Source organism: Myxocyprinus asiaticus, chromosome 9, assembly GCF_019703515.2.
Source record: "Myxocyprinus asiaticus isolate MX2 ecotype Aquarium Trade chromosome 9, UBuf_Myxa_2, whole genome shotgun sequence".
Lineage (NCBI taxonomy): Eukaryota > Metazoa > Chordata > Actinopteri > Cypriniformes > Catostomidae > Myxocyprinus > Myxocyprinus asiaticus.
In genome coordinates this window covers 39,091,092-39,235,270 of record NC_059352.1, presented here as the reverse complement: position 1 = coordinate 39,235,270, position 144,179 = coordinate 39,091,092, and the positions used below count along the sequence as shown (strand labels likewise).

The window sequence follows — 144,179 nt, the reverse complement described above, 5'->3', positions numbered from 1 at the left end:
CACTCACCAAACTGTTCCAGTGACACTACGGGTTGGATTGTTTCACACAGAGCTCATATCTTTCTATACCATCGACTCACCCAAGTATCTTCTCATCCTGGGTCACCCATGGCTGGCTATCCATGATCCCATCATCTCCTGGAACCAGGGTGAGTTAAAACAATGATCAGATTATTGTCAGTTTAACTGTCTTCATGTCACAGTCACCATGTCATGTTTGACTTCCTGCATCGAAATTCCTAAGAACCAAGCTCAAATCCAGGTCCCCAGGGAGTATTCTGAATTCCCTGAGGTATTCAGCAAAGTCAAGACAACCCAACTACCCCCTCATTGTCCATGGGACTGCGCTGTTGAGTTACTACCCAACATGGCACCCCAAGGAGCAAAGCCTATCCATTGTCAAGACCTGAAACCATGGCCATGGAGACTTACATCGAGGAGGTTTTAGCTTCAGGGTTCATTCGTCCTTTGACTTCACCAGCTGCAGCAAGCTTTTTCTTTGTCGAAGAAAGATGGAGGGCTCCGTCCATGCATAGATTACCGAGGATTGAACACAGTAACAATCAAGTACAGGTACCCACTCCCTCTTGTTCTGTCTGCCCTAGAACAACTACATGAAGCACGCATCTACAAAAAACTGGATTTGAGAAGTGCGTACAACCTGATCCGTATCAGAGAGGGAGACAACTGGAAAACCTCATTTATCACCACTAGGGGGCACTATGAATACCAGGTGATACCTTATGGCCTGGCCAATGCACCAGCTGTTTTCCAGTCATTCATATATGTGATCTTCAGAGACCTCCTCAACAGATGTATCATCACCTACATTGATATACTCATATACTCCCAGGATAAAGCACAAAACATCAAAGACGTTAAAATGGTCCTCTCCCACCTGCTGAAACACCAACTCTACGTGAAAGCAGAGAAATGTGAGTTCCATGTTACCCATACAATGTTCTTAGGGTATATCATCAGCCATAGAGGTGTTGAGATGGATGACTCCAAGATCAAGGCAGTCACGGATTGGTCATTATCCCCTTCACAACATACCTCAAAACAAATCTATACTCCCACCTTCTGTCATCATCGTACCCATAAGCTGGGACATCATGGAAGAGATCCAAAGAGCCCAACAAGCAGACCCAGCACCACCTGAATGACCTCCAACAAAACATTATGTAACACGCACTCTACGCCAAAGAACAATCCAATGGATCCATACCTCCCTCAGCATTGGACACCCTGGCATCCAGAAAACTATAAGCCTGGTACGTAACTCATTTTGGTGGCCTTCAATCATTTAATGATGTCACTGCATACATCAAAGCATGTCAAGTTTGTGCAAAGTCTAAAACCCCCAGGGAACTGCCAGTCGGCTTGCTACAGCCACTGCCTATCCCTCAGAGACCCTGGTCCCACCTCTCCGTTGACTTCATCACTGATCTGCCAAACCCCAATGGGTATACCACCATCTTTGTTATCATTGATCGTTTCTCTAAGTCATGCAGACTAATCCCCTTGAAAGGTCTACCCACTGCCATGGAAACCGCTAACGCTCTGTTCCACCAAGTTTTCAGGATCTATGGTCTGCCAGAAGACAGTGTCAGACCGGGGACCACAGTTCACTTCCAGAGTCTGACAGGCTTTCTGTAAACAGCTGGACATCAACGTCAGCCTCACGTCTGGTTATCATCCTCAGGCAAACGGACAGGTGGAGAGACTAAGCCAGGAAATTGGCAGATACCTCAGGTCTTACTGCAGTTGAGAACAACAGAGGTGGATTGACTTCCTCCCATGGGCTGAATACACCCAGAACTCCCCTCACGCACTCATCTACTGGACTCGCTCCCTCCCAATGTGTGCTGGGCTAACAACCTCCTATGTTCCCTTGGTCAGGTGAACCTTCTACGGTGCCAGCAGTGGATGATTGGATCAGGCGGAGCGAGCAAGTGTGAGACCGTGCGCACGTCAGATTGCAGCGGGCCGTCCGGGCCCAACAGATCCAAGCTGATCGATGGAGGCATCCCCACCCGACTATCAACCTGGCCAGAGAGTCTGGCTATCTACATGAGACCTCAAGTTGTGGCTACCCTGCAGAAAACTCAGCCCCAGGTATGTTGGTCCATTCAGAATTATAAGACAAATCAATCCTGTAACTTACCGACTGGAGCTACCTGCTAACTACCACATCTCCTTCCTTTCATGTGTTGAAACCTGTCCACCCGACATCTAGCCCTGGAACCACGGATCCTGAGCCGCCTCCTCCACTGGAGATAGACGGATCACCTGCATTCATGGTCAGAGAGATCATAAACTCATGTTGTCGAGGGGGCCAGATGCAGTACCTGGTTGACTGGGAAGGTTATGGACCAGAGGAGAGATCTTGGGTAGCTGCCAAGGACATTCTGGACCCATCATTGATCCATGACTTCCAAGCACACCCGAATCGTCCTGCACCACGACCAAGGGGACAGCCCAGGAGAAGAACACCTGGAGTTGTTCATGGGGGGGAGATGAGGCTGGTATCCCTTCAGCCAACCACCAGAGGGAGCCCTCTCCTGAATACTGACACCGTACCGTTTCTCCTATGGTTACTTCCTGTTTGAACCATATAAATAGCCATACTCTTCCATTGTGACTTTGTGAAGTATTGCCAGTTTCACTGCCTTACCAAGCGTTATTTTCATTGCCTGTTTATTTGCCTAATTGTTATGACCATTGTGCCTGTTTCACTGGATAGCCATTATTGGATTACTGTTTTGCTCTGTTTGCCTGGTTGGACTGATTACCTGTGTAACGACTACTTTGCCTGCTTCAGCGATTACGTATCTGCTAAATCCTTAGTAAACATTGCTAGAAGACAACTCAGCACTGAACAAACATATATTGATATCAAAATATACTGGTAACTGTTTTGAAAAGCCTGACATTTATCCAAATCATTTAATTGGATATCAGAAGCAAAGGTCATAGACAATGTCCACTTGATTGAAATACCAATACTGGGATCCAAGAGAGACTATTTTCTTTTAAACAGAAAAAGAAAACTAATTTTTAGGATTTTGAAACTTTTTAAACAATGAAAAATTATGATGTAAAATGAAGATGCATTATTTCAAGTCACTAAGCAAATTTATGACACTGACCATGTAAACTCCTTTGTACAAAATGTCAGATTTCCTTGCTTCCTCTAAAATACACAAGATTCTCAAATCATGCTGGGATAACATGGATCATCAGGTTTTGAGTCCATGCCAACTTGAGAGCCTGCTGTCATTAAAGCAAAAGTGGGACATACCACATACTAACAATTTCTATAATTTATGTAAATTTTTCAAATAAAAATTACTCAAATCATACTGATATAATTTGTAAAATGTTCTATTAAATGGCAAATTATACAAAAGTATTTTCACAAGTGGTCTCAGACTGTTGGACCCTACTGGATATATTTCTTTGATAAATATGTGTTTATCTTTTTTTCCTCCACCCCGAATCTGATCATTTTTTCCCAAAAACAACTTCTTTTCAATTTAAACAACAATCTGTTTTTCAAGTTGTCTCCTAAAACAAAAGTATGATCTTCAGAATAATTCAATTAAAGTGTCTTGGCACGTTGCCTTTGCCTATTGGCAATTTATGAAGGTGATTGCAAGCTATTAAGTGTTTTAACAACCTTTAATTTACTTAGAGCGGCATAAAGCTACATGTTACCATTTCAGGTTAAGATCAGTCATATTCGTGAAAAAAAAATATTTATTGAATCTACAGACTCATTGATATGGATGACCTGGTTGTGCCCAAATTTGCGTAACATTTCATGGCAAATGTCACTATAGATCAGTTTGCATCGCAAGCATAAAATGTCAAATTATCATATGTTTGGTGTTTCAGAGGTTTTCAGTAGACAAAGGAATCTTTCCCTCGATGCAGTTTGCAGTAACGAGAGAAAATGGTAAATCAGAAACCATAATAGTGGGACACCAAATGATTGAGCAGTAATACATGTGCATTTCTGTGTATCCTTGTGTCTGTGTGTGTGTACAGGTGTATGATTCTGCACACCAGCCTTTGGGCACTTGAGAGTGTCCATCAGTCATCAGGGCATTGAGATGATGCTGTTTGTGTGTTTCTGTGACAGAAAATCAATGGTGTTCTCCCCACAGTAACTGTTTAACAGTCAGAACAGCATGCTGTGAAAACAGGGTGTCTGTTTTAGTCAATGACCCAGTGCTAAAGTGCAGCCTTCCAAAAGAAAAAGAAAAAAAGAAAAGAAACAGAGAAAGAGAGAGAAGATGTTAAACATAATAGATCAAGAGTATCTGATTCTTCCCTGTCTCTTTTCTATCTTAGCATGATTTTCTCAGACATGTTATTCTCATTATTGGCTACAGTGAGAACCGATAAAGGTGGTGTATGTAATTTTTTGATATTTAATTTGATTCGCCTGCAAAGTGTAAATACTTGTTCTGTGGTACTATAAAAACTCTGTTTGTTTGAGTATCCTGAACAGCAATACTGGCTCAAACAATGGTTTGAGTTGACCATTGTTTTTGCCATTATGCCATTATATGTCATTATTTTTGCAATAGAGTGTAACAGTGCCCGCCCACTGATTTAGCAATCTTGGTTCCGGAAGTTTTTTTTTTTCCCATTAATTTTTTTCCATAGTGATTCCATAAAGTACTTCACAAAAGAACTCAAAGCCATGAACCAAACCAACCAGCTCCGAGATGAACCACAACAGTATAAACTTTGAATTGAAGCTAATAAATCAGACAAAAAGACAAAGGTACAAGAATGTGTATTTATTGGGCCCTATTTTAAGAGCACAAGCACTGCACTAAACGCAATGCCTTAAGTCATAAGTGCAAAGTCAATGGGCATTGCCAAAGTTTTGGTATTTATGTGCAAGCGTGTGCTAAGTCTAGGCATAAGCAGGTTTGGCGATGTCAAGTGCGCAAGGCGCTAATCAGGTTAGTGGAGGTTCTTCTCCTGCACCATCTCCATTATATTATGCAGTCCATTCCCTGTCAAGCACCAGCGATATAAACAAAGACAGTACATTCATAAGAAGTTGGTAGCAGGGGTGGACTGGCCATAGAGAGAATCGGGACCTTTCCAGGTTGGCCATCCACGAAACGGGGCCAAAATTGGCCGAACGGGCCGCGACTGGCTGAAGAGGGCCGCAAAACGGCACCGCGATATGCTGAAGGGGGCCGGGGATTTTTCATTTACAAATCATGGCTAGTATTAACAGTAATTGCATCTGCACGCACTTCACTTCTACCGGTCGACACTGATTTTGAAAATTTGTATTCTTTTATTGAAACAAGAAAACATTTAACCAAAAATATTTATAAATTCAAATTACACCAAACAAAATGAAAATATAATCAAAATAATGAAGTGGTCAAAAAAATCATACCAAATCCAAACATTTTACTCTCTCATTCTTCCACCGGCCCCTTTTGCAGTGACTTAAACATAACAATAAAAAAATAATAATAATAACTGAAAAAATAAATACAACACAAATCTCAACAAACGGCTTCAACAGCGATCATCAAGGAAATGATTTGATGTTTTGTACTTTCAGAATTTGGACATGAACTTTATTACCACCTGTTGGTGAAATCTCCAAACTGCAAATGCAGGAACTGAATTTGGACTTTGTGCTGAGTTAAGAGGTGGTACTGAAATGTCCACATTTTGTGCACCTACACCCACAGTTGCGCAAACACTCCCACCCATGTCCATTTGCACTTTGTGTTGGCACGAAAATTGCACTTAGAATTAGCACTCTAAAGAAAATTGGGTAAGATGTTGCGCACGGTCGTAGCACATGCACACTCACGAAAATAGAGCCCAATGTATTTAATGATGGAATGAATTACAATCCAATGAAGTATTGGGAATGAAGTTATCAGATTTAAAACCATTCATTTAAAATTGTTGATTATAAAAATAGAAACAATGTATTTTAAGTTTATTGCAAAATATTCAGATATATTCAAATATACAGTATAAGTAGTTTAAAAGTATAGGGAGACCGACTCCATTGCATCATTTGCAGTGTGTCATGGGAGGCCATTTTTGAATCGTTTTTTACTTCTGTAATTTTTACTTCTAAAACCTGACTGTTACGTTCTATTTCATTTGGTGACACAACTAGTGCAGAAATTACACACTTCAGCTTTAATTCCCTGAACTTTGATACTTTAAAATGACTTATGTGGACCTGGTCTAAAAGTCTAAACATGTAATCTATGTAATTTTACCATCCTTTAAATAAAGAGGGAAACATAAGAGAGATTTTAACCATTACCAGTTAGTCAAGGGGCAAATATTTGAATTTTTCAAACACTATTGAAAGCTGACTGTAGAAACTGACAACTCAGCCTGACATCATGACATGATGAAATGTAGCACAAAGTGCATTAAAAAGAAAACCATGCATGAATGACTATAGCTTATTCTGGTCAATATAACACAACAGCTTAATCACATCTTCCATACTTTTCTTACACTGTCCTCTTTTTCTCCTTTCAGTCTGTCTTTCACACATTTTATCTTAATAACAGGTCAAAAGCCGCTTCTTTTGGAAAAATAATGCTAGGGTATAACAGAGACTTGTTTGAGAAGATGATTACAAGTGACACATCAGATATACAGTAAGAGATACGTCTAAAGACGCAATCCTATTAATGCACTTTTTTTTTAAAGTCTTAAAACTATTCTTTCAATATTGTCTTTAAGTTTGATCTCTGCTCTAGCCTGTACTTCTATGAGCAGTTTTGGAATTTTGTTTTACAGCACCTCTCTATGCTAAGTCGCATTGGATAAAAGCATTTGGTAAATGTATAAATGTAAATAAAAGTAAATGGATATATTTTTGTTCTATCAGTGTTCTTGTGCTTCATTAACATTTCTGTGCTTAATTGAACATTGTTTGATTTACTTGCCTCTGTAACCATTGTCGTACTATTGAATTGGACCAACATGTTGTTTATTGTATAGATATCACAACTGCTCTATGTGGTTTGTCTTTATCGGTGTTTGATGGAGATGAAGTGCTTGAGCTTGTGTTATGCAAGGTCCACTTTGTATATCTGAGCCCTGTGTCAAAGTCATTACAAGAGAGAACACTGGGAATATATGGGGGCTTTTAGCCAGAATCACACCCGCAGAGGTTTTACAGGGGTCACAGATCTGGAAACTGTGTCTCTGTCTCTCTGCACATATGCTTGCCTCATCATGAACATTCGTTGACTTGAATTTGTGAGATGGAGCAGACAGTTGACTTAATAACTTACAATTTACTGCACAAGGCACTGCAGTACATTAGTTAGAGCGGTGGGGATGTATTGTCATAAAGATTTGAGAAGTTGTACCTGGGTGCCTGTAAGTGTGCAGGTGTGTGCCTTTATGTCCTCCATTGCCGTCTATTCCCTTGGGTCCTGGCAGTGCTAACAACAGCTTTATTGATGAGGCGGATTTACCAGTAGGCTATTAAGTATTCATGCCAATGTCATACATGCTTATTATCTGGTTATTTACCATTTGCTTTACAACTTTCTTCACAGTTCTTCTTGAGATATTGAACATTTATACTAATATGCAAAAACAAGTGTTTAAAGACAGGTAAACAGGTAAATAAAGTGCAGTGCATAGTGCTGAAGGTGATTCTAATTCATATGAGAGACTGCAAACCTTTAAATGCATGTTTTTTTTTTTTTTTTTTGCCAAATACTATTACATACCTTGGCTCATTAACAACACAGTATGTATATTTATCACAAATGGATATTCAAAATACCCAGATAAAAGTGTAAAATCTTCAAAGCATTTTCAAGACAATTAGAAAATAATATAAATTTATGTTATATTTTGATGTTTTATTTTAGATAATGCAACAACTGATAGAACGGTATTCATTACTTCCACACTGAAATTTTATGAGATGCATCTTGCTTTTGAACACATATTAAGCTTGCTTCACATAAACATAAGCTACACATATGTAATTACTCAGGCATTTATTGAGTCTAAAAAGACATACAATTTCAATAGTACACCAAAATGTCAATAGTCTTATACTGTTCATATGTTGTACATCTTTGTCAAAATAGCAATGTCAATTGTAAATCAAGTCAATCACTAAAACAACAGTGCTAGCTTGAGTAACAAATAGCATGTATATTTACCATGGTTGCACAGAAAATCAATGGGATATAGTAGTCAGACTCATTTGTATAAATATAGTACTCATTTGTCTTGTAATAAACAAAGAAATAGATATCATGTTATAGTAAACTAATAACTATTAAATAATAAAAATATGATTTACGGAAGCTCAAATATACTGTATATTTCAACACTATGATGTCTATGGTCACTAAAAACCCTATACACTTGTGGTAATTAAGCAATTGTAAATATATATATATATATATATATATATATATATATATATATATATATATATATATATATATATATATATATTCATTTTAGCATTTTAATAGTTACACTCTTCATAAGAGAAAGGTAGAGGAATACTAAAAGGTTGGGAGTATAACTCCAAGAAATGGATAAGGTCAAGGGTTTGTAATGGGGTCCTGGGTCACTAAAGACCTGAGTTGTTAAGGGTTAACTTTTCAGCAGTACATATTTGATGTTGTTGATTGTTTTTCTGAGATGCAATTGAATTTGTGAAGAAATATGTGCAGAATATTACATATCTAGACTTATAAGCCATTTAAGAAGACTGCTTTTTAAATCAAGATTATGCAAACTGCTATTTGTATTATTTCAAAATTACTAGACGAACAGATAGGTAGAGATAGTTTGTGAAACAGATTCAATTAAACAAACTTTTAGGATGATAAACCTTGAAAAAAATTAATGTTCAGGATAATGTTTTCTTAGCTCTGTCTCTGAGATGTCATCACTTAGAATACTACAAACAGATTTTCACACAACACAAGGCTTTACAATTCTTGCATTAGGGTATGCCCAAAGCCAGAAAATATTTTAATTTAATTGAACATTGTAAAATACAGTTTTATCATCAACCTTGTCCAAAGTCAATTATCCTCATATGGCTATTGCGTCCACACAAATTAAGTTTGGAGAGACTATGCATAAACTGAAAGGAGACAGATAGATGAGCAAGGGGAATACATTTTATCTGACAAAATCCACAGGGAAAAGCTCCAAGCCTGCCCTGAAAATTCTTGTACAAATCAAAACTGGCTTTGTGTAGCCAAGTCATCTTGCTTTCTCACATAGAAGATGGGGGTTCCACAGATGCATGGGGATCTGAAAACAAAATCAGACTATATTTTGATGAGTGTGAGCAAAGATTGCACAATATTTACAAATGGCATGTTCAGTCAACTGTCCTTCTGGGTTATCTGTAGTAGAAAAGAGAAAGGATGAAGATATATTTTAACAGACCAAAAATCTTTAAAAGATAACAAAAATTGTTGACTTGAATTCGATTTATTTTAGACAAAAACTGTTGAAAAATGCCTAATTTTAGAAAATAAAACATATCATATTTCACTGTGTTCTCGCACACTGACAGCCTAGAAGTGTGTTTAGAGCTAAATTGGTTCACACAATTTTTTCCAATTAATATATTCATGTGTTTTTTCCACACCTCTTTATTTTTTCCTGCACTGTGAGCATCAATAACGGCATTCATCTTCTCATTTAGACATTGTGCCTGAGGCAGTCCGATAAACAGAAAGCATTTGCATAAATATGAAACACCTCAGTTTTGGAGTGGCATGGGGTGATCTAATGAACCCTCTTTCTCCTGTGTGTGGAAAGAACGAAATTGATTCTCAAATTAGACAGACAGGTTGTTTTCCATCACTCTGACTGAGGCAATCATGTAGAATATTGTTTTAAATGTGTATAATATGTCGATTTTTGGCTTTATCATTTATTTTATCTGCATTCAAATGTTTGGCAAGACAAAAAAAAAAAAAAAAAAAGGTTATATCCATCAAAAGCAGTTTAGATGCAACGTTTCAGTTATTAACAAACAACTGTAGGCTGCTAGATACTTAAAAACAAGGGGGAATTCACTATGAATGAATTATGCCGGCTGATAGCATTCCCTTCAGTACTGTTCATTGATGTAAATGGGCCCCCCTAAAAATGTTTGAAACTACCCCTCTCAGAAGACGTCTGTATTCACCACTGCTTTTTGTTCTGTTTTTATCCTAGCAGTGCTTTTAGTAAAATGTAATTGAACTCAAAAGCTCATGTTTAATGTTTACGTTATTAAATGGATGTCGTATAGAATTAACTTTGTCTGTCATAAAGAGAGTAAATGCAGAGCTGCATAGACACAATACTGTATATAATTCATTGTACAGAATGTTTTCTTTCATTGTAAAAACAACCAAAAATCCCAGAAAAATCTATTTTTGTGTGATTTATTTACATAATTTGGAAGTTAGAGTTAAACCTTTTAATGGAGTTGGTCAGCCCATTTTTTGTTTGAAATTTGTATGTCAGCATGTGTATTTGCTTGCTGTTTACATTGGAATAAATATAGCTGACATGTCAATCATTACTTGGTTTCCATGATGACATCAAGAGCAAAGGGTCTATATTTTATTGTCATTTTATTTTGAAGTTTTATTTTACATACTGCGATCACTATTTTTTTCTTAAGTTTCATTAGTAATTTTATACATAAATCCAGTAGTGTACAGTTTGCCAAGTATTTATTCATACCAATATTCAATCAGTCAGGTATTCTTTTTTATATACACTTAATAGCTATTTTGCATATGAAAGATTCCAATGAAATTTTTGGACTTTTAATGTTTTGGATCAAGTTATAGCCTTTGTGTTGTGCTTCTTTTAGAGGTATTAGTATTGATATAGATTGGATAAAAATGTATGTGATCCCATTTCTAGCAGGCACCGTCATTAAGACCAAGAGTGAGTTCGGGTAGTGTAAGTACCAGGTTTCTTTAATTGGAATATTATGCACTCCACGGGGCACAGGTTACATTGGCACATAGCATTAAGTGAAGGGGCTTAGTATTAATATCCACTTTGCTTAGAGATATGGTGTGGATTAGCAATAGTATACCCCACAGGGAAGCACGCTGTGTTCCAGAACACATATGGAATTACAGCCAATGTAACCATTGGAATGTAGAGAGTTCTTTTCTAATCGTACATATTAAAGCTGTCAAAATGAACACGTTACCACAAGCAATTCATTTGAAATGTTTAACGGATTAATTTTTTTTTAACACATTAAACAATTTGGTTTCACAATTAGATTCTGACATTTAATTCAGCTCCTTGTGAGTTCTAAACACTGGCTGAAATAGGGCAGTACTTTTGTGATGTGTCCAGAGTCAATTATATGGACGTACACACCACAAACACACACAACAGCGATTCCATGTCAATGATGGAGAAGTGATGGAGAAAAGACCTCTTACAAAATAAACCCAGATGGGACTTGTGACAAGTACTTTGTGTCTTTTGTAAAATAATTATTACAGAAGCACGTCAAGTCTTAACTATCACCTAAAAGCCAATCACACGATACATGGCACTGATGAGGGACGACTGCAGCAGGCTAGAATGTCTGCCGATGCAACATGATCACACGGGAAGTCGGCGTGTTGTTTCCAAATGTTCCAGGACCCTAGGATCAGCAACAATAGGCCCTTTTCCACTGGCAGTACTAAAGATTGTGCTGATAAATAGGTTTATAGTGCATTTTCAACATGTTGTCTGAGTTCAGCGTGTGCTGCGAGGTTAAAGAGTGCTTTTGCTGCCTCGTCAGGGACACCATACGTGTGCCTCACACACCCAGTTTAAACTGTAACCTGACGACACTAGCTATGTCCGAAAACTGGAAAATGCTGCCTTCGGAGGCTGTATAAGGATTGATGAAGGTAGGATGAAATAAGGTGCTTTTTAAACTGTTCTGAGAGTGCCATTCATCACAAAATGCTGTCGTTTAAACCAGTAACTGAATTGTACCAGAGCTGTAGGTGGGAAAGGGCCTAATATGCTGACTCACAACATGTGTCGACTGACAAGCATCATATTCTGTCAGATGTTTTTGAATCAGCTCCAGTGTGTTTACCTTCCCTTGTTGTGCTATCCAAAGAGCACTGCATCATCAGCGTGGGAGACCGGCATTCGGATCCTGTGTTGAAACCAGGAAGTAATCACTTTCTCATAATCAGTGATGAGTGAGATTCAGAGGTTGCATTTTTCTCTCTAACATTACATTTTTACTCCACTGATTAAGGCAATTGAGGCTCGAATTAAGAAAGTGCTGAGGCCGGTTGCCATCCCAAGGGGGTGTCCAGTGGGCTTGTTGTTTGTTTCTGTGGTCCGGGCTGCTGTTCTCCAGTGGGGTCACACTTCCAGAGTGGCTTGTTATGTGGGTGTAAGAAGAACAAAGGCACTAGTTCACCAGAGATTCTCGTGGCCGGGTGTGGTGGAAGACGTCCGCCGGTTTGTGGGGGCCTTTTCCGTCTGTGCCACTAGTAAGTCCTCTAATCCTCCCTCTGCTGGCCTCCTTCAACCCCTGCCTATCCCCTCCCGCCCCTGGTCCCATATTGCCCTTGATTTTGTCTGTGGTCTTCCTCCTATGTAAAGGGAATACGGTGGTGCTGACGGTTGTGGACCGTTTTTCCAAGGCTGCCTACTATATTACCTTTTCTAAGTTGCTATCAGCCTGGAATACAGCGGTCTCTGTCGTTGATCATGTCTTCCATATTAATGGCCTCCCAGTCAACGTGGTCTCCGACAGGGGTCCACAGTTTGTCTCCCACTTCTGGAAGGAGTTTTGCCAACAGCTGGGGGCGTCCGTTAGTCTTTCGCCTGGGTTTCACCCCCAGACAAATGGTCAGACTGATCAGGTGAACAAGGACCTGGGTAGGATACTCTGATGTCAAGCTTCACAGAATCCTGCCTCTTGGAGCCAGAAGCTTGCCTGCGCTGAGTGTGCTTACAACTCTCTCCCGGTGTCGTCTACTGGGCTGTCCCCCTTTCTCTGTAGTTTGGGTTACCAACCACCTTTTTTCTTCCCAGAAGCTGGATAACTCTGTCCCATCTGTCCAGTAATTCATCAGATGCTGCCGACGGACCTGGAGGCGGGCTAGGGGGGCCCTCATCCAGGCCGGGGAGCGCACTAAGGCCCAGGCCTTAATTCGATTGGAAAATGTTTTGAATTATTGTGATCGGAGCTCACTAAAACTCTTGGTGAAATCACATCATAAAAAATCGGCAGTAGAACTCACGGCTATGTTTAATAGTGAAAGTAAGAGCATTTTCACACTCACAATGTGAAGAGAACTAACAGGATTGGGACTAAACAGCTGTGTGGCCACAAGAAAGACACTTGTTAGTGAAGCCAACTGTCAGGATTGCTGGCTAATCTGTTTAGGAGTCTGTTCTGTATCTGCGTGTTCCCATCGTGCCCTTTATGTTTCTTTATTTTCGTTTGACGTGCTAGTAGCAAGTCTCACCTGTGTCTTGTTAAGTTTATTACTCTCCCTATATAACTGCCTTGTGTGTGTTGTCTTGCCTCAGATTATCTTGTGCCTTCAAGCCAAGCAGTTGCGCTACATTTTGTCAGTCGGTCGTTCGGTCAGTTGGTTCGTTACTTCCAGTCTTGTCTGTGATTTTCTAGCCATCACAGGCTTTCCTCCTCAGCCCAGTCATCAGCTCCTCACCATGCTGGTTCTTCTCTGTATCCCTGGTCTCTCTATCCTGTGGATTACTTCTTATGGCTTAACTCCAGCCTCTCTTCTGGCTATAAATCCACTGTCACACACACCTTCCTCATCTCCCTGGTTGCTCCTCGTGGCTCTGCCATGGTTTTCCTCTTCATTCTAGAGGCTTCCTCAATACCATAAATCTATATTTATTTATCTACACTGATCAGTCATAACACTAAAACCACCTGCCTAATATCATGTAGGTCCCCCTCGTGCTGCCAAAACAGCTCTGACCCATCGAGGCATGGACTCCACAAGACCTCTAAAGGTGTCCTGTGGTATCTGGCACCAAGTCGTAAGCTGCAGATCCTTTAAGTCATGTAAGCTGCAAGGTGTGGCCTCCATGGATCGGACTTGTTGGTCCAGCACATCCCATAGATGCTCAATCGGATTGAGATCTGGGGAATTTGGAGGCCAAGTCAACACCTTGAACACTTTGTTATGTTCCTCAAACCATTCCTGAAAAATTTTGCAGTGTGGCAGGGCGCATCATCCTGCTGAAAGAGGCCACTGCCATCAGGGAATACCGTTGCCATTAAGGGATGTACGTGGTCTGCAACAATCTTTAGTCTGTAGGTGGTGTGTGTCAAAGTAACATCCACATGAATGCCAGGATCCAAGGTTTCCCAGCAGAACATATCCCAGAACATCACACTGCCGGCCTGCCTTCTTCCCATAGTGCATCCTGCTGCCATCTCTTCCACAGGTAAATGACGCACACGCACTCGGCCGTCCACATGATCTAAAAGAAAACATGATTCATCAGACCAGGCCACCTTCTTCTATTGCTCCATGGTCCAGTTCTGATGGTCACGTGCCCATTTTAGGCCCTTTCAGTGTTGGAAAGGGGTCAGCATGGGCACTCTGACCAGTCTGTGGCTATGCAGCCCCATACGCAGCAAGCTGCGATGCACTGTGTGTTCTGACACCTATCTGTCTTGGCCAGCATTAAGTTTTTCAGCAATTTGTGCTACAGTAGCTCTTCAGTGGGATCGGCTAGTATAGTCGAGTATAGTCAAAATGTATAGTCAGGACATTAATAATGTGAAAAATTACTATTACAGTTTGAAAAAAAAAATTCTGAACTTCTTAAACTACTTCAAAGAGTTCTCATCAAAAATATCCTCCACGTGCAGCAATGACAGCTTTGCAGATCCTTGGCATTCTAGCTGACGGCTTGTCCAGATACTCAGGTGACATTTCATCCCACGCCTCCTGTAGCACTTGCCATAGATGTGGCTGTCTTGTCGGGCACTTCTCACGCACCTTACAGTCTAGCTGATCCCACAAATGCTCAATGGGGTTAAGATCCATGTAAAAGATGAGGCGAGGAGCAGTTTTTCCTTCTTCAGGTGAGGCTTTATTTTCCCCTCTTGGCGACACCACCTTACAGTTTACCTTCACACACTAAACTGACACTAACACACACAGCTTTCATAAATAAACTTTCACTACTAGAAAAATCCTTGCTCTGGCTCGGCTCTGTCGTATCCAGTCTCTCTCTCGACTGAGTGTTGTGTTGCTCTATTTATGCCGCTCTCCCCATGCTCACTGAAATTAGAGACAGGTGTTAGACATAATTTAGCTCAGGTGTAAGCGCCCTTACCGCTTTCTCTCTCCGGAGAGATGCTTGACCACGCCCCCACTGCCACAATCCACAACACTCTTTTCCAATTATCTGTTGTCCAATGTCTGTGTTTCTTTAGCCCACTCTAACCTTTTCTTTTTCCTTTTCTGTTTCAAAAATGGCTTTTTCTTTGCAATTCTTCCCATAAGGCCTGCACCCCTGAGTCTTCTCTTTACTGTTGTACATGAAACTGGTGTTGAGCTGGTAGAATTTAATGAAGCTGTCAACTGAGGACATGCGAGGCATCTATTTCTCAAACTAGAGACTCTGATGTACTTATCCTCTTGTTTAGTTGTACATCTGGCCTTCCACATCTCTTTCTGTTCTTGTTAGAACCAGTTGTCCTTTGTCATTGAAGACTTAGTGTACAACTTTGTATGAAATCTTCAATTTCAAGCATTGTATAGCCTTCATTCCTCAAAACAATGATTGAATGATGAGTTTTTAGAGAAAGCTGTGTCTTTTTTGCCATTTTTAACCTAATATTGACTTTAAGACATGCCAGCCTATTGCATACTCAAAAACAAACACAAAGCTTCATTTAAAGAACCAAATAGCTTTCAACTGTGTTTGATATAATGGCAAGTGATTTTCTAGTACCAAATGAGCAATTTAGCATGATTACTCAAGGATAAGGTGTTGGAGTGATGGCTGCTGGAAATGGGGCCTGTCTAGGTTTGATTAGAAATTACTTTTTTCAAATAGCGATGGTGCTGTTTTTTACATCAGTAATGTCCTGACTATACTTTGTGATCAGTTGAATGCCACTTTGGTGAACTAAGGTACCAATTTCCTTCTGAAACAGCAAAATCTGTACATTATTCCAAACTTCTGGATGCCAGTGTATATATATATATATATATATATATATATATATATATATATAAGAACAGTATAATTTATCATCATTTGATGAATTACTGCTGTCATGATCAACAGAAAATGTACATAACATCTCTTTTCTAATAAAAGTTTGTTTACTGCCTGAATTCTGTGGGCAACAGTAAAGGTCATTCTGACTGAGCATGTTCTTGTGCTAAAAAAGCTAGACAAAGAGCAATGATCAAAACAGAACACAGGTGTTCCAATGTGCTTTTTTAAAAGTTTACATTCTTTTTAACCTGACACAGCATTTAAAAACATGCCGTATCTGTGCAAGACTGATAAAACAGCAAGAAATGGCACAATGGTCAACAACATCTGTCTAGCGCATGTTTACATCGAAAAACTGGACTGAAAGATACAAAAATGTGTTTGCTTGAATGATCCCATAGTGCGTCCTTAATTGCATCAGGCAAATAGTGCTACACAGGAATTAGACATGTTTGTGTTGAAAATGAATAACAATAACTTTGTTTCAAGACTCACTTTGCAGTGCTATTTCAGAGGACCTGGTTAAATTGTATTACAGGTGTTAAGTGAATAAGGCACAGGATTGTTTTTTGTTTTTTCTAAAATAACACACACAAAAGTGGGGCAACTGTTCAGTGAATTCGCCCCAAACACTTTCAAACACCTCAAGATTAATTAGCTTCTCTTAGAGTACACATGCAGTACACTCTGCACTAAGGCTGCCTACTCTAGTATTCAGGGAGACCAGCATATGGTAGGCATCCTTCATCTCACTGCATCTGATGTCTTCTATCTCACACCTAGATGCCTGGAATTAGCAGGGAGCAGTTCTAGATAGCAGGTACATGTATAAATCCAGAGTTTCAGAGGAAGCTTTCCCCATAACTACTTTGTTGTACATCTCAGGTGTGATTGATAGTAACTGAAATTCTCTCCCTGGAGACACAAGAATTATCTTACCCAGGAATTGCACATTCACTGATCAAAGAATAGTCAACAGCTTGCTGAATTTACTGTGTGAGCTGTCTCAGTAGATCAAAGTGATTACAACCCTCTCGAAATACTTTAGATGATGCAAAAAGGAAGTCAAGTTCTTTCTGACACCAAAGACATCTGTCTAGCTGCACTATGGTCTATGTATGTGTTTTGTAAATCATACTTTAATAGATCAATCTACTCTAACACTCTGTACACAACAGGAGACATAATTCTGCTTTTCTCAATACTCATTCATTCTCTTCATAATACACTTCTTTAGTTCCCTTTCATGATGCTCTTTTCCTCTGACTCATCTCACTGTTCTTAAGACAAAAAAGCAAAGCAAAAAGAGAGCAAAGAGTGAGAACACATGTCACATTCAGATTAGAGATGAGATGGTAGATGACACAGTGGTTGTGTTGATGGGTAAACTTGTTTCAAATAGGGTGAATTACAGTAGGTAAATGTAGGAAATTGTTGGCACTTTTGACTTCTGCTATTGACTGTGATTTCTCCCCAGCACTTCAGACAAAAAGTTAAATAAATAAATAAATGAAAATATCAATCAAATGACGCTAGAATATTATAATGTTAACATAGCCTTGCTTTTGATGGAGCAAAAAATCTACAGTACACATTACTGATTGTCTGCGATGAACCCAATTCCCCCCTTTGACCTTTTTAGAGGTAAACGCACTTGAAAGACTTGATTTGAGCACACCCTACCTAGCTGTCACTAATGATATTTCAAGGGTTCATTTAGGCCAGTACAGTGCAATTTTTATCCTCCCACAGAAGCCTGTCCTACCAGAACCCAAAGCGATTCTATTGCTGAAAGAACTTATGTACTCTATTCGGTGCCTGATTAGAAACTCTAATATTGTCTTATTTACATCTAAACTATATGTTACAAATTATACAGTATTATACAACCAAAGATATAAATGGTCATATTAACTGGTCTGGTTCCCAGTTAGCCTACTAGCTTAGCTTACCACTATCTACATAGGGTGCTTTTCAGTTCTTAAATTGTGCATTCTTGTTTCCTCTCTCCTCCGTCCTCCAGCCCATAGCCCAAAAACCAATCAAAGTCCACCATCATGAAGGACGAATCAATTCTTTAAATGCACTGCGAGGATAGAGGATGGAGGAAGCTTCCCGGGGATGCTTGAACGAGGAAGCCAAGGAGCATCCTATTCGGAAGACTTTTTGGCCGAAGCACCTGACGCACGTGTTAAGTCTCATCCCCCTTCACAGTTTTAATTTATGTTTCACCTTTGGGTTTTAGATCAATAATAATTGTCACTAACTTCAACAGTGCATCTTGAACTATTAGGTTTTGATATGAAAATATAAATTATTTTCAACATCAAGTATCAACAACATAACGGAAAGCGCTCTGAGGTAATGCAACTGCACAGAGGCCGCACTCTGAAGTGACGCCTGAGTGAGCAGGACATTCCAATTTACTAATCCATCTTGCTTTGTTTTCTCATTTCCTTTTCTTGCATCCTTTTCTCATTTCCTAGGAAGGAGGAGCTAGAACACAAGGAAAGGAAGCAAGGAAAGGAAACAAGAACGCACAATTTCAGAAATGAAAAGCTCCCCATGTCTACTTGCATAGCAGACTCTAGTTTATAAACTTGTTAGCTTAGCATGCCACTAACGGATTAGCCTGCTAGTCTAGCATTTAGGCTACCCTGCGCAAAATTCTACACTTTAAGTTCTGTTTATTATTTGTAGCCACCACTGCTACAAAGGGATGGCTGAAAAGACAACAGTGAGTTTTCACTCAATATGTTCTTTAACAAGCATGACAAATAGCCATCTCTTTAGGTCCAAATGGGATAGGATTCTCCAGGGGTGTAGAGTCTTGCATAACACCACAAACATTTGTGAAGGTACATCTTTGTTTAAAAAAATATATTAAAAAGTATTGGCAGTTCTTTTGTCAACCCATTCCATTGAATGCTTGGTTTTGGTTGTTCCAATACACACATATTGCAGCTGCATTTAGCAAGTGCACTTGTTCAAAAAAAAATTCCGTTACTCTAGTCATTGGTAGACTCTGCATTCCATCTCTCTGTCGCTCATTTGACCACTCTCCATTCCAGTGAAAGTAAAATGCATCCAGATTCACCCCATTTCTGATATACACTCACTGAGCACTTTATTAGGAACACCTCTACACCTACTTATTCATGCGATTATCTGAACAGCCAGTCATGTGGCAGCAGTCCAATGCATAAAATCATGCAAATATGGGTCAGGAGCTTCAGTTAATGTTCACATCAACCATCAGAATGGGGGAAAATTTTATCTCAGTGATTTCGACCATGGCATGATTGTTGGTGCAACGGGCTGTAACTGCTGATCTCCTGAGATTTTCACGCACAACAGTCTCTAGCGTTGAATGGTGCCAAAAACAAAAAACATTGAGTGGCAGTTCTGCGGACGGAAATGCCTTGTTGATGAGAGAGGTCAACGGAGAATGGTCAGATTGACAGAAAGGCTACGGTAACTCAGATAACCTCTCTGTACAATTGTAGTGAGCAGAATAGCATCTAAGAATGCACAACACGTCGAACCTTGAGGTGGACGGGCTACAACAGCAGAAGACCATGTCGGGCATATTATTAGGACCATAGTTTTCCTAATAAAGTGCTCAGTGTGTGTATATTCACTGACAAACAGTTGCAGTTTTTCTTGGGTTATTAAAATACAGTAGGTTCCCTGATAGCACACGTACATCACCCAGACATCTATTTGATGTGAGTGTTTACATCTGAAAGACATATTTTTTAGGTTATTTGTTTATCTGCAATACATCTATAAGATGATTCCTCTCGGATGCTAAGACATTCAGCAGATGTCTTTGAGATGTTTAAGATTTAGAATGTTTGTAAATCTGAACGTTTTAAGATGTTTAGCAGATGTTAAATAGAATGTGATGCATTCCAGATGAAACACTCTTAAACAGGCATTTTGGAGATGTACATGTGCTATCTGGGTTGTAACCATGGGCACGTTTTGGACAAAAATCCAAAATTATAATTTAACCCCTGGCAACTTCATTCACCTCAAAGAATTACAAATCCAATGTCAAAAAATAATAATCCCCATAATAATGCTGGTCATTAAAATTTACTTTTTGTTTTCTTGTTGTGACAAGATGTACAGGTACAAGGAGGACAAAGAGGAGATCACAGACAAAAGCTAAGGCAACCACTCACCATGAATGTACCAAATATTTTTGAGAACTGGCATTCAGGGACAGTCATCGCAGAGTAAATCATGTGTGAGAGGCATTTAAAACTTCTCTGTCACTCGGAGTGCCTTAGAGTGGCTGATGCGTGGAAGAAAGTGAGAAGTGGGGTGCTATCAGGGAAGCTCGTCGGAGAACTCAAGCAGCACTTACTTTCACCTTAAATATTTCTCAAGCTGTACGTGAGTGTGTATGGAATTATTTTTGTTTGGAGTGGGGTGATTGGATCTCTTTTGGTGTTGTCACCTGGGGTGAGATTAATAATTCATGAGATGTTTGGTGAGAGTCAAAGATATTCTCCTGGCATGTCAAGACTTTGCTATATGCCATAGAGTTTTTCAGTGCCATGGTGCACCGTGTAACATTACCCATAAAGTGAGGACAAATGACAGACCACTTCTCTTCTCTTTTCACTGCTCTTAGATGTTTTAATAAATATAAGATGAATATTCTGTCTTCAGATCTGTCATGACTGAGGCTTTGGAACTTCTCGGGTGATTAAGTGTCCAGAGTAGATAAATTAAAAAACTTTTTTTTTTTTAATGTCAACAAGTTTTAATTCAGTTGACTGAGTTGTTTTTATGTTCAAAGTCAGAGAACAATTCATCTCTGAGACCCACATCATTGTTTTTCTTTAATGAAACACTGCCAGGCCAAATTATTTTATGATTACAGAACCAATTCTGTTCAAAACTCAGACTTGCTTTTGAAAGACTTATGATTACCAAGCAGTGGCCCAGTGACCTCCGATTTTCTTCTGTTTTCTCTGTTGAATTGGATGAATCTGCTCAATGGAAAAGCCAGACAGATTTTTGCATTACAAAACTGTACATAATACATGTTAGGCACTTTCCAAAGGATTTTCTTTCAGAGGATAGATGTAACCAAACGTCATGGAGTCGACCCTGTTTGAAAGAACTTTTTTGATCAGAGTAGTACACACTTCAAACACAAAAAGCATCCATGCAGGGCACACTCTGTTTCTGTTAGGAAGCCTTGAGTTTATAGGACTTTTAATTTATTGTATTGATAAAAACAGCATTTATCCTTGTGTTATGTATGTTATCTAATGTGCTTCAGTTCAAACACTGATAAAGAACATGTATATTGTGCTTAAGACTATTTCCAAAGGAACTGAGGATATACAGATAAGCATAGGTGTGTGTGGTCCCACTACTCCTTAATCACTTGTTCACACATCTGTCTAATCAATGGTCTATCAGTCTCTCTCTTTTCTGGCAGGGAGGGAGATTGATCTTCAGGAGTTGCCCCACACTCGTTACAATGCTTTCAGTCTTCATTAACACTGCCATTAGTCACACATTGTTACTCTCTTACACAAAAAACAACACAAAAGAAATGTTTGGAGATTGGAATAAACTACAGTATGCAACTTGGCAAGACATCACTCACACATGTAAATACACACACAAAAATTGCAGATGTAGTGACAGCAGTGGTTATGTATGTTGTTTAGAATATTTCTTGAGACTTCTATGCTAATTCTACATGTCAAAAATTTAAACAATTTATCAGCTACAAATAATGGTTTGATATTACTGAATGTTTCTTTTCCATTTTTGTTTTTCATAAATCATTTGTTTTAATGCATGCATATATAACTGGTCCTTCTCAATCCGCTCCAAGCAGGATTCAAACCGGGGTATCTGGCATGGGAGGCAGGCGTGCTAATGAGGAGGCTAAATACTACAGCCCCTAGCGTCAGCCGCTAATGCGCCTCATGAGGCCAGGGGAGTGAGATTTACACACTGCACAGCTACCCACCATCTGGCTACCATTACACATAGATTTAAATAAACAATTCATGATAAAAGAAGTGATAGGTACACTAGTTAAATGGCAAGATCCATAGTGACAACTTACCCCATTTACAGTTTGGTGACAACATGCCCTGCTAATGTCAACATGTGTTCAATGAACATTTCATTTTTCTGGAAGAACATTGGACACGGTAACGGTAGTTTCCAGTAGCCAAGACTGTAATGTGTTTGGCTGTTTTGATATTGACTTTCAAAAATAAACCTAACCTGAGAAATATTCACTGGAGTAAAAATGTGTGACAACTAGCCCCAGTCCCCCAATTTGGAATGTTCCCCATTTTCTTTAATGACATCATACACTTGAGCTGGCATAGACTTCACAAGTTTGTGCAACACCTTGATTCATGATTCATGTTTTCCCAGAATGCTTTCAAGAATGTTCCAAAGAGCATCTTATGTGCTTAAATGGATGCTAGGAAATCTGACCTTTTGTACAAATAAAAAAGAATTACTGTAATATTGTCACAAATGTGCTTATTTTATTATTGACCCAGAAATAATGTAGAATTTAAAATAATTATTATTCATTTTATGTTTTTAAATTTGTTTTAGTTTTTTAAAACTCCTAGAATGTTCTGTTAATTTCCAGGTTAAAATGATAATAAAAATCCCAGATTTTAATTTTGGTCTTAGACTTTTGGACCCCACTGTTGTTCCATATAGACCATACATAGTCACATGCATTTTATCACACCTGCAGGGCAAAAGAGAGATGAAGAGGAAAAAGAAAGAGAGAGAAAGGGAAAGAGAAAGAAAAAGAGTGAGTGAGGTAGAGAGAGAAAGAGTGTATGTGGCAATGGTGGAGACGGTGAGCGACCGCTGTAAGTGCATGTAACAACCTGCTGCTGTGAGAGAAATAAAAGCTCTAGTGTGGGATGGGGTTGGGGGCGGTGTGTCTTCTCCACTCAGGGGGAAATAACCCCTGCCTTCTCCTTTCATGTAATATTAAATATCTCTCCTTCTACTTCTCTCTCCTCCCCTCCTCTCTCTTGTAGGGCATGTAAGGAGGGCAGCATCCTTACTCCCTGTCTTTCCTATCAACTCTCTCTCTCTCTATATCTCTCTCTCTCTCTCGTGTGAGAGGAATTCAGGCTGCAGCTACGTCAGCCGACAGCAAGCAGCTGAGGAGAGCTGTGGAACTCACATGAGTATTTGTCTCTCTCAGCTCCAGCTCAAGCCTCAACTCTCTCTGGACTCTCTGGCACATCCTGGGGCATTGACACACTGAACGAAGCATTTCCTCCCTCTCCTCTCACCATCTGCACTCTACTCCTCCAACAGAAGCATTAGACCACAGCTCAGACCAAGGGGAAAAGAAGGAGAGAGTGGAAGCAAAGAATGGATGAGAAGAAGAGACAGACGAGAAAGAGCATCTGAGGAAAAAAGTACAGTGTGGAGGTAGGAGAGACAGAGTTCTGGGAAAGAGTAGATAGTCAGAGAGAGAATAAGAACAGAGTACAAACTGAGCAGAAAGGAATAGTACTGAAAGAATGAAACAGAGATGAAGTGAGGAACTGGGGCTGATAAAGAAAAAGATCAGAGTTGAAACTGATAAGAGCAATATTTCTTATAAATAGGAAAGGACACAGCTAGGTCTGCGAGAGAACATAAAAGAGAAAAAACAGGTTTAGGAAAAAAGTGCTATTATCGAAATGTTCTAACACCTCCAGTGAGATATAAAAGCTGGTGGAAAGGAAAACAGCAAAGCCTCTGGGAGAGATCAGCAGGAGAGATCAGAGCAATTTATAAAGGGCTCTCCACGGACAGCCCTGGTAACCCACATGCCCATCGAATTTGTCTGCAAAATCAAGTTTGCTGAGGGGGACGAAGCCAAGGGGCCCCCAAAAGAAGCAGGCGGGACTGGCATGCTAGATGACGGCCTTCAGCGGCAAAGAGGGGGCATGGCTGATCTGGCATCCTTCGCAAGCTCTTCTTCATTACATGGTCTGGCTCGGGTGTTGGGGACATCGGGTTCTGGGCGCATGGGTTTGAGACAGACCCTCTGGGCACTGGCCCTGTTGATGTCCCTCAGTTTCTTCTTGTACCAAGCGACATGGAGCGCGGCAAGCTATCTAGAGCGCCCCCATCTGACGGCACTGAGGGAAGAGACCCGCCGTGAGCTCACCTTCCCAGCAGTCACGCTCTGTAATGTCAACCGATTCCGCTTCTCTGCCCTCACAGACGCGGATATCTACCACTTGGCTAACCTCACCGGCCTGCCACCCAAGAGTCGTAAAGGACACCGGCCAAGTGAGCTCCAGTATCCCCCCCCTGACATGCTAGACATTTTCCAACGGACTGGCCATCAGATGGAAGACATGCTGAAGAGCTGCAACTTCAGCGGGCAGAACTGCTCAGCCGAAGACTTCAGCGTGGTGAGTAGCGCAGGTTGAAGTTGACTGTAAAGGGTTTTGGTTAGCTTTGACTGACTACAAGACACAAAGCAGCTATTCCCCAAGAAAGATATGATTGTGAATTTGTTGTTTGGAAAAACTTTCTCTTTGCATTGCCTTCTTTTTTTGATTATTTTAAGCACAATACCTCCAGTATTAAACTTTATGAGAGATGGATAAAAGCTAAAAGGTTTGTGTGGAAAGAGAAAATTGAGCTCTATCTCTCTCATATCTATCTCTGTCATAGACACCATAAAAGGGGCAACAGACAACAGAACAAAGGAGTTTTTTTCTCAATCTCAATTTGAGCATTCTCTCAGACCTGCCACATTTCTCTCCACATTCTCTCCATTCATTTCTCTTCCTGTTACATCATAGTCTGTCCCATCTGATGCAGAGTCTTATTTTGGCCAGGGAATGGATGAAAAATTCAGGAGATGGACAAGCGACATGATTCCTGCATTAGCCCTTGAGGAGACACATGCTCAACTCTCCAAAGAAAGTTTCCCCTCCTACCTTAGACATTTTTGTCTTGTCAGGATAGTGTAATGCTCTTCAGTTTGTTTATGGGATTTCAGTCAGTAGTTTACTCTTAGGGCTCCTCCTAGCAGTCTTAAGAGGGTTAGATAAGAGAGATGTTCTGTGATATGGACCTTATAAGACTTTAATTAAGGATATCAGTTCTCTGAGCCCACCCCATATAGCTAATATACTAATTTTCTATTCTCTGTTCCCTCCTTGACTCTTTTAGTCTTTAGTCTTATCCTATTTACAAAAATATTTGCTAGTGTGCATTATACAGTATATTAATTACTCATTATGTCCCATGTTTTATGAATTATGAGTTTCAACTGCTTTCATATGGTGGTCTGTGCTCTCTTTTGGCATATGGTTTTGGGCAAATTGCTGCAGTTTTGTGCATATTGCTGACAGTGATTGACATTGTAACTTACCCTTAAGAAGTATTTTCAAAAGCATTCAGCAGAGCTATAGTACATTTCCTGCTGGAGAAAAACAACCTACACTCCAGATCTGTTTCAAATTTGTCTGCTTTTAGTGAACAATGTACAAATAGTAATCTACAACAACTGTTTTTTTTTTATTCTTACCAGCCATGATACTGTTTTTTTACATTTTGTCACAATGAAAACAATTGAAAAAAAAAAAAAAGAAAAAAAAATGTTGTGTGCTTTATTTAGCAGACAGTTTGAATCTCTTTAATTTTATTCATGTTTGTTACGGTCAAAAGTTTCTTACATTGGATTTAAACACTGTATTATACTATTCACTAGCAGATCTTTCTGATCTTACATATTTAATTAAGTGTGCATTTAATATTAAATATCATTATAAAATGGTTATTTCCATTCCTTGAATCAATTGGCCAAGTGGCATTCCAAAAGTGCTGATATTCAGTATAACAGTACAAGCACGCTTCACTGTTTCAGCTCCACTTGAACAGTGTTCGTGGCGTGAGAGCAGTCAGAAACATTATAAGGATGAGAGGGGTCTTATATGAATGGGAGAAATCGAAATGCTATATATGGCAGCAATAGGAATTAAAATCCAAATCTACATTTTAAAGAGCCAATAATCTTTTTAACAGAGGCATCACGTGTCAGTTTACTCGAACGCATGCACATGATATGATTTGAGTTAAAGAAGCACAGTTTCTGATACCATTGTTTTTTTTGTTTTTTTTTAAATATGTAATTTGAAAGTAATCTTGTCCAACAGTTTTTGAAATTTAGGTATTTCTACCATTCCCCAAGTAGATAAGAGCTGTGACTGCCTGGAGGTGTTATAACATGGCTGGAGAGTGACCTGACTTGCCTTTAAGGGACTTTGGAGCGGTGCAGAGTTGATTCAATGCATTCAGAGCAAGGTTTTTTTTCCTGCAGGTGGAAGTGGAGTAGGGAGTGGAGTTATGAGATTTTGCCTGCAGCAAGGACCTGCTGAAATTTTACGTATTTCTTTGGTAAGAATAAAATGTACACCTACTCCTGACCATGTGTAAATTCATTTCCGTTTCTGATTTTGGGTACCCAAACAATACCCACACGCAACAAATGCACATTAACTATAAACATTTTTTAATTAAATAATAGGAATTGTAATTTAGTTTTTAATGCAACCTGTCCATTTTAAACAAAATGCAAATACAAATTCTAAAAAAACGTGATCCCGAAGTGAGATCCACCAATCAGAGAAGATCCCAATTACCAATAGCTTTTTCAGATAAAAAACAAAAAAGTATTTGCTTCAAATCAAATGTTTTAATGTCATTAATTAATATTCAATAGTCAAGGCTGAGAAATATTTATTAAATATTTTTTGAAATGCCTTAGGAGAAAATTAATGGGGAATATCTTATGCTTTTCCGTGGGTGCTCGGCCATTCCTGTGGGTGCTCATTCCCCCGAGCCCCCATTAAATGAGTAATAGATACTCAGTTAACCATGCAAAGCCTTTTCAGATAAATATTCAGTAGAGATGCTTGATATGGATGTCTATCTACATGCAAAAACACTCAGTTGGTAGTGGATCTATCTCCTGTCTTCAGTGACCATAATAGATTTTTTTATGGTTCTCCCACAAAAATTGCCCTATCTAGTTGTACATCCCTTAGGATAAAGCAGTTGGACAGCGGTCAAAAAGCTGGCATGGAATCCAAGTTTTGTGCAAAGCCGTGTTGCAGACTGATCACACTGACTACGTTTACATGGGCACCAGAAAGCAGCTTATTGTGAGAAAGCAGGTTATAGCGAGAAAGCAGCATTCCGTTTTACATGCATTGTATAAGTGGTGTATTCTTTACACCTGTGTGCATGTGGCTCGGCCAATAAGCAGAAATTTTTTATTCTTTCTGCTGTGTTGACTTGTTGTTGGGCTCCATGATGACATTTGTTATCTGGTCTGTTCATGCACATGTGCACTCTTCAAACACCCATCAAAATGCCGTTTATGTGTTTACATGGCCACATTAAGCCGTGTTGTTGAGAAGAAACCTGGGTGTGTTAAATCGCTTTCCCTTAATGCCATAAGTGGCATAAGGAAACAGGTGTTCTTGTTTTCATTAATGCCGCTTTCTGCAAAAATCCTAGAATAAAATGTTTTCATAAGTGCATGTAAACATGGTCACACACAGTGCATTCAGTGACTGTAGGTTGAAAGTTCTTCTGCTGAAATCTGTCTGTGCTTTGTTACCGATATTTGAAGCACTGCCCCCATTAGCTGAAGCTGAGAATAAATGTAACTTCGGTAGAATGGATCCGACAGCCTTTGGAAGCAACATGTAGATTTCCCGTGTTATCATGTTGGATTTGTAAATGTTCCATAGAGCATCTTGTGTGCTTCAATGGTAGCAAGAATATTTTTAGAAACTTTAGTCCTTTTTAATACATGTAAGGGGGTTCAGTGGAAAGGAGGAGGCGAGAACCGGCTTAATAATATAAATAATAATTTAATGAACAACTTAAACACAACACAAAAACACACAACCAAAAACACAGCACAGCTGTCTGTAATTCTCTCTCTCTCGAACTGTCGTCCCCGGCCGCCTTTATCCCTCGCGCGCCCCATCAGGCTGATTGGGGACCGGGTGTGTCTCATTCCAACCCGGCCCCGCCCTCCTCAGCTCTACAATACATTTCTGTATATTTCCAGGTTTAAATGGACAAATAACAGATTTTCAAAGTAGCCTCAGTCTTTTGGTTTAGGTTGATAGTCTCAGTCTTTTGGCTTTGGTTTCTCTGGTTTCTTTCATTTTTCCTTGACCATGAGATTTTGATATCCACAGTACATTAATAATTATCACACAGAAGTTGTTTCAGCCTTCTGAAATAGCTACTCATGAGTACTGAAATACTCCTGTATTCATGTCTATCAGTAATAAAATCTCTGTAATAGCCCCTTTTACTAGGAGAGAGGTGGAAACTTCTGACAATTTTCCCCACTAGAGATACACGTCTTTTCATGCACTCAACAATAATTACATGCTTTATAATGATATATTATTCATTCAATAGTCAAAATGAATTATATGTAAACCAGTTTGCTTATAGGGTGTAACTCAGGAAACAGTTCCAATTTGCATTTCCATTCCATTTCCATTCAACTAAGACTTGTTTGAATGTTTTAAGCGGTCAGTGGTTCAGGTGCAGAGGTTGCAACATCTCGGTTGTCAGCGATAAATGTAATTACTATTTTTGGCATACAAGGAAATCAGCAGTAATCATTTCTGTAAATAATGACTACACAATGACCTTGGGTGAACAAGAATAAACAAGCCCAGTGGAGGTCAGTGGATCAGTTCTCCCTTTTTCCTCCATCTTTCAGCTCAGTAATAATTTTGCATGCTTGATTTTCCACAATAGAGTGGCAAAGATTAGTAAAACTCATGAAAAACATTCATCAGAGCTCTCTGACACTGAGATGGCAATGGATGGGTCTGTCTCGTCACTCACTGGATTTAACTAATCACTCACTCATTCTCATACTGCAAATACATCAGCTCACCATAAACTGACAACACATCTTAAAGGGCCATGAAACACTTTTTTTATTTTTTTTTTTATGTTAGCAGATTATGAAGATGTTGCACATCAAAAACAATATTGGCATTCGTTATTTTAATGGGGGGTGGGTGGGGGGGGGGGGTGGCAATATGTGAGACAACTTGAAGGTAGTAAATAATTTTGTGTATTTTCTTTTTGCTAATCAGCTGACACAGTCATGTCAATTTACAGATACATCAGTGATGAAAAGAAATTCAAATTATATTTCAGTAGTTCATATGTTAATGTAATCTTGAGTTGAAGCAGTAAACGTACTTGGCTTGCTGTCCGTATACAGGAGGGCTTGGAGCTCGAGACTCGACTCGAGTCCTGATTACCCCCCCCCCAGACTTTACTTATTTAGATAATGAATCTAGAGAATAGGTGGAGATGGGATGGAGGTGGGATGTCAGGAGAGTTGTCACAGGAAGCAGGTAAGCAGCAGCTTATATACTCCTGCTCGTGGGCTGTGATTTGTCAGATTAAAATTAACATGCTCCTCCCGAACCTCTGTTAATTAATTTCATTTCAGTACTTCGTATGTTAATGTAATCTTGTGTTGAAGCAGTAAACGTATTTGGCTTGCTGTCCGTATACTCGAGGGCTCGGAGCTCGAGACTCGACTTGAGTCCTGATTACCCCCAAAAAAGGCGTTAAGGTGAAAGAACAGTACCATGACTATGGCAGGAAGTATTTAGGACAGAAAGCCAGCAACAATTCTATTTGGTAATTTGGCTTGGCGGATGCTTCTGAATTGTTTTCCCCCAAACAAATTGTTCAGAGGGAGTGCTTTAAGCATTTGTTTGAAACTGCGTTCTTGTGCAATTGCTGGTCAAGAAGGCTACGCTGTGATTCGAACGAGAGACCAAAACTCGTCGTAGAAGCGGGTGGGCTCACAGTATGCGAACAGGGAAGGTGAAAATGAGAGTTGGCTCATGCTGCGTTCAAAAGGGAGGGCTCACACTGCGATTCGAACGGGAGACTGCTCTATAGAGAGAGAGCACTCACGGCATTCGAACGGGTAAGCCCAGCAAGCAGTCGAACAGGGAAAGTGAGCACTAGTTGGTCATGCTGTGTTCGAAAGGGAGGGCTCACACTGCGTTTCAAACGGGAGAATGCTCTATAGAGAGAGAGTGCTCACAGCATACAAACAGGTAAGCCCAGCAAGCAGTCGAACGGGGAGAATGAGAACGAGAGTTGGTTTGCACTGCGTTCGAAAGGGAGGGCTCACACTGCGATTCAAATGGGAGACTGCTCCATAGAGAGAGATTGATTGCGGCATTCGAACTGGTAAGCCCAGCAAGCAATCGAATGGGGAGAAGGCTCGCACTGTGTTCGAAAGGGAGGGCTCACACTGCGATTCGAACAGGAGACTGCTCTATAGAGAGAGAGCACTCACAGCATTCGAACGGGTGAGCCCAGCAAGCAGTCGAACAGGGAAAGTGAGCACTAGTTGGTCATGCTGTGTTCGAAAGGGAGGGCTCACACTGCGATTCGAACAGGAGACTGCTCTATAGAGAGAGAGTGCTCACAGCATTCAAACAGGTAAGCCCAGCAAGCAGTCGAACGGGGAGAATGAGAACGAGAGTTGGTTTGTGCTGCGTTCGAAAGGGAGGGCTCACACTGCGATTCAAACGGGAGACTGCTACATAGAGAGAGAGCGCTTGCGGCATTTGAACGGGTAAGCCCAGCAAGCAATCGAACAGGGAGAAGGCTCACGCTGTGTTCGAAAGTGAGGGCTCACACTGCGATTCGAACAGGAGACTGCTCTATAGAGAGAGAGCGCTCACGGCATTCGAACGGGTAAGCCCAGCAAGCAGTCGAATGGGAAGAATGAGAATGAGAGTTGGCTCATGTTGTGTTTGAAAGGGAGGGCTCACACTGCGATTCGAACGGGAGACTACGCCATAGAGAGAGAGAGCACTCATGGCATTCGAATGGGTAAGCCCATCAAGCAATCAAACGGGGAAAGTGAGCACTAGTTGACTCGCACTGTGTTCAAAAGGGAGGGCTCACATTGCGATTCGAATGGGAGACTGCTCCATAGAGAGAGAGAGCAATTACGGCATTCGAACGGGTAAGCCCAGCAAGCAATCGAACAGGGAAAATAAGAACGAGAGGAACGGGGCTTGTTTGCGGGGGTAGCCTCACTCAATAGACTACCCATAGATAGGGAAATATGGTGCTCTGAGAAGAGGAGGTGGTGACCGCTATCTCCTGTAATGCTAGCTGCAGCTGCTGAGAAGCAAAGAAAAAAAGGCTTCAGCAGAATCATGGTAAAAAAGCTGCTGTGGCAGTAGAGTAAAGTGGGCCTTCTATGGGAGCGGAGTTTAAAGCACTGCACACAGTGGATTGAGTATTTGGGGGCATAGTGAAGGAGCTTCTGTGGGAGCGCTGCTGTGTTTCCATTGCTGTAGATGCACTTCTATGAAAGCATGGAACTTAGGCATTGAAAGCGCCTGTGGAGAAAATATTAACAACTGTGTACACACAATTGGTATGAGTGAGCACTGTTGCTGTGGTATCGAGTAGGGCACAAAATACTTCATTAGATTTATTAACACCTGTAATGGAAGCAAAGTTTAGTTTGTACTTACCTGTAGTGGTGCAAATGGTTAGTTAGGAATACATAAATGTATTACCTTTATATACATCTGTAAGGGAAGCAAAAGGTTAGTTAAAAATACAACTTTATTACATTTGTCATGGCGGGGCACTGCTGCTGCAGTATTAAGTAGGGCACAAAAGACTTCATTAGAATCATCAACACCTGTAAGGGAAGCAAAGGTTAGTTTGTTCTTTCCTGTAGGGGGAGCAAATATTAGTTAGGAATATGTACCTTTATATACGTCTGTAAGGGAAGCAGAAGGTTAGTTATGGAAAACATGTCAATTACGTTCATATGCAGCTTTGAGGAAAGCAAATATTTAGTTAAAAATACAACTTTATTACATTTGTCATGGCGGGGCACTGCTGCTGCAGTATTAAGTAGGGCACAAAAGACTTCATTAGAATCAACACCTGTAAAGGAAGCAAAGGTTAGTTTGTTCTTACCTCTAGGGGGAGCAAATATTAGTTAGGAATATGTACATTTATATACGTCTGTAAGGGAAGCAGAAGGTTAGTTATGGAAAACGTGTCAATTACGTTTATATGCAGCTTTGAGGGAAGCGAAAGGTTAGTTAAGAATACAACTTTATTATGTTTGTCATGGCAGGGCACTGCTGCAGCAGTATCAAAATGCGAAAGGGGTGATGCTGGGGCATAATTGAGAGTATGCGGGCAATGCTGCGGCAGTATCGAGCGTGGGCGGGCGCTGCAGCACATTATCTGGTGGGGCACTGTGGCTGCAGTATCAAATAGGGCACACATAGTTTATCACATTTAGGCACACCTTATTGTGTGTCGGGCTCATTTAGACCATGAGCAAAGGAAATGCCAATGCCACAGTTAACAGGAAAAGCTAAAAGGCTCTTAAGATTACTGCACCACCACCACACTCGAACAGGAGAGCTCATACTACGTTTCAGACGGGAGAGCCTGCGACCAATGCGCTGAGGTTCACACTGCATACAGCTAACGACCCTGCATCAGTGTGGAGTGGCATGAAACAACTCACAAATTACAGGACTCCTACCCCCAACCCTGTAGGGAACCAACAACTGGCTGGCGACATGAATGTGTTCTACTGCAGATTTTAAAGGCCCAATCTCACACCCCACACCCGCTCTGACCTTCACTTCACACAAACACCAACACCTTCTGCAACCCCCCTCCTCCACCCTCCTGCTACTCAACCTGCAAATAAGATCTGTGAAGATGATGTGAGCCGCGTCTTTCGAAAACAAAAGACGAGGAAGGCTTCAGGCCCAGATTGCATTTCACCAGTATGTCTTCGATGTTGTGCTAATCAGCTGGCCCCCATCTTCACACAGATCTTCAATAGATCACTGGAGCAGTGTGAAGTCCCATGCTGCTTCAAATGCTCAATCATTATTCCTGTCCCAAAGAAACCAAAAATCACAGGACTTAATGACTACAGACCTGTCGCCCTGACGTCTGTGGTCATGAAGTCATTTGAGAGACTGGTGTTGGACCACCTGAAGGACATCACTGGACCCTTTCTAGATCCCCTTCAATTTGCTTATCGAACAAACAAGTCTGTGGATGATGCAGTCAACATAGGATTGCATCATATCCTGCAACATCTGGACAGACCAGGGACATATGCAAGGATCCTTTTTGTGGACTTCAGTTCAGCTTTCAACACCCCAGCTATACTCCAGAATAAATTACACCAACTCTCTGTTCCCATGTCTATCTGTCAGTGGATTACCAGCTTTCTGACGGACAGGCAGCAGCTTGTGAGACAGGGGAAACTCACTTCTAGCACCCGTACAATCGGCACTGGTGCCCCCAGGGATGTGTGCTCTCCCCACTACTTTTCTCCCTCTACACCAATGACTGCATCGCCAAGGACCCCTCTGTCAAGCTCCTGAAGTTTGCAGATGACAACTTCACTATCCACTGTCATCGGCCTCATCCGAGATGACGATGAGTCTGCATACAGAAGGGAGGTTGAACAGCTGTCTGTCTGGTGCAGTCAAAACAAACTTGAGCTTGCAGTTGCGGCACCTGTACAGCACATTTGCGCTGCTTTGTGGTGTGGTGGTGGTTTGTTGCATGACCCAAAAGACGCAGCAGTTGTGGCACGTGGACCGCACATTTGTGCTGCTTAGGGATGTTTTGAGCCGAAGGCAGAAGCACCGCAGTTGTGCTTTCTTAACTAAAATGGTTGCCATCTTTGGCTCCTCGGTAGGAGGAGAAATCTGAGAAATAAGAGCTTTGGCTCTGTACTGCATACAGATATGCATGGACTTGCAATCATCATTGAAGGATTCACTTTAGGCCATTCGCTCTTTAGGAGTATAACTGTCACCTGTAGTACAATATACTTCTTGCATAGGAAATGCATCGCATAGCAATAGGTGTGAATTATCTAGGAATGCACTGAGTTGCAGCTCTGCACTGCATACAGAAATGCAGAAGATATGTGCTGGGAAATACAGTACATCTTAATAAACAATGTGAAAAACAGCATAAAATGATCTGAGAAATAAGAGCTTTGGCTCTGTACTGCATGCAGATATGCAGGACAAATGGACTTGCAATCATTACTGAAGGATACGGTTGTGGTCATTCGCTCCTTAGGAGTATGACTGCCCCCTGCTGTACAATATACGTCAATATATGTCAATAATGCTGAGAGGAAGCGAGACACGTTGTAGAATTATTATGAATGAGTTGGAAAGCGGCACATGATATGCCTCTTGCGGAGCCGAATTCGGCTCATGTCTGTTCAGACAGTGTATAACTGCAGTGTGCTGTGGAATGGCCAGTGCTGCGCGGCAACGAGCTTGTGTTAAAATGTCTGCATTGGTTTGAAAATAATTTGTCATTAGATTATCGGTCAATTGAAGGGAGTTCTGTGTTGCATGATGCCCCTGTGTTCAGAATGAAATAAATCACGCTCCGAAGGGCACTTTGGAGGAGAAACAATTGTGATATTCATGTTAGAAGATGAGGAACAATCGCTGAATAAAGCATGCCCCCTAAACAAGTTGTGGCGTGGTAATGAGGCTGACAGACATCACCTGTGCGGCAGAACCTGATTAAAAATACTGAGGGTTGAAATGGAGGTTGGATTGAATAGTTAATCTTTGTTTCTTTCTCTTTCAAATAAAACTGAATTCTAATGGCATGAAGCCGGAACAGCGCCCGTTCGCAGAGGCAGCTGACACTGCTTTCCGGGTGGAAAGTTTAGATAAGAGAACATATGAGCAGTCGTAGAGAGCTGTTTCACATTTTTTAAAGTGCAGGAGCAGCCAGTTTGCGGCAGCAACTTTGCGCTATAAACTGCTTCATCAAATGGAGCATAGAAAGACAGACAGGATAAAAAAATAATATATCACTTAACGTGGTAGCCGTCTATACTGTTAAAAAACAAAGAGCTGCTGTGGCAGCTTCTGTTGAAAAACGAGACTGTTTGGATTGAAGAGCTGTTCTGGTGGAGCCGAATGCTTTGCAGGGAAGTTGCATCCGATGATCTGTCTGCCTGGGTCTGTTTGTGGGGAAATGGGCGGGGCTGAATGCCGGAAAGACTCTCATGTCAGGAGAGTTGTAACAGGAAGCAGGTAAGCAGCGGCTTATATACTCCTGCTCGTGGGCTGTGATTTGTCAGATTAAAATTAACATGCTACTCCCGAACCTCTGTTAATTAACTTCATTTGTCTTTTCTTTGAGACGGCACAAAATGAAAAGATGACTGAAACAGGCAAATTGCTAGCAATTCAGACACAGTGTTAGTCTTGTACTGTGTGAACTAAAAAAAAAAAAAAAAGTGTATCTTTTAAAACCAAAAATGATAACATTTTGAGCCTTTATCGCATTTAAAGCCTTTATACAGAAAATTATTGCATTTAGTGTCTTTACTATTTTAAAGGACCAAAGAGGACCGTTACATTTGTGACCTCAACACCCGCGACCCCCACCCCCAAAATGGTTTGGTGATTTCTCCTGCATATCTGCATGCAGTACAGAGCCAAATGGTTACAGCCTTGCTGATTCGTTCAATGACTAATCCTGAGATTGCATATGTACTCCAATAGGTGGCAACAAATTAGCATCTTTTATGTTAAGAGGGAGTCATTCAGTGATTGACTCGACAGATTAATCTTGAAAGTACACGAGAATGATTGTTCACTTAAGTGATTTGTTCAAAAACACTGATTCATTTATGAAACAGCAATTCAAAACTATTATGTAAAGCGCTTGGGGTGCCTAGAAAAGTGCTATATAAATGTAAGGAATTATTATTATTATTATTAAAACAGAGTATGATTACAGTGCAGAGGTCAAAGTCGTGCTTGATGCTTTGGTTTCTTTTGGAATTATTTTCACTGGCAAAAAGAAGAATTGCACAAACTAGTAACTGGATACTTTTTGTCTGAAATGTAAATTATTTAATATTATTTAATTGTTTTATGAACTGATGTATAAACACAATATCATAGTTAGGGCCCTATGAAATCTGTTTTGTTTATTTTTCCAAATTCTGTTCTATTTTTTCCCTAATTCCGTGTTTTCCATTTTATTTCCTCTGAATTACGTGTTTTAAAGTTCAGTTACATTTTATCACTTAAAATAAAATGAAATGAATTCATATAATTTTAATCAAATGAAAACAGAACAATCACCTTTCAAAATACCATTGCATTATGTTTTTTTATTAAATGAAGAGCATCTATACTGATCCTCACAGCACAATCCAAAACCAAAATTTGAGTTTTTTATTATTATTATTATTATTTTGTTCAAATACAGTGCTGCATATTAGAGCATCACAGTATTATTGAAAGCAGTGATGAAACTCTTGCTTGAGATACTGCTTTAATATAATGTTATATATTATTATTATTATTATTACTACTATTACTTCTACATTAAATATTACATTTTACTATACATAAGTAATATATGTCTGTCTCACTTTTTCAATTTCACAGCTCTAATTAAATGGAGCTTTTATTTTGGTGTTTTGGCGGAAAAATTGATGTTTTTGATGGCTTCTCACCTCCGGAAAAGCAGTTTGCTATATGGGCTAATGTGCTTGTTAAACCACAAAAGGCTATGGTTTAATGTAAAGGAGTTATAAGGGAAAGGAGGAGGCGAGAACCGGCTTGACAATATAAATAAAGTTTAATGATAAACTTAAACAAAAACACACAAACATAAACACAAACAGGGCAACTGCCCATAGTTTTCTCTCTCTCTCTCCCGAACTGCCATCTCCGGTCGCCTTTATCCCTCGCTCGCCTCATCAGGCTGATTGGGGTCCGGGCGTGCGTGATTCCGGCCCGGCCCCGCCCTCCTCTGCGCTACATTTAATTATATACATATATAGTCTGCATGTACTACGTGCTTCACAGTGAATAAAGTGATCTGCTCTTTGTCATTAATACAGAGTGCATGCGATGTTAATTATGTGGTTGGTATGTATGCACTGTCTTTTCAATTCACTTACTGTCTAAGCACGCAGCTCATGCAGATAAATGTCAGCCTTTTGTGGTTTAATCATCACACTAGCACATATCATGATTTTAATTTGATTGATTGTGCATTTATACATTAAAGAGCCCATATTATGCCAATTTACAGGTTCATCATTTTATTTTGGGGGTCTACTAGTATAGGTTTACATGCTTTAATGTTAAAAAAACAAACATTACTTTTCTCATACTGTACATTTTTTTTCCCCGCCCTTCGTACTCTGGCCGAAATGCTCTGATTTACCTCCTGTCTCTTTAAAGCCCCCTTTCCAAAAAGCCCAGTCTGCTCTGATTGGTCAATTGGCCTAGTCTGTTGTGATTGGTCAACCACGTAGAGCGTGTGTCGGAAATGTAACACCTCTTACCATAACCGAGTTTCATCTCCCGAGTCTTCCTGAGCAGCTGTAAACACTACTGTAACTATGGTAACAGTGGCATTGGTTTTTGCAATACCAGCTCTAGCCCGAGTCCGATAATGAATGAAATAATGAAAGTTTTGAAGAACAAGCTGATCGACCTGAACCACCTTTGCAAGCATGACTTGAGCAGGACATTTCACAGTGGTAAGTTTTAATTTAGTAGCTTTCTTACAAGTACACTGTTGATTTTTGTGAACCTAACAAAGCTTCAAGTAAAAGACACATTGTGCATCTTAGTTAGTCATCTTTTGCTTGAATGGGTGTAGCCAAACTTTTTTCACCCAAGATATGGACGGAGAACAGAGGCTTACTCCCAGTTGGACATCACTGGGGGTATTAGAGAGTTAGTGAGCAAGTTAGCTGTGGACTACCGTGGATAGCGGCCGTAACATTACAGCTTGTAATTATATAATTATATAAGACTCTTGAAATTGACCATTTTGTTACACAGTTTTAGGTAAAAGCCGGCCCACAGCTGCATAGTAAACCATTACCAAAACAATAACATTACATAGCAAGTTAGCCGAGCACTACCGTGGATTGCAGATGTAAAATGACCATTTGTAAAGATAAATCAATCTCCACACTTGATCACTATTCATGATAGTAAGAATGACAAACAGTCTGCATAATTCTAGGTAAAAGTGGGCCCGCAGCTTATTAGCAAAACTATTTCAACACAATAATATTAGCTAGCAGGTTAGCAGAGGCCTACAGCTGTGCACTGGGTGTACACCATAGCTACAACACAAAACTCCGCATTTGAACTCTCGGTAGCAGATAAATCCACAAATAATCAAGCATACTTACAGGTTGTGATCCTAAAGCACCAGATTGTCCCAACAAAGTGGAAACTGCACCATTTTTCAGAGGTAACTGACTTGAAAATCTGGCACTGGTTGTGGTTGTACTGCTGAGGAATAGTGGTAAAAATAAATCTTAACCACTGATACTTCAATTCGTCTGCCTTTGGAAGTCCAAAGAGGTTTTGCTTTCGCAGTGAAGAAAAGAGCTTCTTCTCGACATGGCGACAACACTAACCCAACTCATCCTGGCCTCGGCTATAACTACCTTTGTTTGAGGGCAGGCCAAAGTATCCTTTAGGTTGACATTATGCAAATGTGTTACATAGTGACGTAAATACTTTACGGAAGAAATGGCTGGACTATAATCCAGTCGTTTCATGTAGTTCTTGAGCAGTGTTGTCTGTGGAAGAGAATAACTCCCTTTTTGCATTGACTTCGTGCTTTGTAACTTTGCAGACCTTTTGCATGCACAAAGAGCTATGTTACACACTAAAGGATAGGTAAAATCCAAAAAAAGCATAATAGGGCCTCTTTAATTTAATTCACAATATGTCAAATTCCATGACATGCAATTCCGTCCATGTTTTCATAGGGCCCTACATCATAGGGCTGTTGTTCCATATATCAGCATGCCTGTGGGTCGCTTTAAATTACAAGCACAAAATGACCTGTGTGTGCATTTTTGGAATGTATTATGATCTTACAAAATACTGAATAATATATTTGGGCATGATGTGCTGGCTAGAGCAAAGACAGATGTTATCATTTCTTCTGATTTGTCACAAAAGAGAAATCTTGGAGTGATTTTTTATCAGGCTTCAATGCTCTTTTCTGTTGGTTTTTGATTTAGCTGAGGAGGTTTATCAGTTCTGTGATGTTTTGCTTTTGAATGACTCATGACTTTCACATAGCATTTATTAGGTTAAACTTGGTTAAAAAATCTGATATTAAGAATAAAAAACATTAATTAATTTATTTCTTTTAGCGTCTCTTACCCTCCTTTCAGGGAACCAAGGTAACAGTCGTAACCAGACCATATCCATCAAGTTGGTCACTTAGACGCTGCATCAGTAGGTGACTCTATGGGAATTGTATATCATCATGCCATGCTACTACCTGCTAGCCAGTAGGGTAGTTTAAAGGCATCAACAAAGTCTCCCCTTCATATTGACAAACTGGAAGGAAAAGAGAGATAAAACTCAAACCATTCAAGGTAGATAATGTAACAGTGACACTAGCAATGACGGGTCGTGAAGCACTTTGCAACCATAGCCATCCAGACCATTTTGGGGGAAAAGCTCAGAACGGTCAATGACAGAGCATTGTGAAGGCTGCTGCACCGGAAACGTGCGGTTAGAGTAGGGCGAACACCAAGTTTTGACCAGCTTTTCGTGCAGCTCGGGGAAAAATTATTATTAAAATACTGGATGGTGGAAGGCGGAGTCATTCCGACTCAGTAAGAACTGTTTGTCAAGCCGATAGCGCTCGGGCTTACTCTGAGTTGGCTTACTCAAGCTGGAGCTTCTTGACCGCCCGCAAGAGAACCTGCATCAGCTCAGTCTCAGAGACTTTCATATGGTTTTCCTCCCTACAGGTGGAAATATAAACAAACTCATTGACTGGGTTAGACCAGGCCTCACCTTCAGATGCTGTGAACTATCTTGATCGCATGATCACATGATCGTGGGGTGCAAATCATCATGGGCAAATTCAACGGGAGAAGATGCTTGAAATGGAGACGTAGTGGTACACTTGCACCGGCAACAAATCTTCCTTAAATTCTTTGCACTCTACATCCCGGCTCACACGCCTTCCTCATGCGGTCTCCCCAGGCATATAAAGCAGCGCTCTTGCACATCAGACAGAGGGATATAACACTCACAAGGTGGAAAACATTTGCAAAACGGCATCTTAAAAAATATGTTGTGAAGCAAAAGGCTGTTTTATGTGCTTTATAGTCAATAAAACAACACAATCACAATGCAATATCATTTCAAACGTGGAAGTGATAAAGTCTATTCTGTTCGTTGGAGCACAAGGAGGGAGGTAAAAAATAATCCACTCGCTGTTAAGGTGTGCAGTTTCAACAATGTAGCAAAGATTCTGAGAGATAAAATTGCAACCCTGAAGAGATAAATTCTTATGAAGTGGCACTGTGAGTTTGTATGCTCGTGATGTTGCACGTATCAGGAGTGGGGCGTCAAGTGCCATCTGCCAATAAATTGCCATGATTTTAAAGGGCATCAGAGATCGTCCCTCCTGGGAGGAGCTTCCCAATAGTGTCATCTACACACAGGGCCATGCACAGGCATTTTGGTGGGCAGGTGCTCAAGTGAGAAAAAAAAGGGCACCCCTCTCATAATTATTTATTAAAAAAAAGTTACATACATTAGCACATCTTTTACTTACATATTTATTTATTTCAATACCCATATACTCATGCAGATGTTTAATACTCAACAGATTTCTACAAAACTTTCAATTCACACAGAGACGATGGTCTTTAGCATTCACTATTTTGCATAGTAGCTATGTTTGCAATTACCTCCTTTCCTTCGTTAACAGCTGGTTATTGCTCATACCCTTCCTGTGCTACAGAGGATCCTGCCTCCAACTCACTATTGTCTTGATCTAACATGTCAGAGAGCATTGTTTCTGTAGCTGTCCCTGAACATGACTCTGCTCTGGACTCTGACATTTCTTCTTCATCTGTGATGGGTTCTGTATTAGGTGGCAATACATTTCCCTCATCCTCCTTACCGCTAGATGGCCTGATCCAGGATAGAAGAGAGCTGCTACCCTGGGCTGCCTGCTGTAGCTCCCTTTCTTTCTGTTTTCTTATCTTGTCTTTTGTTGGCATTATGCTGCAATTGGTGAATGAGCAAAATCAATGTTGTGCATGATAATTAAGGGGTAATCTCCAAAAATAGAACAACGGTATGATATGATGTTTATTTGGCTAGGACTGCTTGGTCAATGCATTACAACAGTAAGCCTCAACAGACTGTAATTGTCAGTGGCCCAACTTCAAGTACCCTACCACATAGCTACTTTTTCTGCAGACAAATTTGAATGGTCTATTTGTCATTTGGCAATGTTTTAATAATATTTAAGTTAAATACATGATATAGATTACTGCAAGTGATGTAGACCTAACTTATTTATGGTTAGTCCAACTATAATGCTGACAAAATACTAATATTCAGCTAAAGTAGCTTCATGTCTGATTTAGAATCGATACCACTTTGTGTGGTTAAAATAAATTGTGGGCCTATAATAAGATTTCAATAAAATAAAATTAGATGAACAGTTAAACTTTCAAATCTGAGCTTGTAAAGGCCCTGGACTATTGTATTGAAATGACAATCAGCTGGCTTGCCTACAATTACCAGTACATTTTGTCAAAGGAGTAAGAATCGATAATTTACTAGGCTATATCTTAAAGCTTTTGCTAATTAGTATGAGCATGTAAACACTGGACGAATTATATATTTGCACATTTTCTTGTGATGGGTGACAGGTCGGCTAACGTTTCTGATATCCAAATATGATTGACTATTTTCACACTCTGGGGTTTGGAACGCGGAAGTAAATGATTCCAGGGTACACTTCAACAGCGATTAATAGGAGTGAATGGGAGACCACAGCAAATATTATTTTCACTTACACATTTGTTCCAAGAGCAAAAGAAAAAATCAACTATTACATTTGAATGACTTTCCGGAAGAAAAAAATAGAGAGCGGTGGATTAAGACAGTCAGATGGGAGAAGATGCCAAATATACTGTCACTCTTTCAGCAGCTGTAATCGAAACCCCCTCACAGCTGTGGTAATAAATTTTTTAAAACTCAACACAACAGTGACACAACACAAAGCATAACATTATAAACTTACACTAAGTATTTTGAAAAATTATCATTTAAATTGTTTTGCTAGATTTACACTGCTGAATAAGTTGAAAATGTGTCATCACAGACTATTTCTTTGTTTTTGTTTTTCACACCACCTCCTTCCATGTGGAATTGCAATTAACCAAAGTAATAGTTGTATCTCAGTATATCTCAAGATTTTATATTAATATTAATCACATTATTTTTTCAAGCTGAAATTTTGAAGATTTTGGAAGGGCTTAAATTTGACTCTATACTTACTTATTTTCCTGTAACAATGCATTTAGTTCCTTTCCTAGAAAAGATTTGTAACAATAAAGTTTATTAACATCTTCCAAACAACAGTATTAAGATGCACTTAAATAGCACCAATTCAAGTAACATTAAACAATTCCCAAAATGTATCGTAAGTGCAAATTTGATTTATTGAAAGAACTAATCCCAACAAATTGTGTTTTCACGGCAATGCACATTAAATCTCTTAAACCATCATCCTCCACAATATTAATCGGCTGGGGGATATATGAATTTGTTGAGAGTACAGTGCATGTGTGAGAAATTAAAGACAGGTTCTTGTTTCCCTGTTATTACCAGAAGATGATGATTCACTCCCTGGCATATAATCCATACAGTACATTTGTTATGCACACTGAGCACTCCACATTCTTCTATTGATTCTCATTGGCAGTATCAAGCAAAGTAGAATCAAAACACTTATGTGGAGGTTGATTGGTGTTCTGACTCCTTGTGTCGCTGATTGGCTCAGCAGGAACTGTGAAAGCATTAGTGACTGGGTAAGTCCCTGAAACATGCTTCTTACTTTACAAAAAGCAATGAGTTATTTTTGCATTACACTTGTGTTTGGGACACAGATCTTACCTGGTGCCCAGACCAAGTGCCTGCTCACATACAACATCATACATACAGGTCCTACTTACATACCAAAAGTGAATGTCACAGCAATGCCACAAGCATCACCAAATGTTATTGCATAATGATTGTTTTCAAACAGGTTTCCTGAAAACTTCCCCCTTCTGCCACTGGTCAACCAGATAGTCATGCCCAAACTCCATTGGTTTAACCAATGTTGCAACTGTATGTTTTGGCTGTTAGGGGTGCTCAAACAAACAGAGTTCCGATAGCACCACAGAGTCACAGTGTTACACTTTTCAGGAAAATCCTGTTAAATTTATGGTAAAGTAAGCTGCAGTTGTTGCAGGCATGTCTTTTTGGTGCCTGAATATTTTACACATAATAAAATGTAAAATAAATACCCCAGTGTTCATAACTGATACCAAAAAATAATAAGAAAAAATAATCAAAAGTGTTTGGTCACAAAGGTACTTTTGGGAATTCCCAATTTTTATTTTTAACAAAACATTTTAAACAGTTTATTATGTTGTGTTCTTGTGTTAAACAGTAGAGGGAGCTCCTGTGTACTAAGACAAAGAGAAAGAAAGATATAGAAGAACAGAGGAGTAGTGAGTGAGTGCTATGAGTTTGTGTTGTTACAGAAAATAAAGAAGAAAAAGGTACTTCTGCCTTGTCATGCTTATTTAAGAATTATAGTTTTCTCCACCCAACTCCTGCCTACTTTCTACACAACATAATAGTTTACTGTAAAAGTACATATATTTTCTTGTTAAACATAATGTACATTTTCACTGTTAACTATAAGGTAAATTATACTTTTGACTTATAAAAACACGTTTTTTATTTTTTTATTTTACAATATTTTGCCATAAAACTACATGCACTGTTTGTTAAAACCCCTTAAACTCTATGGACCCGCTTAAAAGTTTATTTTTATGCTTAAAACGTTAAAGTGTCCATATACATAAGTCAGGCATATGAGGTATCATTTGAAAGCAATCTGAACTTTTCATATATAACCATCACTTCTGCATTTATGTTACTTAAAATAACAAAATAAGGCCTCAAAACATTCGCTTCGCAAATTAGCGCCCCCTAGAGGTAATGGGGTAGAAATATTTATATAAAAATAAAAGTCCTGCACATACAGTAGCACATAAATGGACAAGTCATATATCAAATGAAAGCTCTCACTTTCAAGAATGTGACTGTGCAGTTAATTTTGTTGCCTTAATACCACAGTTCGAAAGATTTTCAAAAGAATCACAAAGTGAAATATGATTTCTGTAATTCATCAAATACAAACATCTCTTTTATGCTCCAATAGCTGCTGCTGTGAGCCCCAAATAGGTAAAAAGTTGCTTTTACCTTAGGATGTTCTATAAAAAATGAGCCATTGTTTACTTGTCTGTGAGCTTTCTTGGCTGAATAATCCAATGATAAATCTTAGATGTCCAGAACAAAATATGCCATCCATAAGGAAAAGCATGCAAAACAAATCTTCATAAAATATGTTTTTGACTATTGATGATAAGATATTATCGCAAGGGGGAGGATCTCAGCTTTCTAATGACACACAGATTGAGCTTCTAGTCCACTCAGATGCTAAGATATTCAATGAAACAACAAGGGCGGTGCTGGAACTGAAAATTAGACTGAATGTCTATGGACGAGCACATCTGTGAGGGCTAAAATGCATTTGAGCGCCACCTACATTTCAGATCTGTATATTGTGATGGAATGTGATAGAGAAAAAAAATATTTTTTCTAGTGCTTTCTGCCACCTAGTCGAATAAAATAAGACTTTTCAAAGTGAGGTTGAGTGAACAGAACCAGAGTTACATGTTTACAAAGTTAGGACAACATTTAAAAAAAAAATTTTTTTTATTTTTTATTCTGTTTATCACAGTTTATTTATTTATTTATTTATTTATTTTTTTACTTTTTTTTTATTATTATTATTTGGGCAGTTCTCTGGAAAACTGAGACAAATTTTTTGCAATTTGTCAAAAGCATGTGTTAATGGTGAGCTTTTAAAAATGAGTGTGAAAAATTGCTGGCGGCAGCCCAGAAATGCACCAGAGTTTAAGTTAAATAACACGGTAAGTAACTATAACTAACCAATTAACAGTTTTTAAATGTTGCATTTTTAAATGTTTTATCTGTTAAAATTATGAACATTGTTTTTCTGTGAACCTATGAATGGCTAACTTATAGTTGTCTCTGCATGTTAAGCTAGGTTTTGATTAAGATTAGTTTAAGGGTTTTATGTTGAAGTTTTCTGATTGTATTTTAATGTGTTTATATTTTGTACGCTGCATGTTTTCCTTTAATGCTTTCTTTTTATATGTTCAACGTTTTATTGTACAGCACTTTGGCGCAACTCTGTTGCTTTTAAATGTGCTATAGAAATACATTTTGACTTGACTTGACTTGACTAGGGTAGGAGAAAGTGTTATATAACTACACACATCACGTTCAATTTTAAAAATAATATTGAATAATTGATTATGTTTTTAATTCATTCTTTTCAGTGTAGCTCTGCACAATATGTTTTCATTATATCATTAGAACTGTTGTACATTAAACAACATCAGCAAACAAACAAAAACACACACATAAAAATGACACTAAAGACATCTCTCAGGGAGATTTTATTTAGTTTCTCATACATGAGCAAACACCCACAGGCAATCTTCCAATAGCCATTACAAGCCATTTTGGTTGCAATGGGCTAAATCTCTTCAGAAGGAGAGATTTACACTTGAGAGAGACATGATAAATAGAAACTGATCCAGAGAGATGGAGCAATAAAGACCAATAAAGTATAAATGCATGGGAGGTTAGACACAGGTCAGTTTTGAAAAATGCCTGCAGTATGGCTTTAATAGAAACATAATTGAGATCACAAAGTGGTCATTGTCATTTTATCCCATTGTGAGTGTGGTTGTGGAAATATGTCATGACAAAAATACACAGAACTTTATAATACTTTATCCTCTAGAGCTGAATTCTCAAAATCTGTTTTATGAGTGTCTCTGGTTTAGGGCAGTATAAGGCTCAGTATTTCTTCAGTATAAGAAGAAATCTTTCTTCGCTGTTTTGGACTTGCATTATGATGTCTGCTGCATGATTTTCTTCATTCTTTGCAACTTCAAAGCCAAACTTAGTAAAGTTACAGGATTTAGTGATTACATTCTGGGCTTGCACTAAAATCAATTACGTATTTGAAGTTGGTTTAGTATGAATACAACATTTCTGATGACTCAGCAACATACAAATTGAGGGCATCAAGACAATGTTAGAGGAAGAGATGGATAGATAGATACTAAGGCAGAGTGCAAGAGATGAAGCTGATGAACTCAACTACTGCCTTTAGATGGTTTATAATACTAATCACATCCCTATCTAATGCTGCTTGTGATTAAAGAAAATCACTAGGCTTCTAATTCACTTTCAAATGGCATCTCATTAGCGTCTAATCATGTTCAATTATCTCAAGTGTACAGAGGTTTTATTCTGTAAAACTATGTTCAAGACGTTCTTTGGCACATTGACATTTGCATTGAATATTGACAGAAACTAACAAGTGCGAACATGTGAGCAATAAATGTATTTAAAGCTATTTTTTTTGTGTGTGTCATCCTCTGTGATGTATTGATATTCTTTGTGTAAACAGTCTGAATGCACTCACTAACTGCCTGAAAGAACAAATTTTATGCTTCTTAATTCTGATTGCTTGTTTGATGAAGCATGTGCAAGCATTTAAACCACACACTAGAAAATACTCTGTAATGACAGATATATCAAAACTTGTTTAATAAATATCAAACAAACACGCTAATCTGTTGTTCTCCAAAGCTATCAACAACAAAAATATCTGAAAAGATATGTTACTATCATGATCAAGGCTGTACATAGAATTGGCTTAGTATTAATATTGCTTTATTGTGGAACATGATTTATTAATGTGTAATAAAAACATAATAATAATATAAATAAAAATAATTAAAAAAAATAATAATAATAACTTTTTTCTAGAGCGCATGTGTGAACAGTGGGACTAAGTTGCAAAGTTTTAAATAATACCAAGCTATAGAAAGTTCAAATTGTTTATTATGTTTTCAGGAGTGTTGGTTATTCATGTTTTTGAGATGTTACAGACATTACATCAGAAATTAGCATAATTAATTCTGATTCAAAGTAATGGCCAGCATCATCCAATCACTGCCATCCAAGTTAAAATAAAATTATACATTATACATTCTGAATCTATGTACTGATTACTATTGTCCAATGTCTGACAAACATGTTGAGTGGTCCACACATCATCTGCTGCCTGAAACCGAACTTTTGGTCAGATTTTAGGAGTGAATGCACTTAGATGCGTAGACAGATATAAGAGGCTCCCTTGCTCCCGTTTTAGTGAATGACTTAACCTCCAGTGTGCTGTCTGTCTGCACTGGTCTCAGAACAGTTCGAAATGTGCCTTATTTTCATCCTAGCTCCATATAAGGCCTATGAAAGCAAAATTGTTCAGCTTTTGGATGAACCCATTGATTCTCAATGTGAAAATGCACAGTAAATATAGGAATGCATTTACTAATGTTAATTAATAGAACCGTACTGCACAGTGATAACAAAATAAAATATTTTATTAAAATTAAGCGAAATGACCCACAGAAGTGTTAATGTTATTATAGTTTTAAATTTTATAGTTTTTAAAAATTATTCAAAATGACTGACATGTTTTTTTTTTACTTTTGAGGGAATAATGCCCCAAAATCCACGTATGTGGACATCATGTTTATCAGTGCACTGCTGTGTGAAAAATTAATACATTTTTTAAAGTGGCATCTCAGATAAAAATAAAAAGTTTGTGTGTATTTACCTATTTAACGAGAGATCCTGCTCATTCAGATGATTCCCCATTAACATGAAAAAAAAAAATATATAATCCTGGGTATCTCAGCGAGTATTGACGCTGACTGCCACCCCTGGAGTCACGAGTTCGAATCCAGGGCATGCTGAGTGACTCCAGCCAGGTCTCCTAAGCAACCAAATTGGCCCGGTTGCTAGGGAGGGTAGAGCCACATGGGGTAACCTCCTTGTGGTTGCGATTAGGGGTTCTTGCTCTCAGTGGGGTGCGTGGTAATTTGTGCGTGGATCGCGGAGAGTAATGTGAGCCTCCCGTGCTGTGAGTCTCTGCGGTGTCATGCACAGTGAGCCACGTGATAAGATGCACGGATTGACTGTCTCAGAAGTGGAGGCAACTGAGACTTGTCCTCCGCCACACGGATTGAGGTTAGTAACCGCGCCACCACGAGGACCTACTAAGTAGTGGGAATTGGGCATTCCAAATTGGGGATAAAAAAATAAAATAAAAGAGAGAAGACATCCCTGTATATATATATATATATATATATATATATATATATATATATATATATATATATATATATATATATATATATATATACACAGTACTGTGCAAAAGTTTTAGGCACTTAAGATGTTTCACAAAAACATTTGTCTTAAGATGGTTATTTATCTTCAGCTTTAGTGTGTCAATAGGAAAAATATATTTTAGACTCCTGAACATTAATTTTGCAAATAGAAAAGATTAGAATAGATAAACAGGACGCTCTGCAAGAGATGGCATTGCCCCACAGAGCCCCCTACTGAACATCGTGTCAGTCTGAGATTACATGAAGAGACAGAAGCAATTGAGACAGCCTAAATAGATAGAAGAACTGTGGTGAATCCTCCAAGAAGTTTGGTACATCCTATCTGCCAACAATCAAGAAAAACTGTGTCTAGGTGTACCTAGGAGAATTGTCAATGTCAATGTCAATGTCAAATTTATTTATAAAGCACAATTAAAAACAACCATTGTTGACCAATGTGCTTGTAACAAGGTTTAAATGGGAAAGGAGGAGGCGGGAACCGGCTGAACAATCGAAGTAATATTTAATAAAACAAAAAATCACACAACACAGCTGCGTGTGGCTCTCTCTCTCCCGAACTGCTGCATCCCGCTGCACTTATTCCTCTCCTCGGCTGATTAGCCCGCCCTCCTCCTCGTCACACTCCTCCCTCCTTTGCCTCAGGCATGAGGTACATCCCCCTCCTGTATATATATATATATATATATATATATATATATATATATATATATATATATATATATATATGTGTGTGTGTGTGTGTGTTATAATATATATATTATAAAAAAAGGTTTCTTTCCAGAGGCAATTTTGTTGGCACTGCGCCCATAGCAGCGCTTCAAGGAAATCGACGCCATGCTGTTGTGTCACGTGACTCAGTGTGCCAGAAGTTTAACCCTTAAATGATGGTCTTGTGAACAAGGGCATAGCCAGGAAATTACTTTTGAGTGGGCCTCAGTAAAAATGGATGGGCCAAATTTTCACCCCAATTTTTTTTTACCACATTTTTCTTAACAACAGAAAGGCATGCATTCAAACAGTTCTTTCACACTTTCAGAAATCAGAATTTATGCATTTTTTAAACTATTTTATAAATATATATTTGAAGTCAAAGAATAATCTTTAATATTCTGGCTACCCTTGGCTACACCACTGCTTGTGAACAGTATTCAGTTGGTTTCAATTCATTTAAATTATGCGTTGTGTATAGTGAAGCCAAAATACAACGTCCACGCATGTGGACGTGGGGTCGCACATGGTTAAATTCTATATAATACTTAAAAGTAATTAAATTAAGTCAGTAACTGTTATCGGGTTTAAAATGTAATGTTATACACTACTTTTTGACTTTAATAATATAATAATAATAATTTAATAATATTACAGTAATTAATTATTTTGTAATCAGATTACACCCAACACTAGTCCAATCACACAAGACTTAACCCTGTAATGAAATGAAAGAATTGTCAGAAAATGCTAAATTGTGACACTAAACTGTTTGTAGTATCATTAGACAAACTATAAAAAATGTTTGCACATGTTTTTATTTTTATTTTTAATGTATCAAAGTTGATACATTAGGCATTAAAGGTCATTATCCTCATGAGGACCAGCAATTCATTTTTGTGTAGCAAATTTGTTATTTAAGTTTTACTTAGCCCGTACATGCTACAGTGGTAAATCTTGGGGTATTATCAGAGGACTCACTGGGCATTTCAGAGATGCCAAAGAGTTTGGCTATGACAACTTCCTCTCCTTGGTCTATATACAGTTGTGCTCAAATGTTTGCATACCCTGACAGAAATTGTGAAATTTTGGCATTGATTTTTAAAATATGACTGATCATGCAAAATAGTCTTTTATTTAAGGATAGTGATCATATGAAACCATTTATTATCACATAGTTGTTTGGTTTCTTTTTAAATCATAATGGTAACAGAAATCACCCAAATGGCCTTGATCAAAAGTTTACATAACCTTGAATGTTTGGCCTTGTTACAGACACACAAGGTGACACACACAGGTTTAAATGGCAATTAAAGGTTAATTTCCCACACCTGTGGCTTTTTAAATTGCAATTAGTGTCTGTGTATAAATAGTCAATGAGTTTGTTAGCTTTCATGTGGATGCACTGAGCAGGCTAGATACTGAGCCATGGGAAGCAGAAAAGAACTGTCAAAAGACCTGTGTATCAAGGTAATGGAACTTTATAAAGATGGAAAAGGATATAAAAATATATCCATAGCCTTGAAAATGCCAGTCAGTACTGTTCAATCACTTAAGAAAATTCGGGGATCTCTTGATACCAAGCCAAGGTCTGGTAGACCAAGAAAGATTTCAGCCACAACTGCCAGAAGAATTGTTCGGGATACAAAGAAAAACCCACAGGTAACCTCAGGAGAAATACAGGCTGCTCTGGAAAAAGACTGTTATATTTTCAAAATCAATGCCAAAAGTTCACAATTTCTGCCAGGGTATGCAAACTTTTGAGCACAACTGTATATATGGATTGAAATGTATCACAGTTCAGTTCAGCACAACAAATACAATATGAATAAAATATGTATTGTATACACCAAACACTTTATTAAAAAAGGGAAATTGTAAACCTTTTTTTTGCCGAGTCTCAGGAATTTATGGTAAGATGACATCATAATAGCTTGTAATGTAAAATAATGAGATATTTATAATGACAGAGCAGGCTGCATACATGAAAATACACAGAAATATTAGTTTACACTATAAATATATCTTATAAAATGTATATGTTAGAATTTTCAAAGCTCTGTGATTTTTTTTTTTTTTCTTTTTTCTTTTTTTTTTTTTTTGGTGGGCATGAATGTAATGTAATGGTGATTGAGAGATATGCCTCAGAAGCCTGATATATTATATTTAATACATGGATTTCAAAGTAAAATAATATTTAAAATTTTAACCAAGCAGAAGTTGCTTATATTCAGCAATACTCATTTTGAAATATCAGTAACAATATAATCATTACTGTCACTTTTACTTTATTAAAATAAGCTGTCAATTATCCCAACATGAGAGTCCGCTGCCATCTTAAATAGATTGATATAAACATTGAAACAACTTTTTTCACAAATACCCACTAGATGGTGCCATAAACATGTGAAAATTACATACCATAGATTGTTTGGCTCATCAACTTGAACAGAGAGTGAAACAGGAGCCGTCAAACATTGTGTATCATATTTGATACACACGGCTTTATAGGGTTAAACTACAAACTGATTAGGATTCTGTTTTTGTGACTCAACAGACACCTTTTACTAATGATCTTTGCTCTATCCATATTTCTTTAGTGTGATAAGCCTAACTGCACTGGTATGTTTGTGACTGAGTGTAAGGAATCAACTAAGCATTATAGCAGGTTTGCCTTAATATCATAATTCCTTGCAAAATGTTTACTCCTATCTTACTTTCTCACTGTGTTTCTGAGCCATTACTTTCTCTTTTTATGCTTCTGTCTGTTTATTTATTTATTTCTTGCCTATTTTGCAATCTTTTTCTCCTCGAAGATAGCAGTGTAAATACCCTTTATATCACAGATATGGCAGTTCGGGTGCTGTGGCATGCTGACATCCTCTGTCACCCAAATGGCTGTAACCAACCACAGCTGTCATAATTACACAGAAATGACCTGTCACCAAGCAGACGCATTATGCATGACACAAACAAAAGATTCTGCACTGTCACTGGATGCTTTGATCTGTTTCCTGATATGTGGGGGAAAATGTTCTTGTTCAGACAGGCTTTAAATTGCTGAAGGAAATAATTTTTAGATCAAAACAAATTCAGACAGTTTTTATGTTTGGAGTTTTGAAAAAGACATTGGATGTTAGAGCACTCTTTTAAATTATTTTCTATGCATAGGAGAGTCTGGGGATTGTTGTAACACTTTTTTTCGATGTCTGTAACTTTTTGTGCTACGTGCTAATGCTCACACTTTGTTATAATATTCTCATTTTTGCTGCAACAAATTAAAGTAGATAAGAAATCTACTACTCATCCCTAAACTTGTAAATTAGTGTCAAGTACAAAGAGTTCTTTTGTTACAACCAACCCCACTACTGTAATTACTGGATTGTAACACTAATCAAAAACATGGTCGGCAGTTTAAATTTTGTACATTAATTTATTGTGGTAATCTTCTTCCTGTAGGACAGGAACCCATTGAAAATGGTAAAACATTGTTTTTGCCTTTAAAACTCAGTTTTTTTTTTTTTTTTCTGTATAAATAAACGCAAACTCAAATGTACTTTTATGCACTGTCTTATTTTGGGAGTTGTTGTAAGCCCAGTATAAGTTGTTTGATGAAAATGCAGATAAAAAGTTTGTGTGTATTTACCTATTTAATGAGAGATTCCCCATTAACATGAAAGAAAATCTAATTATAAACCAGATGTGAAATTTTACTTTTTGTTCTGTAAATCTCTTATATTTGTACTCAGAGACTTCTACTGTCACCTCAGCCAGACTGATCAAACTGTGAATTTGGTGAAAGGAGTCCAAAAGTAATGCTGCTAAAATCAATCTGTGCTTACCAAAAGTTGAACCACTGCCCCCAGTGGCCAAAGCTGGAAGTATTGTTGAGGTGAAATGTCCACATGGTGGTATTGTATTTTTAGTTGTAAATTATATAATAGGAATGCACATTTATTTAACTTGATACTTTTACCCAAACCCTAAACCTAACCATCAGTGGAGTAAAATATTATTTTAGAGTAAAATTGCAACATCCGCATCACCCGCACCATTGTTTATGTGAATGCGATTACTTCCTGGTTTCCATAGAACAAGAACCCGTGTTCCAGAGATTGCTCATGCAATGCGCTATCAGAAGCCCCACAGGGAAAGATGAAGGGGTTTGAATTGATGCAAAAAAGTCTGATGGGCAATGGTGCTTGTCAGTAATTCGGCAGAATATGATAGATTTCAGGGTACATAACATTTCGGAGAAGCATATAATATGATTTCGCCCCTGTAGCTGTATACTGATTGGTTAAACTGATGGTTTTATAACTCGCTCTGTGTTGCCAAACTCTCTGGTGTCCCCTACAACTGTAAATGTGGAACTTTTATGCTTTTACAGTCTATTTAAAATCACTTTAATGTCCCTTGTGATTCATGTGCTCAGACTATATTTCATTCCCCCTCCTCTCAACGGCTGTGACAGAATTGCTGACATTTCTTTTGACCCTAGGCTCATTCTCTATGATGTCAGTGCAGTGTCCTGAATGGCTGGTCCCAATAGAGGGACAATATATGGGCAGAATTTTATTTGTACTGTTCTTGGTCTGCCACCGTATCTGTGTTCTGTGTGTGTGTGTTTGGTAAACATTGAGATGTAACAGACACAATGTTAGGTCTAACATTTGAATCAATCGATGAGACATTATCTCTTTAATAAAAGGTTTGCTGGAATGAGAACTGAGATTGACAGAAAAGATGATTGCTGATCTTTGTGCCCAGGAAAACATGACTTTAAAACAAAATCAAAAATACAAGTAAACAACAAACAGAGATGGATAAATGTGTAATGGCAGGCTGTCCCAGTGAGAGGTCATTATATGGACAGGCAGAGAGAGAGAGGGAGAGATAGATAGATAGATAGATAGATAGATAGTTCCCTATCAATGTTGTGTCGATGTTGTGACACTAGGGGTCGCCCTTGGGAGCCCCAAACACCTCTGATCTTTGAGAAAAGGCCAATGAGAATTGGCGAGTGGAATTTGCATGCCACTCCCCCCGGACATATGGGTATAAAAGGAGCTGGCTTGCAACCACTCATTCAGATTTTTTCTTCAGAGCCGAGTGGTTGTGTTTCAGCGAGCTGAATTTCTCCGCCGATCCATTCACCTCGAAAGCTGTTGGATTTATGGCGCATTACAGTGGTTTCTCCCCCTCTTGCACCGGTGGTGTGCAGAGAACACCCCTGGGTGCTTCAGCAGCTAAAAGAATATATTCTTCCTAATAAAAGAGTATATTTTCCGTCTGTGCTGAACTGTCTGAACACATTCAGGCAGAGAACGGCGGTCCCACTGAAACAATTTCAGAGGCTCCTGGGGCATATGGCATCCTCGGCGGTGGTCACGGCACTCGGGTTGATGCATTTGAGACCGCTTCAACACTGGCTTCAGACTTGAGTCCTGAGATGGGCATGGTGCCGCGGGGAACATCGGGTGGCCATCACGCCAATCTGCCACCACCTGTGCAGCCCTTGGACAGACCATGCATTTCTGCGGGCAGGGGTCCCCTTAGTGCAGGTGTCCAGGCGCGTCGTGGTTACGACAGATGCCTCCAAGCATGGCTGGGGCACCGTGTGCAACGGGTGTGCAGTCGATGGTTCCTGGACAGGGCCACGACTGTGTTGGCATATTAACTGCCTCGAGATGCTGGCAGTATTGCTCGCCCTGCGGAGGCTTCGGCCGTTGATCCAGGACAAGCACGTGTTGGTCCGGACGGACAACTCGGCAACAGTAGTGTATATTAACCGCCAAGATGGCGTGCGCACTCGATGCATGTTGCAACTCGCCCGCCGTCCCCTCCTCTGGAGTCAGCAGCGACTCAAGTCGTTGCGAGCCACTCACATCCCGGGCGACCTCAACAGCGTGGCGGACGCACTGTCGTGGCAGGTCACACTCAGGGGAGAGTGAATCCACCCCCAGGTGGTCCAGCTGATTTGGAGTCAATTCGGTCAAGTGCAGGTAGACCTGTTCGCTTCCCGGGAATCCTCCCACTGCCCGTTCTGGTATGCCCTGACTGAGGCTTCCCTCGGCACAGATGCGCTGGCACACAGCTGGCCCCGAGAGCTAAGCAAGTATGCGTTCCCCCCAGTAAGCCTACTTGCACAGACGCTGTCAGGGAGGACGAGGAGCAGGTCATCCTAGTAGCACCTTACTGGCCCACCCAGACTTGGTTCTCAGACCTCACGCTCCTCACGACAGCCCCCCCCCCCCCACTCGCCATTTCCCATTGGCCTTTTCTCAAAGATCAGAGGTGTTTGGGGCTCCCAAGGGCGACCCCTAGTGTCACTACATCGACACAACGTCTCGTTCCCTCCATCAGGGAACAGAGGTTATGAAAGTAACCAAGACAATAGATAGATAGATAGATAGATAGATAGATAGATAGATAGAAAGAAAAGCAAAACAGGTCAAATAGTGTTTTCAAAACTCTGATTTTACCTTTCAAACTTTGTTATAACAAAGGTTCAGGAGGAGTTTGTCAAGCTAGTCCTGTCAATCATAATGCAAGCACATATAAGCAGCTGCTTACCTTACTTCCGTGACGATTCTTTCGGCATCCCTCCATCACTCCTACTCCTCCTTGATTATTAACCTTAACTATCTTTAGTAAGTAGTCCGGAAGGGGGGAACAAGCCTCTCATGCTCGAGCCCCTCCTTTACGGACAGCAAGTCAAATTTGTTTACCCTTAGCGATCTGTTTACCATTTCCACTTCAGGGACTAGGTGAACATGCAAACTCTTGAAACTCGGTCTGTGTAGCCAAAGCGGAAAATATTTTTTAACATAAGAGCGCGTGTGATCTCCAGTTACCAGGTGAATTGTCCACAGAGGGGCACCAAATGCGAGTTGTACAGCATGTTGTTTTTAGCTGTAAATGACTTAATACAATGAAGAGGAATGCATATTTTATTAATGCTACCCCCAAACCCAAACCCTAAATCTAAAACTAACCATCAGTAGAGTAAAATGTACTGTAATAGGAAAATTTGGAACCTCCGAATCACGATTGTGACTGTTTATGCGAACGTAATCACTTCCTGGTTTTAACAAGTGTTGAAAACCCGGCTCTCCAATGTTGCTGAAGCAATGTGCTATCATTCAGGTAACAAGAGAAGGTAAATACACTTGAACTGATGCAAAAATGTCTCATGGAAGATGCCGCTTTCAGTGCCGGTCCTAGCCTTTTGGGGGCCCTAAGCAAAACTTGTTGAGTGTTTTGCTTAGAGGCAACGTATGTGACAAATGAACAATGAAATAAAATTTGATTGACCATCTAGCTTTCTGAAAAATTATAACACACATATGAGTGTTTTTCCGGTCACATAATATACCGATAAACATGAAAGAATTTTTTTTTCCTCAAGAAATCTTAAGTAAACATACAAGAATTCATCAATATTTCTCTAAAGGTGCAAACTTTGGACTAAAAGGTTTAATGGATAATGTTTATCGAAGCATTACCCTGACATTCAGCAGAGCTTGCATGACTGAACAAGTATCTGCTTCTTTATTACTTTCTAAAACCCATAAGTTACAATTTGATTTTGCATACTTTGATGTGTACTCCTGATACAAAGAAATTACTTCCAATGTGGCATTTATCAATGTCTTATATCAAAGCTGGAGACATGGAGTATGAGCTTTCTAATGATAATGTAAAGATTAAATAAGAATTTTAAATATGATAAATGTATATACTTTATTCTTGCTCTCTCATGTCACATTCTTGGAGCTTTGTTCTGCTCCTGATGAGTGTCTGAAACAGAAATGAAAGAATTAATTATAACAATTATAATTAGTAGTCCCAACTACTTATTTTAAATTACATTTATATTTGCATGTTATATAAAAATTCTTACCGTTATGGTTATATTTGCATGAAAAAACAAATACCAGGACTATAACATATTCGACCGCATAGTGGTCCCCTGAAGGATCGGTGGCCCTAAGCAACATGCGTAGTTTGCATATAGGGAGGACCTGGACTAACCTTGTCAGTAACTCTGCATAATGTGGCCGATGTCAGGGTACTGGAACATTTGGAAGCAACATGCTGACTTTCCGTGTGATCATGTTGCCCCTTGTACATAAAATGAAAACCGTACCACAAGGCTAACACATCATATATTATAGACATAACTACTAAGCTGTTAAAAGTGCTTTTTTTTCTCTTGTCATGTCGTATCTCACGTAGGGAACCAACTGACACAGGACTGCCACTGGTGCCCCCTCAAAAAAAAAAAAAATTCCACTCATCCCTCGTTTTCTTTAAAAAAAGCAAAAATCAATGTAATAATGAGGCACTTACTATGGAAGTCAGTGGGGCTAATTTTTGAAGGAGTTTTAAGGAAGAAATGTGAAGCTTATAATTTTATAAAAGTACTTACATTAATTATTATGTTAAAACTTTAGGGTTTATGGCTTTCAGTCGTCATCATGTCAATGAAATTTTTACACAGTTTTTACACAGAAAAGTTTAGTAAGTGATTTTATCGCACAAAAAAACATAACACACATATTGTATATGCCTTGTGGCTATACTTGTAAAACAGCAAGTATTTTACATTTACAGATTGGACTTGTTCACTTCCATTGTAAGTGCCTCACTGGAACCCGGATTTTTGCTTATTATAAAGAAAAGGAGGCAAAAATCAAAATGAATTTTTGTGGAAATCAACATTATGCCACAAATTCTGTCAACTGAGCTTAAAGGAATAATCCACCCAAAAATGAAAATTCTCTCATCATTTACTCACCCTCCTGCCATGCAAGATGTGTATGATTTTCTTTCTTCTGCTGAACACACACAGATATTTTTAGAACAACATCTTAGCTCTGTAGGTCCTCACAGTGCAAGTAAATGGGTACCAAAATTTTGAAGCTCCAAAAAGCACATAAAGGCAACATAAGTAATCCATAAGCGGAGACTGATAGTAAAAAGTACTTAATTATTGATCTGTTTCTTACTCACACCTATCATATCACTTCGTTAGATATGCATTTAACTACTGGAGTCTTATGGATTACTGTTATGCTTCCGTTATGAAATTTAAAGATTCAAAATTTTGGTTCCCATTCACTTGCATTGTGAGGACCTACAGAGCTGAAATATTCTTCTAGAAATCTCCATTTGTGTTCAACAGAAAAAAGAGAGTCATATACATCTGGAATGGCATGAGGGTGAGTAAATTATCAGAGAATTTTCATTTTGGGTGAACTATCCATTTAACTTGTATTGAACCGGGAATATTCCTTTAAATTCCTTTTTAATTCCTGAACTTTAATTGAGGTAGCAAACAGGGCGCAGAATTGTAATTTTTGTTTTTGTTTTAAATAGAATTAAAATGGTCTGACTTTCATTTAATGAAACTCATATAATTATGTGATTTTTATAAAACTTTTAATTTCCTTTCATTATATTTTATTATGACCTTTCATTTTATCGACCATGGCAGAAGATTACTTTCTTATGCACGCTCTAATTTATCCCAGAGTTTTCAAAATAGAGCCAAACACCAAGAAGCAGGCTTAGAAGATGTAAACCTTAAGCATAATATCTAAGCTTTATCTGTTCATGCCAACTTTGTTGAAATGCGATTCCATATATTCCTCCTCCAGTGATTCAAGTTCAATATCCTGTTGGTTATGGCCACACTTTTGAAATGAATGCCAATTCAACAAATTTTGAAATGAATGAATCAATTTTTAATTTCTCAATTTCATCATTGTTGATAAACTCAAAAGCATATGCTGTTTGTGTGTATAGGCCTACTGCACGTTTTACTCCACGATTTCCCACATGACAAGTTCACAGCACAGTTAAGTCCTTATCCACTCCAAGTGATGAGGGAGATGACAGACTGACTGCTCTGAGATGCAACAAACTGTATGTAATTTAATTCATTTTTAATCTTGTCCAAATGAAAATTATTTATAAGTTTAGTTAGCATCTTAGTTATACAGATATATATGAGTTAAAATGGTCTGTACTTACCATTGCTGACTGGCATACTGAGAATGAGAACTTCTTTTATAATTAATAGAAAGTAAACTTTTACATTTACATTTGCATTCAGTCATTTAGCAGACGCTGTTATCCAAAGCGACTTACAAATGAGGAACATAGCAAGCAATTTGTCATACAAAGTTCAGCAACATCTACAGTGTTATACTGCCAAGCTCTCAAGGTGGCTGGATTAGTATAGGTGCTAGCACAGAAGCACTTATAAACTTTTAAAAGCTGCATAGGTTCTCTGGTGGGTTTTGGACACTAACTGTTATTATGAATATGTTAATCACACTAATTTGACTAGAGCTTCAATAAGTAGGAGGATTTCTAAAGCTGTGTTATAATTTATAAAGCACATACGCATGTAAGGCAAGCATACGCCATGCTAAAAGCAGCCAGGATGCCAGAGAGACAGAGAGATTCTAACCTCAGTGGGGGATCAATCAAGCGATCATTAAGTATGATATTGTGCATTGATTATCCCCTGCGTGATGTAGAGAGAGTGATGGTTAGATTCCATATAACCTTCAGCTTCAAACATACACACTGGAGGAAAATGAAACATGTCAATGTCTGTTTACCTAGTGTGTGCAAACACACATACACACACTTGTATACACTGACACATACAAACTTTACAGATTATGTGTGTGATGGACAGGACATGATTGACTGACTCAGTCAGGCAGAATGGGGCCAGAAGGCTTGTGCTGCAGTGTACTGCAATTGATTAATGGTGTTTTAGAGTTTACTTTGAAGAAACAACTTCAAACAGAAAATAATACTAACTTTTTGATGCACTGTGCAAAGTATATTTAGGGGTCCAAGCACCGAAGGTGCAGGAACCCTATTGTATTTGTTCCGATTTTTTTCTTCCTAAAAGTGTCTGGGCATCAGAGACCGTAAGGTGTAGAGATTCCAAACTTGGTAGGATGGTTCCAAATCCACCATCCCCCCCCCCCGCCCACTCAGGTATACAGACACACATCCTTCAGAGACTAAGTGGCGCTATTGCGAACAAAACAAACAAAAATCAAATTTTGGGCCATAAATCTTGAACCGTAAAGGCTAGAAACAAAATTCTGTTTTCCTCTGATTCCTTGCGTCATGCCGAAGAGTTTTACCCCCTGCCAGAATTTTGCTCCACCCCTTCGTTTTCCCGCTATTTTGGATTGTTTGTAAAAATTCAAAACGAACTCGTCCTAGGCCGTTTGCCCGATCGGAACCAAACCAGTGCAGAATGATTCATGAGTCCCAATATGAAAAGTTATCAAAGGAATTTTGAAATTCTGATTTATCGTCAAGCGGTATGCCAAAATGTTCGTAGTGGGCGTGTCCATTTTACTAAAATGGTTATAACTTTTTAACGGATTGAGCTATTATCACCAAATTTGGTAAACTTATGTATGGGCTCATGCTGAGGTCATACAAAAATATTGCACACCTTTGCCTCTTGTTGGCGCTATAATAATGAAAAAACTAAAAATGGCTCTAACTAAGGAACCGTTGGCATTTTGCATGCACCGTTTTTGTCCAAGGTGCCATCAAGGTCTATGAGCACAGTCGCATATCTTTAAAAACATGGCATCGACCAATCACCTTTCAGCAGCTTTTATATAGGATTAAATAAGACAGAGCGGAACTAAACTTGGTATGCCTATTTGTCTCTTGGCCCAAGAGGTCTGTGCTAAATTTGACAAAAATTGGCCATCTGGAGGCGCTATTGCGTTTTACATGCATGTAATTTGTTGTATATACCGCTGTGTTTAAAAAAGAAACATTATTCAGACCATGCTGTAAACCTCCTCATTCTAAACAACTTTGCCTTAAGCACCATTGGTTTGAAACAAAACATTCAATAAATACTTGAGATTATTTTAAAAGATTACTTTTTCGAACTAGTCGTAGGCCGTTCGCCTGATTGGAACCAAACCAGTGCAGAAACATTCTCTGGAGTCCTAAAATGAAAAGTTAGCAAAGGAATTGTAAAATTATAATTTATCATCAAACGGTATGCCAAAACGTTCATAATGGGTGTGGCCACTTTTACTAAAATTGTTATAACTCTTGAACAGATATTATCAAGATATTATCACCAAATTTGGTACACTTATGTATGAGGTCATTCTGAGGACACACACAAATATTGCGCTCCTCTGCCTCTTGGTGACACTATAATGGTTAAAAATAAAAATGGCTCTAACTATGGAACCGTTGGTCCGATCAACTTTTTGTTTATTTGTCCAAGGTGTCATCTAGGTTTATGAGAACAGTCACATATTTTGAAAAACATCAACCAATCAGCTTTCAGCAGCTTTTATATAGTCAGTTTGTATAATTTGGCATCCACTGGATCATTTCTGTCAATTCTGATTATTTTGGTTATTTCTTCACATGCACTTGGACCCCGATGATTGCCGCTTGCGGCTATATTTCTGTTTGTCTTTACTTATAACCTCAAATGTGAACCCAAGTTCAGGGGGGAAGCTTGAGGGGCAAAACACTCATCGAACTGCCATCCCTCCCACAATTTTACAATTAATTACTTAGTTACTAATAGGGGTGTAAATCGGACGTTTCATCACGGTACAATCTTATAGCGATTCTCTTCTATTTGATTCAATTCAGCACACTGCGATCAATATTCCGATATTATGTGCCGATTTTACACAATAAATTACTATTTTTTTTTGCCCTCAAATGCAACTAAAATATCATTTGAATATTTTGTTGATCTCCCTGAAAAATGCACATTTAGTATCCACATTGGGACATCCACAACAAAATAAGGTACTTCAGATGTTGAAAAAAATTATACAGATAATAATATAAAAAATAAAGTCACACACAAGTGATCATCAATCGTTTGATTACAGTTTATTTTTCAGTTTAATCCAATTCAAATTATTTACATACCCATGACTTGTTTCCAACTATCTGTGCTATCCGTGGTTTTCTTGGCTACAACTTCCACAGTTGGAATGAAAAATTCTGATACAGTTAACTGGGATAAATGTTAGTAAGGGTGTTAATGTGTAGATGTGTAATGTTTTATAACTGATGCTAGTGCTGGGCAGCAGGTGATTTCTCTTTCCCTCATTAGTGTTGTTCAGAATGTCGGCATTGTCAAGATGTTTCACATGATGGTTGAACTGGTCCGTGGTACTTTAAAATAGCAAATTCTCATGTAAATTTCAAATGGGTTGCATGCGCAACACTACCTATGGAATCATGAATTCATCACGCATGTGAGCCGCTCTGCGTTTGTCAGGAAAGCTTACATTTTAAGGAGTGCCCATTTGACACTCACGCACTGATGGCAGAGTGCAATTTGGCTTCACAGTCCCTGCGCACATCCTTGTCCCACGTGAAAAGTGTATTTAGCGATCATAAAGTGAAATGAATGTAATAAGTTTGCTTCATCGCCTGACGGAAATGCGTATGAATGTGGCTGACATGAGAGTATTAAAATAAATGATCTATATCAATATTTACGTGTTGTATCGATAACATTGGATTGTTGGTTATTGGATCGATGTATCGATCCAGACCGATGGATTGTTACGCCCCTAGTTACTAAGTAATTACTTAGTTATTAACATGTTATTAATGTTTTCCTAGCTATCCTATTCTTCTCTGTTGTTAAAACACAGGATATTTAGTCTATCTATTTAGGAAAAGTGGTCCTGTTATGGGATCATGGTAGAACAGGACAGGATCGGATAGGTGCTAATAGACATACATTTTTAATTGACTACATTTAGTCATTTAGCAGACACTTTTATCCAAAGCGATTTACAAATGAGAAAATTTGTCATATAAAAGTCAACAATATCTGCAGTATGGTACTGCCAAGTTCCAAGAGTAGCTAGAGTAGTATAGAAGCTTGTGCAGTAGAAAGAGATAGACAAAAAAAAGTTACAGGATATAAATGAATATATGAGTCTGCTTCTTCAACTACAGGCACTTCTGATGTCCCAGGGATTCATTTTTATTAAAGCATTTTTAAACATATTTCAACTTTTTTCTGTTTGTTATATTAAGTTCACATTAAACCTGTTGGAAACTTTTTATTATGCCTTCAGCATTTGTTTTTGCTACTTTTCAAATGCCTTTTATACATAGAAATTGTTGTTTTATCGTTGCCTCAAACCAATCCTTTCCATCTTAAAAAAATAAATAAAAAATCATAACATCAGAACTATGTTATTCTCTAAAATAAAAAATGTCAATTTTTTTTTACAGAAATAACACTGACCTCATTTGTGGCATAATATTAACCACGAAAAATATTTGTTCCCCTAGTTTTGCAAAGTTTCTTTCTTTTTTTTTTTCCTTTTTTTTAAGTTAGTGTACTTGTTTACCAAGGAGACAACAGTGTTGGTGAAGAGCGTTCTTAAGTATGAGACATACAAATAAATCAAGGAAAATATCTCTTACGGATAGAATTTTCAATCAATCAATCAATGTGATTTTGTCAAATTATGCCAAATTTGTGAGAATATTAATTAATCGTATTTAGGATACATAAAATGCTAGCCATGAGCTGAGCCTTAGCAAGACAAAATAGTTTTTATTCCAAATGTTTTTTCAATGTAATTTCCATCACCATTTTCACCCAGATGACAAAATAAGAGGTGATTTGAGATGTGATGGAAATTACATTTGTTCATGGAACAAAAATTACCTACATGAGTTTGCCTGCCTTTGAGACAGAATCTCAAGGTTATTTACCCCCAGTCCAGGTCGCATTGCCTCCCTCTGCAGCTTTTCCATCAGAGATGTTCAAGCTTTTAGCCTAATGGTGTTGATTAATTAAAAAAATCTTTAATCACATAGTCCTAGTTAGATCTACAGAAACATTTTCATTGAACATCACTCAGTGGGGACCCAAACCATGCAAACATAACACACCGGCAACACATACAGTCTCCACACTCTCATAAAATAACACCACAAACCTACAACATGGCCATGAGCACTCAATAATCTACACTTTAATTGCACAAGGAAAATTAGGTCTGTTTTATGTGTTTTATTGGCTGCCTCTGGAATCTTGATACAGATACAGTATGTTGTGTGAAGGATAAAAAAGGAAAGAAAGATGCTTTTATTTTGCGAATAATTATATGGCTCAAAACTTGTGGGCACTCATGCAGTTGGTGAACATATCAGTGTCTGTGGAGGGTTTTAGAGAACGTGGAACGGAACTACCTTTTCATTACAGTTGTTCAGATCACCGGAGCAGAAAACCCGAAATAAGGCTGCAAGACTGCACGCTTGTGAATATGTGTATATCCCTGATGTGTGCTTATTTATCTGTTTCAGGAGTATGTGTTCACTGTGCTATATTAAATTGTCATTTCAATTGCCATTTCCTTTCATAAATGTCATGACAGGACTTTTCAAGGCAATATAGTATATATACAATACAGTATATGAAGTATATATATATATATATACAGGTGCATCTCAATAAATTAGAATGTCGTGGAAAAGTTCATTTATTTCAGTAATTCAACTCAAATTGTGAAACTTGTGTATTAAATAAATTCAATGCACACAGACTGAAGTAGTTTAAGTCTTTGGTTCTTTTAATTGTGATGATTTTGGCTCACATTTAACAAAAACCCACCAATTCACTATCTCAAAAAATTAGAATATGGTGACATGCCAATCAGCTAATCAACTCAAAACACCTGCAAAGGTTTCCTGAGCCTTCAAAATGGTCTCTCAGTTTGGTTCACTAGGCTACACAATCATGGGGAAGACTGCTGATCTGACAGTTGTCCAGAAGACAATCATTGACACCCTTCACAAGGAGGGTAAGCCACAAACATTCATTGCCAAAGAAGCTGGCTGTTCATAGAGTGCTGTATCCAAGCATGTTAACAGAAAGTTGAGTGGAAAGAAAAAGTGTGGAAGAAAAAGATGCACAACCAACCGAGAGAACCGCAGCCTTATGATTGTCAAGCAAAATCGATTCAAGAATTTGGGTGAACTTCACAAGGAATGGACTGAGGCTGGGGTCAAGGCATCAAGAGCCACCACACACAGACGTGTCAAGGAATTTGGCTACAGTTGTCGTATTCCTCTTGTTAAGCCACTCCTGAACCACAGACAACATCAGAGGCGTCTTACCTGGGCTAAGGAGAAGAAGAACTGGACTGTTGCCCAGTGGTCCAAAGTCCTCTTTTCAGATGAGAGCAAGTTTTGTATTTCATTTGGAAACCAAGGTCCTAGAGTCTGGAGGAAGGGTGGAGAAGCTCATAGCCCAAGTTGCTTGAAGTCCAGTGTTAAGTTTCCACAGTCTGTGATGATTTGGGGTGCAATGTCATCTGCAGGTGTTGGTCCATTGTGTTTTTTGAAAACCAAAGTCACTGCACCCGTTTACCAAGAAATTTTGGAGCACTTCATGCTTCCTTCTGCTGACCAGCTTTTTAAAGATGCTGATTTCATTTTCCAGCAGGATTTGGCACCTGCCCACACTGCCAAAAGCACCAAAAGTTGGTTAAATGACCATGGTGTTGGTGTGCTTGACTGGCCAGCAAACTCACCAGATCTGAACCCCATAGAGAATCTATGGGGTATTGTCAAGAGGAAAATGAGAAACAAGAGACCAAAAAATGCAGATGAGCTGAAGGCCACTGTCAAAGAAACCTGGGCTTCCATACCACCTCAGCAGTGCCACAAACTGATCACCTCCATGCCACGCCGAATTGAGGCAGTAATTAAAGCAAAAGGAGCCCCTACCAAGTATTGAGTACATATACAGTAAATGAACATAATTTCCGGAAGGCCAACAATTCACTAAAAATGTTTTTTTTATTGGTCTTATGATGTATTCTAATTTGTTGAGATAGTGAATTGGTGGGTTTTTGTTAAATGTGAGCCAAAATCATCACAATTAAAAGAACCAAAGACTTAAACTACTTCAGTCTGTGTGCATTGAATTTATTTAATACACGAGTTTCACAATTTGAGTTGAATTACTGAAATAAATGAACTTTTCCACGACATTCTAATTTATTGAGATGCACCTGTATATATATATATATATATATATATATATATATATATATATATATATATATATATAAATTAAAGTCGATTAAAGTTTTTAATTGTGATTAATTGCATAATTTTCGTAGTTAATTGCGATTAATCGCCGATTTAGAAAGTGCTGAAATTTGACTAAATATAGGCGTACTTCTTTTCCTGTCAAAATGCATTTATTTCCTTCTTAGCAAAAAACAAAACAAAACAATATGTAACAATATAATGCTTTGTTAACATTTTCCAAACAAAGCCTTCCACAGTATAAAGATAGAAATGCACTAAAAGAGCACCAATTCAAGTAACATTAAATGTCTAAGTGGGAGCTTGACATATTAAAAGTCCCCACATAGGTTGCATATTCATTGCAATGGGCATTCAATCTCTTAAACTCTCATCCTCCACTATATTAATCAGTCAGAAGAATGTGGCTATCCTCTTTGTTACAGCAATCGTAAAGCCACATTCATGATTTGCATCAGGGTGTCAGCCTTTAAAAAACCTTACTTAGGATGAAAAATACTTGATTTCTGTCACAAGTTACATCTATGCTTGTTTTGTATAACAAATAGCATTAAGAGCTCCTTTCCCCATCACTGTCACTGCTGTGTGTTTGTGGTGTGCATGTCAGTGTAATGACTCCAGGCGGACACATCGCAAAGGTTCCATCCTTCCAACGAGTGTTTATGCTGGTTTATGCTGTATTAATGGTAAATCGCAATAAAGAAAAAAATGTACGTGTTAAAACATTTTTTTATTAATTGCATGCATTAACACGTGTGTGTATATATATATATATATATATATATATATATAATGTCATGGGAGGATTCATTCTGTCAATTTGTTTCTGTGTCTCCCCCTCGTGTTGTTGCAGGTGCGGGGTTAATCACTCGGCAGCGTTGCCCAGCAACGCTCATTACCAGCTGCTGCTTGATTAGCTCAGCACCTGCACACTATCTTCTCTTTCCCTTATAAGCAGCCCTTTTGTGTGAGTTCAGTATTGGATCGTTCTCGTGTTATGTGCCATGTTTACTCATGTTTCTCACGCTTTTCTCTTGTTTCTCTAGTTTGGATATTTTTGCCTTTTTTCCTGTGCTCCAGCCATTTTCATCTCCTCCATTAACCAGATGTTTCTCTCTGCTCCAGTCACTGCAATTACACACATTGGAATATTATCTCTACTCTCTCCCCGCTGCAGCTGTCGCCGTCAGAGTCCTTCACTATCATCTTCTCCCACCTCATCTCTGGACTGATCCGTTGTTTGTGCTACTTCTCATTTATTAAACATTGTTATATTTTTACTCCTGCATCTGGGTCCTATTTATCATGAAATAATGATCCGATCAAGATGGACCCAGCAGGACTCACTCAGATTCAACAGTTTCTTTCCAACCAGGAATCACGTATCACCCAACAGGAGTTTCCCGTGTTCCTGTGGAGCACAATGACCTGAAAGAGGTGTTCAGTAAGTCCCGTGCTGCATCTCTTCCTCTGCATCATCCCTATGATTGCATTATTGAGCTTAAGTCAGGTACGTGTCCCCCTAAGGGTGGTTTATACTCGCTCTTGGCTCCTGAGAGGGAGGCCATGGAGAAATACATTTCTGATTCTCTGGCAGCTAAGATCATTAGGCCCTCTTCTTCCCCTGCTGGCGTGGGGTTCTTTTTCGTGGAAAAGAAGGATGGTTCCCTTCATCCCTGTATTGACTTTCGAAAGCTGAATGACATCACGGTGAAGAATACTTACCCTTTGCCATTGAGGCCTCGGTGTTCGAGTCTGCAGGGAGCTCACTCTTTCATGAAATAGGATCTCTGCAACGCCTATCATTTTGTCCGCATAAGGGAAGGCGATGAGTGGAAGACTGCTTTTAACACCCCTAGGGGGCACTTTGAATACATGGTGATGCCTTTTGATCTAGTCAAATCCCCCGCAGTCTTCCAGGCTCTCGTTAATGACGTGCTGATTGATATGGTTGATCAGTTTATTTTTGTTTACCTGGATGACATTTAGATTTTTTCCCATTCTCTCCAGGAACATGTTCAGCATGTCAGGCAAGTGCTCCAATGGCTGCTAGAGAATGGGCTGCATGTAAAGGCTGAGAAGTGCGAGTTCCACTCCCGCTCAGTAAATTTTCTGGGATTTATTGTGTCACCAGAGGGAATTCAGGTAGTTCCAGCCAAAGTTAAGGCTGTGGTGGATTGGCCAACCCCGGATTCTCGCAAGGCCCTGCAGAGATTCCTGGGTTTCGCCAATTTCTACTGGCATTTTATTCGCAATTACAGCCATCTAGCCGTGCCTCTGACTTGTCTTACCTCTGCCAAGACTGAGTTTCGGTGGTCTCAGGAGGCCGAATTAGCCTTCACCAAACTCAAAGGCCGCTTTGTTTCGGCCCCTATTCTCAACAACCCCGATCCTTCTCTTCAGTTTATGGTAGAGGTGGACGTGTCAGATGTGGGGGTAGGTGTGGTACTCTCCCAATGAAGTCCCTCTGATGACAAGATGCATCCATGCACTTTTTACTCCCATCGTCTTTCTCCCACTGAACGAAATTATGATACTGGCAATAGTGAGCTGCTGGCTATTCAAGGAATGGCGCCATTGGTTAGAAGGGTCTGGGGTACCTTTCGTCATCTGAACTGATCATAAAAACCTTGAATACATCCGTTCTGCTAAACGTCTGAACTTCAGGCAGGCTCATTGGGCTCTTTTTTCCGGTCGTTTTGACTTTACTATCTCTTACCATCTGGGTTCCAAGAACATCAAACCAGATGCCCTGTCTCGTATTTTCGATCGTTCCGAGCGACCGACCTCCCCAGATTCCATTGTTCCTTCCAAAATGGTGCTAGCGGTGGTTTCTTGGGAGATCGAGTCAAAGGTCCGCACGGCCTTACAAGGGGTAACGCCCCCGTCTAAAACCCAACTGAGTCGGTTGTTTGTGACGGAATCAGTTCGCTCAGATGTTATCCACTGGGGCCATTCATCCAAGTTAGCCTGCTATCCTGGAGTCGGGCGTACCCTAGCTCTAGGCAAGCAGAGGTTTTGGTGGCCATCCATGGCCCGTGATGTTCGTTTTTTTGATGGTTCCTGCTCTGTCTGTGCTGTTTCAAAGTCTTCCTGTACCCCTCCAGCTGGACTCCTGCAACCACTGTCAGTGCCTTTAAGACCCTGGTCCCACATAGCCCTTGATTTTGTTACCGCCCTCCCCCTCTCACAGGGGTTCATGGTCATCTTGACTGTGGTGGACAGATTCTCGAAGGCAGCGCATTTCATCCCTCTACCCAAATTACCCTCAGCTAGAGACAGTGGTTGCTGTCGTTGATCATGTCTTTCAAATCCATGGCCTCCCGACTGACGTGGTCTCCGACAGGGGGCCCCAATTTTTTCCCAAATTTTGGAAAGAGATTTGTAAATTGCTGGGGGCTACAGTTAGTCTTACTTCTGGTTTTCATCCCCAGAGCAACGGACAGGCCGAGCGGGCTAACCAGGATCTAGAGAGAGCTTTATGGTGTGTGGCCTCTCACAACCCCATGTCTTGGAGCCAGCAGCTCACGTGGGTGGAGTACGCACACAACTCTTTGCCAAGATCATCCACGGGCCTTTCTCCATTTCAGGTTAGTTTAGGGTACCAACCACCTTTGTTTTCAACACTGGAACCCGAAGTCACAGCCCCCTCAGCACATGCACATGGGGGAGGTACTGTCATAGGATGATTCATTCTGTTGGTTTGTTTCTGTGTGTCTCCCTCGTGTTGTTGCAGGTGCGGGGTTAATCACGTGGCAGCATTGCCCTTCAACGCTCATTACCACCCACTGCTTGATTAGTTCAGCACCTGCACACTATCTTCTCTTTCCCTTATAAGCTGCCCTTTTGTGTGAGTTCAGTATTGGATATAAGATATACCAATAAGATGGCACATGGTTATGTGCCATGTTTACTCGTGTTTCTCACGCCTTTCTCTTGTTTCTCTAGTTTAGATATTTTTGCCTTTTTTCCTGTGCTCCAGCCATTTCCATCTCCCCACTCACCTATGTTTCTCTCTGCTCCAGTTGCTGCCATTACACACATTGGAATATTACCCTATATAATATTACTCTCTCCCCGCTGCAGCTGTCGCCGTCAGAGTCCTTCACTGTCATCTTCTCCCACCTCATCTCTGGCCTGATCCGTAGTTTTTGCTACTTCTCATTTATTAAACATTGTTATATTTTTACTCCTGCATCTGGGTCCTATTTATCACGACAATATATATATATATATATATATATATATATATGAATATATTATTTACTAAAAGGATAAAGGATTATATGTTAACATCTAGAGATTTCAAACAATCAAAGTGTAGGGCTTTACTGGTTGTTTAGATCAGTGTTACTATCAGAAATAATTGGTAATTATTTCTGTAGTTATTAATCAATATTTAAATTAATTAATTGGATCTAACTCATTAAAACCTCATATGGGACTCCTCATATGGGAGTAAATGTAGTGTGCTACGTTTAGGAGCAAGTTTGGTTATTAGCAATAATTAATAATTATCAAAGATAATTATTAATTATTAAAATCAATAGAACATTGATGAGAATCAATGTTAGCTTTTTTTAATCCTTTAAATCAACAGTTATCAAAGATAATCGTTAATTGTTAACATCGATGAAACATTAATTAAAATTAACACTAGCTTATTGATCATTCAAATTCAATCAAAGATAATTATCAATTATCAAAAATCAATAGAATATTAATAAGGATTAACATTGACGGGGCACCACCCTGAAATCAGGGACTAATAACCGAATATTAAAACAGTCTCAATATTAGACATCCGAAGAATATCGATTTTCGGGAAAAAAAACAATGAATGAAGGTTTGAATCCGAGCACTGACATCCCGTCAGCATGACACAGCTGTATGCAAAACAAACCAAAACACGTCTCTTTGTAATATAAACGAAGTTTATTTATGCAGTAATATCAATTAATAATTAATACAATGCAGTCAATGAACTTCCGACTTACAACTACAAACTAAACAGTGATATGATTAGATATGGAAATAAAAATAATTCTATAACACATAAGGTGTGTGTGTGACAGTGTGTGTGTGTGTGTGTGTGTGTCAGTGTGGTTAGTGAGAGAGAGATGATTAAGTGACAGCTTGAAAGCTGATTTCGCGATAGCTGGAGATAAAGCAGCCGTGTTCATCACTCAGAGACACGGTTTTACGAGGGGGGCTCGTAAAAGTCCCTTGTTATTTGACTCTTTAATGGATGAACTCAGTTGCTGTCTCACCCGCGATGGCGAAAATGCACAACAGTCCAATTTGGTTGGACCACAATACAGCAAAACAAATTCGTGATAATTAATACCCTGAGTATTAATAATTAGCGGACATGGCGGTCCGTAAACTGTACAAGCAAAAACCTTGAAACACAAGAATAGCACGCTATAATATTCTATATCTGCCCAGACGTAACCTCTTACTTGAATCGCATGAGGACACAGGTAGAATGTGTTTTCCTCCGTCCTTTAACTTTGACCCGGTTCCTTGAGGCTCGGGTGATGACGGGAGGCCGTTTTCTCGCGCTGTCGGCTGTTGATTCTCGGTGGGCTGGCGGAGAACTCAGAAATGTCGACTTGATTGAAGATGGAAGAGAAATCTTTAATCTCTTCACTTCTGTAGGCCAACGGATGAAGATGCGAATTGCTCGGCGGTCTCCTTCGGATCCGTTAGAGTGTTCGGTTGAACACAGAGTAATCTCAACTCGTCCAGCGAGATGGAGATTGTATGGCTACAGTTTCAATTCGGACATTACTTCCTTAAGCCACGAGGTTGCACCGGAGAGCAGCAAAAAGCTACGTCCGTATTCGGTGAACTAAGTCGCTGGAAGCCACTTTGGAAGCATTTCAGAATTATTTGAAGTCCTGATGATGTCATGTTTGAGGGACGTTCTGTGGTGTGCCTCATCCGATAGGAGTTGAGTGCTCGATCCTTTAGTGGGCAAGGCTTCATGGATTTGTAGTCTGTTTTGGACTCCCTTTGTTTGATTTTGGCGCGATTTTTATCAGTAAAACATCTGACTTAGAAGGAGGGGGCTTGAGGAATGTTTTTTATGACTGTTAGGCCTGCCTTTGTCTTCTATCTGAATACATGAGTCCCAACAAAAGATAATCTGGCTAAACCAAATTATCTTATAGTCTCTTTTTCTGCAGTAATGCAAATTAAATGGCAGAATAATAATTAAAAAAAAAAATTTAATGAAAGTGAGGGCATTCATTAAAAACATGGAAAATCACAAAAAAACACAAAAGAACGCATGAGGTAAGCTTACTGGCAGCAGTGTTGCCCCATGGGTAATGCACAAATCCAGGCACACAGAATCCATATGTCTCCTGCGTACACTTCTGCCATCCTGTTTCATAAATCACAACCCCCCTCAACACTGCCTAGGTCCCTTGCTTTTTTTTTTATAAATTAGCTGAGAAGCAAGATTTATACTGTCACAATACTTTCATTAAATATGTGTTATTTACATATATATGGATGAGGGGTCTCTCAACATTGGTATCACTGTAATAAACAATACATCATGATTATATTTTCAAATTAAATGCATAAATAGTACTAACCATGAGAAGACCAGCTTAGACCAGCATGCTGGTCTTTTCAGCAGAGGAAGGTAAGGTTATATTTGTGTTGAAGTAGTTAGTTGCTTTGGTTGTGTTAAGATTGTGCTGTATTAAAGTTGCAAAGTTGTATTAACTGATGTTTCTGAAGAGACGTCTTAGATAAAAGTGAGGAATGAATTTGTTGTGGTGTGTAGTGAGATGTCTGTTTTTTTATTTTATTTTATTTTTTTTTTATATGTATTTATCATCTACAGCACCCTCACACACAACCAAAAGGAAAATGCTCAGTAACAGTAACAAGTATTGCAACAGGCACAAATAAAGATTACACTGTCTACACTCAACTCTACTGTCAGAAATAATTAATGTAACAACACACACACGGTCTCTGTCGCGCTCTTTCTTTCTCAATCTTACATATATGTATACTACCTCTGTCTCAGTTTCTCCCCGTCTTCTTCTAGCCTTGGAATTCTTCTCACTGGAATACATTTTCACATAACCTCTATCCAGTTAGCAGATTACATTAATGAAATATGCATCTCAGATTCATCTCTGTGTTACTAACATCAGACATGAGGCATGTTGTTTTTTATAACCACACTTCTGCAGATTTGCAGGCTTAACTTTGGAATACAACAATATATCACATTGCCTAAAGAGAGTGTGAAAGTTCTCATTATTTAAGTTATAACACATGTACAAGAGTCATGTTTTATGTTCAAGTGTCAAGTCAAGTGTGATATTGATTTAATATGACAGTAAACAGGATGTTAATATCAAGTAACTTAAATTTGGACTGGAACTAACTTTTATATACAGTAGTCTACAGTATAATTTATTTTTATTTTTATTTTTATTTTTTTTTACAGCTAAGAATAAGAGTCAGGTTATCATTTGTATTAGGCTTTTTTTTTTTCTTTTTCTTTTTTTTTTTTCCAATACAGATGACTTTTCCTGACCTTTACATTAAACCTTGGGGTGAGCTTTTCTTTTCTGTCCTTTAAATAACCCCTAGAGAGGAGTTGTGTTCAATGAAACCAGTGGGAGTAAATCAGCTGTAAGGAGCTTGTCAAAGAAAATGAGATGTCAAGAACTGGCAAATACTCATCTCTAGATCTGACCACTGAATAAGCATAATATCTCTCTTTGTCCCTCAAAGAACAGGGTGAGGCAAGGATAGAAGATTAATGTAGGTCAATATTCTGTCTTTCTGCAGTCTTTACTAGGCCCTGAGCTTTAATCCACTCTGTCTCACAGTGGATTACTACAGATGCACATAATTATCTGGCCAGACACAGGTCACACACAAACATATGTTACACTCAAACATAGGTCACTGATATTCATGCATGGGTAATTGCACAAACATGGGTCACATGCAAACACGTGTCTCACCCAAGAGAGTATCGCTATATAGAGGACAGATGTTTAAATTATGACATTTTTCAATGACCACACATTTTATCTATCTATCTATCTATCTATCTATCTGTCTGTCTGTCTGTCTGTCTGTCTGTCTGTCTAAGTATTCAAAGTAAACAAGGCTTGTATAACCTTCAAGGTTCATATATCTCTATTCAAACTGCCCAAATAGGCCTACATAACCTTCAAACTTAAACTTTTTAAACTTCCAGGTAAGGCTTCAACAAGCCAATATTCAACATTTGTCTTGATGAACCTTTCTTTGTCTAGTGTGACTTAATATAATAATAACTGAAATGAAGTCTCCTATTGTACATAGTAAAGCAGAGCAATATTTTACTTTTGAGTTCTTTAAGGGGGTATATATTTCCAATGGGCTGTTAAACAGTCAAAAAGAGAGTATGACCTTTCCAGATCCAGAGGTATTGTTTCATGCATTGCTAGTCAGCATGTCATTGCCAAAACTGCTGCTATACTGGATAGATATTACATTATTTACAGTATGTCTTGTGTGTTTGTGTTTATCTGAAACTCAGTGTTTAAGTGAGGAACATCTAGAGTACACAGCATTTTGGGAAACATGAAAGCTATTTCAAGAGACTCAAATGATCCTGAAGAAGAAAAAGCATTATCTTCTAATACATGGTTGTGTCTGTGGTCTACAGGTTTATACACGGTATGGAAAATGTTACACATTTAATGGCAATAAGACTTCACCCAAGCGAGTGAGGCAGGGCGGCTCAGGAAACGGTCTGGAATTGATGCTCGATATTGAGCAAGATGAGTATCTGCCCATTTGGAGAGAAACCAGTGAGTGAAATTTCATGTATGGCTGCTTGTAAACACATCAACAGCTAATTAAATGAGTCATTTTTTCCTCATTTAAAAAGTTTTACTCCTAAAGAAATTTATTGTAATTTTAAAACATACTGTATATATAACATCATGAGCACTCACATGAGATGAAGACTCCGTTCATATCAGTAACCTAATAAAAGCTATTTTATTCTATGTGGAGAGGGTCCCATCATGGGGGCTGCCATGTTAGGATCACATGACCAGCCACATACTACTCGCTTAATTACAGTAACTGCAATGGACCCTTTACTCATTAATTAAGTTAATTATGGCTGACTGTGAATAGTGAATTTCTATAATGGCACTGGTAACTGAAAACTATTGTGTTTGAATTATGCTGCATCCACACCACTAGGTGTCAGTGTCCAAGACAACAAATTCAAAAAATAACACTCAATTTTTTGTGTATGCTGTGCTGGTCAATATGGCAGTCTTCTTGGACTTACACTGACACCTAGGGGCATGGATACAGCATCATTCAAATGCAATAGTTTTCTGTTACCAATTTCATTGCAGATATTCACTATTCAAAGTCAGCCTTGATTAATGTAATCTATGAGTCAAAGTGTCCAATAACAAAGCAGTTACAGAGATTGAGCAAGTAGTATTCGGCTGGTCATGTGGTCCCAACATGGCTGCACCCAGTCTTCGTCTCATGTATGTGGTTATAATTTTATACATATGTTTCAAAATTACAATTCTTTAGGAGTAAAGAGGAAAAAAATTAATGAGGGAAAAAAATTACTCAGTGCAACTTTAAGATTCACGTGAAACTATTACCTTCAACAGTACAAGCAGATATTACAATTGCCGAAAATGTTGCTACATTCACCGAATTTTAAAGCATTGATGGATAATTCAAAATGCTGCCCATCATATTGACAGATAAAAGACAAGAAATAATAATTAAAAAAAAAAGCGATCAGCCACAACATTAAAACCACCTGCCTAATATTGTGTAGGTCCCTCTTGTGCCACCAAAACGGTGCCATCCCGCATCTCAGAATAACATTCTGAGATGCTATTCTTCTCACCACAATTATACAGAGTGGTTATCTGAGTTACCGTAGACTTTGTCAGTTCGAAACAATCTGGCCATTCTCTGTTGACCTCTCTCATCAACAAGGTGTTTCCATCTGCAGAACTGCCGCTCACTGGATGTTTTTTGTTTTTGGCACCATTCGGAGTCAATTCTAGAGACTGTTGTGCATGAAAATCCCAGGAGATCAGCAGTTACAGAAATACTCAAACCAGCCCATCTGGCACCAACAATCATGCCACGGTCCAAATCACTGAGATCAAATTGTTTTTCTCCATTATGATGGTTGATGTGAACATTAACTGATGCTCCTGACCCGTATCTGAATTATTTTATGCACTGCACTGCTGCCACATGATTAGCTGATTAGATAATCGCATGGATGATTGTTGGTGCCAGACGGGCTGGTTTGAGTATTTCTGTAACTGCTGATATCCTGGGATTTTCACACACAACAGTCTGTAGAATTTACTTCGAATGGTGCCAAAAAAAACAAAAAGATCCAGTGAGGGGCAGTTCTGCGGATGGAAATACCTTGTTGATGAGAGAGGTCAATAGAGAATGGCCAGACTGGTTCGAACTGACAAAGTCTATGGTAACTCAGATAACTGCTCTGGACAATTGTGGTGAGAAGAACAGCATCTCAGAATGCTATTCTGAGATGCGTGTTGGCGCTGTTTTGGCGGCACGAGGGGGACCTACACAATATTAGGCAGGTGGTTTTAATGTTGTGGCTGATAATATAGGCCTAAATTATCATTGTTAAAGCATGAATGACAAACTACTGTATATGTGTTAGCTGTGTTATTTTTTGATGTAAGCTGCTCATACTGTAGGTAAAACGGTCTTTGCATAATTGCCATTTTAAATGACCGAAAATTAATGTTGATATTGGCTATATCAAGACAATATCAAATGTATAAGTAATTACATACGTCTATATGCATATCTGGGAAATCAGGATGTCAGAGTCCATCCGAATAAAGAAGAATGTTTATTTTTAGCACAACCTCTGATTACAAGCAAATGCAGTCTCTGTCAGCTATAATGTTTATCCCACTATGCAAGATAACTGTGATCTGTCCATTCTTACCTCTCAGATGAGACGACACTGGAGGCAGGTATTCGTGTTCAGATCCATAGTCAGGATGAACCCCCGTACATCCACCAGCTGGGCTTTGGGGTCTCTCCGGGATTCCAGACATTTGTTTCCTGTCAGGAACAGAGGGTAGGTTTAAAGGAACAGTTCACACAAAAATGAAATCCTGTCATTATTTACCCTCATGTTGTTTCAAACCCCTTTGCTGTTATTATTATTATTATTATTATTATTATTATTTGGTAATACAGGTTCAATTTGTTAACATTACTTAACAACATTACATAACATGAATTAACAATGAACAATACTTTTACATAATTGATTAGTCTTGATTAAAGTTAATTTAATGTTAATATCAACATATAGTAATACATTTTGACATGTAGTCATGATGACTTCTGCACTATATTCCAAGTCTTCTGAAGACATAGGATAGCTATGTTTAATGAACAGATCAAAATTTAAGTCTTTGTTCACTGATAATCTTCACCTCTGCAAAAAAATATGGTGTCAACGGAGTAGATTTTATTTATTTTTTTTACATTTGGTCACGAGACATGTGAGAACCAATGACATTTGTGAATGTTTTTTATGTCCAACCTGTGTCCACCATGTTTGTTATATTTAGCAAAAGCTGTTGTAGTTCTGAATACCAGCAAGCTGTTCTATATATATGCTGACATTTCAGAAGATATGAATTACAACCTAATTTACAAAATGTAGGAATTTCCAGTGCTGACAGGTATAAAATTAAAAGCACTGTATGTGTTTAGGCCTGGATTTTGTTCCATCGCCAATCATTCTTTTTCTTGTTGAGACTGCATGTGCTAAGCATTTCATTTTTGAAAATCAAGTCAAGTGCTCATTGTTTCAGAGCCGTAAGGTGCACACAGGCACACAAAGAAGCTGACACACTCAGACTTTTTCAAAATCTCTGTCTTTCTAGCTAACATACTTGCCACAGCCATGGGGAAACTGTCGGGCTTCGTCTGAGCCTGTGATCCCAGGATACGACACCTACAGCGTCAGCGCTTGCAGACTGCACTGTGAGAGCACACAGGTGCAGAGAGAGTGCAACTGTAGGATGGTGCATTTACCAGGTATGTGTTGTAGTTTGTGTGTGTGAGTGTTGTCCTAAAAACCATCTGTACCAGTATGAACAAATGTGCCATGTTGGTACTTGTCATACCATGACCACAGAGATCATCTGTAAAACACTTATGCAGTCACATTGTCAGGTGTTCAGAGAAGACTTTCAAGTGTCTCCCATCATTCCCTCTTTCACAGTTCACACAGTGGGTTTCTTGAAAAATAGCATTCTTACCTTTATTGGAGCAGATTTCTGTAAATAATCTACAAGTCATCATACTGATTTGTTGGTTCAATTTTCACAAGTCAAGTATCTCTACAGGCGATGCTGATATCTGCACTCCCAGTAAAATCAAGTGTGTTGACAAGGCGTTAGGTAAGATCACCTAAGAACTGTCCTAAACACATTACTTCAGTCCATTCACCCTAAATTTTAAGATGCTAGGTTAAGGGATAGTTCACCCAAAAATGAACATTCTCTTATCATTTACTCACCATCATGCCATCCCAGATGTGCATGACTTTCTTTCTTCTGCTGAACACAAAACATTTTTTTTAGAAGAATATCTCAGCCCTGTTGGTCCATCCAATGCAAATGAGTGGGTACCAACATTTTGAAGCTCCAATAGGACATTAAGGCACCATAAAAGTAATCCATAAGACTGCCTTTATGTGCATTTTAGAGCTTTACAATTTTGGTACCCATTCACTTGCATTTTATGGACATACAGAGCTGAGATATTCTACGTAATTTCTGTACTTTCCTCACCAAGTATGAAACACCCATATTTTCTGTACACCTCTCTAGCTTTACTCCAGAAGAGCACAGGTGATTCATGTCCCTGTGAGACACCATGCAATATGACTCGGTATGGAAAAGAGCTCTCCATGGTCAAAATCCCCAGCAGGGGCTCTGCTCGCTACCTTTCTCGCAAATACCAGAAGTCTGAGGAATACATAAGGTAAATCTCATGCATAAATGCATACACACAGAATCAGAGTCAGCTTTGAATCACTTTTGTTGCTGTTGAACATATTTGAACATATTTGAGCATTATTATTTTACACCTACAAACCAAAGAGAAAATAAACTCTGCACTTGTATATCCAAAGAAACAAAAGGATGCTTCTCTAAAGATACCTGCACAACACATTTACAAAATATGCTTCTCTCCTAAATTCTATCAGTCTTTTCTAATAATTATAACAAAATTCCTATTGTCCTAACACCAGGCTCTATTCTTGCAGTTATATAATGGGATGAAAAATTTAATTGTGGTCCTCCATTCACTGTCTCAATAAAGGGGGGTCAGTTTTAACAGACTGTATTAAAATTACATTCTGAGGTTTCCACTAATTATTTTCCTTACCTTATTTGGTGCTAATCCTTTTCTTTATTATACAAATAATAATGGGCTCATTCCATACTATTGGCCTACAGGTAATTGAACATGTTTATTAAACATTTTTCATTGTTACATGTTCTGAACTTGCAGAGACAACTTTCTCATCTTGGATATTTTCTTTGAGGCCCTTAGCTATGAGACAATAGAACAGAAGAAAGCGTATGACATCGCTGGACTGTTAGGTACCTTTGTAATCACCACACACTGCAAAAATTCATACTACAACTATTCATATAGCGTGACATATCCACCTTTTCAAAAATGTACCATGGTTTACTAATGATAGGAATGATAGAAAATGATTGGAAATATTAGGCAAACAACTTAGACTTCACTCTCTCTTTTATGCCACCTCTTTTTAATTTACATTTCCAGGAGACATCGGTGGACAAATGGGGCTCTTTATTGGAGCTAGTATTCTTACTATACTGGAAATACTTGACTATATCTACGAGGTATTTCCCTTCTTTGTTGTAATATATGTACATTTAAGGCACTACTTTATTACACTACATGAATGAGTCATGTAGCGGATTAATATCCAATGTGATGTGTGCATTCTAATGGGAGTTCCGACTGTTCAACTAAAAACTTGTGAAAAGCAACAAATCCGTCTCTGCTTGTTTATTATTATGTAGTTGTGTTAGTTAAGGCCACCGACACAACAAATTGGCGATGAGGAAAGTTAATGTGAACCTGCGGTTCACACGTCGTGAAAAACTGCACAAACACGGAGGATTGGAGAAGAAAACGGAGCTAGACACTCGCATTGATGAGCAGCGCCAATCAAGCTAATGGAGGCGTGAGCTACAGTGTAGAGCACAAATAGAAACTTCGTATACAGATAAGTAAAGGGGAACGGTAGAAAAATGCCGATGATAGGAACAATTGCTGCATTTGATGGTAGCATTGAAGATTGGGCTACTTATATTGAAAAAACCCAAGACCATTGGTTATAGCTGAAAGATTTAAATTTCACAAACGAAATCAGAGCAAAAGTGAAACCGTTTCTGAGTATGTGGCCGAATTGAGAAAATTATCAGAACACTGTCAATTTGGAGTCGGATTGTCTGATGCCTTAAGAGACAGGCTAGTTTGTGGCTTGCATAATGAGGGAACTCATCAAGAAGTTACAATCTGAAAAACACCTCATTTTGGAAAAAGCTATGAATGTTGCCATATCAATGGAAACAGCAGCGAAGGGGGCATCAGAAATTCACCAAAAAGCAATGGAAAGTGCTATGAATAAAATGTCACTGAAAACAAATAGAAAATGTTACCGTTGTGGAAAAACTTCCCATGGTCCAAATGACTGTTGGTATAAAGATAAAGAGTGCAAAAAATGTCACAAACAAGGTCACATTGAAAGAGTGTGCAAAGGAATTAAAAAGCAAACAGACAAAGTGTACTCTGACAGAAAACCACAAAGCGGAAAATACAAAAATGTACGCAAAATGACAGAGCACATTTCTGATGAACAAAAAAGTGACACAGATTCAGAGAGAGATTTGACATGCCTTGATCTGCATAATGTGGAAGAAACAGAAGACCATGAAATAATATGGATTTCACTACAAGTGGCAGGAGTGAAACTCAAAATGGAGTTAGACACAGGCTCAGCTTTATCAGTGATTTCCACAGAGAATTACAAAAAGCTATACTCACACATAGTACCACTAAAGAAGACAAAGAAACGTTTAAAGACTTACACTGGACAACTAGTGTACCCAGAAGGAAAGATAAAATCACAGTCACATACAAGAATAAAACTGAACGTCTCAAACTCTGTGTAGTGAGCAATGGTGGACTGCCATTGTTTGGACGTGAGTGGCTAAGGAAAATCTGTCTGGACTGGTACACCATTAATGCATTGGTTGCATCAGCAGAGATTGTGAACAGTGCCACCTGTAGGAGACTATCAAAAATATTGGAGGACTCAGGACAAGTGTTTGAAAAAGGACTTGGAAAACTGAAAGGCATCAAGGCAAACATTAAAGTAGAGGACAATGCAAACCAAAAATTTCACAAGTCCCAACCTGTACCTTATTCCATACGACCAGCTGTAGAGGCGGAACTAGACAGCTTGGAACAAAGTGGTGTCTTGTCCAAGGTGGAATGGAGTGAATGGGCAACACCCATAGTCCCAGTTATGAAGAAAACATCTAACTTAAAGCAAGACAAACCTAAAAAAGGTGCGTACTTGTGGCAACATCAAAGTGAGTGTAAATCCAGTGCTCCACACAGTACAGTATCCTTTGCCCCACATTGAGGACATTTTTGCTTCCCTGGCGGGAGGCGAACGCTTTACAAAAACTGACTTGGCTCAAGCCTATTTACAGACGGAGATTGACGATTCATCAAAGAAATATCTGACGATCAACACACACAAAGGACTATACCAATACAACCGTCTTGTGTTTGGTATCGCCTCAGCCCTGGCAATTTGGCAGAGGGCTATGGACCAAGTGCTTCAGGGCATTCCTGGAACTTATTGTTACTTAGATGACATACTTGTCACCGGAAAAGATGATGAAGAGCATCTTTCCAATCTTAAGCAAGTGCTTAAGTGAGTACGGACTCTGAGCTAATAAAGAAAAGTGTGAGTTCTTCAAGAAAGAAATTTCATACTGTTGACAGTAAGGGCTTACGCAAGACAAAAGAGAAGATGGAAGCGGTGCTGAGCGCACCTCCTCCTAAGAATGTATCACAATTACGTTCTTACCTTGGGTTAGTGAACTATTACCACAAGTACTTGCCAAACTTATCCAGAGCACTCCATCCCCTGAATGCTTTGTTGCAAACAGGGACAACTTGGGAATGGACTGAAAAGTGTGAACAAGCATTTTGTGAGACTAAAAGACTAATCACTTCAAAAGAAGTGCTGGCTCATTTTAACCCTTCCTTGCCCATTAAGTTGGCATGCGATGCCTCACCTTATGGTATTGGAGCAGTGTTGTCACACAAGTTCCCAGATGGCACAGAGAGATCGCTGGTCTTGCACAATCTATGCACAGATTGATCGAGAGGCGCTTAGCTTTGTGTGGGGAGTTAAAAAGTTTAACCATTACCTATTTGGACAAAGATTCACACTGCTGACTGATCATCAACCTCTCGTGGCAATATTCAGTCCACGGAAAGGTGTTCTGGTAATGACTGCACAGAGATTGCAGAGGTGGTCATTATTCTTGGGAGCACATCTGTACGACATTGAATACAAAGGCACAAAACAGCATGCCAACGCAGACTGTTTGTCACGTTTACCTGGAGAATTCAGAAAAGGTATCAACAGTTGATCCAGCTGAGGTGTTTCACGCTACAATTGTTGAACCACTACCAGTAACCAAAGCACTCATTGTGAAGGAAACAAGCAATGATCCTGTACTGGCAAAAGTCTATGACATTACGATTAATGGATGGCCAGCACATGGAGATTCCATGTATCCAGAATTCTCAGCAAGGAGAGAGCAACTGTCAGTGTGTCAAGGAACACTGATGTGCGGTTCAAGAGTGGTGATTCCTCCAAAACTGCGCACCCGAGTGTTGGATGCATTACATGAAGGACATTTGGGCACTTTAAAAATGAAGAGCCTAGCCCACTATTATGTGTGGTGGCCAGGAATTTATAAACAGATTGAAGACATCACAAAAAGTTGTACTGGATGCCAGAATGCAGAACGTACCACAACAAGCGCCCCTGCATCCACGAGAATGGCCCTCATCTCCATGGCAACATGTACACATCGACTTTGCAGGACCATTCATGGATTCCATGTTTTTGATTGCAGTTGATGCACATTCAAAATGGCCTGAAGTAATAAAAATGAAGTCAACAACATCTGAACAAACTATTTCTGTGCTGAGGACCATATTCTCCAGAAATGGCATACCACAACAAATCTGTTCCGACAATGGAAGGCAGTTTGTGTCTGAAGAATTTCAAAACTTCATAAAGAAAAACTGAATTAAACATTACACATCTGCTCCATACCATCCAGCCACAAATGGCTTAGCGGAAAGATTTGTACAGACTTTCAAAAAGGCAGTGAAAGCGATGGAGAAAGAAGATTTGCCTTTGCAACACAAGATCGACAACTTTCTTTTTGCATATCGAAATGCAGTCCACGCCACTACAAAACAGACTCCGGTGATGTTATTTCTCAAGAGGAATCTGAGATCTCACTTGGATCTTCTCAAACTTCTTATTCAAACATATAAATAAGAAGACAACTAGGAGTTTCCATGTTGGACAACCTGTTCTCGCTCGTGATTATCGAAGTGACAAGTGGCAATCCGGGAAGACAGTCACAAGACATGGACCGCTGATGTACTCTGTGGATGTTGGAGACAATGTCTGGAGATGTCATGCAGACCAGATACTGAATTCTCAGGTGAGGGGAGACCCAAAGTCAGAGCACCTACCTGAAAAAGTAGCAAATGTGAGTGAAAATCAACTCCAGAACAAACCATTTTTGAATCTGAAAGTAATGCAAGTGAGGATCGACCAAATGTGGTTAAAGAGACTCAGTTGCCAATGCTAAGTTCTGAAGTATCAGAAAGACGCTATCCAGAGAGGCAGCAGAAAGCTCCTCAAAGGCTTGACTTGTGAAACAAAGTTACAATGACTGTTGAGAAATAAAAAAAGAAAAAAAAGTTTACTGTTTGTTGTCATGTATAACAGTGAAGAATATGTAATGTTATTGTGAAAATGTTGAAAATTTTTATTTTTGCAGACAGATATTTAGTTACTAATTGATTAAAGGGGGAGGAAGTGTAATATATGTACATTTAAGGCACTACTTTAATACACTACACGAATGAGTCATGTAGCGGATTAATATCCAATGTGATGTGTGCATTCTAATGGGTGTTCAGACTGTTCAACTAAAAACTCATGAAAAGCAACAAGTCCGTCTCTGCTTGTTTATTATTATGTAGTTGTGTTAGTTAAGGCCACCGACACAACATTTGTGAAGGAACACCGGACAAGCACATACACATGATCATGTGGGTAACTGACATGAAATACTTTTGGGATGGTGACATGTCCTGCTGTGTGACATTCGATGCTCCATCTAAAAATATTTTAAACAGCAATTTGATCATTCTTTTATAATTATAAGGGCCAGATTAAGACTCTTTGGTGACCCAGGCACTGACACCTAGAGTGCCCCCCTCGCCACTAATTCAACCACTCTTCTGTCCTAAATAATTAGTCTAAGAATGATAGTACCAAATACACTGTATAAAAATGTGATCCATGTGGTAACATTTAAATTAACTGGTTTTATCAATATATTTTTTTTAAAAACTCAAAATATTAATTAACTTTAAATAACAAATTCAGGTTACCACTTTTTACAGTGTACTCTGATAATAACTTGTGAACCCAACTGTTAAAGATATAACTATCTGTTCTAAAATGAGATATAAATCTGAACACGTATGTAGCAAAATATAGTAAATTTTAGAACTAGTGAACCCAACTGTTACAGCTATAACATAATAAACATCTGTTTTAAGATAAGATATAAATCTGAACAAATATGAACAAGCTTGCATTTTGCAGTTCTTTTTATTTTCCTTTTTGCACATCCAGAGTTGAAGTCTCTCCATCTTTTTGGAGTTAGACTCAGTCTCGATGATTAATTTACAGTGTTGGGTTGATTACTTCTGAAATGTAATCTAGTACAGATTACAAATTACACAATTGAAATTGTAATCAGAAATGTAATCAATTAGATTACACTTTTTATGTAATCTATTTAATCTGATTACTTTTGTATTACTTATTTTATGTTTTGATAAATCTAAATTTACAAGTATTTAAATATTACTATAATTGTTATGTAATCATGTAATCCATAAAAACGAACTGGAGTCTGATTATGCATATTTAAAAAGTAATATAATACCAAGTACTTGATTTTTGTAATCTGATTATGTCATCCATATTACATCTAGTCCATTCTACCCAGCACTGTAATGAAAGACTACATGGAATATTTGTACTTTTGTCAGGACCAATTAAAAATGTACTAGTTAAGGTAAAAAGGTGTGAAAAAATTAACCAGTGACCAATTACTGGATTTAAAATGTACAATTTCTCTAATAATACATTCATATACATTTAAACCAAAAATACTGATGTTGATATAAAAAGTCTATGGGCACGTTATGGATCAACAGACCATTTACTCTCTCTTGTTCTTTCATTCTCATTTTAATCTTTAATATTTTTCTAGGTGGTTAAATACAAAATCAAGCGACTCCTGAAACCAAAGACAAGCCAGAAACATCAGAAACAACGGAATTTGATTCAAGAGCAGATCCAGAGAACAAAGAACCTTCGAGAACAGAACCTGAGAGCACAGCTGGCTCCTGGAACTATAGCTACAGTCAGATTTGAAGAAGTCAAAGTTAAGGTGAGTCACAGAAACTGAAGCAATGACTTGCTGAACATTAATTTTTTATGGTTTATGAACCCTGCACCTTATAACTGATGTATCCAAAAATCCATATCATGTGATTTTTTTTTGTCAACAGGCAGCTAATGATGTAAAAGTGGCTCAACCACACAGTGCACATCCAACCTCAATACTACCAAACCATCACAATGCACAACCAGTCGTACAGCAGGACTTTACTTGCTAAGGGATGCATCTTCCTCTGTGCTTTTATTTTTTTCATATCACTGAACTTGTAATTGGGATCCTGAATGGAGCCCATACACCTGAAATATATATATATATATATATATATATATATATATATATATATATATATATATATATATATATATATATTTTTTTTTTTTTTTTTCCACTAATAAAAGCTAAAGCCAAAATCTAATCCAGGACCTCATGTGAAGCCAGTTCAAACCAGTCACACTGTAACAACGCAAACTGTTCTCATTGTTCCAAGTCAGCACCAGAGGAAAAACACAATGTGTTTCACATGTGCTTTTGTTGCATTGGATTTTTATTTTTATTTTATTTTATTGATTTATTTATTTTAATTTATTTTTTGTCTGGATGGACCTAGTAAGGATTTTGAGAGGATTTTGAGAGAGAAAGGACTTCAACTCACAAATCTAATTCCAACTTTCCCTTTTCAATGTCTTTTAAAATGGGAACTGAATTAAAGTTATAAGGACATACAGAGAGTTTATACAAATGCAATTAAGTGCAGTAAAAGTACACTGCAACAGGTTTCTTCCAGTGGTAATGTACAGTGCTTTCACCATTTTACCTTTTTACAGTTCTTAAGAATGTAATGAGTCTTTGCGGCAGGAGAACAGCTAAAATATGCCACTCGTCTCTCTGTGAGTAGGTGTTATGTTCTGTTCAGTCTTATGTAACTTTTCCATTGTGCTGTAGTCCTTATAATGGAACAGTCTGTCTCTAGGTTTGAAACATGGAAAACACACTGGAGCGCGCTGTTCACTGAAAAACAGCTAAAAATGACAAAGAAAATAAAAAACACTGTTAAATAATCTCTTTTGTATTATCATTTATAAGTAAAATATATTTTATATTGTATTAAATTATAAACATTCTAATACCAGTAGAAAAACTGAAAATTGTAGAAACACATTGTAGCTAAATATCCTTTACCATCATTTCCACCTTGTCACAAATGTGACTGAGAAAATTCAGTCTGGAATGGACTAGAAAACAGCAAAAATATTCACTGCAACTGAAAGAGAATATCCTAAAAACTGCCATGAGTTTATTATTATTATTATTATTTAATATATATAATTGCACGTCTTGAGTAATTTACTGGTGGCTGTTCATAAACTGGAGCCTTCTGATTGAGTATGGTTAATTTCCACAGATTAACTTGTTCATGAGGACTATGTTGCAAGTAGAAAAAAAATATCAGCTTTTACTGCCACCTAGTGGGCATAATACAATACTTGAACAACAACAACTACTGTATCATGTTTCTTCATCAATACCAACTCAAGCACAGTCTGGTGGATCAATAATGGTGGATATTTAAGGGAAGAGTTGTCATATTAAATCATGCAAAACAAGACTGTGAAAGTTGTTTTTATCTGAATATCACATGATACACTAATGCATTGCATGCATAACAGAAGTTGTGGTTTGGTTGTGATCATACATAATAGCTATAATAATAATAGATGAAAATTTACCCTCACATAAATTGACAGACTTTCAACAAAAACAGAATTTGAGCCTCTAAAGCTCTTTATCTGTAACAATTTCTGTTAGCAGCAGCACGGTGCACAAAGTAAACATCTGCAGTGCAATGCCCTAACTCTAGAATCTCATTACAGCATGTCAGTTCAGCAGAGCTCAACACATGGTACTCTGCTCATAAACATGTTTTTGATAAAGAATAGAAAAACAAACAAACAAACAAACAAACAAACCACCAGTGAAATCATATTACATAATAAATATTCATACTTTTGTTTATGTGCAAAACAGAGAAAAAAAGAAGTGTTTTTTGGTTCATTTTATAGGTTGGTTGCATAGATGAGATGAATTTCAAGGTTGCCATAGTCATCCACATCTAACCGGAAAAGGAAGTGTGATTGGAAGACTGGAATGCATTTCTAACATGGGTGGATTCAGAAAACTGGAATAATGCAAAATAAATTTTGGAAATACTTCTATACATTCGCCCTTTCTGAACTGTCCAGTTTTGTTATAAACATTAATTATCCTTTGTTTTCTTAGCTGCAGCCACAATAAAAGATGCAAAACAAATCCTTTCACTATAATTCAATTCACATTCACTGTTCCAGCTCCGCCACAAACTCTAACAGTCTTTCAGATGCATTACATTTACAATTGAGGAATACAACCCCAAAAAGCAATTCATCCTTGGGGTGCAGCAACATGACAGGAGTTGCAATGTACAGGAGCTGCTGTGTTGACTCATTCTTGTAGTTCAAAAATTGCTCCGAAAAGTATAGTACAGATGAGAAAAGAGATGAAAGTAAGATTTCTTTAGTGCATTACCAGTTAACTAAGTCAGTTGCTCATGGAAGATATGTGACTTTAGAAAATTTTTCAAGGTCTCAGAATACTTTGGAGACCATTTCTCTTTGGATTCAGCAAGATACAGATCTCCAACAAAAAAACCTTCATAGTCAAACACAGCTCTTGGCTAATCAGATGTCTTTTACTAGAAAACTGCTTGCTAGATGTTGAGAAGTTGTACTGGTAACGTTTAGCCATGCTACAGTTAAGAGTTACCCCACTGTTGCTACTTACAAAGCTCCTCAGGTGCTATTGCCTTGCTCTTGTTCAAATAATAGCATGGCCAGCTGGGAACGCGACCCCTGGCCCTCTAAAGTGCTCTGGAGACATCGGTGGAACGCAACCTCATTTAGCCGTTGATCACAAGTCCGGTTGCGATATGCCTGATGCAAAGCAGGCTCAACAGCACGGAAGACATGCAGTCCCGAGTACTGCACAAACACATCATAAAGGTCCAAGCTCTCCAGCAACTCCTCATTCTCAGGTAGATCCCCAGGCATCCGTGTGCGCGACGTCATGTAGTCAGAGTTGTAGAAGCATGCCTCCTCAAAAGTGTAGTGGTCAAAATGACCCACCTCCCTGACCAGGTCTGGTGAGCCAGGGGGTGTCTGTTCAGGATAAGCTACACGGGGATCAAAATCTTGGAAGTGGATGGGAAAGAAAGCCTGTCTGCCACTAATGGCATTCATGCGGCAGCGATTCAAGAACTCTGAGTTGAGTACGGTGTCAGGTGTGACCAGGAGGAAGAGTGTGTCCACCGGATGCTTCCTAGAAACAATGTCCAGGATCTGCAGGACACCAGGACTCTCTGTCTTTATGCTTATCCATGACACCTTTACGCTTGGATATCTGCGCTCAAGTGCAGTGACCTTCGCTTTGACCTCTGCAAAGACATCATTTTTACTCACTTTCTGGGCCTCAGCAGGTTCGTAGGTGAACAGAAAGTTAAGAACTGCATTCTCACCCGTCTCTAACAGGTTGGAGGAGCAGTGATCTAAGAAGTGCAGCGCTACATGGGACTCATAACTGGCAAGGGGTAGGAGGATGTGTACCCGTGTAGCCTCAGTGACGTAAGGCATAGGTATAATCTCTACCTGGCTGAGGGGTCGCACAAGGTGTACACGCCGGGCAATGGATTTTTGGTGACCAGACTCAGTCGTGGCCTGGAACTGCAGGTCCAGGGTGTACTCCATCCCACGTGTATGGTCAAAGCGTCGGTAACCATTCACCAGCTGTGGAACGCTCAGCTGTACAACAGGGGTGTATTTTTTGTTGAGCTCTGCAACAGCAACCTTGATGACATCAGCTACATCGTCACGATCAGCGCCATTGAGCTGACACTTGGGGGCGCCATCCACGCAGGAGAACAGATGCTTTTCAGTGAAGTAGTCCCAACACAATACCTCAAAGCGGCTCTTGGGTTCAAAAGGAGGAGTGATGCCAATGGGCCACAGAGCACTCTTGTTTCCATCCACTGCTACTTCACTGACATTCTTTATCTCTGACTATGGGAGAAAAGAAAGATGCATGAAATGTAAAAAAAAAGTTATAGTTACCACTATAAAAATCCAATTACATATAATAAAACACATTCAAAATGAAAAAAGTACTAATGAAGATGGTTATTTTGATGTCTGAAAGTAAGTGCAATGTTGAATAATACAAAAATAGTTGTATACAATTGTGATCATAAGTTTCCATACATCTTTTTCGCATTAGTTTAGATATCCATTGCAGAATCTGTAGATGGTTAGCATTTTTTATTTAGTACTGCCTTAAAAAAGCTGCATAAGAGTAGTATATTCCACACAACAAAATAATAACTTAATTTACACAAATTATCCTGTTCCAAAATGTACATCTCCTTGGTTCTTAATATCGTGGGTTGCCTTCTTGAGCTTTAAAGACCATATGCCATATTTCCAGTAATTGATGCAACACACTATATTGATATATGGAGTTTCATTTAACAAGGTTTGGGAGGAGCAAGTCATTTAATCCGACCAGCTGCTTACCTCTACGTGGCATCAAGCCTTCTGGCATTCCTCCACCTCCCCTTCTTCTCCTATCTATCCATCAATAACTAATCTAAGTCGGGTCGTGTCTCGAGCCCCTTTCACCCAGGACAGCGAGCCACACATGTTTACCCTATCCTCAATGCAGGATTACATTTACTTGCAAACTACTGAACCAAGGATTTGTAAACTTTTGAACAGTATACTGTGTAAATTCAGTCATTATTTTGTCTTGTGTAATATATGTACATTTCTGTCATGTCAAATAGCATCACCAGGGCAGCAATGTAAACCCAAACATTTTCATTACTGGAAATTTCAAGTTTTCTTAATTAAGTATTACTTGAAATGTCAGGTTTTGGGCTCATGACTCAAATATTTAAGTTTATTTAACTTATTTATATTAAAAATCCATAGTCTTAAGATTTTAAGTGTTAATAACTCAAACTTGTGAGTACAAAATTGAGGCTATGGGAAATACCCATAATTCTTTGTGCTTTAATGATTTAATTATGTTTCCTTGGTCAAAGGGAAGATATGGGGGCATTTAAATAGTTGTAATAAATAATTTATAGAGGTTTTAGCTATTTTGTAGTATTTATGTTGTTTTGTTGCAAATACACACTGAAAACCCTAATAAGTTCATTGCACTCATTTGATTGAGTAAACTCGTTACCTCAATTCCATTGAGTAATGGGGTCTCTCTTTTCAAGTAGAGTGAACTTAACTATTTAAGTTGAGTTAACTACATGCAAGTAGACTTAACTCAGATTTGAATTTAAATATGGTTATTTCTACTGTTGTACATTTTAACTGAATTGATTCCATTTTAGATCAAACAACTGCACAGCTCAAATAAAGATGATAACTGATTCTAGGTCACTTATTAAATTATTCTTTACAGAAATGCATATATGCACTTCAGCTGCACAAGCACAAAGAGATCTGCGATAGTGTGACCAGGGTCCAACTTGACCAAAGAGACACAGATCACCCTAATTGTGACATTACACCAAACAACTATTTGCAACAAAGCATAAATAATACAACTATAGCGGCCCTTTGGCATCGAAAGGAGGAGGTAGAGAGTTTCCTGCGGGTGCCTTTGTTTATTTTACTTCGGTTGCAATAAAATTTAACGTTCAAGAATGCTTTTGTTTGAATTCAATCATTTTCATGCATCACATTCCTCTGCAGCACTGTATTGAACACAGTGATTCATCGTATATCATATCACAGCACTTCAAATCTCCTCAAAACTTCGTAAAGCACTTCAAAGCATCTCAAAGCACCGTAAAACTACACAGAAAGACAAATAAAGAATAAACAAATGTAAATACATATTCACAATATGAAATTAAGTGTTCACAGCATAAGAAACATATGTTATTAGCCAGAGTTTAATTACAAATATTATGCTCAAAATAAGAAATCAAATAACTACGAAATTATCATGAAATGAACACAAAACATAACATACCTCGCTCCGCTTTCCAAAGAGTAACTAAACAAAAAAAAAGAAAAAAATATTCACATTTTTTATTATATTTAGAGCTTCTTTGTGTCAGCTTGTTTAACACACATGAACTCTCTTCTGTGTTACAAAAAATCCCCTTACGCCCTCTAGTGGAGATGTAAAGCAAAAACGAATTAAAGGGGGCGGTCATTACACTCCCACCAATCATGTTATGATGAACAAACACATGAAAATAGAATAAATCATACATGATTTCAAACTTTGATGAGCTCTTAAATTCTGATTTAAGTATATGCATTGACAAATCACTTGTTAGAAAACTAATTGTCTGATACAAGTGTGTCACCTATGCCAGTCAATCACTCACTCTCAAGTAGGACCACTAACTTCTGAATTGGTCGCTCATTGATTGTAGGCTTGGAGTACTCTTGCTAACTCTTTGATTTTCGCTCACTTGTTTGAACTTTTACTCTTTGAACTAAGCCATCACTCCCCTGAATGATTTCAACAACTCGACCTAACTGCCACTGGTTCCTTGGCAGCATGTCTTCTTTGATGATGACTATGTCATTTACTTTGAGATTGCGTTGGGGTACATGCCACTTCTGCCGTATAGCAATGTTCATGAGATATTCTCTTTTCCAACGACTCCAGAACTGTTCAATCAGGTACTGGACTCTGCGCCACCTTTTCGTTGCATACATGTCTTCTTTCAAAAATTTGCCCGACGGAGGAAGAACAATCTTTGAATTCATCAGAATGAGATTGTTAAGTGTCAAGGGTTCCAGTGACTTGGGGTCATTGATACCATCTACAGTTAATGGACGACTGTTGACGATAGCCATCGCTTCATAGAACAAGGTTCTAAGAGAGGAATCATCAAGTCTGCCTGGACACTGAGAAAGCGTAGCATTCAGCACATGTCGCACAGTCCTGATCTGGTGTTCCCAGACACCGCCAGTGTGACTTGCTAAGGGGGCATTAAAGATGAATACACATTGTTTTTCAATGAGGAAAGCTTCCAGTGCCTTGACATCACATTCCTTGAAAGCTTCTTTGAGCTCATTTCTAGCTCCCACAAAATTGGTGCCACGGTCACAGTGGAGTTGACGAATGGCTCCGCGAAGACTAATGAAACATCTCAGTGCATTGATAAATGCGTCTGTTGACAGGTCTTCAAGCATTTTGATGTGAACAGCTTGAGAAGAGAGGCAAGTGAAGATGTGTCCACACCTCTTGTACTCTTTCCGACCTCTCTTTATGACAAGTGGGCCAAAGCAGTCCATACCAGAGTAGGAAAAAGGGTCAGAGACTTCAACACCCTCTTTAGGAAGCTCAGCCATATGCTGTTCCTCTGTTGGCCGTCTGAGCTTTCTGCATTGTACACATCTGTGTATCAATTTAGCAACTGATTTACTGCCACCGAGGATCCAAAATCCATTTGCTCTGAGCTCCATTAGTGTTTGATACCTCCCTTGATGGCAAGATTTGGCATGGTAGTGGGCCAAAATAAGTCTGGTGATGTGGCTGTCTCTTTAGGCAAAATTACTAGGTGCTTCAACTCTTCACTGAGAGATGATTGCTTCAACCTTCCTCCAACACAAAGGAAACCACCTTTCAAGATGGGATCAAGGTGAAAGAGTGTACTCGAGTTCTGAAGAACATTTCCTCCTTGAATCACCTTTATCTCTTGGGAGAAAACTTGCTGTTGGAGGAGCTTAATCACACTCTCAGAAGCCCTTTCGTATTCTTCCACAGTCACAATGTCATTGGGACATTCTTGTTTTGAAGTCAGCCGTTTTATTCAAGCAATCACCTTAAGGAGTGCTCTCTAAGAAGAAAAGCAACTGAATCAGCTAAGAAAGTCCAGATTATCATTACCTTTGGTTACAAGTGCTTGAGCTGATCTGACTTCAGGGTCACCCACAAGTAGGCTATTTGAAGGGTTAAGTGTTGGACACACTTGTTGTTCCCACAGGAATTTGGGTCCAGATATCCAGGTTGTTGAGGTTATGTCTGAGGCATAAAGACCTCTTGAGGCATAATCAGCAGGATTTTCACATGTGCTTACATAATACCACTGGCTTGTATCTGTGAGTTATCTTATCAGCTGAACATGATTTGCGACAAACACATGAAACCTTCTTGCTTCGTTATTGACATATGCCAACACAACCTGAGAATCAGTCCAGAAGAACTCCTGATCGATCTTCATCTCCAGCTCAGCCTTTAACATAGCACTCATTTTTGCAGAAACTACAGCTGCAGTCAGTACCAATCGTGGAATACTTTTGATTTTTGTGGGTGCAACTCTAGCCTTGGCCATCACAAGACTGCAGTGTATTTCATCTTTGTCATTTTTGAATCTAAGATAAGAACATGCACCATAACCTATATTGCTTGCATCCGAGAAGTGGTGCAGTTCCGTCCTGACTATGTCACCGAAAGACTGAGGGTGGTAGCATCTTGGAATGCTGAAGTCTTTCAGCTCCTAGAGACTACTCTTCCACTCCTCCCACCATGGAAATAGATCATCAGGAAGGGAATCATCCCATCCAATATTTCTGCGGCACAGCTCCTGTAGAATACATTTTTCTTTCAGAAGGAAAGGGGCGATGAACCCAAGAGGGTCATACAATGAAGCAACGATCGACAGGATACCACGACGTGCTGTTGGCTGGTTTTTTTAGTTTGACATCAAAGATCAATGTATCATCTTTCGTGGACCACTGAATGCCAAGAGCTCTTTAGCTTCCTGGATCGATAGAACAGAGATAAAGCCGTCATCTATGTAGAAATTCTTCTCCACAAATGATGAAGCTGATGGGTTCTCAGACTTGTACTGTTCTGCCAAGTACTTAAGGCCAAAATTGGCACATCCAGGAGATGAGGCAGCACCAAAAAGGTGGATGGCCATGCTATACTCTTGAGGTTCTCTCTCCAAATCTCCATTCTCCCACCATAAGAACCTCTGCCACATAATTTTGCAGAGCAATCGAACACCACCCTCAACTTGTCTGGCTTTAGAGGGTGGTAGACACCATGATGTGGTATGTACCATGCTGTTTTTCCATCAGCTGTTGTAGGGGTTGGCTCTGCATCTCCCTTTCTAAACATTTCTTCCATGAAAGCCTTATAATTGTCATAATACTGTTGGTTGGTCTTCAGCCTCTTCTTTAGGTGATGCAACCATGCAGTGGCTAGCTTCTTGTTATTAGGTAGTGAAGGAGGACTACTGCTCTTGAAGGGAAGAGGTAGTTGATAATGTCCGTCATCTTTATGCTCGATCTTGTTGCTAAGAAGACTTATGAAGCAAACATCCTCTTGGGACACATGCTTGTCCTTGTAATTCTTCTCATTGAAGTCCGACTCCAGTACCTTTAAGACATCATTTGCCGATGGGACTGATATTTCCTTCACTGAGACTCGATGAATGAAGCTTTGGCCTCCTTGTCTGTCCAGATGGGGATTACAAAGGCCTGTGATGCTCCAGCCAAGCTCTGTTTTCTGTGCAAAAGGCTCATTTTCACTGCCAATAATGACCTTTAAGGGAGCCAATGCTGAAGGACAATTATATCCGATCAACAACCCTATTTCACAGCTCTGGAGTGGCGACAGCTCGTTGGCTATGTGCTTGAGGTGAGGCCATTGCAATGCAGTCCTTTTTTTTGGTATATAAGACTTGTCAACAGGAATAAAGTCACAAGAATAGGCTTGCTGCACTTGAATGTAGTTTCCACCTTGGAGTCTTCGAACTCACAGGCCACTGACCTTATAACTTGTGGTGACGGTATCATTAGCTGTCATAGTGCTGAGTCTCAGCTTCACTGGTTGACTGGTTACACTTAGTTCATCAAGAAAGTCTTTCAAGATGAAAGTAGAGTCACTCTGGGTGTCAAGTAAAGCATAAGTGAGAATTTCATTTTTTGGCTCCTCCACTGTCGAGATAAGTACAGGAACTATGCTGGAGGTGGCAGAAGCACGTTGTGTCAGTGCATAAGACATAACCTTTTGGACTTCTTGACTTGTGTGTACTTCTGAGTCTGATCTTGATGCTTTCACAGACCCTTTGCCCCTCTCTTCGTGCAAGCAAGCAGGGTGTCGTAGGCCACATGTACTACAGGTCTTTAGTAATGTGTCCCTTCCTTAGACAACCAAAACAAAGGTAGTTCTCACAAATGAAAGACCTTTTGTCGTCTGTAGACTTTGCTGCAAAGATAGGACATTTGGCAATGTTATGCGTTTCACTCTTACAAACAGAACATGGTGACATTGGTTTGAACTCTAGTCTCTTTTGTGTAGAATCCTTAACTTGAGCCTTTGTGTTGAGAGCCTTGACTCTTTTGGGGAATCTCTCTTCTGAAACTTTAGAGCTCATCAAATGTGAAGAGGTTACAGGATTGCAAGCAATCTTAGATTCCTTTTGCAAGAACTCTGCAAACTGTTTAAAGCTTGGATAGTCACCGGACGCATCCAACTCTTCCACCACAATTTTGTTCCATTTTCGTATAATCCACTCAGGTAATTTCTTCAGTAGTTTGTAATTTTCCTCACAGTCATTCAGAATAGATAAACCTTTTACATGAGGGATCGCTTCAACACAGCCTTGTAGAAAATCTTTAAAACCTTGCAAGGACAGAGGATCATTTGCTCCGTCTTTAGGCCACTTCATACGTTTTTCACGAAAGGCTCTCTGAACAATAAACAAATTTCCATATCTTTCTTCAAGGACCTTCCAGGCGCCCTGATATGCATCTTCAGAGTCTCTATAAAAGAATCCTTCCACAGCCTTTCGAGCTTCCCCAGCAAGATAATTTTTCAAGTAGAACATCTTCTTGCTTGCTGGAAATAATTTGCGATCAATAAGTGCTGTGAAGGACATTTTCCAGTGAATGAACTTTAGAGGATCACCAGTAAAAGTCGTTGGTTCTGGGCCATGCAGTCGACTTATACTTAAAGAATTTACTAATGCTTGAGCTAAGCTCTCAGTCTCTTGAGTCGTCTGCACCTCTGGAGATGCTTGCCGAGTATGGAATGACTCTGCCTCAGGATTTAGCTGGAATCTCTTGTCAACCTCCTTTGCACCGATCTCAATTGCATTTTCACCTCCCTCCTCATGATCTTCAAGATTGCCCTCAAAATCGTTGTATGCCTTCACACAACCTGCGGCTACTTTGACTTCCTTATCTGCTTGTAGCATCTGCAACTTTGTTCTCTCCTCCTCAAGTCTTATGCACATCTCTGTTTCTCTCTGTTTCATTTCTGCTAGCATTCTTGCTTCATTCAGCTTCCAGTCAGTCTCCATCTTGCGTAGTCTCGCTTAGTGATCATAGATTTTTTGCATGGCCTTTGCTTGCTCTACTTTGGCTGAAAGTTCTGCTTCTGCATCAGCTCGCTTACTGGAAGCCTTGGAGGAGGTCTTTGACTTGTTCTCTGTACTTTGGGATGACTCTGACATGACTGTGTCCGTGTTTGTACCACCAAAGATAGATTCGTACTTTAGTACTTGTCTCATTCTCTCTTTCATGATTTCTTCATTATGGATATCATCAAAGGTTTCCATTCTTTTGCTCACCAAATCACAGATCTCTGTAGTCAGTGTGGTACAGGTATCCATTCTGTTAACAATCTCTAGTGTTGTAGTATGATTGCGCAGCAAAGGGGCGTAACGCTGACTAGCTATATCTTGTCTGCTTTGAATGTCTCTTTGGATTGGGTCAAGATCTTCACAAGAGCAGAAAGTTTTCAATTTGGACCTAGTTTCCTTAGCTATCTGCTTCCCAGAGTCGTAAGCTTTGTTAAAGGCTTTCTCATGCTTCTTTGCTTCCTGGTTATGCATCTCTAGGCCTTTCTCTGTAAGACTTCCTTTTCGTGAACTTGATCTGATTTGTTGCGTTCCTGAGGGAATGCTCGATTTCTCTGCAGGGGCTGACATTTGACTAGCTTGTACTGCCGTTTGCATAATTGTGTCTTCCATTTGTCTGTCTTCAGGCTTAAAGAGCAGTGACCTACTCGTATCAGACATCTATAATTTTGACACTCAAATATTTAGCAAACAGGATTTAGGCAAATCTTATATGCAATAACACCATAAAATTGACATTCAAACAGTTTCCCTTTGTAAGATTTATACTAAATAAATACAGTGAATACAACCCAGCATTGACATCTAATATAGTCTGTACCTTGCAAATCAAATGCACCAAGTCAACACTTTCAATCTTTGGTGATCAAATCTTGCATAACTTTTAAATCTCTTAATGCAAGATTCAAAAAAATGTAATAAAATGTCCAAAGTCTCTTTAATTATGAAAATTTCAACTCACACAGTCCAGGGAAATGAAGCTCTATTTATGATATTGATTCACTTATCTTTCCTTGTAGCTGAAGTTCAACTCTGCATAACAACAGTAGGATAATTTGCTGTCACCTTCTGATCTTTCATGAGAGCTCGCGTTCCACGTTGACTGTCTGATGTCACAGTCCTGGCGGGGAATCAGTCTCTTGCTCGCATGACGAAAACAACAGTGTGGCGGTGAAAGCTTCAGATGCAGCGTCGAGTCCCACTCAAGCGATGTAACAGCAGCGATGCGTTTACTCAAGTGTCGAGTCTTGCTCAAGCAACGAGTTTTACTCAAGCATCGAGTTTTACTATAGCGGCCCTTTGGCATCGAAAGAAGGAAGCAGAGAGTTTCCTATGGGTGCCTTTGTTTATTTTGCTTTGGTTGTAATAAACTTTAATGTTCAAGAATGCTTTTGTTTGAATTCAATCATTTTCATGCATCACATTCCTCTGCAGCACTGTATTGAACACAGTGATTCGCCTGCCTGCCTGCCTGCCTGTCTGTCTTTGATTACTGCCTGTCCCTTGGATTACCCTCTTGTTTATCATCTTTGTTTTGTTATTTTGCCTGGATTGCTTACCTGGTTTTGACCTCTGCCTGTTTGATTACGATTGTTATTAAACTCTGCACATGGATCTTCACTCTGTGTCTGACTCTGACTCGTTACAAAGGGAATGTGGGTATTCCCTGTGGCCTCAATTTTGTACTCAGTAGTTTGAGTTATTAACACTTCAAATCTTGAGTCTATGGATTTTTAAGAAAAATAAGTTCAATGAACTTAAATATTTGAGTTATGAGTCCAAAACTTGACATTTCAAGTAATAATTAAGACAACTTGATTTTTGCAGTAATGACAGCTTTAGGGTTTACAGTGCACTGGTGGCCAAAAGTTTGAAATAATGTACAGATTTCATTCTTATGGAAAGAAATTGGTCCTTTTATTCACCAAAGTGACTTTCAGCTGATCACAATGTATAGTCAGGACATTAATAATGTGAAAAATTACTATTACAATTTGAAAAAATGTTCAGCAGTAATGACAGCTTTGCAGATCCTTGGCAATCTAGCTGTCAGTTTGTCTAGATACTTAGGTGACATTTCACCCCACACTTCCTGTAGCACTTGCCATAGATGTGGCTGTCTTGTCGGGCACTTCTCACGCACCTTACAGTCTAGCTGATACCACAAAAGCTCAGTGGGGTTAAGAACACTCTTTTCCAATTACCTGTTGTCCAATGTCTGTGTTTCTTTGCTCACTCTAACCTTTTCTTTTTGATTTTCTGCTTCAGAAGTGGCTTTTTCTTTGCAATTCTTGCCATAAGGCCTGCACCCCTGAGTCTTCTCTTTACTGTTGTACATGAAACTGATGTTGAGCGGGTAGAATTCAATGAAGTTGTCAGCTGAGGACATGTGAGGTGTCTATTTCTCAAACTAGAGACTCTGATGTATTTATCCTCTTGTTTAGTTGTACATCTGGCCTTCCAAATCTCTTTCTGTCCTTGTTAGAGCCAGTTGTCCTTTGTCTTTGAAAACAGTAGTGTACAACTTTGTATGAAATCTTCAGTTTTTTGGCAGTTTCAAGCATTGTATAGCCTTCATTCCTTAAAACAATGATTTACTGATGAATTTCTAGAGAAAGCTGTTTCTTTTTTGCCATTTTTGATCTAATATTGATCTTAAGACATGCCAGTCTATTGCATACTGTGGGAACTCAAAAACAAACACAAAGGCAATGTTAAGCTTCATTTAATGAACCAAATAGCTTTCAACTGTGTTTGATATAATGGCAAGTGATTTTCTAGTACTAATTTAGCATGATTACTCAAGGATAAGGTGTTGAAGTGATGGCTGCTGGAAATGGAGCCTGTCTAGATTTGATCAAAAATGACTTTTTTCAAATAGTGATGGTGCTGTTTTTTTACATCAGTAATGTCCTGACCATACTTTGTAATCAGTTGAATGCCACTTTGGTGAATTAAAGTACCAATTTCCTTCCGAAATAGCAAAATTTGTACATTATTCCAGACTTCTGGCCACCAGCGTAGATGTTTTTTGTTATGTCACCATTAGTGTGATCAATGTCCCGTTTGGTCAAGTTGGACCCTGTTGTCTCCAATTCACTTTGTGCATGTGCAGTTAAAGTTATATATTTCTTTGAAGAATTAAGTTTATTTATTGACTGAGCTAGAATCAGTTATGATCTTTATTTGAGCTGTGCTATTGTTTGATCTTAAATTGAATCAATTCAATTAAAATTATTAACAACAGTAGAAACAACAATATTTAAATAGAAAATCTGAGTTAAGTCTACTTGCATCTAGTTACCTCAACTTATATAGTTTAGTTCATTCTATATGTAATATAAGTTAATTAATATAAGTTAATTTAACTTAATTGCATACGTTTTGGAGACGCCATTACTCATTTCAAATGAGGGAACAAGTTTACTCAATCAATTATAAAAAAATAAAATAAAAAAAATGCAGCTTTTATGATCTCTCTTATTAAAAAAGGATAAATATCTTTCATGTTCAGCAAGAGGTATGTAAACTTATGTGTAGAATTATAAATGTGAATGCTTTGCATGTATTCGTAAGAAATGCAGTACACTCTAACCTGCAGTTTCTCAATTTCTTCATAGGTCCTCTGCAGCTCTATTTCCATAAAATGTTTGTGCAGACGGTACATAAGTTCTGCTCTGGTCACAGGATGAATGGTGAGAGCATTCTGGAATCCATAATCCCCCATTCTGTTATGGTCCATATTATTTTCCATAGCAAAATAATTATAATTCAGCCCCTAAGTTAAACCAAAATTTAAATTAGTTCAAAACTTTTTTTAATCTATCTATCTATCTATCTATCTGTCTATCTATCTATCTATCTATCTATCTATCTATCTATCTATCTATCTATCTATCTATCTTCACATATCTTGTGTTTTCATTAAACATTAATAACATTTGGCACTATAAAAATAATGTTCCTTATTCCTTATCCAATCCTTATTGTTTCACAGACAGCAACACTTGGTTAATTCTGGTCAGCTGTGGTCAGTAGACCCCTGCAATGTGCAGTAATGCTGTTTAATGTCTTGTCGTAATCATGCTAATTAACTTAACAAATCTCAGTGGGTCTGCAGCTAGCCTGCTGAGAAAAGGAAGTCATTTATTCTGTGGCTCAGCACAGTACAAGTACATCATTCCAGTAAAGTAATCCTTGTGTCTGGAAGCTCACTTCCTTCATGGATCCCAACAACATCTGTTTGAAATACTGATGTTTTATGTTCAGGTCAATGCTTTTACGTCAATGTCCAAAAGGTCAGCAAACTTTATTAAAGGGGCTGTCCTAAACCTAATTTAATGAGATCTTGTTCCTGCATGAGACTGACAGCTCACCTAATGAAGCCAGGGATTCTGGTTTCTCTAGCCCTTATGCCTTGTTCATTACTGAATCACATTACAGTTGTTCCCGGTCAAAAGAATGTAACAACTCTAACTTCAATCACGTAAAAGGACTAGAGTTGTGCATTTTGAGTGGGTTTTTGGATATTTAGACCTTTTAATTTTTTTTTTTAATTACTAATTTATTTACCTATGTGACCTTGAACTTGACACTGCAAATTTACTTTTTTATGAATATTTTCTCAAATACTGATCCTCATAAATCACATACTGTTTGAAAGCTTAAAGTCTCAAGAATCAAATTGTGGTGTCCATTTAAAAAAATATATGAAAACCAGATGAAATTCCAAGTATAAACACTAGGTGGCTGCAGAGAGCTACTTATTCATCCCTGGTTGAAGAGAAGATGGTTTATAGATTACGAGGGAATTTTTTTAGGTTACAAACTGGTAATTACAAGGGTATTATGCTATAAATGTGGTTTATGAGGAAATTTCTAGTGTCCCCATAACTCAAATCGCTTAAAAAACATACTAAACTATGTTTTGTTGAAAATGTAAAAATGCAAAAAGTTTTTATGAGGGTAAGGTTTAGGGGTAGGGTTAGGGGATATAATCTATAGTTCATACAGTATAAAAATCATTATGTCTGTGGAGAGTCCTCATAAGGATTGCTGCACCAACGTATGTGTGCATGCGTGTGTGTGTGCGTGTTCAGCATTGTAGATGTGTTGTGGTCCCACCAATTCATTTTGGTGTGTGTGCGTTCTGCATTGTGGCTGATTGTTTTATTGTTTTGACAAATTTAAAAAGAATTGTTTCGTTTTATAGTCTGACCAGTCAGTCAGATATGTGTGAGTGTGTGTGTGTGTGTGTGTGTGTGTGTGTTTTGCACTCTTGATGTTTGGTAGTCTCACCACTTCATGTCTGTGTGTATTTTTTCTGCACTGTGCAGTGTTTTTTAGATTTTATATAATTAAATAAATAAATAAAATAAAAATAAAAAGATTTTTAGTGTTTCCCATTCATTTCCTATGGCAGTCACTTTTGACCAGGAACAGTATAAGTGTGACATTTGTTTTTTCTACAACTTAGAATGATCAAATCAACAAATCAAATTGTTTTTTTTGTGTGTGTGTGTGTGTGTGTGTGTGTTCAGATATGAAATGAACGAAAAGTCACCAAGTCTCGTACCAGTCAGATAAAGCAAACCAGTTTTATTGAAGAAACAAAATCGATTTCGGTCAGAAATGACCGAACAGTGCATAAGGGTTAGGGGACCTTTGGAGTAATCATGATTTTGCATTTCTCTGCTGCCCTTCCAATAAAGATATTATATTTATTGATTAATGAGTAAATTGCTAATTATTACTGAATTCTGTTAAAGATGTTTTTTGTGTGAAACATGTGATCAGGCTATTTAGAATGCAATGGTCCTAACTCTAACCCTAACCTCTATGGCAAAGCAATGAGATTGGGTATAATCATCAAAGGAGTCAGCAGCCACCACCCATGTCCAATCCCATTTAACGCACCAGCTCAAACACTCCACTTACATGCCATTACTTAACAAACTTATTACATCTTAACAAGCACATATACTGTTCTCTACTGTCTCCAATGCTGATTTTGTGAGAAACATGTTTTGAAAATGTGCAGAATATTTTCACATGACAGTGAGCTTGTTTGAGTGCATAAGTGTACCTGCCTTCAAATTGAAAAATACTGTGAACTATTGATCATTTAGCCTCCCTGTTGCATTGAGCCCTTCAATATGAAATAGGGAACCCTCTCAATAAAGCATGGACTCCTGGGCAATGTGGTATCTCATCAAAACTGGAGACCCTAAGCGAAAAATTTTGTCATATGTGACCAGCATAAACATTGCCAACTAAGGGAAACCAGCTACATGATAAGTTTACTTTATCAACACAGGCCTGTTTTTAGAGTTTGTCAGGATGATCTGTACATAGTTCAGGCACTAAGCCCTCAATCCCCCCACTTCCTTTAGCTTAATTCAGCACACGACTCTCTCAGCCACATTTGCCCTGGTATAGATACTATTTTAGCTTGTGGCTAATTGGAATCTCATGATCTGAGAAATATAACTGCATTAGTGATACAGGAAGGACCAACTCAGATGCAGAAATTACCCTGTAAAAAATTCAGTGAACAGTACAGCTGTTCAGCCAACACTGTTATCTCCACTTTCCGCTAGAGAGAGATTTACAGTAGTTAAATTAAGTTAGTTTAGTTAAAAACTAACTTAATTTGGGGGGTGACACCATTTTTAAAGAACACAATTTTATTTTATTTTTGTGGGGGGGCTGGATTTAAAATAACACATCTTTTGCAAATAAAGCTGAAGTACATAACTTTTTCAGTGTTAAAATACTTTTTCCTATCCCAGCTTAAAATGCAGAGACAAATATACGAGAGCAATTTATAGGTAAATTATTTTCAAAAACTGTAAACACTGTCTCTGTGGCACTATAAATATTCCTGTTTGTTTTGAGCAACCTGCTTAGACCCGCCCCAACAATGCTGCTCAACCATTGGAGTTAGTTGGGGGTGGGGCTATTTGTTTGTTTGATCAACAGCAGATGAGGGGCATATTCAGAAAGCTGTTTTTGAAATCATAGTTTATTTTTTGCAGTTCCATTCGGTGGTGCTAGTGTCGCAGAAATTACATACTTCAGCTTTAATGCTCACTCGAATACTGAATATACTGTATGTCATAAATTTCCTACTAATTAATACCCCTTACCTCATATTCCTTCACACAGCTGATGCCAGCATAATCAATGATACAGCGACCGAGCCACTCATCAGGTCTGACACTTATGATGTCAGTCCTACATTGCTCCAAGAAAGGCTGGAGCTTCATAAGTAGTGCACGGGACAGTAGAAATCCTGGTCCACTGTGGCAATACCTCGCCTGTGTTTTACCTCCAATGAACTCTCCTGGGTGGCCCATGTAAAGTTTAAGGTCCATGCTCAGATGGCTCACTAAGATCTTAAGTCTATCGGGCTGGGTGTAGGTGTCATCCTGAACAAAGTAAAACCAATCATACTCAGCAATGTGGTGTTCTAGAAGATACTGGACAGAGTGGAACATGTTTGGGACTGGACGCTCGTCACCATGGGAAACCACAATCATTCCATGAGGGAGTTTACGATTGCGAGTGCCTGTAAAGAAGTTGAGTCGGCCATGCAGATGGTGGTTGAGGGTCCGGTTGATGGCCACAGCTAAAGTGTTCAGAGTGGTTTTGGAGGTAAATACTGAAACAAAGAGACGCTCACGAATTCCAAGCTCTGTGCTGGCATACTTGGCTCTAAGAGAAAATGAGTAAAGAAATATGAATCACAGCAAATAGTTGGACTTGCAAGTCAAAGGCTAGGATTGCATAAATCAAATTAAACACTCCAACAATTCATAACATACCGCACACATCTGCAAGCATGTGCAGTTCATAATGAGCAGCTAACCTATTATCTGTTACATGTTAATATGAGTACATAGTTATTTTTGTATTCATATTACACCTACAGTAAAAATAACAATAATCTTCACTGGTAACATACTTAAAGGAATACTCCGGGTTCAATACAAGTTAAACTCAATCGACAGCATTTGTGGCATAATATTTATTATCACAAAAAATTATTTTGACTTGCCCCTCCTTTTCTTTAAAGGTGCTGTATGTAAGATTCAGAAACCCTTGTTATTAATGACACCTGTGTCCGTTAAGTGAACTGCAGCCTGTTGCTCGTGAACGCACACACACTCTATAGGGATGCGAACGAGCATAATCTAAAACAAAGAGACTGAACGTGATTCACCGGCATCATGATGACAGATGAGGTAGCATAATTAAAATTACACAGTTATGATTGTTTTACAACAAACTTTGAGACTGTATATTATATTTGACTCTCCAGTGCTGGAACAGGGCTAAAACAAAGTGTGGCTATAGGTCTGGCTATGCGAGACTGTAGTTTGAAGTAATCACTTTTCTTTGCATGATACATTGACTGCATTTATACGATAGCCTATGTTGGCGTTAGCTAGCTAGCCAGCTTTATCAATAGCTGTTAGCTAAATCTGGTGGATGATGACAGTAGCTGTTTATAAAATAAACTGTACATTATAAATATGTTGACACAATTCAGTATTGATGTGATTCCATCATAACTGTCATTTTGACATATCGATGTCCTATTGTTTTATAATAATAGAATATATATATTTTCTGTATAACCAAGTTACGTTACACTAATGAATGGAGCTTTTTGCATTATCTTGAACATTGTCTAGCATTAATTTCATGTGTTATTGTAGTTTACCTTGCTGAATAATTACAGATTAACATTATGTCAGTTACTGTGAATCAGCATACCTGAATTTTATTATAAAGAGAAGATCGGTGAAATTATCTGAAAGTTACGAAGCAAGGTAGCTTGCAATTCGTCAGCTTTAGCAAGCAAGATCAAGTTAGCTAAAATTACACAGATCAATCCTTATGGCACTACATTTCACATGCTTTGCAGTTATGTAAGCTTACCTGTCCAAGAAGAAGAACGCCAATTCAGGGTCGGTTCTGATCCCCGAAACCAAACGAAGGTCCCTCCAGGAATCAAATGTCCTGCCAATGTTCACTCTAGTTTTCGCTCGACCACGATCACGTTCCCGCTTAGCCAGACGGGATTCAGTAAATCTTTTATTTTTTTTTTTTTTTTTTTTTTTGCTTACTCTGAGTTTGTGTAGGAGTTGGTGTTGTCTTTGGAGCCGGCCGTTTGCTGGATTCCATCTCTAAGATAACATTACCTAGTGTTGCAGTTTGTTGTCGCTGTTGAATTGCGGAAGAGAAGCACTGAGGCAAGGCTCTCTGGAGCGCGCAAAATGTCATATCCTTTGGATTTTCCCAGCAAAAGCGACCCACTCCCTTCGCATGAAAATCAGTCTACAGGCTTTAATAGGCAACCAAGAAAGTCCGGGAAGGGCTCGTTTTTTAAGTTGCTTTACAAGCCATTCACACATTGGCAAAAAAAGGCAAATATTACATGAAAAATGTTACATATTGCACCTTTAAAAAAAGCAAAAACATGAATGGGGCCAATCCATAAACATTAAAATACCTTTTCAAAAGTATAGCCACAAGACATAAACAATATGCGTGTTTACATAATTTTAGTGTGATAAAATCACTTACTAACCTTTTCTGTGTTAAGCAGCAGCCAATTTTGATGATGCAATGTCAACAAACCCTAAAACCTTAAAACGACTGTAACAATGATGATTTACAGCTCAAATAATACCTGAGTTTTAACAGAAGAATTAATGTACTTTTATAAAATTATAAGCTGCACATTTCTGCCTTTAATCCCTCCAAAAATTGGCATTGTAGTGCCTCACTGTAACCTCAATTTTTGTTTTTGTTTTGAGGGATGAGTCTAAATTATGTTTTGTGGTAATCAACAGTATGCCACAAATGCTGTTGATTGAGCTTCACTTGTATTGAACCCAGAATATTCCTTTAAAACTTTTACATTTAAATTGGATTATGCTTGTGATGTGTTTATAGGGTATTGTAGAAAATATGTTTTGATCATTATTTTAAACATCCTCATGATTGTATAAATAAATCAATAAAATAATATCAACATAATACTATTCTATGGTATTTTAAAACATAAGCTCATATCTTCTAATAGCTAACAGAAATAAAACATCCAGAATGTCAGAAATTAATCAGAAAGTCACAATGTAAAAATTTTATCAAGTAACCTAAAATATGTGCTTCATGTGGTAACATCTTAATTAACTAGTTTTATGCAAGTTTAAAATGTTATTTAATCTGACTATATCAAGCTGACAAATTAGGTTACACCAACCAAAGTTATCTTTTTTTTTATCAGTCAATTAGAAATAGATCCTTGAGATAACAATTGCAAGTTACCACTTTTGTCAGTATACTTACAATGTTACAAAACAGAACATTTTAAATAATAATAATAATTGTTTTAATTATGCATTTTTACATACACCAATGAGCCAAAACATTATGACCACTTGCCTAATATGCTGTTGGTTCTATGTGTGCTGCCAAAACAGCACCGACCTGCCAAGGCATGGCCACTATAAGACCTCTGAAGGTGTCCTGTGGTATCTGGCATCAAGATATTAGCAGCGAATCCTTCAATTCCTGTATATTGCGAGGTGGAGCCGCCATGGATCAGACTTGTTGGTCCAGCACATCCCACAAATGCTTAATCAGATTGAAATCTGGGGAATTTGGAAGACAGGGAAGCACCTTGAACTCTTCATAATGTTCTTCAAACCATTCCCGAACAATGTGTGCAGTGTGGCAGGGCGCATTATCTTGCTGAAAGAGACCAATGCCATCAGGGAATACCATTGCCATGAAGGGGTGTGCCTGGGCTGAAATGATGTTTAGGTAGGTGGCACATGTCGAAACTGACATCCACATGAATGGCTGGACCCAGGGTTTCCCAGCAGAACATTGCCCAGAGCATCACCAATCCTCCACCGGCTTGACGTCTTCCCACAGTGCATCCTGGTGCCATCTCTTCTCCAGGTAAATGGCACACACATACACAGACGTCCATGTGATGTAAAAGAAAACGGGACTCATTGGACCAGGCAACCTTCCTCCACTGTTCCAAGGTTCAGTTCTGACGCTTGCGTGCCCATTGAAGGTGCTTTCGATGGTGGACAGGGGTCATCATGGGCACACCGATCTACGCAGCCCCATACACAGTAGGGTGAGATGCACTGTGTGTTGTGACACATTCCTCCCATAACATAATTAACATTTTCTCTGACTTGTACCACAGTACACAGATCTGTCCGTTCGCACCAGACGGGATAGCCTTGGTTGCCCTCATGAATCGATGAACCTTAGGCGCCCAACACCCTGTTGTTGGTTTGTGGTTTGTCCCTCCTCAGACCACTGTCGGTAGGTAATCACCACTGCTGAGCGGGAGCACCCCAGAAGCCTTGTTGTTTCAGAGATGCTCTGACCCACTCGTCTGGCCATAACAATTGCCCTTGTCAAAGTCGCTCAGGTCTTCTGCCCATTTCTCCTACATTCTACATGTTACGATAACTGATTGTTCGCTAACCATCTAATCTACCCAGTACCCAGTTGTTAGGAGATGATCAGTTATTCACTTCACCTGTGAATGGTCATATTGTTTTGGCTCATCAGTGTATAATAATTAAAGTATGTTTAAAATATGCATATTTCACATTTAAAATGTTAAAAAAAAAATTTTCTAATGTCACCCTTTATTTCTTCTCAAAATGCAGTTGTTATACAGTTTTGTACTTATATCAGTGGTCTACACTGTCCTCTGCACTAGTTTATGTTCAAGCAGTGAATACCGTACTAAACACTGAAATCACTTGAACATTTTTCTATTTGTTTATTGTTTAATGTTGTTTGGTTGTTGCTACAATAACTTGGCATTAACAACAGCCACTGTAAATAAAGATAAATAAATAACAGAAAGATTTAAAAAGCTTCTTACAGAGTTTGAATGATTTAATATGGTTTAATTACAGCCTATTACAGTTTTTCTCAATCGCTTTGGCTCAATTCTTGAATGAGAATTATTTTTTTCAAAACATTGTTCAAATCTCTGAACAATTAGTTTCTTGTTCACCCCAGATTTGAATTTCTTATTCATTTAAGCAAATTGCACACGTTGTGGCAAAAAAGTACAATTGTCTACAATTGGCACAATAACTAAATGCACATGGCTTGCTGATGAGTTGATTCTCAATGAAATTGTCATACTCTTCACAACATCTAAACATTCTTTCATCATGTGAGCAATCACATGCATTCAATTATCAAAATCTGTCAGACATACATGTATATTCCATAAATATCTACGACATGGAATGTTTTTCATTGTTGCGTTTTTTTTTTTTTTTTTTTTTTTTTTTTGCATGGATGTCATTTTGTGACAATTTTCTGTTCACTATATAAGACTTTACATGTAAGAAATGTGTAAAATAGACATGCAAATGTGAAGATGTTTAGATGTAACACATTGCTACAAAAATTAATTTACTGTATACATACAAATGTACATATCCTTTTTCTGTGTACTGCAGTATTGTACAGTATTGGCTTTTACCAGTAAACTTTTACCTACTGTTGAAATCGGTGTCAACAAAAAAAGTAGAACAAAAATGAAATTTGTATATAACAAACATTTCCAGGGTTGACTGCCATGGTGAAAAAAACATCTAAACATTTTGACCAGTATGGCTCACAGGATGACAATTTTTTTTACTGACACAATAACTAGATTTTGAAGCATAAATTTAATGTTTTGGGTGAGTTACTACATTTTGCAGACATACAATAGAGTTGTGATGTCCCATAAAACAGTTGTGACAATTTAATTTACTGTTTAGAGAATGTTAAGACTGTTTCAAAAAAAATGAGCCAAAGCGATTGAGGAAAAACTATAATTTTATTAGGTATGACATTTTGTCAGAAACTATGATTATCAATGGTAAAAGAGTACAATAAATAAGTAGCAACACTTGGTAAATAAGTAACAATAATTGTTTATGCGTGTCTTGTGTTCATTAAGGACGCTGTTTGTCTTGTTATGGTCACTTACAACTCAGTACGCACTGTATTTCAGATTACTGAACCGCTGATCCGTGATTGAAGTCAGGCTTAATGTGCCCTAATGACATCATACGGCTAGAGAGGACAAGGAGCATGATCCTGACTCACGAGCCACAAAGAGAATAGCTAAATCCTTTCTGCTTGGATGCTTGTGTTTTATATATATATATATATTTCTGTTTGAATCCTTAAGTCATCAGTTTTGCAAAGCACTGACAATCTCTCGAGCATCCTTGATGTGCAGACTCCTCTTTGTTTGGGCTAGGTATAGATTCAGTCATTAACTATCCTACACCTACCTGAACACATTTTTTGGAGGACCTTGTTGGGCAGGCTTGTTGAAAGGCACTATTTTGGCCTCAAAATCCTTTTCGATGTTTCCGTTGTTACTAGTGGTGCCAGAGGATATCGAACTAGGTTTACGGGCCCCCTTCAAACTCTCAGGCTGCGCTATGAGCATCTCGTCGGAGTCAGAGTCGCAGGACTCATCCACCCAGGTGCCGCTCAAGAGACTCAGAGTGAATCCCAGAGAGATGCCCAGAATAATCGGCGCAGTTGGCCTGATGAGAGACATCAACATTGAAATCCTCATGCTTTCAGTGGTATATTGTTCACTCCTTAGCTGGGGCAGCACATTAAGGAGATGCTGAGTAACTCCGTCAATAACGTCGCTTTCTCTCTCCTCACACCTACGAAGACACCAGTTTCTGTTGTCTTCTGACGTGTCATCGTTTAGGACTCCACCCTCTAACCAGACGTCAATCAATGCAAATTCTCAAGAGCTGATTACTGCCATTCGACAGAGGCATGCACAGAGGAGGCACCATCTGCGAGATCGCAACTTGGGACATTGAAACCTATCATTAACGCCAGCTATAATTTAAGGGTAAAACGAATTTGGTCGTTTGCCCTAGGATATTGCGAGGAAACTACTTTTGACTTGGGGAGTTTATGGTCTTTCTTTGTCAGACATCATTCTGTTTGAGACTGTAACTGTACCTGGGTCAATTGAAATGGTTGTACAAAATGACAAAAATAAATAAATAAATAATAGATATATTTCACAAAGGTGGTTTATAACACGAGTTACTTTCATAGAAATGTAATCTTTGAGTCTATGATGTTTCATACATTTTTGAAAAACATCTTCTACAAAAGTTCTTAAAAAATTCCTTTCAAATTACTTTGAAAATGTCAAGTAGTGTAACAATCAAAGAAAAGGTATTAAAATGCTTTCCTTGCACCTTGAATAGCCAACACATGAATCTACACAACTTAATCATTAATTTAAAAAAGTCTGAGTCAAAAAATATCAAGAAGTTTTCTTAGGGTTCCTCCAACTGACCTAAACAAAATTTCTTAATGTCATGCCATTTCATAGAAACATCAAAATATCAGATTTAAAAAGGGCCATGAGGGTCTTAATGTGTTCTTTTATGCTAAAAGAATGTTCCAAACTACTTAAGCCCAACTACTTATATTTTTACATTGTTATTATTTTATTTTATTTTATTTTTCAAAAATTTCAGCTCTTAATGAGACTTTTTTTTAATGAGACGGTTACACCACTTCGACATTTTAGGGATAGTTCACTCAAAATTGAAAATTCTAGCATCATTTACTCACCCTCATGACATACCAGATGTGTATGAATTTCCTTCTTCTGCTGAACACAGATGAAGATATTTTAGAAGAATATATCAGCTCTGTAGGTCCACACAATGCAAGTGAATGGTGATCAGGCCTTTTAAACTCCAAAAAGAGATAAAGTCAGCATAAAAGTAATCCAGTTAATCCATGTCTTCTGAAGCGATCCAATCGATTTTAGGTGAGAACAACTCATTTTCTCTGTACATCTGGCCATTGCAGTCTCTAGGCACGATCATGATTTCAAGCTTGATTACACTTCCTAGTGCTTGACGCATGACCAGAGCACTAGATGGCACAGTAGGAAGTGTAATCGAGCTTGAAATCATAATCGCCAAGGAGACCGTTGTCAAGATGTACAGTGAAAAAGGAGGTCTGTTCTCAACGCAAACCAACTGGGTTGCTCCGAAGACATTGGAGTATGATGGATTGTTTATGCTGACTTTATCTGCTTTTTGGAGCTTCAAAGGCCTGATCACCATTCCCTTGCATTGTATGGACGTAGAGAGCTGAATTATTCTTCTAAAAATCATTGTTTGTGTTCTGCAGAAGAAAGAAAATCATACACATCAAGATGGCATGAGGGTGAGTAAATGATGAGAGAGACTGTTCATTTTTGGGTGAACGAACCAGTGGCAGACTCAGGCTGTCTGTGGGGCAGAGGCGAAAAAAATTAAAAAGGGCACCAGCTGCATGTGGTGGTGCACCAGCGCACAGAAATTCATGATGCATTTATGGTGAAACATTTCCAAACACTGGTTAAGATTATTTGTTTTAATATGTGACTCAGATTTTAAGTATAACTACTACATCTCTGTGATAAAACACACAGGGAACTATTAACCATTTATTTCACATGCACACACACATACACACACACACACACACGATGTCACTGAGAATGAGCTGTATATTGAGGAGCTTAGTCAGGGTAGGGAGATAGTCAGGGTGGTGGAATCAGAGTAGAATTCTTCTTTTGGCCATGTGTTTGTAAGTATCAATGACCTTTTCGGGTCAACAGGGATGTCCCTCTCAATGGATAACAGCAGAAGATCTGAGAGCCTGCCTTCCCCACATCTGTTTCTGAGCTGGGTCTTGATCAGCTTCAGTTTAGAGAATGACTACTCAACTGAAGCGTTTGTCACTGGCAATGTGGCATATATTTTGGGGAGCTTAGTCAGGGTAGGGAAACCAGTGTCCACATTGTTGACTTTAAGGCACCTTAGCATAGCTTGCACATTGCTGGTTGGAAGAGCATATGATGAGTAGAACACCTTGAGTTCAGTGACAAGATTTTCTTCCTCCACGTCATAAAACTGGCAAACATCTCTAACAGAAAGTTTCTGCCTTTCCAGTGACTTGAGATGGTAAGGCAGTGAAGACCCGATAGGATTGCCCCAGTTGGGGTATCATCCTTCCCCTTGAATCTCCGGTCTAGCTGCTTGGAGAGGATGTCAATAAAAGTAAAGAACACCTTTCCCCGGTAGTGCTCCTCCAAGCTCTGGGCTTGATGGTCCTCTGTAGAAGATTGGGAGTTGTACTTGTACCTCTGAGGTACCTTTCTGTGTCTGGCTTGTCCAGGTATTTCATCAGGGACCTCAGTGCCAGCTGCCCCTGTTTGTTCTTTGGCTTTTGAAAAGAGGATCTTGAATACCTCATCTTTCCTCATTGCTTCCACCCTTCCCATGACCCCTTCCACAATGGTGTATGATACTGACAGATCAAAGTCCTTTCTCTGGAGTGCAGAAGAAGCAATGGCAGTCTCCGTGAAGACAGGTGTGGCGATCTCCATGCATAGAATACATTCAAAATCTATGCTATGCAAGAGCATCTGGACATCACATGGTATACAGCTTAAAAAACAAACCAAACCAGAAAATGCAGTCTACACACATTAGTAATGCATCTTTAGTAAGCTGCAATATTTCAGTTGGTTTAAATGTAACACATATTGCTATGTAACCTACCTCAAACACTGTAGTGGGATGTGAAGGTTACAGCTCAGACTGCACTAAACCCACTGACAACTGAACATTCTAAAGGGGGTGTGGCTGAGTGTGTGTGAGGATTGTACCAAAAATAAAGGGGTACTCCACCCAAGAGATGATTCTACCTCATTTGCACTCTCTTTTGGAACCAATAAACTCATCCACACAGTTTTTACATCTTTTTTTTGTTTTTTTTCTAAAGGTATGTTTAACTTCTCCATGCTAACTTTTTAACTTCTACATGCTAACAATTCTAAAAACTGGATGAGTTTATTTGCTCCAAACAGCAATGAAAGTGAGGTAGAATCATGCTTCCACTTAACTGTTTTTTAAAAGGATATATACAAAAATAAAAAAAAACAGGGGCACCAGGAGGGCATTTCCACTATAGAGGCATCCCATGAGGGCACATTGTCTCGCAAATAGGGGCACGTAGAGGCAACACATTTTTTAGCATGTAGGACAGCCTATATGGCACTGCATCGCATTATCTCCATTGGAAGGGCACCCACTAGGACACTTAATCACATTTCCTCACACATAGGGGCACCCATGAGGGCACTGCATCCCAATTTTTCCACTGGAAGGGCACCCATTAGTGCACTACATCACATTATCTCCACTGGAAGGGTACCCAGAGGGCACTTCATCACGTTTTTTTTTTTTTTTGCACATAGGGGCACCTTGGAGGGCACTTTACCACATTTCCTCACACATAGGGGCACCCTAGAGGGCACTGCTTCACAATTTTTCCATTGGAAGGGCACCCATTAGCACACAGCATCACGTTTTCTTGCACACTGGGCCACCGTAGATGGCACTTTATCATGTTTTATCTACCACAAGGGCATCCAAGAAGGCACTTTTGTGGCGTTTTTTTTTTTCTAACATAGGGGCACCAGGGGGGTGATCGCTGATCAAATGAAGGCAGGCATATTTAAATTTTTCATGATGTGGCAGAGACATTTAGTGGATTAAGAGATTGGATAACTAAGTGACTATTTGTGCTCCAATAGTCTGGTGGAAACACAGGATTTTAAGACAAACTACTCCCCCATGTGCAGCTGTATTAACTCTGGGTGTAACACGTAATGTGTTGTCACGCTGGAGATCTGGGTTGGAATCCCACCTCTTGACATACTTTTTCCCATGTCGCTACTCTTAATATTTCCTATAATACTACTTATAGTAATAAATAAAAGAGATTCCTCGCAGTGATTTGGTCACAGTGAAGGTCGTGGAGTTGAGAGAAGGATTTGATCCGGATAAAATTAACCATGGTTTTACTGTAGTAATATTGTAATAACCATGTGTTTTGGTGGAAACATTATACTGTAGTTCTGATGTACTAACCATGGTGTTACTACAGTAACTTGTTGTTAATAGTAGTTAATAGGAACCATGTTTAATTTTGTGGTTACTATGATTTTACTAGAAAAATACCATGGTGATACTATGGTTACTGTAGTAAAACCATGGTTAATTTTGTAAGGTAGGGTTAGGGGTTGGTGTAGGGTGTCTGTGACTCCAAATAAACACACTAAAAATGCTGCAGTGATGCCACTAATGATGTATGTTAGTATTTAAACAGGGGTGTAAGAGTATCTGCCACTATTTGCGCTAGAGTGCAAATAGCATCTGTCGCTATTTGCACTTAGTGCAAATACCCTCTGCAAAAAACAAAAAACAAAATTTGTCAAAATAACTTTGAACTCAAAAATTAACATGTCCATCATTTACTCACCAGCTGCACGTGGGTGCATGAAGGGGGCACAAACTGGTAAAACACTAAGAAACTAACTTTTCCTGGTCATGATGTTAAATCATTAAGGTGAGATACCATTATATCAGGTCAATGAATTTTCATATTATCTTCCAAAGCATTTGACAGCAAGCTTCCTATTCACACTGATGTTCTCTGTGGTGTGAGCCAAACGCCTAGTATCTTCTTTAGCTCAAGCATACACAAACATAGTCATGCCATGCTTTGTACACACACAAATCGTTCCCATAAATCAGCTAAACACAAGCAAATTACCATACTACACTCAGCTTTAAAAGTTCACACGCATATGGTGCTATATACAGAAAATCACAGCTCAGTTCTTTCTCTATCATTCTGTTCTCCCCTGGAGCATTACATCTGTTTTCTCTTTTTACTCTTCACCTGCAGCTGCTTTTGAAGAGGAAAGTGGACTTCTAAGAGCTTTGTTATGGTGTCCTGCAGGTCCACAGTTGTTACAGAGAATACATTTAGTCTCTTTTAATGTAGTGGTTATAACACAATGAAAATTCTGATGATGGCTTTGTGGTTTACTTGTTGCAGAGGAAGCAAAGTGTGAAGTTAGGGGTAATCATTAGCAATTTTTTTAAAAGTGCCTTTAGCATGGAAAACCTATACACTAAGGGATTTTGGAAATGATAGATTTGATAATGATACATATACCTGTGACTGTGTACGTGCTTACCTGTGTTGTCAGTTTAATTAGTACCCTTAAAGGTAATAGTGTAAGATCATCAGAAATCCTGCAAACTGAGGATAGAACACTTGGATGCATGTGTATCTGCTAGGGCTGCTCTCGCAGTGGTGGTTCCATTGTAGCTGTGTAGGTACTGCCCATCTGCGGAGATTGTCTTCTCTAATTGAACATAATCTGATCCCTTGCTTGCCTTTGACCTCTGACTTTAATCTGCTATTATGTGTCAAATGGCAATATAAGGACCCAGCATGATATGAGATAAACTTCATTAGACAATATAACATTTATTTTAAATTAAAAAAAAATAATAATAATAATAAATTATATTATTTTTAAATTTTAAAAACAGTTCACCTGTGAAAATGTTGTTGCAGTCAATGTAGTTGTTGTATTTTTCCACTAGATGGCAGTACTTTCTTGAATGGTAGACCAAAATGGACCCAGATTGCTTTCAAGTGATTTTAAAACTTACATTCAACAAGATTACATTTGAGTGCCATTTTTAAATATGCATAAATATGCATCTCAAACTGTAATTTCAACACATTAACATTTTAAAGGATTTGTTCACCCAAAAATTAAAATTTAGTCATTGTTTACTCACCTCTATGTTGTTATAACTTTCTTTCTTTTTCTTAACACAAAGGGAGCAATTGTGAAAACATTTTGTGCTCAGTGATGTCATAAAATGGTAGTTTATGGTGATTACCTCTTCAAGCTTCAAAAGAATGCAAAAGTATAATCAGAAGCCTAAAAAAAAAAAAATTATTTCCGTGATAAGATCTGGTGAGAAACAAACCTAAATCTAATGTATTATTTAGTGAAAATGTTCACTGTCAGATTTTTATGATAGGGCACGAGAGCAATAGTTCATGCAGCCCCCTCGCGACATTGGGGCATTCAAGCGAAAACACGTTTTGTTTATCTAAAAACAGGCCCTCCACAGCGATATCGACAAGCTGCGCACAAAACAGAGAACAGAACTTACAAACATGTATGAAGACTTTGTATTTGAAGAATCGATGCATTTCTATGGCCAGCCCTGGAATTGAAAATGGAATTGTTAGAGTTCTGACAATGTTGAACTTGACAGAACTTTGCATGTGATACTTTTACATATAGTTTTAAATGTCACTTTGACAAGATATAGATCATTTAAAGGAAGTATCTAAATGAATAGACAAAGAATAACACCTATGATATGAAACTTAATTTTCCCAAAGTCTACTAGTTCAATAAAAAAAACCTGACTTGTAATCAGTGAAACAATAGGGGTAGATTTGAAGGTCGGAGACCTTTCAGAGTGGACAGAGATGATTGTCCAGACCCACAGTTGTGGTATTCACTGTAAGCCATCATAGTGTGGGGGGCCCTGAGCCAGGCTTTGTCTATTCACAGCTCACAGTTTTCATCTGAACACTGAGGCTGTTTACTGTTTCTGGGATAAACGCAAGGAATGTATGGCAGAGTTTACCAAATAATTTCACTATGCCACCGCCTCCCTTGGAAAGCCCATATCACATGACTGTAGAGGCTTCTGTCTCTTCAACACACCCACTGTTATTTGCAGGACTCTGACAAGCCATAGCAACATAGAAGCTTTTATTGTGGGTTTCCTTCCTGAGACTGAGCAAGGGCAAATGTCTGATAACCCTAATATTTTGTGTAGAAGACTTACAGGTTATAATTAAATAAAATGCATTTTGAGTAAATCCATTAAAATATCAAAAAGTAGAACTGTACATAATAATGTGTTGCCCTGTTACTGAATGATTAATGTAAACCAAAAAATAAATAAATAAATAAATAAAATAGCTATTTGGCTGAGTTTTCTTAACTTAAAATTGCTATGTAATCTCAACACAAACACTTTGTGTAGAAAAAAAAAACTAGTTGAACTGGGTAAACCCGACAAAATTAGATGTCAAATTAGTGTTTTATGTCCTCTGTATCATTTCAAATAAATAATCCGTAGCTAAACTACGTTCCCAGACATGTGAAGTTTGTCCTCGCCAAATCACTCTTATTGAGCATATGAATAAATCTTATTATGATACTGAATTCAGTTTTGCAGATCTAATCTATTTTCAGTGAAAGTCTTATTTTTAGTTTATTATTTATTTTTTTATTATTTATTTAACAATTTGTTATGTCCGCACAGAGTTTTGGCAATCCTTTTTCAGTGGAAAAAACGTCTCTGCTATGAATTTCTGAACTGAGGTTTCTCTCTGGTGTACCTTCAAACACATAGCTAACAATCTGACAATTTCAATTAGTAGAGCTGCCAGTTTTAAGCTCCAAAACACTAGCAAAAGTTCTAAAAGGACTTCCCAATCTATCCCATAATTTTACTAAGATAGACAAAGTTGTATTATTATTATTATTATTATTATTATTATTATTATTATTATTATTATTATTATTAATTTATTATTTTTTTATAGTATTATCAGAGTTTGATATTAAAAACAAGATTATAAAGAAGAAGACGACGCATTAGAGTAAATTTGAATTCTTTGCTCCTGATTTTTGACGAGAATGACTGAGATTTGGCAATGGTTTATGAAATTCATTCTGTTTGGCTTCTAACGCGCAAAGATACTGATGTAGCCGTAGGGCCAAGAGGTTTGCCAAGATCAATAAAGGCAGGGGAACACTTTATGAAAAACATATCAAAAACGACAGCTGGACATCATAACACTAATTTAAGTTTAAGGCCTTATGAAACCGCCAAACACAACGAAAACAAAACGAGACGAGTTTTCTGGTTGACATAAATCCATGGGATTAATTTCAGTTCCCAAATCAAATAAGGGATTTAGCGTCTGAAATAAACTAAATGACTGAGGTAGGGTTTCTGCACCGTTTGTTCACAAACTCCTGAACTTTTTGACTTGACAGGGATTTTTATGACATTACGTCAACAGAGGTGGAATGCGCCCAAACCAAGATTTTAATAAGACACGAAAGACGCGCTGTTTCGAAGTGACTTGCGCGTGAGGGTTCTTCGCAGACGAGGCTGAACATGTTTATGTGATGCCAATTGTTTGAATCCACCAAAGAAATGGAATAAACCAGAATAAAATTCCTGGATAAAAGCAGAGATGATTCATTTGTCTACGCTTACGTGCACTTTTCGCGCATTTTAATCCTCATTACAGTTTCAGTAAGGTTTATTCGGCGGTGCATTTAAAACACTTTCATGCTGTTCTCAATAATTGCTGGATTATATGACACCAATTCCAAGGTTCGCCGACAATGCGGTGGGTCACTTTCAAGATTTGACCCGTTTCGACCGCAGCCCATCATTTTGGATCTAAATGCCTGAATGATGCTCTCTATGCAAAAACACCTTTTCTTGGTCCTTATTATCCTTAATACGACCTCCATACCTCTGCTACCAAAGTAAGTTGCTTTATACTTATTTTTTACATGTATTAATCCTGTCAGTCTGATTTTCCTGGGTAAATTCTCTAATACAGCATTGCTGAAAGGCATAAACGAGAGAAGCTAGTTTCCATTGGAACTCAAAATATTGTTCTGAGGTAATTAGAGAACAACTCTAAGGCCAATAAAAGTGATTGCATCTTGCTGCAACAAATGTAAGAATTTATGACTTTGCATTCGGGTTCAACAGGCATTTTTAAATAACAACAGACAAACAATGCAAGATGCAACATAACTGGTTCTCAACTTTAAGAGGGTGGATTATTTGTGAAAGGTTTACATTGGGATGAAGGAATGAGGGATATATATATAGAGAGAGAGAGAGAGAGAGAGAGAGAGAGAGAATCCACAGATTGGTTTTAAAGGGATAGTTCACCCCAAAATGAAAATTCTCTAATCACTTACTGACCCTCAAGCCATCCCAGATGTGTATGACTTTCTTTCTTCTGCAGAACACAGATTTTTAGAAGAAATCTAAAAATGATTTTAAATATATAAAAGAATAAACCTTTGAAGCTCCAAAAATCACATAAAGGTAGCATAAAAGTAATCCATACTCCAGTGGTTAAATCTATGTCTCCAGGAGCAATATAATAGGTGTGGATGAGAAACATATCAATATTCTTTTTTTACTATAAATCTCCACTTTTACATTCACTTTCACATTCTGAAAGTGAAAATGGAGATTTATAGTAAAAAAGGATTGAAATATCAATCTGCGTCTCACCCAAAATGATTGCATTTAATGCTGCCTTTATGTGAGTTTTGGATCTTCAAAGGTCTGGTCACCATTCACTTGTATTGTATGGACCTACAGAGATGAATTACTCTTCTAAAAATCGTTGTTTGTGTTTAGCAGAAGAAAGAAAGTCATCCACATCTAGGGTGGCATGAAAGCAAGTAAATGATGAGAATTTTAATTTTTGGGTGATTTATCTCTTTGAGGCTATGAATTGTTATCATAAAGTAAATCTCACCATAGCACATTTAAAGGATTTGGAACTGGAGATTGTTTCATTCAGCCTTGAAAAATAAAACTCACATTACAGATGTTTGTAGATTGCAGAATGGATTAATTAAGGGGTTGTCTTGACCTGCCCGCTTTTCTGAACCTAACACTTCCAAAAATAAAACGTTCAATAATATCTCAAAGTTACTTAGTCTGAAAAGGGGTTCAGCTGTTAAATATTGGATCTAAGTCTTTTGTGTGGATGTAAGTGTCTTCACTCAGTCTGTATTTACTGTTCTCGTGTATGTGCACCTGTTTCTCTGGCACCACAGGGTGGATGGCAACCCTTTAGTGATGGACCCCAACAGCATCTGTCGTAGGGCTAGACCTCTAGTAGGCAGACATGCTGACCTATGCCAATCTCAGCCTGAGTTAATTCAGGAAGTGGCAAAAGGTGCCATGCTGGGTATACGGGAATGCCAACATCAGTTTCTGAATCGTCGTTGGAACTGCACTAGCCAGAGCAGAAGCTTTGCCAAAATCTTGCAGCAAGGTGAGTTTCAAAACAAAAAGTCCTCATCATATATCCATTTTCATTGAAGGTTAAATGGATGCATTCATTCATACAGCTGATTAACTTTGATCTGTTCAGCAACACAGTGAGAGATTAAATTACCTTCTATTTTCTGATATTTGCATAATAACAATTCCTATTTTTTTCTCAATGAGTCATCATTACCCAGAACATCATTACATAACCCCCAATAGGTAGAAGATGATTTTAGAGCAAATGGCAGACTCATTTTCCTAGTAATCAGTAATCAGATCTGCCTTTATTCCTAGAAAGACAGTATATTTTTGATTCTTTGGCTGGGTCTTTCAGACATGGCTTGATGGGAGTTCTGTTGAATTTTAAAGGCATGCTTAGTTCTTTCAGACAATAATACTCTGGTTGGGATTCGCTGGAATATGGGCTGTTGGATGTTTTCATAGGTAAGTAAGAATCTCATAGGTAAGAATAGGTAGGAAATAATTTCATAGGTAAGTACTACCTCATCAAAAGCATGTAGTTGTTTGCATGGCCATTAGAGGGCATGATTGTTGTATGTCACTGCTTGTGCTTTTGCTATTGGCTTTGGACCTCGGAGTGAATGAGTTCGTGTCTGAATGAGACTTAAGATGAGGCTTCTTACTGATAACAGATTTCCTCTGTCATTATTACATATTTTTATATCCAAATGACATGCCAAAGCTCAGCTTTTGTCCGTTGGACTTGTTTTCATGTTAATTTGACACCAAGAGTGAGTGCATTTTGGAGGACTACTTTAACAGAGAAAAGAAATGCTCTTTTGGCAGTTCAAGGTGTATTTAGGCAGGTCTGGACAGCGGAGATGTGTGAGGAATGTGAATCTGCTAAATGAGTTATTGTTTATGTTGCAATTGCTTAGATATTTAGGTGATCTTAGAAGTGGGATGAGGGAGTCACACTGAAACAAAGAGATCGGATAGAAATTGTAATCACACATAACATGAGTTTATCTCCACACATTGTTCGTTCGTGTATGTAAGGTTTTAGATGCAGACTGTATAAAATATGGTTCTATGAATTGTTCCCTAGATATCCGGGAAACTGCATTTGTGTATGCCATCACTGCTGCTGGGGTGCTGCATGCTGTAACACAAGCCTGCAGCCAGGGAAAGCTGCCACAGTGCGGCTGTGTGACCCTTCAGAGTTCCTCTGAAACTTACCATGATTCCCAAACTGAGGAGGTGCCCAAACAGGTTTATCCTGGCCAAGACAGGAACTGGGATTGGGGGGGCTGTGGAGATGATGTAGACTTTGGCTATGAGAAGTCTCGTCAGTTCATGGACATCAGGCAGCGAAAAGGCAAGAGTGACATTAAGACTCTCATTGATCTGCACAACAACGAGGCAGGACGGCTGGTACGTAAAAAAAAAAAAAAAAAAATATATATATATATATATATATATATATATATATATATATATATATATATATATATATATATATTATTCATACTGACTCCTCAATGTTGCCAACTGCAGAAATTACAAACACTTCATACAAAATCCTTTTGTCTTTAGACATGCATGGTCAACTAAAATTGCTCATAAAATAGCATAAATATACACCAGAATGATTTTCCAAATCTGACCACAGCAACAGTAAAAACCAAGTATCCTCACTCAGGCAAGCTTGAAATCCGTACTATAGAAATTGTACTATAGATATAGTCCCTGAATCAGTCCTGGCACACACTACATTTTGTATATGGGTCAATGATGTGATGCTCATTTTTGTCTGTATCCATTAAGTTATTCAAAAATACATAACAATTGTAATTCACAAAAACAATTACTTGAATACTTTGATTAATATGTTTTCAGTGTTTTCAATTTCTGAGTTAAAAGACATTTTGATATTTTTTTTCTGGTGCTTAAAGTAAAAAATGCCGAAGTAGTGTAACTGTCCAGGGATAATAAAAGAAAATTCATTTAAAGCTTATCATTCTTGAAAATGAAATCTTGGCATAAATTTGGAATAATATTTTATTATTATTTCTTTAAAAAAATACATTTAAACAATTTTGTTTTAAAATATTAATATTTAAAAAACTTTTGTCCACCTCATTAACATCAGGTGGTGTCACCAACATTAAGGTAGCAATTCTGTTGTCATGTGACAAAAAACATTCACATTTTGTGTGTGTGTTTGTGTGGGCGGGTTTGGGTGGTATACAAGGATATTTTTTAGGTTACAAACTGGTAATTATAAGGGTATTATGCTATAAATGTGGTTTATGAGGACATTTCTAGTGTCCCCATAACTCAAATCACTTAAAAAAACATACTAAACGATGTTTCTTTGAAAATGTAAAAAAAAAAGGTTTTTTTGAGGGTTAGGTTTAGGGGTAGGGTTAGGGGATAGAATCTATAGTTCGTACAGTCTATGTACTGATTACCATTGTCCCATGTCTACCAAACATATTGTGTGGTCCAAACATCATCTGAAGTCTGAAACTAAACTTTTGACCAGATGTTAGGAGTGAATGCACTTGGCTGCATAGGAAAGCTATAGGATGCTCCCTTGCTCCCTTGCTCCCAATTAGGAAATGACTTAACCTCCAGTGTGCTGTCTGTCTGCACTGGTCTCAGAACAGTTTGAAATGCACCTTATTTTAATCCTAACTCTGTATACAGCCTCTGAAAGCAACATTTTCCAGCTTTTGGATGCATCCATAGATTCTTAAAGTGATAATGCACAGTGAATATAGGTCCAAATATGTGGTCATTGTGTTTAACAGCATACAATAAATCGATGACTTTTTTAACATGACATATCGAATGAAACTAGAGACCCTACTCTTTTGACTCAAACAGGTTTTAATGTAAAATCTTAATGAGGTTTCTTACCAGATGTAGTTTGTTACCGTTTCTCCAAAAGACAAACTCAGCTGAGATCGGCGGCATGTTTTTTTTGTCACAAGACTCGGTACATCGAAAGTTTAACCCTTTAATGACAGCCTAGAGTCTCAAGAACTAGATTTGTCGGTTTAAATGATATTAAATTATGTATAGCCTATAGCAAAGCCAAAACGTAATGTCCATACATGTGGACGCGGGCTCTCAGGAGGATAAAATATAAAATTTTCCATTTTTCTCTTTTAGTGCTGTCTAGATATTGTTGCACTTTTGAGGCAATCAGAGACTATTTTCATAGAAATGTCATATACATTTGGATTTTGGAGTGTTTGGACTTTCATTGGTCTCCAAAGAGCAGAACAGAAACAGATATTTTTAGCAGTCAATATCCCTGCAATTGTGGAGTGTGTGCATGAGTGAGTGTACTATATGTATGTACAGTTGTGCTCAAAAGTTTGCATACCCTGGCAGAAATTGTGAAATTTTGGCATTGATTTTGAAAATATGACTGATCATGCAAAAAAATTTAGTCTTTTATTTAAGGATAGTGATCATATGAAGCCATTTATTATCACATAGTTGTCTGGCTCCTTTTTAAATCATAATGATAACAGAAATCACCCAAATGGCCCTGATCAAAAGTTTACATACCCTTGAATGTTTGGCCTTGTTACAGACACACAAGGTGACACACACAGGTTTAAATGGCAATTAAAGGTTAATTTCTCACACCTGTGGCTTTTAAAATTGCAATTAGTGTCTGTGTATAAATAGTCAATGAGTTTGTTAGCTCTCACGTGGATGCACTGAGCAGGCTAGATACTGAGCCATGGGGAGCAGAAAAGAACTGTCAAAAGACATGTGTAACAAGGTAATGGAACTTTATTAAGATGGAAAAGGATATAAAAAGATATCCAAAGCCTTGAAAATGCCAGTCAGTTCTGTTCAATCACTTATTAAGAAGTGGAAAATTCGGGGATCTCTTGATACCAAGCCAAGGTCAGGTAGACCAAGAAAGATTTCAGCCACAGCTGCCAGAAGAATTGTTCGGGATGCAAAAAAAAACCCACAGGTAACCTCAGGAGAAATACAGGCTGCTCTGGAAAAAGACGGTTTGGTTGTTTCAAGGAGCACAATACGACGATACTTAAACAAAAATGAGCTGCATGGTTGAGTTGCCAGAATAAAGCCTTTACTGCGCCAATGCCACAAAAATGCCCGGTTACAATATGCCCGACAACACCTTGACATGCCTCACAGCTTCTGGCACACTGTAATTTGGAGTGACGAGACCAAACAAAATAGAGCTTTATGGTCACAACCATTAGTGCTATGTTTGGAGAGGGGTCAACAAGGCCTATAGTGAAAAGAATACCATCCCCACTGTGAAGCATGGTAGGTGGCTCACTGATGTTTTGGGGGTGTGTGAGCTCTAAAGGCACTGGGAATCTTGAGAAAATTGATGGCAAGATGAATGCAGCATGTTATCAGAAAATACTGGCAGACAATTTGCATTCTTCTACACGAAAGCTGCGCATGGGACGCTTTTGAACTTTCCAGCACGACAATGACCCTAAGCACAAGGCCAAGTTGACCCTCCAGTGGTTACAGCAGAAAAAGGTGAAGGTTCTGGAGTGGTCATCACAGTCTCCTGACCTTAATATCATCGAGCCACTCTGGGGAGATCTCAAACGTGCAGTTCATGCAAGACGACCAAAGATTTTGCATGACCTGGAGGCATTTTTCCAAGACGAATGGGCAGCTATACCTCCTGCAAAAATTTGGGGCCTCATAGACAACTATTACAAATACAAATACAAACTGCACGCTGTCTTTGATGCTAAAGTGGGCAATACAATGTATTAAGAACTAAGGGTATGCAGACTTTTGAACAGGGGTCATTTCATTTTTTTTCTTTGTTGCCATGTTTTGTTTTATGATTGTGCCATTCTGTTATAACCTACAGATGAATATGAATCCCATAAGAAATAAAAGAAATTCACTCATGTTTTCTTTAAAAATGGTACATGTATTACCAATTCTCCAAGGGTATGCAAACTTTTGCGCACAGCTGTATACCACAATTTAGCATTTTTCCTTAGATAGCAGACAGGCTGTGTATTTTATCTGTGTAATCTTGTATACTGATAACAGGAGCATGGATTATAAGATTTTTTTTTTATTTTTTCTGTTGCTTATGTGACTTTAAAATCATTTTAATTAAAAGAAGATAGGGGAAATGTTCACTCATCTATCACAGGTTAATTATCATTTAATTGATATCTGAGCATGACTGGATGTCTGAGCAAACCTTAACTCCTCTGCTCTTAAATAAAAAGTCTTAATGGATTGAGGGAGGGATGAACAAATAAATAAATAAGAAATGAGAAAGGACAGATTCTTGTGAAGCACATCCCTTTCTTGATTTTCTCTCTTGTCTTCATCTATGTGTGTGTGTGTGTGTGTGTGTGTGTGTGCATGTGTGTGTGTGTGTGTGTGTGTGTGTGTGTGTTCACATATACAGGCCATACGGATACAGATGCGGACGGAGTGTAAATGTCATGGCCTTTCTGGTTCCTGCACACTCCGCAGCTGTTGGAGGAAGATGCCTCTCTTCCGTCAGGTTGGTGACCACCTCATGCAGAGCTTCCATGCGGCCGTCCGTGTGATGGGTGGAAATGATGGCAAATCACTTGTTCCCATCAATCCGGATATCCCACCTCTGGATGCTAACGTTCTCATCTATTCAGCTGAGTCGCCTGACTTCTGCCAGGCCAATCAGAGGACTGGTACAGAAGGCACACAGGGCCGTGTGTGTAATAGCACAGAGACAGGGCCGGGAGGCTGTGACAGCCTGTGCTGTGGTAAAGGATTTGCTGACTACACTGTAGAATATGAGGAGAACTGTCTGTGTCAGTTTCACTGGTGCTGTGTGGTTCAGTGCCAGAAATGTTCTGTGAGAAAAGATGTCAGCCTCTGTCTATGAAGTCCACTCAAAGGGTTAAAGGACTAAAAAAAAAACTCTTGGAGAGCACATTTGTTTTCTTTCCTGTGCGTAGGAGCATCCTCTGCACAGAATAAAGCAGTGATTTGTGAAAACAGGTGCTTACCATCCTCTTGCTCCACTAGTTAGTACTGAGAAATATCTGTAAATCAGGTGGGAGTCAGGGCTTGTCTGGCTACTTTTAGAAAATAAATATATGGCATACTGCCACCTGCTGGTTCATTACCATAGTGAAATGCCTTGAGGGAGATTTAATTTTCTCCAGATTCTCTTTAGAAGTCTAAAATTTCTGTCATCTGAAAATAGACTGATAAGCATGAAACCTGAAACAAAAACATCCTCTAAATAACATGCTTGACATATTCAAGTTCTGTGGCCATTTTCTTCTCTTGAAAATAACTTTAGTCAGTACTGTCCAAGGTGCTGAATCACTGACTGATAGTTGCGTTCAATACACACTTATTTGGAACATTTATGACCTGCTCGTCATATTGAGTCACTTTGACCCAGAGACACATTTTAGTTTATATACTGAAGTAAAAAAAAAAAAAGGAAACTCTCAGCTTTCCAATGATATAATTATTCTACTCCAAATTGTTGTCCAGATATAATCATTTTAATGGCTGATATAATCATTTAACTGCTTTCCTTTTAACTTTAATGATAAAGCTCAAAATGATTACTCAAAATGATGGAGCAGGTCACATTTGTTGTAACACATGACCTCTTTACACTACACTGTAAAACATGTTTCTTTATAACCTAAAAATGTGCTTCATGTTGTAATATCTAAACTAAAGGGATAGTTCACCCAAAACTGAAAATTCTCTCATCATTTACCCTCCCTCATGCCATCCCAGATATGTATGAATTTCATTCTTCTACAGAACACAAACAAAGATTTTTAGAAGAATATCTTAGCTCTGTTGGTCCATACATGCAAGTGAATGATGACCAGACATTTGAAGCTCCAAAAACCACGTAAAGGCAGCATAAATGTTATCCATATGACTCCAGTGGTTAAATCCATGTCTCCAGAAGCAATATGATAGGTGTTGGTGAGAAACTGATCAATATTTCTTTTTTTACTATAAATCTCCACTTTAACTTTCACATTCTTTTACATTTTGAAAGTGAAAGTTAAATTTGATATTTATAGTAAAAATGGACTTAAATGTTGATCAGTTTCTCACCCACTCGCTTCTGAAGACATGCATTTAACCACTGGAGTCTTATGGATTACTTTTATATGGCATTTATGTGATTTTTAGAGCTTCAAAGGTCTGGTCACCATACACTTTCATCGAAAGGACCTATAGAGCTGAGATATTCTTATAAAAATCTTTGTGTTCAGCAGAAGAAAGACATTCATACACATCTGGAGTGGCATTGGGGTGAGTAAATAATGAGATAATTTTCATTTTTGGGTGAACTATCCCTTTAACTTTTATTATATTTAACAATGTTATGTAATCTAACTAAATTTTCCTGACAAATTAGGTAACACCAATGAAAGTAATTTTTATGGGTTAAATCAAGTCGAAACAGATCTTTGAGGCACAATTGCAGGTTCACACTTTGTTTAGTGTATTTTACATTTTCCTGCACAAAGTGCACATACAATTAATTAATTAGATATTTGTTGTAAATAGTACATAACAACAAAAGAAACATGCTTTTGTCTGTATAATAGTGGGTTTAATCACAGTGTTGATATTATAAGAATTTATGATTTATCTTATGCTTGTCTACAAAAGAATGTCCACAAGATGGAGTATAAGCATGGCCCTTCAATTCTGCAAAAGTGTCTGAGGCTACTGAGAGCAAGTAAATTACCCTTTAGTTGTGGTTTATTATCTATGAAAGAAAGGTTGGGTGATGTAAATCATTGACTTTTTTTATTTGAAATATAAGTATGAAGTACAATTCATTGTTTTTGTTCCTTGTCTATATATATTTCTGTGTATGTAAACCTCCCGCTCTGTGGGTATCTGACAAAACCTAGAAAGTGGTGTTATGGGTCTTTACTGTCCTCTCTGTTTCCTTCTCCACTTAATATTCTTTTGCACTTTTCTTTACATGAGGTTACATATTATATTAGCTATTTGTTATGGCCAATTTTTAAAACATGTTTTGCTTTAAAGGAATATTCCAGGTTCAATACAAGTTAAGTTCAATCAACTGCATTTTTGGCATAATGTTGATTACCACAAAAAATTATTTTGACATCCCTCCTTTTCTCTAAAAAAAAAAAAAAAAAAAAAAAAAAAGAAGAAGCAAAAATCGAAGTTGCAGAGAGGCACTTACAATGGAAGTGAATGGGGCCAATTTCTGGAGGGTTGAAAGGCAGAAATGTGAAGCTTATAATTTTATAAAAGCAAATACAATAATTCTTCTGTTAAAACCCATGTATTATTTGAGCTGTAAAGCTGTTTAAATCATCATTATTGCAGTCATTTTAGGGTTTTAGGCTTTGTTGACAAAATTGGCTATAACTTTACACAGAAAAGGTTAGTAAGTGATTTTATTACACTAAAATCATTTTGCCACGCATATTGTTTACGTCTTGCTAAACTTCTGAAACAGTGAGTATTTTAAAGTTTACGGATTGGCCCTATTCACTTCCATTGTACATGCCTCACTGGAACCCAGATTATGCTTTTTTTAAAGAAAAGGAGGGACAAGTCAAAATTAATATTTGTGGTAATCAATATTGTGCCACAAATGCTATCGATTGAGTTTAACTTTTATTGAACCTGGAATATTCCTTTAAATCTACTGATATGAACATGTTTCTGTGAGGGTTAGGTTTAGGGGTAGATTAAGGGTTAAGATATAAAAACTGTATATAAACCATTGCATTTAATATATTGATTATGATGTAGGATATAGGGTACAATGGGACTAAAGTCACACCTAAAGGAAAATGTGCTATTATTTTCTGTGTATCAAGATTGAAAAAATAAATTTCTTTTTATTGAAAATTGATGGAGCAACATAATTTGTGATGAAAGAAATAATGACAGAAGGTTTATTTTTTTTTATTTTTTATTTTTTTTTAAAGGTGGCAAGGGAGCCTTTTACCTCACACCTGGGGTAAAAGTCCCTCACGTTTATGGTAAAATGCCCCCAGGGGGGTTATAGTGATATCGTATAAATATAGGGACAATAGTTATAGGGCAAATACATTTATGACAGCAAGATGCTTTTTTGAGTAACAAATTAAGATATTATATGTGTAATGTTTACAAACTGCTTCTGAAAAGGGTTAACTATTTCCTGTTAGGCCTAATTTCCATCACATTTGGCATTTCATAACATCTCAGGTATTCTAAAAACAACTTAATCTCCATTAGGATTGAATCAGTCAATCTGAGCCCACTTTGAACATTTTTTATGGCAAATCTATTCACCCCACTTAGAAAAACTATGTGTTTTATTGGAGGCATTAGCCACTGCAACAGTGGGGCTTTTTTTTATATTTATTTATTTATTTATTTTTTTACCCCAAATGTTATCCTTTCATTTATTGGAAAGTTATTTTTTTATTATTATTATTATTTAATCACCTTGAACAAAACTGAAAATTAAGTATTTTGTCTCAAAATAAATGTGATAGTTGCAGGGATTCTTATTAGCTAAATAAATGTGAAAATTCAACATAAAAAACATGTTTAAAAAATATATTAAGTATTAGATCAAATCAAATCCAAACTTTATACACTGCACGCAATGATCTCAAGGATCGGGAATATTTTGCAGTGTATAGTGTGCAAACAGGTGTTAAGGAAAGTACTGTGGTAGTTTTTGTTATTGTTTAGTGCTTCGGGGAAAAAATTAAACCAAAAGTGCCTTTTACACCGTTGGCTTTAGCCCCGTAGTACGCCTGCATTGGAAAAATTCAGAAATACCCCCCGAACCCCTTGATAAAAATAGAAAGAGACTGTCTAATCCATATACACACTCTCATACAGTATAAGATGAGGGCAAATGTTTTTCAAGGTCCTCTGGTTGGTGAGAACAGCCACCAATCCTTTCACATCGCTTCAGGATTGGCAGATACGGGAGGCTTATCTCGGTTTACAGGTCTGTCCCTTTAGTTGCCCTTTTTTTTTTTTTTTTTGCCCGGCTACACGTTACAAGTCCTGCCCATTGCTCCCGCTGTCTGAGGCTGCGCGCGCAGTGGGATGCAGAAGGAGTGGCGGAGCTCGCGCGTGTAACTGAGGCAAGCTTCGATTATTAGCTACGATAACATATTTAACTCAACAGCTGTTTCCCCCACTGAATACCCAGTGGTCAAGCGAAACATAAATGGACGTGAACCTGTGACTCTCAAGTCGCACCTCTCCGAGGCAGTCAACGGAACGAAAGGCGAGACAGAGCATTCCGAAGGGCCGGTGGGTGTTGGTCGTCAGAGGAAAAGATGGGCACGGTGCTCTCTATTTCTCCCACGTCCAGAAAAGGTGGGATTCTGGATGAGAAGACGGATGGGGGGCACGGAGCTAGCGGCAAGACGGAGAAGAGTCTAAAGCGCCATTCGGTGCTCATTTCGGCACTGACTTGGAAGCGATTGGTCGCCGCCTCGGCCAAGAAGAAGAGTGCCAAGAAAGTGAACCCGAACCCACCAGTATCTCAGATCATTAACCCCGTGGACCAGCTGAACACCGAAAATCTCAAGAAGTCTCAGTCAGGCTCCGAGCGCAAGACGAAGCCTGGTCCACTTGCCGTGCCAGTTCCTACCGTACCAGATAAAAGCCTTCGATCCAGTCAAAACCAGAATGCGTCCCAGAACGGAAAACAGCTCCTCTCGGTCCAAAGGCAACCGAGTAGTCGCTCGATCATCTCCCCCAGACGCGTCATCGTCCAAGCCTCCACTGGAGAGCTCCTTCGCTGTCTGAGTGAGTTCATGTGCAGGAGGTGCTACAAACTCAAAGAGCTGAGCCCCAATGAGATCATCCTGTGGTTCCGAAACGTTGACCGATCGCTGCTCATCCAAGGTTGGCAAGACCAGGGTTTTATTACTCCTGCCAACTTGGTGTTTGTCTATCTGCTTTGTCGGGAGGCGGTGACCGAGGATATCTCCAGCGAGTATGAGCTGCAGGCCACCTTTCTCACCTGCCTGTACCTCGCCTACTCTTACATGGGCAACGAGATCTCATACCCGCTCAAGCCCTTCCTTGTGGAGACCAACAAGGAGGTGTTCTGGGAGCGCTCCCTGCGGATCATTGATAAAATGAGTGCCAAAATGCTGCAGATCAACTCCGATCCGCATTTCTTCACCGAGGTTTTCCAAGACCTCAAGAACGAGGGAGGCTCAAATGACACGAACGGAAGATGGAATAATAACCTGGACCGCTAACTTTGGTTTATTTTAGAAAGGAGAGAGAAGCTCTCTGATACCTCTCCACACCTTTCCTTAAAGGGTGAAATGAATGTAAGGCCCGACGGATGAAGGTGTAAAAAGTGTTGCAATCTATTGCTGGTTTATGGCAAAGGACAAGGGGATTTGCCTCACCTCCACGAGAGGGGGTTCTCGTTATTACATATGTATAATACAACCTTCATGACCTGAATGTCACGCGCGCGATCTGGGAGTTTCGTCATAGTTTACTTAATGCATGCTTAAAGTGTTCTACTTGTATCATCATTGTGATTTTTTGAGGAAGAAAAAATATATATAACGCTATCTGGTGCCGGGCTACACTGAGAAATGTAAATATTAGCTTGTGCGTCAGTGTTGGGGTCTTTTTTTCTATTAGTTTCAGAAGCGATGTTGCCACAGACGCTGCGCTGTCCAGGGTGCTGACCTGCAACAGACTCTTTTCTCTTGTGGCGTCTGATGCTCTCTATCTGAACGCTGAATGTACTGTTTTACAACAAAACGATTCTCTACGGTCATATGTGCCAATTGTCATAGTATAAAACGTAATGTTTTATAATGTATATTTGAAAATATATGAATACAAATACTTACAGAGTCTTTGCCGCTTCTTTATTGTTTTGGTGATGAAAGAGGAAGGACAATCGATGCATCGGTTCGTGATTAAAGTGTTCTTTTTTCTTCTTCTTCTTCTTCTTCTTTTTTTTTTTTTTTTTTTTTATTTTTATTTTTTTTCATCAAAGCAGAAATGATCAAGGTTTTGCTGACACTTCCAGACGCAGGCAAGGCATAATGTCTCAATTAGATAAAGACCACATACTTTGAATTAATTAAAATGATATGTAGTTGCTTTGCAATATTTTAAGAAAGCTAACTTAATACCATGAAACACCACAAGCAAAACTGTTCACTGGAGTGGCTTAGTCATTCCTGAGCAGGCAAATGATTGTATATGCTTGATCAAGATAATTATTCGGATGAGAACGGAAGCACAAATTAATTCCCTGGATCAACTGGTAAAGTTAACATAGGCTTTTCAGGTTATGTACTGTATTGCTGTACAAAATAGATTATTTGTATAGTAAAAAATTAGATAACTGATTATCAGTTTAATTGTATTAATTGTTCTGTTTATAGGCCTAACTTTCGTTAGGCCTATGTATCAGATACTGGATAGGCCTATTGACATGAGTTATGTATCTACATAGATAGGCCTACATAGACATGAGTTATGTATCTATGTAAACAATCAAGTAAGTCTATCTCCATGAAATACAGGGGGACCTTGAACTTTACCTGACAAACCATGAGACGACTCTCACATACACCACGTTTCAAAGGTTACAGTAAATTAAAAATCAATATTCTACTTGGTCTTCCAGTTCAAACAATAGGCTGTAAACATGTTGGAAAAAACAGACTTCACTTAAATGTAAAATTTGATTACCTATGTAAATAATTAATTTAAAGCGGTTTAATTTGAAAGATTTGCAACAGAATCCGAAAACAATCTTGATACAAAATAAATAACCTATATAGGCTTATGCAATTGTAATATGCCCCCAGAAGGGCTAATATAATGGTCCGTTCCGAAATTTTTTTTTTTTTAATAAATAAATAAAGAGAGAGAGAGAGAGAGAGAGAGAGAGAGAGAGAGAGAGAGAGAGAGAGAGATAGCTGACTTGTTCTTGTAATAATAGGTAGTGATTATCTGAAACATATAACGTTTTATATGCTTACACTGGGCTGTTCATACACTGACACTGTTCACTTTCTCCTATCGGCACAGGTAGTCCTCAAGAGATACGTCTTGACAGTGTGAAAAGGGCCTCAGGGTTGCATGAGTCACGGAGGGAGTAAGAAGCAGGTGGTTTGAAACGAGAGAACCCCCAGAATTTGTGAATAAAGCACGTGGTTCGGGAGTTAGCTCATTTGATTGGCTGGATTTTGGTGCAGTCTGATAGAAGAGTCATTGTGACAGAAGGCTGCAGAGCCGGCCGCGTGTTGGGCCATAGGAATTCTTCGGGCGCATTCCGCGCCGTCTCCATGGCGACGGCTTTATTAGAAAAGGGGTATGATCTAGATCGCGCGTGGGCAGAGAAAAGAGAATATAGAGATGCTGTACTAGGGATATCTCGCACATCGCAGCATGTTGACCGCTGTCTCTAAACATGAAACTAAACGACCAAGTTTATTAAAAGGCTATACAATTTGCCTGTTGGCTATACAATAGAGTGTATGTGAACGAAGGCCTATGCAACTTCGCCTGTTGTTATTAATGTGCACTGCTAATTTCTGCATAGAAACCCCTCCTATTCAATCAATGTTCTTGACTGTGAAGCAGAAGAGATTGCAGACATGCATTTTAATGGGCTATGGGAGCTGTATAGCCCTTAAGGCGATGTGCACTTAACGAAATGCATCAGCAAACACGAATTAGGCAAATGTATCCCTGAATGAATCTTAAATGTGAAACTCTCACTTGTAAAGTATGCGGTTTATGTAAGTTTACATGTGTCTATTGGATTCGTAGCAACCACAGACGGGTGCAGCCGTTGGAATGCGGTTGCCGTGGAAACGCCAGCAGCAGCAGCAGCAACAGAAAGCGAGATTTCTGAAAGATATATTTCTTTACATTTTCTATTTTTATCATAGATGATTGTCAATCCTTTGGTTGGACCAGCCATTCCGTGAAGAACTCCAGATAGCCTGAATGTAAAAGAGTCTAATTCTGAATTTAGAATAAAAATAAAGAAATACAAGGCAGGAAGAGAGAGAGAGAGAGAGAGAGAGAGAGAGAGAGAGAGAGAGAGAGAGAGAGAGAGAGAGAGAGAGAGAGAGAGAGAGAGAGAGAGAGAGAGAGAGAGACGCTTTTTCTTCCAATCATAAATGTTTCCATTTCCATACATTTATGGGTAGCTGGCTATTTTAAACAGCATTCTTAGCATTATTAACGATTGGATCGAAATTATAACGTCATGGAATATTTGACTTTTTAAAAGTGCATTTGTCACACCACTATTTAAAATGAGTGTGAGACCTCAAAAAGTGTTTAAAAATTGTGAAGTTACAAGAAAGGGTGACCAATTAAAGGGCCTATAAGATATACACTTTCCCTAATACATTCATATGCCTTTTTACCTAAAAATGTTATGTTTGTTTAAAAAATAAAAAATAAAAAAATTATAATTTATTTATTATATTTTAATGCCAGAAAACCTCTGACATTGCAAACCTGATGTGCCATGTACTTAAAGTAATGTAGTTACATTTACTCAATATTTTCTAATTACACTGAAAAAATGATTTTGTGGTTAAGTAAATATAGCAGAAAAGATTAAGTATGTTCGATATTGAATAAGTTAATTTAAGTGTGAACTTGAAAATATTAAGTAAATTCTACATTTGTACTCAATTCAAACATGTAAAAATTAATGCTCTAGCTTAAAAGTAAATATTATTTATGATTGTTTGTTATCTTTTCAATGCATCATCATGTATAAATCCTAAAGAATAAAACCTTGTCATATTTATTTGCTAATTTGAGTAAATTTCACAGGTAAATAAAATAAGTAAATTTTACTTAACTTTTCGAAGCTGGTGTTCCCAGCATGCAATGGGCTTTAATAATTATATAGTTTCACTGTTTGCAAGTTGATTTACACCAATTTTATTATTGATTTTGTTGTTACTTGGTAACTTCTTATTTTGTGAAGTCTGAAGTTTCTACTCAAAATTACCTGTTCATGATTAAAAAAAAAAAAAAAATGTGTTTTTTGCAGCAAGTGTTGAGGTCTGCATGCGCCTTGCATCTTGTTTCTATCGCCATTAAAGCAAGGTGATGAGGGAGCGTATCTATTGGCACTTTTCCACTGCACATTATGGTTCGACTCGACTCGACTCTGCTCGCTTTACTTTTCTGAGCTTGCTTTTCCACTGCAGTTTAGTGCAGCCTCAACATGGGTGGGATTATAGGCTGATCGTCATAGTTGCGCCGCCTCTACTGCAGTAGATTTATTAACGTACTCCTCGGCTACTAACGAGAGGAATGTCTGCACCTCATTTATTGACCATGGCGTGGTTTTGCACACAGCCATTTCTTTTTACAATTCGAAAGTCGCGTGAACAAATGATAATGCTATCGCTTTTGCTAACTTTAAAACTAGCGGGTTGATGTCCCATGTCGCAAATCCAGTGATGCTGGTAGTGGCGATTCTCTTTGACCAATCAGTGATCTGCAGGGTTTTGACATCACATTTAGTATTGGCTCGGCTCACTTGGAACCTCGACCGAGGTGATACTAAAAAAAGTACCAAGTACCAGGTACTAGCAGAGTCCAGTTAAGTCGAGCTGTACCATGCAGTGGAAAAGCCCCAGGGTCCTAAGTTCCCAAGGGCCTATGTTCCCAGGGTCCTAAGTTCCCCAGTCTAATACACATTAACCCTCCTATTGTGTTCGGGTCAAATTTGACCCATTTCATGTTAAAATATTTCATAATATTATCCACTTTTATTTATTTTTTTATTGGAACAAGGCTTCAAAACAGCTATATAAACACAACAAAACCAATGGTTATTTTATTTTATTTTGAAGGTCTCAAAAAAAAAAAAAAAAAGGTTACATCTGTGGTGTTCCGGGTCAGATCTGACCCAGCAGAGAATATTAAAGAGTCTAGGTGGTTCTGTGGATGACACTCTTGTTTGGGTTGGGTTTGATCCACAAAACTACCCAGAATGTTTTATTGCTGCATGCCATACTATTAAAAACCAATGATCTCTGTGGGTCAGATTTTACCCAATTTTTGACGATTTGGTTTGATGAGATTTTCAACAGCAAGGTAAATGTGGCCTTTGCACCACAAAATAAAAAAAAGTAAATATAGATTTTGTGGTTATGAATTGATAACAAGTTAGTTATGAGGTAAAACACTATATTGGGTAAAAATAATTGTTTTTTAAGTGTTTTGTGGTGATTAAAAAAAATAAAATAAAAATTTGACCTGCAAACGCAAAAGGTACGTGCCCCTTTCTAGAACAATATGAGGGTTAAGTAAACTTTTCAAAAGGTTTTATGTTGTCATGTCATATTAAGCAAATACAGAGCTGGGGAACACATTTTTCAGGTTCCCATTATGTGCTATATAGAGGTGGGGAACATAGGGCCCTGAGAACTTGGGAACATAGGACCCTTTGTCATGTATTCATTGTCTGCCATATAAATCTGGGGAACATAGGATCCTGGGAACATAGGAATGACTCCGGTGAGGATGTCAAATATTCAGGGTTGGGGAGTAACAGAATACATGAAACAGGATTATGTATTTAAAATACAAAATATTAGTAACTGCATTCCACTACAGTTACAGTTTTTACAAAAAGTATTCTGAATGCTGAAGAGATTGCTTTGTATTTTGTCATTTGTTCCATTTAATATATAGTCTATTAAGTTGGAAGACATTTATCCATATAAATGATGCGATTCAAAGAGTGTTTAAACAGTGGTGAAACACTTTCTTAAGCTGTGTTACATTCACACAAGCAGACAGAGAAGTACGTTTGAAGTAAGTTTGGACCAGCAGAAATAGAAACAAACCTTGTGTCATGTAAACATTTAGCTTTATGCTAAGCTAAAATGTTTTTTTTTCTGGCTATTTTACATTGACCTGTTACCAGGCACGACCATATATTTATTTTATCAAGAAAATCCATGTTAGATCATAATTGTTTTTTCTCTAATAAGACCTTTGATATTAGGGCAAAAATCTAATTCTTGATGAGAATTTTTGTATTGTTTCTCTGTAAAAATATCTGAAAAACCTTAAAACAAGATCAGTTTGCTTTATCTTGTTTTAGAAGCAACACTACATAAGATATTTAGGCTTTTTTCAGATAATGTATTTTTAACCTTTGTACTTTGTCTTACTGTACTGGCAGATTTTTTAAAGTCAAAATAAGTAAAAAAATAAAAAATAAAAAATTAAAAAAAAATTCATTAATGAATGAATTAATTTTATTTAATTGTTAAATAAAATGCGGATGCAACTATTTTGCAAATCAGGGGTGCATTTCCCAAAAACATAGTCAGCAAACTATGGTCGCAAGTTTCATCGTTACCAACATATTTCAACGATTTGCCGTTTCCTAAAACCGTAGTTCCAACGAACATTCGCAAACAGTGTCGCAAATTTTGTGTAGTTGGAACTACAGCTCTCCACCTGTAAGAATCAGAATTAGAATCAGAATCAGCTTTATTGCCAAGTATGCTTACACATACAAGGAATTTGTCTTGGTGACAGGAGCTTCCAGTGTACAACAATACAAAAACAATACAAAAAGAGCAGCAAGACATAGATAATACTAAAAAAATAAATGTTCATGAGATGGATAGCCTGAGGGAAAAAACTGTTCCTGTGCCTGACGGTTCTGGTGCTCAGAGCTCTGAAGCGTTGGCCAGAAGGCAACAGTTCAAAAAGGTAGTGGGCAGGGTGAGTGGGGTCCAGAGTGATTTTTCCAGCCTTTTTCCTCACTCTGGAAGTGTATAGTTCTTGAAGGGGGGGGCAGGGGGCAACCAATAATCCTCTCAGCAGTCCGAACTGTCCTTTGTAGTCTTCTGATGTCTGATTTCATAGCTGAACCAAACCAGACAGTTATTGAAGTGCAGAGGACAGACTCAATGACTGCTGAGTAGAACTGTATCAGCAGCGCCTGTGGCAGGTTGAATTTCCTCAGCTGGCGAAGGAAGTACAATCTCTGCTGGGCCTTTTTCACAATGGAGTCAATGTGGGTCTCCCACTTCAGGTCCTGTGAGATGGTAGTGCCCAGGAACCTGAATGACTCCACTGCTGCCACATTGCTGTTTAGAATGGTGAGGGCGGACAGTGTTGGGGTGTTCCTCCTAAAGTCCACAGTCATCTCCACCATTTTGAGCGTGTTCAGCTCAAGGTTGTTTTGACTGCACCAGACAGCCAGCTGTTTAGCCTCCCTTCTGTATGCAGACTCATCGTCATCTCGGATGAGGCCGATGACAGTGATGTCATCTGCAAACTTCAGGAGCTTGACGGAGGGGTCCTTGGTGATGCAGTCATTGGTGTAGAGAGAGAAGAGTAGTGGGGAGAGCACACATCCCTGGGGGGCACCAGTGCTGATTGTACAGGTGCTGGAAGTGAATTTCCCACAAGCTGCAGCCTGTCCGTCAGAAAGCTGGTAATCCACTGACAGACAGACATGGGAACAGAGAGTTGGTGTACTTTATTCTGGAGTATAGCTGGGATGATGGTGTTGAAAGCTGAACTGAAGTCCACAAAAAGGATCCTTGCATATGTCCCTGGTCTGTCCAGATGTTGCAGAATATGATGCAATCCCATGTTGACTGCATCATCCACAGACCTGTTTGCTCGAAGAAGCATAGTTCCTTGTTAGTTTGTGGTGTCGACGTCATTGATTTCGCAGCAGCTGGGGTGTGTTCTATTCAGACTTATCACCCCTATGTCCTATTTCTTTCAAAGATGTCACCATCCACTCTGAGAGCTTTAAAAGTCTTGAAGTTTTGGTGCTCAGTTATTTTTATTGGAAATTCAGTTTGAAACTATCTTCCAGCGTAACTGTCACAATTGTCCTCCCTTCGAAGTGCCCTCCTAAGGCATTATTATTTATGCCATTTGGACCGAAGGATTGGCTTCTTTTTCGCGTAGAAAAAAGTTATTTTATTATTTACAAGCGAATATCTTACATATACATTTTCCAAGGAGAAATTTCAAATATGGCTATATATGTAAAACACAATATGCATGTTATTGGTTTTCACTGATATAAAAAGTTATCTGTATTGTACATACAGTATATGCAACATATCTGCAGTACTTTAGTATAGTGTCAGAAAAGCGCTATGTAAGTGTAAAATTCAATAATTTACATATACACTATATTGCCAAAAGTATTCGCTCATCTGCCTTTAGATGCATATGAACTTAAGTGACATCCCATTCTTAATCCACAGGGTTTAATATGACGTCGGCCCACCCTTTGCAGCTATAACAGCTTCAGCTCTTCTGGGAAGGCTTTCCACAAGGTTTAGGAGTGTGTTTATGGGAATTTTTGACCATTCTTCCAGAAGCGCATTTGTGAGGTCAGACACTGATGTTGGACGAGAAGGCCTGGCTCGCAGTCTTCGCTCTAATTCATCCCAAAGGTGCTCTATCGGGTTGAGGTCAGGACTCTGTGCAGGCCAGTCAAGTTCTTCCACACCAAACTCGCTCATCCATGTCTTTATGGACCTTGCTTTGTGCACTGGTGCGCAGTCATGTTGGAACAGGAAGGGGCCATCCCCAAACTGTTCCCACAAAGTTGGGAGCATGGAATTGTCCAAAATCTCTTGGTATGCTGAAGCATTCAGATTTCCTTTCACTGGAACTAAGGGCCAAGCCCAGCTCCTGAAAAACAACCCCACACCATAATCCCCCCTCCACCAAACTTCACAGTTGGCACAATGCAGTCAGACAAGTACCGTTCTCCTGGCAACCGCCAAACCTAGACTCATCCATCAGATTGCCAGATGGAGAAGCATGATTCATTACTCCAGAGAACGCGTCTCCACTGCTCTAGAGTCCAGTGGCGGCGTGCTTTACACCACTGCATCCAACGCTTTGCATTGCACTTGGTGATATATGGCTTGGATGCAGCTGCTCGGCCATGGAAACCCATTCCATGAAGCTCTCTATGCACTGTTCTTGAGCTAATCTGAAGGCCACATGAACTTTGGAGGTCTGTAGCGATTGACTCTGCAGAAAGTTGGCGACCTCTGCGCACTATGCGCCTCAGCATCCGCTGACCCCGCTCTGTCATTTTACGTGGCCTACCACTTCGTGGCTGAGTTGCTGTCATTCCCAATCGCTTCCACTTTGTTATAATACCACTGACAGTTGACTGTGGAATATTTAGTAGTGAGGAAATTTCATGACTGGACTTGTTGCACAGGTGGCATCCTATCACAGTACCACGCTGGAATTCACTGAGCTCCTGAGAGCGGCCCATTCTTTCACAAATGTTTGTAGAAGCAGTCTGCATGCCTAGGTGCTTCATTTTATACACCTGTGGCCATGGAAGTGATTGGAACACCTGAATTCAATTATTTGGATGGGTGAGCGAATACTTTTGGCAATATAGTGTATCAGAATATTACATTTTTTTATATTTAAAATATAATTTCTCAAATCACAGTGTAATTGTATATAGCCAATATGCCCAAATAAATGAACAATAATTGTAGAAATATACATGTATGGCCATATATATGATTTCTGTATGGGATAACATGTATGTGTAAGTGGTTTTGTGTTTATTGTGAGGTGTTCACAGAAGTAGAATATAATAGAATACGGAATATTCACAATAGGCTTTGTTATAGAAAACAAATATATACTTCTTGTTTGCAGTAGTATTTCAATTAATGTTTGTAGGATGGGAAAAAACATAGACCAAGGTAGGAAATTATATAAAATGTTTATTAACACAAGTTATGTCAGTGAGATGAAACAATATAAAATACAGTAACCAAACTGTATTTAAAAATGAAAAAGTTACCAAACATTTTCTGAATGAAATGTTCTCTGACTTCTGCTCCTGCAGGATGCATTCTGCCTTCAGTGGTTCAGTGGATCATCATCATCAGCACCAGCATGACCACCTTTTCCTCCTCAGGGAGTTGAAAAATTTCCATGACTGCAATGTTGTGACCGGATTTTTTGAGGAGATTTGGGGAAAGTCAGTGTGGTGTTCATAAGCTGTAACAGAAAAGGTGTTACTGCTTTCACAGCCATGCTGACCTAAGACTTGCTGAGCCACAGGCCATCACCAACCACCTCCATAAAACTTCCCACAGCACAATAATGCAGTGCAGCTAAGAACTGCACTGCTGGACTTAAGGCGTAGTTTCTTCTTCTGGCCCTCTGAAAGTGTGGTTTCACAACCTGCAGCAATTCAAGGATCTTGGTCCTTGGAATCCGGAATTTTCTTATGACGTCGTCATCAGATAGAAAGTCAAGTGGGGAGAAATTTGTCCTTATGTAGGCATTTATATACACTACCTGACTTCTGCGTCGCCTTCTGTGCTCAAGCTGTCAAGCTCAAGGAATGGATTGAAACACCTTGGTGGCTAATAATCATCTAAATTAACTAGCTAAATGTGAATGTTTCATCAATGATTTTTGACAGTAATAGGGCACAGCTTAATTTGATTATCAAATTATTGTATTCATCTGTTAATGAGTTTTTCATTTTAAAATAGGCTGCTTTCATGCTGTTTTTTTTTTGTTTTTTGTTTTTTTTTTCTCTCATAGTTTTCATGCTGTGGCTTGGGAAAAAATAGAAGTAAGGCCTCTCTTGAGAATTGTCTGAGGATTTAAATAAAGGGTGTGTTTTGTGTCATGTTTGGCTTATATTGTCATGGCTATTATCTTGTGTATTAAGAAAATTTGTACATAGCCAGCGTTAGTTACTTGACTGTTGTAGTGATGGTGTGTCATCATCACTGCAAAACAGTAAAGGTTTGTATTTCATTCCATACATAGGATTCTTAATCTCACTTACAGAATATAATTTATTGACATTATTCTGGTAGTTGATTATGAAGTAATGACATTGCATGACATGATTCACACAGTAATTGTTTACATTTGAT

At 38.5% G+C, this 144,179-nt stretch overlaps 4 protein-coding genes across 4 annotated transcripts; 3 read left to right on the top strand and 1 right to left on the bottom strand.

Moving 5' to 3' along the window:
• The first annotated feature begins 23,671 nt into the window (after positions 1–23,671).
• Positions 23,672–86,928, top strand: asic4b (acid-sensing (proton-gated) ion channel family member 4b). Its single transcript, XM_051707716.1, has 10 exons — positions 23,672–24,728; positions 75,408–75,552; positions 77,740–77,867; positions 78,688–78,841; positions 79,153–79,206; positions 79,639–79,792; positions 80,327–80,418; positions 80,612–80,691; positions 86,479–86,658; positions 86,780–86,928. The coding sequence occupies exons 1-10, from the start codon at positions 24,135–24,137 to the stop codon at positions 86,885–86,887; spliced, it is 1,689 nt and encodes a 562-aa protein (XP_051563676.1). The 5' UTR covers positions 23,672–24,134; the 3' UTR covers positions 86,888–86,928.
• Positions 86,929–88,005: 1,077 nt separating this feature from the next.
• On the bottom strand, positions 88,006–111,758 carry chpfb (chondroitin polymerizing factor b). Its single transcript, XM_051707675.1, has 4 exons — positions 111,466–111,758; positions 105,259–105,826; positions 101,706–101,888; positions 88,006–90,758 (listed from the first exon to the last, which is right to left on the bottom strand). The coding sequence occupies exons 1-4, from the start codon at positions 111,756–111,758 to the stop codon at positions 89,496–89,498; spliced, it is 2,307 nt and encodes a 768-aa protein (XP_051563635.1). The 3' UTR covers positions 88,006–89,495.
• An 8,526-nt stretch (positions 111,759–120,284) lies between these two features.
• On the top strand, positions 120,285–128,681 carry wnt6a (wingless-type MMTV integration site family, member 6a). Its single transcript, XM_051707704.1, has 4 exons — positions 120,285–120,686; positions 122,010–122,230; positions 123,296–123,621; positions 127,646–128,681. Exons 1-4 carry the CDS (start codon positions 120,610–120,612, stop codon positions 128,105–128,107), a joined length of 1,086 nt encoding a protein of 361 aa, XP_051563664.1. The 5' UTR covers positions 120,285–120,609; the 3' UTR covers positions 128,108–128,681.
• A 3,075-nt stretch (positions 128,682–131,756) lies between these two features.
• cdk5r2a (cyclin-dependent kinase 5, regulatory subunit 2a (p39)) lies at positions 131,757–134,094 on the top strand. Its single transcript, XM_051707705.1, has one exon. It carries the CDS (start codon positions 132,549–132,551, stop codon positions 133,482–133,484), a length of 936 nt encoding a protein of 311 aa, XP_051563665.1. The 5' UTR covers positions 131,757–132,548; the 3' UTR covers positions 133,485–134,094.
• Positions 134,095–144,179: the final 10,085 nt, after the last annotated feature.

Excerpts from the sequence above, each read along its gene's own strand:
- asic4b (XM_051707716.1), top strand. The coding sequence starts at position 24,135 with ATGCCCATCGAATTTGTCTGCAAAATCAAGTTTGCTGAGGGGGACGAA. Across the intron at positions 77,868-78,687 it reads TTTCCTGTCAGGAACAGAGG|CTAACATACTTGCCACAGCC; the intron begins GTAGGTTTAAAG and ends CTGTCTTTCTAG. Across the intron at positions 79,793-80,326 it reads AAGTCTGAGGAATACATAAG|AGACAACTTTCTCATCTTGG; the intron begins GTAAATCTCATG and ends CTGAACTTGCAG.
- chpfb (XM_051707675.1), bottom strand. The coding sequence starts at position 111,758 with ATGAGGATTTCAATGTTGATGTCTCTCATCAGGCCAACTGCGCCGATT. Across the intron at positions 105,827-111,465 it reads CCTCCAAAAAATGTGTTCAG|AGCCAAGTATGCCAGCACAG; the intron begins GTAGGTGTAGGA and ends ATTTTCTCTTAG. Across the intron at positions 90,759-101,705 it reads AAGAAATTGAGAAACTGCAG|TCAGAGATAAAGAATGTCAG; the intron begins GTTAGAGTGTAC and ends TTTCTCCCATAG.
- wnt6a (XM_051707704.1), top strand. The coding sequence starts at position 120,610 with ATGATGCTCTCTATGCAAAAACACCTTTTCTTGGTCCTTATTATCCTT. Across the intron at positions 120,687-122,009 it reads TCCATACCTCTGCTACCAAA|GGTGGATGGCAACCCTTTAG; the intron begins GTAAGTTGCTTT and ends CTGGCACCACAG. Across the intron at positions 123,622-127,645 it reads ACAACGAGGCAGGACGGCTG|GCCATACGGATACAGATGCG; the intron begins GTACGTAAAAAA and ends TCACATATACAG.
- cdk5r2a (XM_051707705.1), top strand. The coding sequence starts at position 132,549 with ATGGGCACGGTGCTCTCTATTTCTCCCACGTCCAGAAAAGGTGGGATT.